General features: G+C 36.1%; 3 protein-coding genes across 5 annotated transcripts; 1 reads left to right on the forward strand and 2 right to left on the reverse strand.

The window, feature by feature from the left end:
• The first annotated feature begins 28992 nt into the window (after positions 1-28992).
• Positions 28993-31217, forward strand: LOC121235740 (abscisic acid 8'-hydroxylase CYP707A2-like). Its single transcript, XM_041132122.1, has 7 exons — positions 28993-29281; positions 29371-29689; positions 29820-30206; positions 30329-30503; positions 30585-30691; positions 30783-30901; positions 31043-31217. The coding sequence occupies exons 1-7, from the start codon at positions 29079-29081 to the stop codon at positions 31152-31154; spliced, it is 1422 nt and encodes a 473-aa protein (XP_040988056.1). The 5' UTR covers positions 28993-29078; the 3' UTR covers positions 31155-31217.
• An 18588-nt stretch (positions 31218-49805) lies between these two features.
• Positions 49806-69485, reverse strand: LOC121235983. Of its 3 annotated transcripts, none has more exons than XM_041132454.1 (9): positions 69255-69485; positions 69069-69137; positions 68924-68953; positions 67471-67503; positions 64443-64513; positions 63773-63854; positions 61908-62000; positions 61641-61722; positions 49806-50165 (listed from the first exon to the last, which is right to left on the reverse strand). In XM_041132454.1, the coding sequence occupies exons 1-8, from the start codon at positions 69375-69377 to the stop codon at positions 61666-61668; spliced, it is 558 nt and encodes a 185-aa protein (XP_040988388.1). In that variant the 5' UTR covers positions 69378-69485; the 3' UTR covers positions 49806-50165; positions 61641-61665. The 3 variants fall into 3 exon arrangements, with proteins under 3 accessions (XP_040988388.1, XP_040988387.1, XP_040988386.1); XM_041132453.1 differs by lacking the exon at positions 49806-50165 and adding an exon at positions 53478-53754; XM_041132452.1 differs by lacking the exon at positions 49806-50165 and having other exon boundaries at positions 61519-61722; positions 69255-69484.
• Positions 69486-72234: 2749 nt separating this feature from the next.
• Positions 72235-90791, reverse strand: LOC121234290 (AP-4 complex subunit epsilon-like). Its single transcript, XM_041130178.1, is given in 12 exon segments — positions 72235-73914; positions 75319-75462; positions 78482-78559; positions 79735-79835; positions 79838-79850; positions 79957-80013; positions 81486-81617; positions 81725-81922; positions 82330-82440; positions 82541-82753; positions 89217-89402; positions 89920-90791. Coding segments are annotated over 12 exon segments (2925 nt in total). The 5' UTR covers positions 90523-90791; the 3' UTR covers positions 72235-72825.
• Between the last annotated feature and the right edge of the window lie 53388 nt (positions 90792-144179).

The raw sequence follows: 144179 nt of genomic DNA on the forward strand, positions 1-144179 counted from the left end.
ACCATCTGTTTTGCTCTTCCCTAGCAGTTTCCAAGACAGCCATTGAGTTTTTATCCTGTCCCCTCTACTGCCCCACCAAAATTTCTGCGTTAGATTGTTAATCACCTTAATAATAGCCTTAGGGAGTTTAAAAATACTCATGCAGTATGAGGGAATGGCTTGCACTATTGACTTCATAAGCACTTCTTTTCCTGCATTAGAGATAAATTTCACCTTCCAGTTTTGCATTCGGAATCTAATGGAGTCCAAGATAGGTTTGAACGAGGCAAGTTTGTTCTTCCCCACATATGATGGCCCACATATGATGGTAAGCCAAGATACTTCTCAAGGTGGCTTGCTTTCTTCATCCTAGTTGTCGATAGAATTACCTGTTTAGCAGCTGCTGTAGTGTTTTTGTTGAAAAAGATGGCTGATTTCTCCAAATTTAATCTCTCACCAGACGCGACCTCATAAGAGTTAAGAATTCTAAACATTCTACTCCACTCCAGAGCGTTGGCTTTGCAAAACAGCAAACTGTCATCTACAAAAAAGAGATGGTTAACCATAAGAGAACCTCTAGCAAAAGGGAATCTCGAGATAAAGCCCTTTCTCTCAGCTGTGTCCAAAATGTTCCCAAGTACCTCAGTGCACAAGATAAAGAGATAAGGGGAGAGAGGATCCCCTTGTCTCAAGCCTCTCATTGGTTGGAAATATTGTTGTGTTGTACCATTTATCAATAAGGAGTATTTGACTGAAGATACACACTGCATAATTAAGTCAACCCACTCCTTTTCAAAGCCCATTTTAAGAAGGACAGCTTCCAAGAAAGGTCATTCTATACGGTTATAAGCCTTCCTCATGTCCAGCTTCATTGCCATGTAGATCTCTATTATGTTCTTCATTATGTGTTGCATGGAGTACATGACTTCACAGGCTACTATTATGTTATCAGAGATTAAGCGGCCAGGAACAAACGCACTTTGAGAAGGAGAAATCAGTATTGACAGGAAGGGCTTCATTCTATTTGCCAAGACTTTTAAGGCCAAGTTGTACTCTACGTTGCAGAGACTAATAGGACGGTATTCAGCCACCTTTGTTGGGTTCCTTTTCTTAGGGATCAGAACAATGAAGGTCTCATTTAGATCTTGCAGCCTCCTACTAGCACCGAGGACCTGTTTTATAGCAGAAAACACCCCCTCGCCTACTGATTCCCAGTGATCTTGGAAGAAACCAGCTGAAAAACGTCAGGGCCTGGGGAACTTAAGGGGTCCATCTCGAACAAGGCTTGTTTTACCTCTTCCCATGTACATGGTTTGGCGAGTTGGAAATCAATACTTCAGGGATGTCTCTCGAGTTTGAAGTCATAAATAAGTCTTTATAATACCTTTGGAAAGTTTCACATATACCCTCTGAGTCATTGACACATGCACCCTCTTCATTAGTGATCCCAGAAATAATCTGAGTTTTTCTTCTCTCGGAGGCACACTTATGGAATAAGCTTGTATTTTTGTCACCACCCTTCAGCCATTGTTGTTTTGATCTTTGCCTCCATTTGAGCTCCTCCTCTTGTAGCAACATATTCACTTCATTTTGTAAATCTTTAATGGACTCATTGAAATCACCTTGATTGATTCTCATCATTCCTGAATTCTAAGTCTTTTTCCTCTGATCAGATTCCTCTGATTCCCATTCGAGTGTTTTGCCCAAGCCTTTAAGCTCCTTCTGCATCTCTTCAAGCCATTCTTGAGATAATCCACTGAGGCCTCCCCTCTAAGGCTAGTCTGCCAAGCCTTTTTAATTAAATCCTTGCAGCCTAGTCTCGAGGACCAACAGGCCTCATACCTGAATAATCTTTCTCTTCTGCTTGTTTCACCTTCTTCATTGTCACAAAGAACTAAAAGTGGAGAATGGTCCGAGTTCACCACAGGTAAAACATGAACTTCATTGTTACAGTATTGCATAGGCCACTGACCATTAGCTAGAACTATATAGCCTTTCTTTTATGAAACCTCTCCCTTCTCTATTATTACACCATGTGTACTTTGAGCCAATATACCCTAGATCATTTAGCTCAGAGTCATCAAGGGTCAGTCTAAAAGCTTCCATCTGTGAGAAGGGTCTAGTAGCTGCCCCCACTTTCTCCTCATTACTTAAAATTTTGTTGAAGTCCCCCATGCAAATCCATGCCTTTTGATCCTCTGGTTTCAACATTCTCAAAAGTCTCCAACTCTCTTTCCTCTTTTCTGTAGCTGGATTTTCGTAGAAGCCTGAAAACATCCAGGTTTGGCCTCCTATCTCAAGTGCAACAGTCACTGAGATGTGACTATTTGAGTATGAACATAGTTGAGCCCGCACCTCTTCTTTCCATAGGAAAGCAAGTCCACCACTCCTACCAATACTATCTACTATAAAACTATTAGTATAACCCAGCTTATTCCTTATCTTCTCCATTTTGAACCTGTTGCCCTTAGTTTCAGACAGAAATACCATTGACGGGTCTCTTTCCTTCACCAGAAAGTAAAGTTCATTAACTGTCCGAGGGTTCCCAAGCCCTCAGCAGTTCCAGCATAGAAGCTTCATAGTGATTGGTAGTGCTACATAGCAGCCACTGCCTTGCTATCCCCCTATTTTCCTTCCCCATCGAAGACCTGTTTGAGTTTCTTACCCACCTCTCCATATGGTGCATGTTGTTTTCTCCTCTTTTGTCCAGGCTTTACTTTGTCAATATCCATTCCACACGTATCGGTCTTACTCCCCATGTCTAGCCCATCATGTGCCCTTCTCTTCCATCTGGTTGTAACAGAGGGACCTCTCAAGCCAGCCTGTGCTTTGACTTTTGAGGAAACTAAGTTGGTAGGTGGTTCAGGGAGACCACCATCTAAGTTATGCTGCACGTGATTTTCCAAATAAGTAGTAGGTACCCCCCTCAAAAAAGAAAGTTTTTGCTCTCCTATTCCCGAGATAGGCTCTCTTCCTACCAAGGAGGTTTCTGCCCCTGCCGATTTGGAAACTGTTTCCTGTCCTTCCACATTCGTGTAGTCAGCCTGCCTTTTCGAGCCAGCAGGATCTTCTTTACTGGGACACAATCCCAAATTTCCTCCTGCATTTATTTCTTCCTGAGCCTCTTCCACAAAGACTGCCTCAAGTACCTCCCTTCCCTGTGTACCTGTTTCTAACTGGTTTCCGTCATCTTCCTTCCTGTTGTCACTCCCTGATCTCCTACCATTACCCTGTATAGTCCTATCTTGGTTACTGCCAGTCAAGATTGTTTTCAACTTTGCCCTTAGCCAGGGACCATACTGTTGTTCGAAGCCCTCCATGCTCGTCTTCCCTCTATCCATACTTTCGCATAGACCCATATCATGTTTGATCAAACCACAATGATAACAAAAATTTGGCAGCCTCTCGTATTTGAAAGGAATCCTGGAGTCCTCCAAACTGATAAACTTCCCTCTCGCCAAAGGTTTAGTGATATCAAAGAGGACTTTAACCCTTAAGAAACTACCCCAGCAAAGTCCACTACTATCAGTGTCCACCATAAGAACCTCTCCCACCCCTTTGCATAGATTAAGGCCTGTGTTAGAGTTCATACCTACAAAAGGCAGGTCATGGCACTGAATCCAGAAAGGCTCTTTCTGGAACTTCATTTCCATCCAAGACTTGAAGCCTTCACAGTCTTGCATGCATACTAAGTTCTTGTCAAAGGACCAGGGACGGCCCTTCATGATCCTCCTCTTGTCTTCTATCTTCTTGCATTCCACCAGGAACTTGTTCCTGCCTATTTCTTTGAAAACTGCTTTACCTTCAACCTGCCACACTCTGGTTAAGGTGCTCCTAAGTGCACCTCTGTTAGCTTCCTTGTCAGCCACCACCAAAATTACAAAGCAGTGTTTACTTTTTGTTTCTGAGAGTCTCACATCATCCACACTTATCACCACCTCCTTCTGTTCCTCTTCCATAAGCTTCAATTCCTCACACATTTTTGAAGTGTACCCTTCCATCCCCTGACCTTCACAGACAAAAATCCAAAAGGGTGAAAAGCTCTAAGTTTACAAAAAAACTTAGAGAGGGAGAGTCTTACCTTCACTCAATGAAAGAAGGATTTTCCAAAACCTAACTCTCAAATAAAGTAATCTTATTATTTACTTTTATGTTTATATATAATAAATATGCCACGTGTATTGTTATCAAGGCGTCCACCCCACCCCATTTGACCAATCTTTTCAATAACTAAGCTACAATTAAGAATGCAAGTGCATATCTTACAACACAAAATAAGAATATTAGGAAATTGAAAGCGAAGAACATTAATGGCTTTGGTGGGGTTACATTAGGTAATTAGGAATACCATATATTTAAATGTTCCCAAACATATTTAGTTATATTCCTAAATTCTATTTGCAAACATGTTTTTTTTTTTTTTTTTTTTTACACACTCAGCACGGTGAGATCGTAACCATGAAAGATTTCACTATTTTAAATTTTATAACCATAATGAGTTCCACGTGTAACTTAAAAAAAAGTACTAAAAACATTGATTTCAAGAGGCATGGTGGTCAAAGATGTAAAGCGATTAATGGAAGATAGAAATGATGGAAGACTTTCAAAGTCAACTTTAAGATTTTTCAGACATGACTATCTCTTAAGTACTTTGAAAGTTCAATAGATGGGGAACATGTGTGCGGACTCTTCGGCGTGGGATTGGCATAAAAGATGATGATCATGATAGTTTGACTAGTCATCTATGAAAATATATATGTCCATAGATGACTAATCTTTTCCAAACTATCATGATCATATATATATATCATTATAAGAAAATTGTCTATTTGTGATCAGTTATTTTTAGTAAAAATAATTATTTCTTGTCAAAATGAGTCTATTTTTATAATAAATATTCGTTATCGTCACAAATAATTCATCACAAATAATTATTTTTCTTGTAATGTATATATTGTGTAAAGAGTTAAAAGATCATTTCTTTCAAGTGCATTAACCGTTCATTCTCACGTTCGAAATCGTAAATAAGCAAATTATTGTTTTTTTATTTTTTTAGTTTAAATGCTCTAAAACGTTTCAAGTGTGTAAAATATATGGAAAAAACTACTTCCACAAAGAATGTTTACCAACGTAAGAATCTCAGACGTAGAAGCGAATGCATTTCTGATATATACATCATCAGCCTTCTGTTTACAATATTCATTTACTATTTACATTTCTGTTAGAGTTGACCATATGAGATATAATCTGTAAATCTAACATGACACTATACGAAATTAGTAAATTTAGATTACTCCGTATTAATTGATTAAAATTCAATTAATAAACATGTAAATAATGATCAGACGCGTTAACGCAGTGATCCATCCCGGCCATATGTGTTGGTCAAAAGCACTGAATAATATATGCGCGTTTTCTCGTCTGATATTTTCTTCCCATCATAAATGCATAAAGCTGCTGCATTAGTTTATTTCACACAGACTTGAATCTTCTACCTTAATTTCCCTATTTTTGCAGGTAGGCCCAGATTTGTATTGTGCATTAAAGGCGGGCATAGTGGTTCTGCTGATTTCTACGTAGCGTGTACATATATATTATATATAAATTCTTCTCATCATTATTATTTATTATTTTATATTTTATATTTTATAAAAAATATTCTCATATTTTTAAATATACTCTCACAATCTATAAAAAAATATTATAAATATAAAATGTATATATAAATTCAACTTTAACGTCAGCCAACCCACAGTTTGAGACAGGGATGTCGGAACAAGAAGCCGTTGATTGCGTACTGTGCCATCCCTGCCTCCAGTTTTTGATTTATTAAATAAAATAATATAATTTATTATTTTATGTATTTAGTTAGATATTTTTATTATTTAGTTTCGATTTATTAAATATATTTGATTTGTTAATTTTAGAAAGTCCATATAGCTTTCCTTAAAAGTTTTAGAATTTCTTTTAACAATTCGTTTATTAAATAGATAAGTTTACAACTAAGTACCCTTTAATTAACATAAATGATTTTTAAATTTTGAAAAGACATGGATCCGTACTTACAATATTGAATCATTGATAGTTATTTGAGTTTAAAATTGAAATATATTAAGAAACAATTAATATTAATTTTCCTCTTTTTTTTTATTTGTATCTTCTAATAATAAATGAATATAAATTTATTTTTAATACATCAATATAATCAGTGTTTTTAATATATTTGGGAAATTCTGTTCGGTCGTGACACTGGATACTCATGTGGCCTTATTTATCTCTATCTATAGAAAGTTTACATACGGAATCAAGTATATGCAATTAAAGTACTCGGCCTTGACCCACATGGTGTCCAAGGGTCCTTTCCTTCTTTAGAAAGGTTTAGGTAGTTGTCTTTTCTTTCCTTGAGAGAGATAAGGCTAAGGCGGTGGTACAGATTTTCATCAATTTCTTATAGAATTGAAGAAAATTTTCAGCTTGATCATCATGGCTGAGGAACTAGAACAATTATGGGAAGGTTTTAAACTAATAGAAGAAGCACAAGAAGAAGTTACCTTCACAAAGGAAGAAACTAAAAGATCAAGCTTGTATGGTCAAAACTGTCTGCTTATACTAGTTGTGGTCGATAAAAATATCAATAAGGAAGCTTTTAAGGCTACCATGACCAAACTCTGGAACCTTGAGGGATGGATTATCTTTAAAGAGATAGGGGTTAACAAATTTATAGTAGAGTTTCATAAAGGCATAGAGGTAGAAAGGGTGCTTAATGGAAGACCTTGGTCTTTTGATAAAAATCTTATCTATATCCATGAATTCAAGAGTAGCATGCCTTCTTCTGAAATGGTTTTTAACCATGAGCCTTTCTGGGTACAACTTCATGACTTGCCTCTAGTTGCTATGACTTTTGAAGGGGGAGAAAGAATTGGAAACTCTATAGGTGAGGTTTTGACAGTTGATGTGGATGAGGAGGGAGTTGGTCGGGCAAATTTCTTAGGGTTTGTATTAATTTAAATATCACCAAACCTCTTCCCAGAGATGGTCAGAATTGAAGGGATAAAAAGATGGATCGAATTTAAATATGAAAGACTGACAGTGTTCTATTTCAAGTGTGGGGCTATAAAACATGTACATAGAAGTTGTGCAGTGGAAAATGAAAAAAAAAATAAGACTGCAAGGTGGGGAACTATACAGTATGGACAATGGTTGAAAGTTTCTCCTCTTATTTCAAATGGATTGGGTGAAAAAAGATTTGGTACTCGTGGAACACAACAACCTAAGCTAATATCAGCACTAACTACTGGGAAAGATTGCAGGAAGGGGATAGTAATTATGAAGATAATTTGGTATCAAGTCGTCAAATAAGCATAGGGAAAGATATCATACCAGAGGATGTCCATCGGATTATTGATAAAGATGAGGCAACTCAGAACTTCTCTTTTGATCACTTATAAATAGCTTTATCTAGCAAGGAAAGGTTGATAGGGGAGTCTAGCAATACAAACATAGGGGAAATGAGGTATGGTTTTCTAATTTAGAATTAGAGAGTAATAGATCTTTGAAGAACTCAATAGCCATAAAAGGGAGTGATAAAAAGAAACCTGGATGGAAAAAAAGGGTAATACAGGTTTTCATGGATAGGGCTAATGAATTGGCACCTAGGGACACTCTAAAAAATGAAATAGGTAGTACGAAAAGAGAGACATCAGAATCAGGTAGTTATGCTCAACAGGGTCTCTCCAAAAAATCAAAAATTATGCTCAATCATCTAAGGAGCTTAAATCATGATCATAAGGTGGTCGGTGCTGAGCAACCCCACCAGGAAAAATGAGATGCCTCAGTTGGAACTATCGAGAGCTTGACAACCCTCAAACAGGTCAAGAACTTCATCTTTTGATAAAGTATAAGATCTCAAACATCCTATTCCTTATTGAAACTAAATGCAGCAGGGAGAAAGTGGAAAGAATAAGGAACAAAATAGGATATGACAAAAGCTTTACTGTTGATAGTAGAGGACTTAGTGGGGGAATAGCAATGATATGGCATTCTAAAGATCAAATAGAACTGGACTCATATACTAGATTTCGCATATTTGTTAAAACAACAAAATCTGGAAATGGAAATGAATGGCTTCTCATAGGGTTTTATGGCAACCCATGTACAACACTTAGAGAAGGTATTTGGCAGTTGCCAAGGCTTTTGAAACCTATAGATAATAGTCTTTGGCTTTGTATAGGTGACTTCAATGAAATTTTGAATCATAACGAGAAGTTTGGGAGAGCTGTGAGACCTAAAACTCAAATGGATTCCTTTCATCAAGCCTTACAAGAATGTGAATTGAATGGTTTGGGCTTTGCAGGACCAAAGTATACTTGGTTCAATAATAGAGAAGGCAATGGCTTTACAAAAGAAACGTTAGACAAAGTCATTGCTAATGAAAGTTGTATCAGTATGTTTCCAGATTTCAGTGTCACTACCATTCCTGCTTGTACTTCAGATCATAATCCTCTTATCTTATCTCTTAATACACAATTACAAGAGGAAAACAGGAAGAGAAGAATATTTAGATATGAGTTCAGCTGGGGGAGAAAAATGGAATGCAAAAGTCTTATTTTGAATGCATGGAATGAGGGGATCAACATGGCATAAACAGTATCAATAGTGTCAAACAAGCTTAATTGCTGCAAAAAACAACTTCTCAAATGGAGTAGACATCATCAACAGGAAACAATGAAAAGCATTGAGAACAAAAAGCTTAAACTGTACATTCTCCAGCAAAGAAATAATGGGAATGCTCAACAAGAAATAAAGCAAACTAAAAATGAGGTGACATTGCTCTTAGAAGAAGAAAATTTGAGATGGAAACAAAGAGCAAAAGAAAGTTGGCTTAGACATAGACATAGGAACACTAGATTTTTTTCACAATTGTGCATCACATAGAATGAAAACAAACCATATCAGTAGCATTCAGGATGATGATGACCAGATTCATAATACTTCTCAAGGAATATAGCAGGTTTTTCAGAGGTATTATAATTCCTTGTTCTCCTTGTTCTCAACTTCTAACCCAACTGAAATAGATAACTGCCTAGATCCTGTGCAAGAAAAGGTTACTGAGGAAATGAACAAGCTGATGGCAGAATTCACCTTCACAGAGGTACAAGAAGCTGCATTTGGCATGAATCCCATCAGCTCAGCAGGACCAGATGGATTTTCAGCAGGCTTCTACCAACAACACTGGGATGCAGTAGGCAAAGGAATTTGTGAGGCAATGACATTGGCATTAAATACAAACAATTGGGACAACACTATCAATGAAACATTTATAGTCCTAATACCAAAGAAGAAATGTCCAATGCAGGTCACTGAATTCAGACCAATCAGTTTATGCAATGTAATATACAAGATCATGGCCAAGGTTTTAGATAACAAATTGAAACAGATCATACCAGAAATCATTGCTTCAACACAAAGTGCCCTTATGGTTGTAAGACAAATTCTAGATAATGTCATAGTAGCTTTTGAAGTGTTACACTCAATGAATAGTAGATTAAAAGGGGCAACAAGTTATTTGGCATTAAAATTGGACATGAGTAAAGTATATGACAGATTAGAATGGAGTTTTATAGCAACAGTGATGGAAAAAATGGGGTTTCCAAACAAATGGATAGATCTTATACTCAACTGTGTTAAGTCAGTATCATAATCTCTTTTAATTAATGGAAATCCACAGACATCTTTCAAGCCTTCGAGGGGCATTAGACAGGGTGATCCCGTATCACCCTATCTCTTTATACTATGCTCAGAAGCTTTCACTTAGATTCTCAATAGAGCTAAAAGGTTGAACCTCGTATCTGGTTTTCCATTGGCAAGGGGATAACTAACAATCAATCATCTATTTTTTATAGATGATAGTATCTTATTATGTCAAGCCTCATCTATTGAATGGAGCAGGTTGCAAGGTTTGATTGGACAATATGAACTTGCATCAGGCTAGAGATTGAGCAAAGAAAAATCCTCTTTATTTTTTAGCAAAAATACAAGGGCAGGTGCAACAGAAAGCATTCTTAGAATAGCAGGTATGAGATCAACATCATCCTATGAGAGTGGTCTAGGATTACCTGTTTTGTTAGGAAAATCACGAGGGAGGGCATTCTCTACTATTCTAGACAATGTGAGAGGAAAACTAAACAACTGGAAATGGAGGTTCCTTTCTAGAGCAGGAAAAAATATTTTGCTTAAATCAGTCATACAAGCCATTCAAATTTATTCAATGGGGGTTTTTAAGCTTCCCAAAGGCCTGTTGCATGAACTCAACAAGTTGATTAAAGGTTATTGGTGGGGACAAATCAATCAAGAAAGGAAAATTAGCAAAGCAAGAATGGAGAGTATTGCAACACCCTAACTCTCTAGCTGCTTAGGTATTACAGCTTAAATATTTTCCTCACATTGGTTTCTTCAATGCAAAGTTAGGTAGCAGTCCTTTCTATCTATGGAGAAGCTTACTAGCTATCAAACCTCTACTTAAAGAAGGAACTATTTGGAGGGTTGGGAATGGTAATTTTGTTAGAATTTGGACAGATAAGTGGTTGCCAACACCCACCACTTTTAAGCCTCAAAGTGGTTCTCAGATTATAGATAAAGATGACAAAGTAGGGATGCTTATTGATCAACAAACAAGATAATGGAATACCAGTTTGATAAAAGCTATCTTTTCAAAGGAGGATGCAAATACTATCAGTCAACTGCCTCTTAGTCATTGTAATAGGTCTAATAAATTGATATGGAGGTGCACAACAAATAGTATTTTCAATGTCAGGGGTGCTTACTACTTGCAGGGAGAGATTCAAGACAACAAGAAGGGACAAAGCTCGAAGTGCAAACAAAATAAAGAGGAATGGACCAAATTAAGTATCCCTCCAGTCACAAAAAAATTTCCTATGGAGAGCATGTCTCGACATTCTTCCCACTAAAGAAAATCTCTACAAAAAAAGGGTTATGACAAATAACAACTACCCCATGTGTTTATCAGCACCATAAGCCACCAAACACATTCTTTAGGAATGTATTTCTGCTACTGATATTTTGGGGTAATGTTAAAAGAATATTCAAAAGTGCAGCACTACATGTCAAACTATGAAGGACCTTATTGTAGAAATGTTCAATAAATTACAGCAGGATGAAATGGAATAATTAGCTCTGACTTTATGGAATCTGTGGAAGAGCAGAAATAAAAAAGTGTTCAACAATGTTTTGATTGATCCTAACATGGTTCTACATAGAGTCCAACATATGCAACATGATCTTGTAGTAATTGAAGCCAACACAGAAAACAAGAATCACAGCAGTGTACTGAGGAATGAAACATGGGAGACCCCTCTATCAAGTTTTTGCAAAGTTAATTGGAATTTGGCAGTGGACAGATTGCACTACAAGATTGGTATTGACATTGTAATTAGAGATGAGGAAGCCAATTCCTTAGCCACCATGAGAAAGAACCAACTTCTTTGTCCTGACCCTTTAACTGCTAAAGCAGTAGGAGCATTGATAGCAATAAATTTTGCTCTTGATATGGGAATGAAAAATGTAATATTGGAGGGTGATTCTGAAAGAGCAGTAGTAGGGATCCCAAAACATGCACTAGATGAAAGCTATTTTGGAATGATCATCTCAGATATAAAATCAAGAATTAGTTTGTTTGATGTTTGTGTTACTAAGCACATTAACAGAGAAGGCAATGTAATAGCTCATACACTTGCTAAAAATGCTCTAGTTAGATCAGAGTGCATAGTGGAATTGGAGGAAACTCCCCACTGTATGCAAAGTATGTATTAAGTTCAATTCAATTCAATGAGTTTGTTTCAAAAAAAAAAAAAATTACTCGGCCTTGTTTTAGTCAAGTAAAATTCTAAAATGCCATGTACTAATGGCATGCGGACACATGGCCATGCAATAATATAAAAAATATTGCTAGCTATATATTAACTTAATTTGAGATATAAAATTATTATTAATATACCAAAATAGAAATATACAGTTCACACTTATATATAGTAACTAATGGAAAGTAGAATTTAAAAAACAAAAATGAGGGGAGGGGGCAGTGATAAAATCCTCCATAACATCTAGTGTATTTAGTTTTAACATGCTGAGGTGTGGGGTATTCAAGATTCCAACAGTTACCTCTACTACTATAATATTATATTAAATAAGTATTTATCTTAAAAAATTAAGTTAATGAGAAAATATAAATTTAACTATTCATATTATATCTTGTCATTGTAGATATATACAATCACTTTTAGATACTCTTTACGTGTTCCATTGATGTAATTGGTCAAAACAGTTATTTTCTATTAAAAAAAAAAGTGATGCAACCTGTTGATGTTGAAAAAATCGCACAACAGGCCGGAAGGAGAGAAATAGTCTTTCTCGACCCACTGAGTTGACTAGGCCTTGATCGGTATTATTTGGAACCATCGGCAGTATTCCGGTGTGGTTGTACAGTGTTAATACGTACGTCCATGATAGTGGATAGAAAATAAGTATAGAGAAAGTAAAAGTAAAGGACACACATATTTACGTGGTTCAACATGTTGCCTACTTCCAAGGGCATTTGGAGAGGAAAAGTCCACTATAATATACTCATTACAGTCTCTCATGACCTCTCATTTCTCACTATACAAAGAAAGTAGGAGCTCTTCATGTTGGAGCCGTTGTCTTCCTCGAGAGGTTGTTGAAGAAGAAGAAGAAGAAGAAGAAGATTTTATCAAGAGTGCGTTGAAGTTGTCTGGGCATCCACTTTTATATGATCGTTTTCCTGCCACTGTTGATAGTTGCGTGTCTAACCCTTCACTGCGCACACTAGCCTACCATGAGGTGACTGGTCTCCCTTGCGTATCTGATTGCCTTTGCGTGTCTGGACTCCTCCTTTTTTCCACCTTTCTCTGACACCCCTCACTTACTCTCATGACACACTTCCCTTACTCCTGACACCCTTTGTCCTTGTCTCCTCTCTACCTTGTCTTCTAGCTTGGCATGGTAGACAGAGTTCTAGCCATGGGCTATATATTTTATTCTCCATAGAAGCCCGGGATTCTTAAGGACAACATGTTCCAACAAAGACCTTGAGAATATTTAAGATAAAATATGCGACATAGGTCATCAGTAAGAAAACAAATTTCAAAAATGGGTTCTCTATTCTCTATTTTGCTTGTGTTAAGCGACAAATGCATCCAAGGGCGAATGGGAGGTGCATGTGACTGCGTGAGGTGCAAGCAGATGTGGCAAGAGGTGTACTTGACCATGTATGATGCGAGCACAGAGCTCAAATGTGGCAAGAGGTGTACTTGATCGCATATGATGCGTAGTTTGGCAATGCATCGTTCATATGTTTATTGTCATTTGAAAGGTGTATGTTCATTCGAGTTTTTGTTTTTGATTATTGTTAGTGTTGGAGTCTTATGTGAAGTAACCCACGTAAAGCGATCAGAGGGCCCGTCTACCCCTAGGTCGACTTTAGGTGCTTGCTGACCTCGTCGACTCGTTCTCGAAGGTAACCCGTGCTAGGCGATCATGGAGCTCGGAGACCTGTTAACTCCGAAGGCTCGTTCTCGGAGATAACTCGTTGGCAACGGTTATGCATCATGGCCAGCTAAGGGACTAAGCTTGTATCCCACAAAGATCGGCAAGTCTAGAGACATGTGTTCTGACTAGTTGTTGTTTAGGCAGAGCTCGAGGACTCTGGCCCTGAGTCAATGCATAACGGGCAGCAACCTAACACAAAGGTCGGCAAGTCAAGGGACTTGTGTCACTGTGGACCCCACGAGAGCTGAAATGTGGCTCCATCAGCGTTAGTGCTTGGCGCACTTTGCTGACCAGCTAGTTAGGCCCCGCCCGCTACCTAGTAGTTCAACAACTCAGAGAATTTCACACCTATTTAAACATTTCAGCGTGAACAAATGAATTTCACTAGAATATTACCCCATCCTAGCACTTAGGGTCATGATTGACTTGAATAACTTGACATAATTGTTCTTGAAATACACAAACTGTATTCAAGATAAAATGTGACTGAAATACAAAAGGATAGAAGCCCTGACATGACTCAACATGACTTGAACGTAACTCAAAAGATATGACTTACTTGAGATAGAAAAATTTCGTAATATGGCATAACATATAACATACAAATAACATGACATACTTGCAACAGTGAATATTACATGACATGACATACATGTAACATATGACAAACTTAACTTAACGTGACATACTTGCAATGTAGCAATACGTGACATAATATCTTATCTAACAGATGAATAATTCATGACTGAAAGAAATTATGTGTAACAGATAAATATGTAATGACTTGGCATAGCATATATGATGACATACATACATAAAATGTAGTTCCCTTACTTATCACTCATACACATTAAACTGATAGCAAGTTAAAAACTAACTTACCTCGATTTTTGCATTTCTAGGCAAAACTCAAACGCGATCACGAAGAACTAAAAGTAGCGATTTCTAAAAGTTAGAACTTAATCACTAAAAATTATAAATATGGAACAATATTAACCTAGAGTAAAATTACTATTTTACCCTTTACATGTGAAAAATTGATCATTTTACTCCTAACTTAAGGATTTTGCATCCTAATTTCAAAAATTACCAAAATTTACATTCCTAAACGGAAATATCAATTCAGAAAATTTTAAATTTAAACACAACCATGAAAACTTTATAGGGGCCGAAACATGTATAGGTTTTTTTTCCCTTGATTTTTGTTGCAATTCTTCCAATTTCAAAACTCGTGATTAAACAAAATTTTTGCAACAAAGATCTTCCTATTCTAAGTTTAAAGACATACTTAAAACATCTACTAAAAATATGCTAGTCATCAACACCAAACTTTTTAGAAAAAGGATCCAAACTTTTTAACTAGAAAGGCAAACCCTTGAATCATATGGTTTGATCTATTTCAACGCATCTCCAAAAACTTCAAAAATCTAAATCTTACTTCTAACATATTCACAACATATTCCTAAGAACAACCATGCTTTGATTCATCAAACAAAAGTCATCAAAATCACCAAAACAACACTTGAAGTTTTTGGCTTCCTCTAAGTCCAAAAACATATTTTTGTTTCTAACTTGTTTTGATGAACCTCTTGATCCATGACTTATAAATATGTGACCTTCAAACCAAAATATGACATGTTTTAAAAATGTCTCCTAAAACAGATCCATGCTTCAAACTCAAGATCAGATGGTTAAAAGTCAACCAAAACATAGATTTAACCAAGAACATCAACACTTTGGCCTAACCAAATATCTTCTTGCATAAAAATTCATGTCTTTGAATCTAACATCAAATATCTTGAAACTAATATTCAAACATGTATATAAGAGGTTTAGGATCTTCCAATAAAATTATCAAAGCCATTGGAATAGGTTTAAACCACAAAAGATTTAAACTTTCTCAAAATAGAAAATATTTTTCCTCTTCCAGTTTCTAGATCTAAGAAAACATTTCCTCAAAACTTTTAATCATGAAACAAATCCTTAACCAATAATAATATACACATCTAAAAAAATACTCCATAAAAATTTCGAAACCAAGATCTATCCATTATCTTGGTCAAAATCTCCAAAATATGACACTCTCCAGTTTATCGCCAAAAATGACATTTATGCGTTTTAAACAACCTTTTACCAATCAAACTATCTTCAAATAGAACAAATAAGGTATCCACATAAACTATACTAAAAATGGAACAACTTTTATGAAGGAAACTTTGTGAGAAATCACTTACAAAAGCTTTGATCAAGCATGTAAAAGAGTTCAAAAAAGCTGTCTGAAAGTATCTTTTGTGTTCTATCAAAGAAAAGTGTAAAAGATAGATGATTTTCATGGGAAGTGGGCTGGAGGGCTTCTTGCACAAGTTATAGAAAATGGTACGGCTGAAATGAAGCTTAAGTGTTGGTCCTTCTTACCCAATACAATATATAAACATTAGCCCAAGATATTTCCTCTAGGTGGAGTATAGAATTAAAAGAGGGGGGTGACCCTTTAGCTTTATTACTTCAAGAACCTTCTAGGCCCTCTTTCAGAAAGATCTAGTCAGCCAAGTGGGGGTGTAAAACTTAGCCAAGAAGTAATGCTAATGTGTCCAAATTCGGGGGCTTTAAAATGCCTTAACTAAATGGGCCTCAATTTCGGGTTTTAAGAGGGTTTAGGTTGCTATCAAGCCCAAATCAAATTTCTCTTGGCCCAATCAATTATCCAAGGTTAACAAGATTGGATAATGATGTTTTAACATAAATTTGAAGGATTAATAGCATGTGGAAGTAATTTAATCAAGTGATTAAACACAATGCTAGAAACTAATTTAGTTAGGTTTTAGAGTTTAACTTTATGGTTTGGATCAAACCATTTAGGATTTCGGTTTCCACCTTGATTTTGGGTTCTTAGTTGAATTCCAACCATGAAGGGTTTTACAAGGGTGTAAATCCTCTTTGGTTTAGCATAATTTGATTGGTCAGATGGAATAGGGTTTTGCTTAGGTGGCATGATCTCCCACCTTGATTCTTTCAAATCCATCAAATGTTCCTCATGATGCCAAATGTCTAATACTATTCACTATGTGCAGCTAAGATCTTGCCAAGTATCCAAAAAAAAACTTCTCAAACCTAATTTGGACATTCCATACTGTCATTTGAAAAACACTGCACTTAGTACGCTTACCGAGGTTATTACACTCCGAAAAGGTGAATGATAAACTTAGTACTGAAAAATCTTAAATATCCTTATAAACCTACAGTGAAATTCATTTACTAAAATTCAACCCCGAAGTGTCCCTAAAAATAAAAACACAGTTTCAAACAGGTGTTTTGTCTGAAAATATGAAAATTGGTTATTACGCCTTAAAATCCTAAATAAAATACTGAGTCTAATGGTGGAGACCATAACACATTCTGACACTTATAGCTACCTCAAATAATTAAAATCTCACTTCTGGCACCATAATGAATAATAATACTGTCTATGTTGACAGATTAAAACCTATGCGATTGGTCGATTCGTAAAAACTTTTAGGGTTTTCACGAGATTCATAAAGTTAATAGAAATTCCACTATTGAATTTCTAGAGGGCTGTTACACTTCCTCTCTATGACAAATTGGACAAAAGGGATCCTTCACAATCTTTTTCTGAAACAGATTATTTTTAGTTGGTAGTAACTCGTTTGCTGCCTTCCATAGAAAAAGCTTAACCATGCTTGGTAGTTCTAATTCTGAAATGCTCTTCCATCCGCTATCAACCTGTTTCTCCATAGAAGATTCACCTTTACACCTCCTTCTTTTGTCGAGTTCTAGAAACTAAGCACTCCTCAAAATAAAAACGATTTCTTTGATGGCCCCCATATTGCCTTATCTTCAATCCTGCCTTTACTAAGTGGTATATTCATAACCTGCCTTGCTTCTTCTTTCTCAAAAATTGTATTAACCATTTCCTCATTCCACTCCCTTTTGTTCTCTACCAACACTTTTGCTACTTTTGAATTTGCCCTAAGCACTAAGATTGGTGACTAAACTGAGAAGCATGAAGGTATGTTCAGCCATTTATGACCCCAAATTTGGAACTTCTTTCCATCTCCAACCCTCCACCTCATACCCTCCTCTATTAATTCTCTTGCACTTCATATACTTCTCATTATCAGAGAAGGTTTAGTACCCAATTTTAAATCTAGGAAATTTACATTCTTAAAATACTTTTCTCTAAAAACCATTGATGCTAGAGAATTAGGGAACTGAATGATTCTCCATCCTTGTTTAGCTAGTAAAGCTAAGTTAAAACAACTCAGGTCTCTAAATCCCAATCCACCCTTCTCTTTCTGTCCAACTATCTTATGCCACTTCCTCCATTGAATCCCTCCTCCTTCTGTTGTTTCCCCCACCAAAATTTGAAAAACATGATATTAATGTCATTGCATAGCTTAATAGGCAGCTTAAATACACTCATGGTGTATGTGGGTAAGGCCTGTAGCACACCTTTGATCATCACTTCTTTACCTGCCTAGGATAAGAAATTATTCTTCCAACTTGTAATCATCTACCATATTTTTTCTTTCAGAACTCTAAGGGCAGGTTTGGGGGTGAGATGAGAATTTTGTGTTTTGTTTGAGAGTTTAAAATATTGTGTTTTAATATTATTATTGTATTGAGATTTGAAAAATGTGAATTGAGATTTGAAAAAGTTGAATTGTTTATTATATTTTGTATGAGAATTTGAAAAAGGTGTAATGATGAGATGAGATGAGATGAGAATTTTGTGTCACATCCCATCCCCCAAACCTGCCCTAAATGTGTTGTACTTAGATCTTCCTACAATAGTTGGTAGACCTAAGTATTTCTCATAACTGCCACAAGCTACTACATCATCTGCTTCTAAAAATTTTTTTTTTAACCTCCATCAAGGTGATACTGCTAAAAAAGATGGATGTTTTATCTTTATTAAGAAATTGCCCTAAGGCCCTCTCATACTTCTTTAGAATCTTTTGCAAATTATTCCACTACTCAAGTGTTGCTCTACCAAACAAGATGCAGTCATCTGTGAAAAGTAAATGATTAATAGAAGTTCCATCTCTTGTCACTTGAACCCTTCCTGTAATCTCCATCTTTTCTGACTGATTAAGCAGACAGCTAAGCTCCTCAACACGCAAAATAAAGAGATAGGGAGACAAATGGTCACTCTATCTTATGCCTTTTGTTGGACAAATTCTTTCACTTGGCTTCCCATTGACAAGCACTAAGTAGGTCACTGAAGTTACACACTTCATTATGAGGTCAATCTACCTATCACAGAAGCCTAGTTTTTTCATCAGAGCCTCCAAATATACCAATTCTATTCGATCATATGCTTTTGACATGCCTAGTTTTACTGCCATGCTCCCCATTTTACCCTTTTTCCTGGTTTCCATTAAGTGTATCATCTCATAAGCTACCATAATGTTATCTAAAATCATTTTTCCTTATAAGAATGCACTCTATGTAAGGGCTATTATCTCAGATAAAACTTTTTTGAATATGTTGGTAATGGTTTTAGTGATTAATTTGTACAAAACATTGTACAAACTAATTTGCCTGTAATCGCTCACCAATTTAGGCTCTTTTATCTTGGGTATCAAAGCTAGAAATGTATTATTTAGAGAAGGAATCCAAGAATTACCATTAAGAATAGACAAGGCAGCCTCACAAACCTCTTCAATAATTAAATTCCAATGGCTTTAATAGAAACGTGCATCAAATCCATCTGGTCGAGGTGACTTCAAATGGGACATTTATTTCACAGCCTCCTCAATCTCCACTCTAGTGAAATTCTTAGACATCATCTCATTCATTTCCTTTGTCACTCTTGGCTCTATACATCTTAAATAGTCTTCTAACTCTTCATTGGATGGATTAGTTGTGCTAAACAGATTCTCAAAGTAGTGACTAAAAGTTTTTCAATCTCAATACTTCCACTAACCCTTCTGTTCTCCTCATTAATAACCTGCCTTATTGTATTTCTCTTGCTTCTTTGATTAGCACAAACAAGAAAATATCTTGTGTTTTTGTCCTCAAGCTTGTACCAATTTACCTTTGCTCATTGTCTCCACCTTAAATCCTCATTCTCCAATAAAATACTTAACTCCTCATTCACTCTCCTTATCTCATTAACATTATCTTTACTTTCAGTTGCCTGCAACTATTGTAGCTTTACTGTTTTCTCCCTTATCTCCCTTTCACCCCATTTCCTCCGTTGTCTACTCCACATCATTAAAGCCTTCTTGCTCCTGTTTAAATAAGCTTCCACTTTTTTTAGACGATTCATGTTGTCCTCTTCTTTGTTCCACACCTTCTTTACCACCTCTTCACAATCCTCCTTTAAGGCCCAATTTGCTTCATATTTGAACCCTTGATTCTTTACCCAATCCCTCTTTCTTCTTTTAAGAACATGAATCAATAGAGGCTTATGATCTGAAGTTCTTGCAGCTAATACTTCTACCTATACTTGATGGGTTTACAAAAGTGCACTCTGAATACCCTATTATTGGACTAAAATGCTAAAACGTGAATAGAAATCATAGGAATTAATGTGTATTCTTGAATTGAGTTTCTATTTACTTTGGGATACTCCTGAGCAGATTTTATGTTTAATTTCAAAGTCTATAAAAGAGCAAGTCAAATCCAGTCAAATTCAAAAGACTTTCAAGTGGGCAAGACATTAGAAAAATATAAGAACTTTCAACGAGTGTAGGACTCTTCAAATAAGGATAACGATAGGGTTTGAGAGTAATTCGGATCAAGAGAAAAAATTAGTCCGAAATTCACTAGAAGACAGCCTGTACATGCTTTAGTATTTTGATCGTAACTTTCCACTCAAATATTGGATTGATGCGATTCTTGATTCGTTGGAAAAATATCTTAAAGGGTTAAAAAATTGTCTGTAATAAGTATTTCTAAATCTGAGCTCTTAAAGTGCATATATGGCTGTCAAGATGAGTCCTAAAATTTAAGCGGTTTTGTATGTGAGAATATGAAGACATTAGGATTTCTTTCCTACCCTATATAAGCATTTCATTAGCACAAAATTAGGAGTAGGGGAGAGAGTGAGACAGCTTAGTTCTGAAGAGAGGAGAAAAATACTATTTTTATTTATTTTTTAGTTCTTCCATGGAGAACTAAATTTTGGGTAAAGTCTATGACGGGAATTGATCAGTGAAAATATTTTGACTTTATTTCACTTCATAGATTAAGTTTTATTGTTTAAGATTCTAAGATTCAATTCTCTATTTGTTTTGGATGTTATAAGTTTGAGACAATTATATTCAATCTAGCTATGATTTGATTTTGTTGAGCTATAGGATTATAAATATATGATTGTGACTTAAACAGGCTTTTCATGCCATTGATGTGATCTTTTGATGTATTATTATTTGTGAACATAGTGTCATCTCTAGATCTGATATTCATTTTTATATATGAAAACCGTGGTTTGTAAAGGGAGAATAGATTCTAGAATTAAATTTGAGAAAGTAGATGAATATAATGTCATATCTTCCAATTAAGAATTTGGTGCTATAATTCTTAATTGTGTATATCGTTTGGATTGAAAAAGTTAGAGTATTAGATCTGGTTGATGGAAGCCCAAAGTTTTACTTGCCAACTTATCCTTGCCCTAATCTCATTTTAATTACTTGCTTTAGGTAGAATTTTCAGATTCTTGTCATATTATAATTTGATCTTTTCTTTTAAGCTTACGTCTTATTGTGTTTCTTCCAACTTCCTGTGGATCGACACCCTAAACTATACTATAATACCACGTACTAGTTTGAGCGTAATCAATGCCTCATTTTACACCTCAATCCATTCTGAGTTTGCAACTGCTCTATCTAGTATCTCCTCGATGAAAGACTCATCCCCATGCATATTGCTCTATCTAAATCATGTATGTTCCTTTTTAATAAAACTTCCCTGAACCCCTTCATTTGTTTCTCAGGCCTTGGTCTCCTTCCCTCTTTCTCATCATTGGTAACTATTTCATTGAAATCCGCCACAATATAGTATATATATCTTAGATAAAGTAAGAATTCCTTACTTTCAACACTAGTTACATACTTTTTTGTTACGACAGATAGTTTGAAACAATTATTATATGATTTAGTTTCTTAGAGCATAAGACTTTAGCAAGGGTTTTGGTTTTGAAATTTATGTAAACTCCAAAACTCTTCCCCCATTTGTAAAATGTATACATACACCATAAGAGAGATTTAGTAATAAAATTGGAGTTTCTCTCACCCTTTCTAAAAGAATAAGCTCCATTTAGATAGTGAGATGAGTTGAGATGGTTCGTAAATAGTAGTGAGATTGTTGAGTTGAGATGAGATGAGATAGTTTTTGAAAATTTTGTGTTTGGATTTGGAAGTGAGATGAGATGGTTTTAACTTTTTAAAGATTTGATAGATGTGGGTCCCACCGATTATTGCATAGTGTTTGTTTGAACTTGTTTTATTTATAAATATATTTATAAATAAGTAATAGTAATTTATAAATTACCTACCCAATTTTCATTTTTTATTATACATTTCATAATAATATTATAAGATGATTATATTTTTATAAAATTAGATTATTCCAAAAAATATTAAAAAATATTTTTTATTTACAAAATAATTAAATAATTAAAAGGATATTTATAAAATATTTTTTATAAAAATATTGTGCTTAAAATTATTTTCCATTTTCAAGTGCTAATGGTAATTTTGTCTAGATTTTGAACTTAATTTATGTAAATCCCGTATGCCATTGATGATTGAAAATTACTCAGATTTGTTTTGGCAAAATTCTATCCTATAATGTTCTCAACAACTCGGCATAACGCAAAGAAATTTTTTTTATCCATATATCTATTTTATAGTCTATCTCATATAAAATGACTTTATTTTATAATTTTATTATTATAAGAATTACGTATGGAGCAATCAATTATTAAAGTAAATCTACGTATAGACCTTCTAAGATTAGCGATGCTAATTTGTAAAGAAATGTGCAACTTCCCCTTATATGTAAATAAGTAATCTATCTCGAGATCTATTAAAAACTATATTTATAAATATATTTTGTTTATATTAATTTTTTATTTGTAAATATATTTATAAATAATAGTAATTAATAAATTATCAATCCAAAAAATTGAATTGTTCGCTCGAAGCAAAGTAATGACAGTTTTTCATTACATAGAAAAATTTGAAACCATCTTTGAAATCTCACATTCACCGTTTGGATAAAAGGTGAGTTTATCGTACAAAGTGAGGTGAGATGAGAATTTTATATCTAAATTGGGTCTAAAAGTAAGAATAAAAAATTAAAAAAAATTGTCTATAAATTTAATAAAATTTCAAGAAAATTATTATATACTTTAAAGTCCTAAAGCTGGTTCTTGGAGGATTGGTTTCAAGCTGGAAAGCCTTTTACCAAATATGTAAGTATATAGAGTTAATTATTTGAATTTAGGAAAACACTAGGCGTCTCCTTCCCCCCACCTCTCTCTCTCTCTCTCTCTCACACATATAAAAAATCAAGGCCTTTAGATCTAATTTTTACCAGAGGAGTCGACGTCCTCCTCCTCCTCCCTCTCATTCCCTCATTCCTTTATTCACCCATATTGTCTATCAAAGTTTCTCTTGTTTAGTTTTATTTTACTTTCTTCAAGGTCGAAAAAGATAGATCTATAACTTTTCGACAACTCCCGAGAGACACGCGCGGCACAAGCAGATTCACAGGTTGAAAATCATTCAGAAAAAGTGGTGGTTTTGCTAAAAAATCACCGTGCGTGGTTCTCATGCATCGTCCACATCTGCGCATGGTTCTCACACGTCACCCCTTCTAGCAGCTCTTCTCGATACACGTGCCAGATCACTAGATTTGCCACCACCATACCTTTCAAATTTGACCTTTGTGGTTGAATAGAGACAAGTGTGTTGCCTTTATGGGCCGTCAGATATTTTGAAGTCTACCAGAGTTGGTCCAAATTGTATTTTGTCATTTTTCACATCTATCTTACTGCTTTCCTTATTATTAACTAAAATAAAAAAAGGTTCGTCTCTCATATGTTTGTTTGTAGAGGTTGAGTCCTCTCTTTCTATGAAGGGTGAGATTAAGTCTCTGTTTAAGTAAAAAGTGTTGTTTCTTAGATGTTTGTTTGTAGAGAGTATCAGAAATAATGAAGACTAGACCAGTCGCAAAAAGAAATAATGTACTTTTGAAACTTCAAATGCATTATTTTAGTTTATGATGTCATGTTTGACATGAAAACATCCCAGAATGTATTAAGTCATGGATATAAGTTTCTCTTATGAATGAATGATGATAATTTTATTTAAAAAATATATTTGTATATATATATAGAGAGAGAGAGAGAGATTTGCTACTTATCAATTTTTTAATTTGTTTTTTAAAAATTTTTGTTTTTATTCTTCCTAAAGTAATTGATTTTTGTTACTCATTATCCAGACACCATACATTTGATAAGAAAAAAAAATTAAAAAATTATGTGTGGTGTGGTGTAAGGATAATGAGTATAATTTTTCATTAATAAAAGGTTAAAAAGAATTAATTGTGGTTTTGATTATAAATGCTAATTAGCATAAGCATCATGTGTTTGTAGCAAGGAGATACAGATTAAAACTTCTATAAAAAAATAAAGATTAAATCTTATATTCTAATTTTAAATTTTTTTTATATTTACAGTCATAAAGATTAAATCTATAAAACTTCTCTAATAGTAGAGTGCCATGTGTCAGTAATTTTAAAAAAAAGTTAAAATAACATATATTTTTTTTTATAAAGTGTGCAAGCTCCGGACACCCCTTTTAAAAAAAGTAAATAAATATTAAACCTATATAAAAAAATTAATTTCTCAAATTTAAAATCAGAGTAAAGAAACTGCTCTGTCTTTAAGGTAAACTATATAAAAAAAACTATTTTAACATTAAATCTGAAGATAAAATGAAATAAGAAAAACAATATATCATTAATCACTCTTATAACTAGGGCAAAAAATCCTCATCACCTTGGACGTGGAAAGGGTTTTTTTTTTTTTTTTTTTTTTTTAACTTTTTTTCATCAATGGTATTCAGACAACCGATATAGAATTTTTGAACGATTTTCTATTAAAATATTATTACTATTGTTTTTAAGTTCAAACCTATTAAATAAATAAAATTCAAATAATTTCAAAATGAATTAATAATTTTATTAATAGGGAGTCGTGCAAAATTGATATATCGATTTTGTGCATAATAGCATTTAATTCCAATGAGTTGTGTAAGCAATGAGCACATCCATTTCCTCCAATTATAACCTCCTTCTCCACACGGGTATCTCTCCTAATTAATTAATTTGCTTCTTGTTCCTTTGCCGCTTTACCCACGTTGCTATCTGATATCTCATATCTGATATATTTTCTTCTTTTATCCTTAATTATTCTCTCTCTAATTAATCTTTCCTTTTTGCAGAGTGCGATAGACTGTTTTCATGCAATGTGGATGTGACGTAACGCGCTAACGCTCATGTAATGTCCGCGCATGGCTGCATGCTTTAATTATTGTTACGTAATTAAGCGTGTCAAATCGTGTTTTTAAATTGTATTTATTTAGTGTTAAGTTAAGAATATTTAATTATATAGATCAATCTAAACCTAATCAATTAAACTAAATGTATCAAATTTTCAAACTCTAACCAAACATATTTAGATAACAGGTCGTGTCATGTCACCCATTTTGATCGGTTTAATAATTAATCAAAAATATGTTAACACGATACGATTTATTTAAATCTTATTTTTTTCATGTAAATTGTTAAACTAAAATGCATAACTCATTTAATCTAATTAACATAATTTTATATAAAATTAAAATCTGTATTTATTAATAAACACACTATCTTAAAAAATATATATCATTATTTTCCGAATTTGAACATATAATAAAACCAATATTATAAACCTTACAATAACAAATATGAGCATACGTCTAAAATTATAATCTCAATAATAAAAACAATAAAAACATAAGCATACTGAAGAAATAACAATATTACAACTTAATAAAAATAAAATTTTAATTTTGAAATAAATTCTAAACGGGTCAAAACGGATTGATTTCGGGTTAAGCAAGTTGATCCGTTATTGACCTATTTATAAATCATGTCTTAACGGGTCAACTATTTTTTAATCCGAATCTACTAACATCAAACCCAAACCTACTAATTTCGTATCGTGATCGTGTTGAGTTTACAGATCATGTCACATATTACCACCTTTATATGTAGTAGGAAAGTGTTGGATGAACCATGCATATATAGATGCTTGTAATATTAAGAAATTAAATATTCAGAGATTAGATTACGGTTTCAAGAATATTAGGTAAAAGGTTGGTTGATCGAGGATTTATATGTGCTTAATTTTCTTTCTATGCATCTACACATTAACTATATATATATATATATACACGAAAATTTCTTCTCATCATTTTTATAACATATTTAATTTTTATATTTTATATTTTATATTTTTTTATATAAAATATGTGATGTATGGATAATAAATAAAAGAAATCAACTAATTTAAAAAAATAAAAATAAAAAATATATATAGTGTATAATGTGGCGGGATAACGACTAATAAACTTTACTAATATAATTATATTTTGAAAAAAAAAATTTCCAAATCTAACCTGGACTTTGAGACATTGACAAGTCTTAGGGCTCGTTTGTTTTCAGAGATGAGATGAGATGAGATGAGATTAAAGTTAAAAAGTTAAATAAAATATTGTTAGAATATATTTTTTAATATTATTTTTGTTTTGAGATTTGAAAAAGTTGAATTGTTTATTTTATTTTGTGTAGGAATTTAAGAAAGTTGTAATGATGAAGTGAGATGAGATGAGATGAGATGCTTCCTGAAAACAAACAAGGCCTTAGTTTTCATTTAACGCTATTTTGTCAGGTGACCCGGTTCGCTCCCCGGCAACGGCGATTTGCTTGTCCGGTTAGAATCGTTTAAAAGTGGCACGGTTCGTGACTTGGTATGATGCGACATCGATGGAATTAAACTGGCTCGGTTTGATAACCAAAAAAAAAGGTATCATGCGTACGTGTACGAAGTAACACCATACAGAACATGATTTGTTTGAAAGGTCAACAGATACATGATATTAACTTAATAGGCACACATATATAGCTTCATGATACAAAAATGACTTTTCTAGATCATGCTCCAAGTCAATCAAAATAACTAAATGGTTTGATATAAATCTTAGGAAACCATTTATTTATTGTGGGTTGATTCGGAACAAGTCATAATTATAAGGGTGTAAGCACTCAGGATAGTGACTCAGTAGTTATTGGATTACTGTTAAGTTAAAGAGGTTTGGTATGTACTCGTCTTGAATTTAAATATGAATATGTATTCATCTTATAAAATTGATATTAATTACTTAAAGATTCATTGAATCTTTTTAGTGAGGTTGCAGCGTAAGTAGGGGTGTTAAATCATGTCAACGGATCATGTTCGTGTCGTGTCAAGACATATACATTATAGTTAATGGGTCAACTTGAATACGATCCGTTAAAGATTTCATGTCAAAATCTTGAACTATAACATGATCTATTAAGATAATGGGTTGACATGACATAACCTGTTTTGACTCATTACTGAATACAAAATAGATTGACACGATACGACACAACCTGACTCAATCCGACCCGTTTCAACCCGTTTACGTTAATAGGTTGAACAGACATGTTCCTATCCATTTAACCTAATTGATTTTATATAAATATTAAAATATAAACAATATTACAATCCAAACAATAAAAATACTGACATGAAAATTTCAACAATACTAAATATGATAAACACACAATTACACAAATATGATAAATATATATTGTAGTAATATTAAAGTTATAATTCCAAATATGATATAAATATAAATTTAACTTTCTTAACGGGTTAACCCGTTTTGACCCGAATCTATTAAAGATAAAACTCAAATATATTTTTAGCGGATATGGTGCTACTATAATCATGTCCTACAAGAGAAGTTACATCTAGTTTTCCCTCCTATCATTTGTTTTTTAGAAAAGAGCATTATAATGGGCCTACAAATTAGGCATGAAGTGAAAACCTATAGAACTTAAATGTAGACCTCCACCCGGTGGAGTCCACCGTAGATTAATCACTACTAAAAATCAATAACCATTGACTCTATGATAGGAAATTAGGAAATTAATAACCTTAGACTTCTTACTAGTATTATAATATCTAAAATAAGAGAAAAATTGACACATAAAGTGAGTTGAATGATATTTATAGCTATCTGATCGATTTTTTCAAATAAATTAAATATTCAATAAATATTATGTGGCCGATTTCACGTCCCAAGAACTCTAAAATATAATTGAATTCAAGAAATTAATAATTATTCTACCTTGTTGGGTCTTGAATCAATTTAGTCTAAGGTGGTGGAACCTCATTCAATAGATTCCCAGCCCTCATCAGTTGACTGCTAGCATATTGCTAGGGTGCCCGACTATCGGTACGTACCCTTAGATTGTTTTTTATCGTTGAATCAACTCAAATCATCTTAAATAAATTATTGATAAGATTTACTACTTTTTTTACTTTTTATAAAAAAAATTAAATTATTTTTAACCTATTTTATATATTTCAACCTAAAAAGTTAAATTCATTTCAATCTAAAAAAATTGAAACTATCTCATTTGAACTTATAAAATATTATTATTTATAATTTATCTCAATTCATCTCAATATCCAGCAGCCTTATCGACCATTGAATTTGAAATATAGTGTTTGCTTATTAAAGTTGGCAACAAAATCTCAAAAGTAGAAGAAGTCAATCCGTAGGGCAGTCAGAAAGTACAATAATGAGAGAGTGCTTAAATTAGGATCCTGTTTAAGTATTGAGTTGAGTTGAAATTAATTAAATTTTTTATAAATAATAGTGAGTTGAGATGATATGATGAGTTTCATAAAATTCACTTAAAATAAATTTAGATATATTTAAATATTATGATAAATTTAAATATATTTATAAAAAATTAAAAAAATATTATAAATCTTACATATAAAAAGACGTTTAATCGAAAAAATTTGTAGAGTAAAGAAAAGTTGAATTGAGTTTAAATGCTAAATTTAATTTAAAATTTAACTAACTGAATTAAAATAAGTTCAAGCCAAGTCCCACGTGTAAAGCGCGTTTGCATTCGTTTTTTGTTTTGGGTTATTAGAGATAACCCAGACGCAGAATGTTTCGAGAATGGCCTACGGCTGGCCAAGTCATGCTACTTACCCTCACTGGGCCCACGCCACATAGTCCCCCGGCCCCCCCCCCCCCCCCCCCCCCCCCCCCCCCCCGGGCGAAAAAACACTATATATACCCCCAACCCCCCTTCACTTCTTTCCTCACACTTCTTCTCCATTACTTCCAGCTCCCAATCCTACTCTCAGCCACACCCACAAGAATCTAGTCGTCATGGAATTTACATCCATGTTCCAGTTTTGCTTTCTAGCCTCCATTTCCCTCATCTTTCTTATCCATTATCTCATCAAATTCAAAAATTCAAGTCGCCGGAAACTGCCCCTCCCGCCCGGCACCTTGGGTTGGCCTTACATAGGCGAGACCTTTCAACTCTACTCACAGAACCCAAATGTCTTCTTTACCTCAAAACAAAAGAGGTTGGTATATACACCCAAGTCTTGAATCACTTGATTAATTTGATAGCTACTGGTTTTATTAATGGTGGATTTTTCGTTTTGATACGTAGGTATGGCTCAATCTTCAAGACCCACATATTGGGGTGTCCCTGTGTGATGATCACTAGACCGGAAGCCGCGAAATTCGTGCTGGTGACGAGAGCTCATCTTTTTAAGCCCACATATCCTGCAAGCAAAGAGAGGATGCTGGGGAAACAAGCCATCTTCTTTCACCAGGGAGACTACCATGCCAAATTGAGGAAGCTTGTTCTTCGTGCCTTCATGCCCGAAGCAATCAGAAACATCGTCCCCGACATCGAAGCCATCGCCAAAGATACTCTCCAATCTTGGGAAGGCCGGTTAATCAACACTTTTCAAGAAATGAAGATAGTGAGCCCCCCAGCTTGAAATTTCCCTTTGAACTCAATAAACAGAGCGAAACAGGGCTCCTTCCCCTGTTTCAAATTGTGTTCTGTTACCTGTAATCCTAACCAAATTTATGTGTTCTTTTGCTTTGCAGTTTGCATTCAATGTTGCCCTGCTTTCCATATTTGGAAAAGATGAGGTTCTCTACCGAGAGGATCTGAGGCGGTGCTACTACATTCTTGAGAAAGGGTACAATTCAATGCCCATTAATCTACCAGGCACACTCTTCAACAAATCCATGAAAGCAAGAGAGGAGCTTGCTCAGATCTTGGCCAAAATCCTCTCCACCAGGAGGCAGATGAAGCTCGACCATAACGACTTGCTCGGTTCTTTCATGGGTGAAAAAGAAGTCCTCACTGACGAGCAGATTGCCGACAACATCATCGGAGTCATATTCGCTGCTCGTGATACCACCGCCAGCATTCTGACATGGATCCTCAAGTATCTTGGCGAGAACCCCCGTGTTCTTCAGGCAGTCACTGTAAGAATCCTTAACTAAAAATCAATGATCTTTTCATGACCCAGTTTTTGAAACATCTAGAAAACAATGAGGAGTTCACTTACATTTTCCAGTGCTTGTGATTTTTTTTTTTTTTTTAACAGGAAGAGCAGGAGGCCATAATAAAGAGTAAAGAAGGGAGTATTGCAGAGAATGTTCTCTCTTGGGCAGATACCAAAAAGATGCCAATCACTTCAAGAGTAATCCAGGAGACGCTTAGAGTTGCCTCAATTCTATCATTTACTTTCAGGGAGGCAGTAGAAGATGTAGAGTATGAAGGTCAGTTACTGCAAAATCTACTTTTAGTAAATATATTCTTCATTCCTTTGTACTAATTTGTGTTTGGAATTTCTTCTTCAGGATATCTTATACCCAAGGGATGGAAAGTTTTGCCACTCTTCAGAAACATTCACCACAGCCCAGACTTCTTCCCAGAGCCTGAGAAATTTGATCCCTCAAGATTTGAGGTAAATTTGGATTCAACAAAATGGATTCGATTTACTGATATATTTTACTTTCTAGAGCAAGATTCTAAATTGTTTTTGAATTATCTGACAGGTTGCTCCAAAGCCCAATACTTTTATGCCATTTGGCAATGGGATCCACTCCTGTCCTGGGAATGAGTTAGCAAAATTTGAAATATTAGTCATTCTCCATCACCTGACCACAAAGTACAGGTAGGTAAACTTCAATAATAGGATCAATAGTCTTTGGCCTTGCTCACCCAGTTATTACGTCTGTAAAAGGCCAGCTTCTAAAAATAGCATTTCTTGGGAGTTTCTGCATGCTGACATGATTTCCGCATCAATTATTTGCAGGTGGTCTATGGTTGGTACACAGAATGGGATTCAGTATAACCCTTTTCCTCTTCCCCAGGATGGTTTGCCCATCAGATTCTCTCTGAAGAGAGAGACTGCTCCAGAAAGCTAGATCCAAGCACAATAATGACTTTCTATATACAGAAAGAAAGGAATCTGCAATTGAAGAAAGAAATCTCCATTAATTTTGGGACAAGACACCCAAAGGAACAAATTTAAATATTAGAATGCCAAAGGAAAGCCAAGTGTACAGAAGAGCATTCTTTTTCTTTTCTTTAAAGGGATGAGGGGGAAAGTTCTTCAGGGTTTAGGTTGGTTTATATAGATCTAGGAAGGGTCTTGTTATTTGATTCCACGTGACTTGACAAGTTTGCGTTTCCTGGCTCTACCCGTCTTTGTTAATCACAATAACCATTCTTATATATTTATGTAACAAAAATTCTATGTGTAGTCACTGATGCGATTGACAGTATCACTTTCTTTTAATATAAAATAACTTATTTAATCAATCACATTAGTAGAATATATAAAAATTATATAAAAATGACTGTATATAACAGAACTCATTTGCTTAAAATATAATTTCAACACAACTAGACTCGTAGAATGTGTTTTCTTTCGGCGATTTTCTTTCTTATCGAGGAAGTTTTGCCGCCAAAAGTAATTTTTTTGTGGCAACTATGGGAACCAACGGAGATGAGCGTAGCTTTTCGGCAATTTCTATTAGCGGCGAGCAATTTTTACCGCACAAAGTGCTTTTTCACGGCCATTGAAGGGCTCACCTGATATGAAGTTTTGCAACAGTAATTGACTTTTTGAGACCATATAAATTCTCATTGTGTACGTTTATAAATTTTATCTTCCGCTCAAAATTAGGTTCCAACTGTCGTATAGAGGCCAATAGCTTCATGATGAACTCATAATTTGGCCAGTACGTACGCCTTATCATTATATATATATATATATATATATATGTATGTATGTAGAGAGAGATAGATCTATATTCATTTGAATATCCTTGTTTATCATTTTTGGAAAATAAATGTTAATGACTTAATTTGCAAAACATACTGGAATGAAGGAAAGAGTTATCTCCGGCCCACACGAGAAGATTCGAACTTCGATATAATGCTCTTCACGTTCATCCATATAATAAATAATAGATAAGCGAATAAAAGTAAATAAAGAGATGTAAAGATTTATGTGATTTGACATAAAATCCATTATAATGAATGCTTTTACAATCTTTATACCCTCATATCGCACAATACAATGGAGGAATTTGAGAGAAATCCTTTAGAGTCGTTGTGTGTGGTGAAGTTTGGGTACAGAGAGCTTCTATGTAGAGAGCTTGTGGAGAATCTATGGAGAGTTCATCTGATTTGTGGGAATCTCCTAGGAAAGTGACTGAAAAGGAAAAAACTTCACAAGACATATTTGACCCAACCAACTTGTCCTCTCCGTTCATGACTTTATCTCTTAACTTGATCTTTAACCTTATTTGAAGCTAAATCATAAACTGCTGATTTGACCCCTACAATGACTTAATTTACTCGTTTACATGACTTTGCTTGAGTTTGAAGCAAACTAACAAACATCGTAGCAGATAGGTAGCGCAGGCTTGAGTTTGATCATTTTCAGAGGTCCACGTACGAATGATACTTAAATACTTATCGGACTTGTAAGAGGTCAAATACTACAAATTAGACATGCATGGCATGATCGGAAATCATCACGCGGTATATTAATTGTCCTTGTAGCGTATAAACTTAATTAAGAAAAGCAAATGCACGCATGTTCAATTTTCAACTTCGTAGATTAGAGTCAATGAAAGAGCCGCAATGATATGCATTATGCACGCACCAGACATTTTACATGGATTGGTCATTTTCAAATGACACAGAAATATCTTGTAATTAACATCTCCTAATTTCCCCTTCACATCCTTTTACAAGAATGGAACCGAGGCATAATATCAGCTTCCCCTTGGACATGCAATATCTTCAAAATCTAAGCGAAAATGCTGACTTTTGGTCACATTTCTTAATTGGACAGGTGTCTCACATGTATACCATGATGTTGTAGTACTTGTTAGCTAGAGTTTCAAAAGGTCGATGCGTTTGCTATTCCCATTCAAAAGCATGGAAAGTGAAAGGAAGAAAAGAAAAATCAAATTAGTGTACTCATCATCTTATTATTGTCGTTGTTTTAAATGTCAGAGTGAGAGAAATTGTCTTTATAAATATCTGATTTATTATGACTGATAAAAACATACATCTACAAAAATATTATTTTGATAACCCGTTAGTCATAATCTTGATCGCTATCTCATGTCAACTTTGTACACGAGTAGTGGGTGTACATATACACACATATATATATATATATATGAAAAATAATATTTACAGTTGTACAGTTTACGCGTACTCTCTTTGAAAAATATGAATAAATATAAACTCTACATAAAAAAATTATTATTTTAATTGGTGATTCCCTTTTTTTGTAAAGAAATATGCAGAGACTGCATACTCTAAAACTGTATATAGCATTACCTTAAATATGTGTGTATTAATGATATCAACTTTATACACCTACCTTTTTTTAGATCCCCTAAGATGGATCATTCGGAATATTGCTTCTATTATTAAACCAAATGGGTTTTTAACTGTAACCTGCCAACTAATATATTTTTCATTTTTTATATTTTATTTTGGAAAGATTATTCAGCCTCCTTTTTTTTTATTATTATTTGCAATTACGTAAGCATAGTGATCATTAAGAAGCTGTCGATTAAATGACACTTTTCCCCCATGAAAATTAATGAGGTGGACTATAACATTTTCGGTCTTGAGATTGGACACGTCTTAAGAAAAAAAACATCACAATTTTTAACCATAAAGAGACGCAGGAGAATCAAAAGAACCGCTCCGAACTCGTGTAGGAGGGTACTGCCTCTATAATTAGGGGGAGAGGAGGGTCCAGGGATAATATGATTTGGGTTTGCAGCTTGCTCAACAGACTGAAGTTTGATGATCATATACTTCTCCAATGTGCAGTGCTAAGGTGGGTCTTGAATATTTTAGGGAAAGAAACGTGGACCTTGGAATTTTCTTAAAGCCCAATAACATTCAAGGACCTAGCATAATTAATTTGGTCGATGTAAGCACACTTAGTCGACCATGTCCACGATGTACGACCATATCTACATTTTTTTATGAATAAAAAGGGTAGGGGGGGGGGGGAACGAGAGATTTTTTTTTTTTTTTTTTTAATCTAGCTGTGATTGCAACAACACTCTTTCCGTTGAGAACCGAAAAGAAGTGTCCTAAATGACAGAAAGCCACAATTGCTTCTTTAAGTCGGATTTGAGCCATAGCCTAGATTTCAACCTCACTAAGGAGTTCAATAAATCTTTATACAATTAATACTAATATCCGATTTGAACACAAGAGATGTACTTGTTAAACCATATGAGAGTAACTCAGGCACCATTAAGTCACTACCCTTGATGGAATACAACCTTATCTACATACTAGATAAGAGAAAACATTAAGACTCTATAACACTAATATTGTCACCATCATCGCTACTTGTGATACCATTATTATCATCGTTGTTGTTGTCACTGTGAAGGAAGTTATTCCTTGGCTTGGATCGGGAGAAAGGCCCAAGTCGAAGCCCAGATGTGAGGTCTGGGCAGGGCTGAGTGTGATAGGAGGACTTGGGTCGGAACCTAGGCATGAGATTAGGGTCGGGTCGTGCACACGTCGGAAGCCCAACTAGAAGACATGAGAAAGACTTAAGCAAGAAGGGATGCCACATTCAATGCAACCCAGAAATGTGCACAGGGCGGTGCACCCTTGCATTAATGTGGCGCTGAGAGACTTAAAGGAGAAGGTATGCCGCATTCAATGCAATCCAAGAATATCCAGGGCAATTCACATCGTGCATTAATGGAACAGAAGAGACTTAGGGATCGAAGAAGGTTCGTCGCATTCAATGCGGCCTAGGACGCGATAAGTGGACATCAGGAATATTCGATCTCCTACAAAGCAACACCCCACTACCATGGAAACCAGATCGACAAGTATAAATAGAGGCCTCCGACAATCGATAAGCAGGTTAACATCTACATACATTTCTACTACTTTATCTCTTCATCTCCTACATTGAAACTAACTTGAGCGTTGGGGGTACCACAGACCCCGAGGTCCCCATCTCCTCCTTGTAGGGAAGAATCCGAGTACTATTAGCGTGGAATCACCCAGGCCTACGAAACAGGACATCAATAGTCACCATCTAACAAAAAGTAATAACATCTATTTTGTTACCAACCACCATTATTTGCACCACCACCATTGCCATCATTATCATTATTAGTCTCGCTAATTGGTTCATTTGGCGTGTAGTTGAATCATCAAAGTGGATTTGTTAGTCTTTTTCTTCAATTTGTCTTATATTTCAAATTAAAAGAGTGGGAGGACATTGCAGATGTCCATCCTGGACAGGACTTCTAATGACAACAATGTTGGCAGTGGATAGAATGAGGGAAAAGAGGGACTTTCAAATTCAAGTGTCCGTCATTTTTCCCCGCTAATTTTTTATGAAATAAGGTGGTAGACTTATTCTATAGACATTTCCTAATGAGAGATTTTAGTAGATTAGGGTTTCCTTTATGTCCTAAACCTTTTCTAAATCAAGCAATTAAAGGCAAAATCAAATACTACAATCAATAATTGAATATAGATATTGTTGTTGCCTACGTACCTATCTCCATTGAATATTAGGCCTTGCAATTATGAGCCAAAGTAGATAGGGTTCAGGGTAGTAGAGAATGCCAATTGGAGTGAAGGGGTGGCTTGATTTCAAATAAAAAGTTGGGTACTCTCCATTCGTGTAGTGCCCTCGCCAAGTTGGGAAAGGTCTTCTATTTTGAATTACCTAATGCGATTGCACTATTTTTGGGACCTATGATGTTGGAAAGGACTATATGTACAACGTCACCTTTAGGTATTGAGAAGGCTGCTCTTGATGTAAGACGACTCCACCAATCGATGATGTCAATGGTACTCCTTTGAAGCACATAGTCTAACAACTGTAAAGAAAGGAAAGGAAAAAGGTGCCCCTGACTCCATTTAGTCTGATAATTAACAAACTTTTAGACAAGGGAAATTAGATTTCTCCCTAGGAAGGCATGAATTACTCAAAAGTTAACACCCTCTGATTCATCCAAAAGAGAAGGAAATGACAAGTTTTACCCTATCTGCACCCGAAGCCAATCCCCTACTAGTCTTAGCACCATGACACAAAATGGGAGCTCGTGTGGGTCCTTTTATTTATAGCATAACAACGGTTCGAGGTAACAAAATAGTACGTAACAGGCATCGGTTCATAAACACTATAAAACAGAGATGGTTATGGTGCGATGTACGTCACTCGGCTCATGCGCAACTTTGCCCCGTTATGTTATATATGGAAGAGTTTAATTTATTGCGAGGCTGGTTATTCAAAGCCAGCAATTGGTTGCCAGATTTCACCCCACAACTAGAAGAAGATCGCACTTCAGGAGTCATGCCATTGTGTCTTGTAATGGGTTTTCAATAGGGAAAGTAGTTTATGTGTCAACCTAGAACTAGATGATTGGTCAAAATTCTTACTTTTTTGAGTAAAAACTAGTGCTTAACCTAAATCTAGTAACATTTTTCTGATTTATTTGATAATAGATGTTTATTTTTATACTGTCAACTTTTCCTTTGAAGTGAGAAAAGCAACTAAGTCAACACCTATTTGCTAGGGATCTACTGGCTCGAATGCTTGAATCTATTCCACCACAAACACCTTTGTTCCTTCTACAGGATACTACTATAGGATCTTCACTAATTCTGTTCCTTCTTTGTTTATAGCTCGGGTTAGTCCCCAAGTGTCTGCTTTGATTTTCTCGAATCGTGTCAGTCTCCATCAGGGAAATCTCACAAAAAAAGGATAACATACGTCATATATATATGATCACTGACCAAACCTCTCAACCAAATTTCTTATTTCATTGCCTCTTATTAAAGACAAACAAATTGTGTAGAATTGAAAAGAAATGTTTCTTTCTTGTTGTCTTGTATTGAATACAGAGTGGGTATTTATATATATCAAGTGAGAATATTCTTTGTAACAATATGTTAGAATTACAAGTAATAGAGTGACACGAATACAACAGATTTTATTCTAGAGGATTCAAGCTTGGCAAGTCCTTTGTATGTGTAGATGAGGTTCCTTTCTTTGTACTATTGATACACCCCTGCGAGCCAAGCATATCTGGAAGAATAGTGAGGCTCGATCTCAATGTTGAAAATCTGGTAGTGGATAATGGTTTTGTAAATATATCAGCAAGTTGATCTTTGCTTGATAGAAATGAAACTTGAAGTGCCTTTGCTTGAATACGATCCCGAACAAAATGATAGTCAATGTCGACATGTTTGCTATGGGAGTGCATTACTGGATTCATGGAGAGGTAAGTGGCCCTCAAATTGTCACAGTAAAGAGTAGGGGGTTTAGTTAAAAATATTCCTAACTCAGATAAGAGTGATTGCAGCCACAATAATTCACAAGTAGCATGAGCTAGTGCCTTATATTCCGCCTTCGTACTTGATCTAGCTATGGATGATTGCTTCTTTGGACTCCATGAAACCAAGTTCTTGCAATAAAAAACACAATAGCCACAATTGATTTTCTGTCGTCTGGACAACCAGCCCAATCTGCATCAGTGTAAGCTGCCAAAGAAAGAGAAGAAATGGGAGAAGGTGTAATCCAGTGACCATAGTCCAATGTGTGTTTTAGATACCATAAAATTCTTTTCACACTTTGCCTATGAGATAAACATGGAGCATGCATAAATTGGCACGCACGGTTGACAGAGAATGCAAGATCTAGCCTTGTAAACAATAAGTACTGCAAGCTTCCCACAATACTTCTATAAAAAGAGGGGTCTTCCACAAAGGTTGAATCATAGGCAGATAACTTGGTGGAAGGGGACATAGGACTGCCGACAGGCTTGCAATTCAACATGTTTGTCTTTTTTAGTAATTCCAAAATGTATTTCTTTTGAGATAACTTCAGTCCAGTGCTGGTATGATTACATTCAAGTCCCAAAAAATAATGTAAAGACCCCAGGTCTTTAAGAGGAAAATCAGTACTTGAAACTGAAATGATGTGTTTTATAACATCCAGAAGAAATTGCAATTGATAGAACTAACCTGATTGAAGTGGGTTTCACCACAGGACTGAAGGTTTCGTTGTAATCCAAGCCCTCAAGTTGACTATAGCCCTTGTCTACCAGTCTGGCTTTTCTCCTTTCAATAGAACCATTTGACAGAAGCTTGGTTTTGAATATCCATCTACAGCCAACAAGATTCTGATTTGAAGTAGGGGGAACCAAGGACCATGTGTTGGTGGACATGAGGTCATCGAATTCTAGTTGCATCACGTGTCTCCATTCTGAAAATTTTAAAGTTTCGTTGACAGATTTTGGTTCATCTGGGATGATGGTCACATGAGCTCAAGGTAAAGGCCAAGAAATGGTCGTCCGTTCGTATTTTGGGACAGGTTGTATTTGATTTGGCTCTGGTTTGAATGGGGTGAGTGTTTGGAAGTGGTTGCTCGATGGGTAGAGACACGGCTGGAGAAGATGAGTGAGTTTGTGCCCTAGGAGAAGCAGAGGGTTGGCTGGATTTGAAGGGTAAAGCTTCAGATGATGGGCTTGTTTCTAAGGCAGATGATGGGGCTTGTTTGTAGTGCAGATGAGGTGCTTGTTTCTAAAGTGCCGAAAAGATTAATTGAGTTAATGGGTTTTGGATTGTTGCTACGGGTGGGAGTGATATGAGTAGGAGGTGAAGAATTAATTGGGAAAGGGCAGTGAGGTGAAGAATTAATTGTATGTGGAGTTGAGTTGGCAATTGGCAAGGAAATTGAGTTATGTTGTGAGGACCCATGACTGGAAGGTAACGAATTTAGTAAAAATATGTGCGATGGAGTGGACTTATTTTGAGTGGGTGGGTTTGTGGAGGACACAGAGAAGGGGAATGTGTTTTCATCAAATAATACGTCCCTGGAAACATGCATTCTGGCAGTGGGAACATGAAAACAAAGATAACCATGATGAGAGGAGCTATAACCAAGAAATACACACGGAAGAGATCGGAAATTAATCTTGTGTTTATTATATGGCTGAAGATTAGGCCAACATTGACACCCAAATATCTTTAGAAACATGTAATCTGGCTTTTGATGAAATAGAACTTCAAAAGGTGACTTATTGCTTAAAACTAGAGTTGGAAGTCTATTAATTAGAAAAACAGCCATGACAAAGACATTTGACCAATATGAATGAGGTATTGAGTAATGTACAAGGAGTGCAAGTCCAGTCTCAACAATATGGCGGTGCTTTCTTTCCACTAAACCATTTTGTGAGTGTGCATATGGACAGGAAATTCTATGGGAAATACTAAAGGATTGCAACACATTATTAAAAGCTCTAAATTCTCCATCCCAATCAGATTGTAGTGCTCGAATTTTTGTATTAAAAAGAAGTTCTACATTACATTTAAAGGAAAGAAAGATTGTGACTACATCAGATTTACATTTTAATGGAAAAATCCAAGTAAATCGACTGTAGTCATCTACAAAGGAAAGAGAAAATCTAAAACCACCACGGGATAACATTGGTGCAGGCCCCCATACGTCTGAATACAGAAGTTGAAGAGGAGCTTTTGATCTTGATGAAGACTAACCATAAGGAAGTTGGTGGATTTTGACTTTACAACAGGAGGAGCATAGACCAGGTGGAGATGATGATTTAATAGGAAGACTGACTTGAGAACTATTTTATGAACGAGTTGCATGGATGGATGACCTAGCCTAATGTGCCATTGGAAAGCAGAAACACGTTCACCAACATGTGCTTGAGGAGATGAAGGACTCGATGGAAAGGCATACATGCCATCTTTAGTATGGCCTTGGAGATGGACTTTCTTGGTGTGAGAATCCTTTGCACAGAAAAAAGAAGAGTGAAATTCAAAAAATGCACAATTATCTTTACAAAACTTTCTAACAGAAACTAAATTCTTAGAAATTGAAGGAACATGATAGAGTTTAGAGAGAAGAAAATTGCCATTGGTGGAAGGAAGTGTTGAAGTGCCAACATGATGAATTGGAAGGGAAGTACCATCACCTACATGAACTTTCTTCACTTGTGTACTTAGATGGATTAAGAGAAATGTTAGAAAAATCATGAGTGAAATGATGTGTAGCAGGGAAATCGGGATACCAAGTGTTATCAACGTGGGTTGATGGTGTTTAAGTGTAATGTGGACCAGAGGTGAAGTTAGTCTAGAGAGAGGGTGGTGGAGGTGATTGAAAACTGTAGTTAAAACGATGGTAACAGGTATCGGTATGTGTCCTTGTTTGTGACAAACTTGGCAAGTGGGTTTATGTGGGAAAAAGTTGGGTGGGAAGGGAGAAAAATGTCCACCACGATTGCCTTGACCTCGTCCTCTGTAACCACCCCTACCATGAGATGGAAGCATTGTGACTAGATTGCTTTTGAGTATTATTAGCAGAAAACTCAAGTGAAGCTGTAAGAGTGGTATGCTGATGGTTTAGCCGAGACTCATGAGTGAGTAAATGACTATAAACTTGTGCAGGGTTCAGAGGATTAACACGGGGAGTAATCGAAGTTACAACAAAATCGTAGTCTGTCCCCAAGCCAGCAAAGAGAAAAGTAGTGAAATCAGTGGAGAAGATAGTTTTACCAGTCATGGCAAGGGTATCTTGAAGGAGTTTGGCACGCTGATAATATTCAGCAATGGAGTCCAAACCCTTTTTTAGGGTAGTAAGCTGCATTTGAACTTGCATAATGCGAGCTTGAGAATTTGTAGCAAACAGATCTACAAGAACATCCCATATTTCTTTGGAAGTGGATGCTTGTAGAACATGTGCTATCAAGGGGTCAGATAAGGAGGAGATAAGGATGCTCATGACAGCTTGGTCCTGTCGTTGCCAAGTAAGAAACTCAGGGATAATTTATTGAGTAATTTTATCAAGCATTTGAGGGGCAAGAATGGTCCCATCAAGATACCCAAATAGATTTTGTCCTTTGAGGTAAAACATGATTTGTGCCTTCCATAAAAGATAACTATCATGAGTTAATTTCACTGTGATGGAAGAGGGAAGAGTAACATTTGGAGAGGCATTGCTGTTTTGAGGAATGACAGAACGTTTGGGAGTTTCAGCCATTGAAGGAAGCTTTTGAGCTTGGACTGAAAAACACTAGGAACAATGGACGTCAGTCCTAGAAGGCTCTCGATACCATATTAAAGACAAACAAATTGTGTAGAATTGAAAAGAAATGTTTCTTTCTTGTCGTCTTGTATTGAATACAGAGTGGGTATTTATATACATCAAGTGAGAATATTCTTTGTAACAATATGTCAGAATTACAAGTAATAGAGTGACATGTATACAACAGATTTTATTCTAGAGGATTCAGGCTTGGTACGTCCTTTGTATGTGCATATCAGGTGCCTTTCTTTCTACTGTTGATACCTCTACTACTACTATATATTCTACCTCTATGGTAGATAGGTTGACTGTAATGTTGCCTTCCAACTAATGGCACAACTTGAGAGAGTGAAAACATGATCTCCTCTTATCCTAATCACCGGCATAATGTGAATCAACATACCCCTCCTGAGATCCCAATCATAGATGTCAGCAGCAATTTTCACTGTGGAAGAAATATAGTAAGCATTTCTGTAGGAAAGTACTAGACTGCAGTAATTACAGCAACATGAGGTGATGTTCACCACACAACGCACACCTTACAAACTAATAAGTGGTCCTGAGTATAGAATAATCCCCGAATGGAAAACAAAAGGATAAACAATTGTTGGGGAATAGACTTGCTTTGCCACACTAAATGATGCCAATTCACAGCAAGGCTATGAGACGAATGTCATCCCAAGCAAGCTTGATATTCAAAAAGCACACAAATTAATGGGTCCAATCCCTACATAAAAGAGAAATACCCAGAAGCGAACATGGGGGGAGAGGCAACACGCCAAGCCCTTTTGAGGTTAGCCAAGTTTGCCCCTTTCACTTTGGACAACTGTCCTTATAGCATCATAAAAAGGGCCTCCCTTTCATGATAAAAGATGCCTCATTTATTTGATCTCTATAGATTGTGATTGTGATTGTGATCCTCTTAAGGCCTAAGATATATTTAAGAAGAACCTTAATGAAATCCCTTTACATAAATTACTAGCAGTCCCTTCCTGTAAACCTATTTTCCTTTCTAGATGCACCGTGCACAACTTCTAAAGTGGGAATGGGTTTGGGTTAGATTGCAGCGGAAGGGAAAAGGTAGTAGTTACGGGTAGTGAAGCTAATAAGGAAGAGATCACTGTGATAAGGCATGGGAGCACTATCACTCAACTCCCCGAGACTCATTAGCAATTTCTTTACCGAGAGAATAATATATATCATTTTTGCTAGGTGCTTAACAAGGGAGTGGGATTAAGTATTAATGATGGATTGTGTTGGCAATTTCTTATGTGAATTTAATGCATTGTCCCCCTTCCTACGGGTTCCCATAGTGACACACAAACCACGCCCCTCCCTCTCTAATTGTTTTTTTTTTAATAAAACCATACTACTATAGAATTATAGAAAACAAAAAGAAACGAAATTTTGGCAATATGATGACACTCTCATGAGGGTATTTGTCCCACTAGTTGGTGATGGACAAAGGGAATTAAGTGAGTGTAATTGTGCACCAATGACCCCTATTTATAGGCCATCATACACCGGTTGGCAAAGGGCACAACCATTTGTAACTTAGTGGTTGTCAAATGACACAACATTTTGTTTAGATCAAAAGGTTGTGTCTTTTGACACTTCCTTAGCCATCACCTCCCCATGGGAACCATCACCATGGAGAGGGTATCATTCCAAGGGATACACCTTTTGGTGATCACACCTTAAAATTACATCTCCCACTTGATCACATAAAATGATAATGATCCAGTTGAGTATTTTACCTTAGTACTAATATAAGCTTTTTACTACTCAACTCTCATCTGCATATTCTTGCAGATCGGTGTCAGAGCATGACAAGTCTCTACATGCACATGTTTTTTTCATTACCTTATCTGACTATACCCTCCACCATATGTGTTCCCACTGACCACATATAAAGGGTGACTTCATTTCACTAAAAAAAAAAAATTTAATGAACGACATCAATTCTCCGTGCCTAGATCAATAATAGATATATCTGTCACAATTGACGACTTCAGCCGAATACATAACACATGTATTAACCTGCGCTGAACTTTCGTTAGGTGAAGTTATTCCTGAGACTTTCTCTAATCACCTTATCAGCGACTTCACAAATGATCGACAATTATTTGTTTAATCAACCTGCACTGAAATTTTATGAAGTACTTACCTTAAGGCCATTCAAGATGTTTTCCCTAATTACCTTATCAGTGACTTTACAAATGACCTAAATTTTCATTTGGGTCTCACAATAACTTCAATTTTCTAGGCGTCTCCGAAATTTTCTGAGTTATGTGTCGACAATGAGGTTGCTTCACCAAGGTTTCTCTAAACCCCATTCTAGTCACATGTTCTTTGAATTTCTCTAGAGATAATCCTTTGGTCGGATATGCTACTATCTCATTCGAAAAAATAAAATTAACCTTGATCTCACATCTTTCCATTATATCTAAAATATAGTGATAATGCACATCAATGTGTTTTCCCTTAAAACTCTGTGTTCTACTTTTTATTAATGAGATAGCAGACTGATTATCATAAAACACATTGATTGGATCTATAGATGTACCCAAATTTAAGCTTTCAATAAATCGTTTCATCCACACCGCATTACACACTACAGTACTATAAGTAATATATCCTGCTTTCATAATAGACTTAGTAACACAACCGTGTTTCTTACTCAACTAAGAAACTGATGTTCCACCAAATAGAAATATATATCCAGTTGTAGATGTTCTATCATCTACATCACTTCCAAAATCAGCATCATTATAGCCGATTAATTCAAGATCACTGATCCCAAAGCACAATTTCAAATTTTTAGTACATGTAAATACCTTAATATACACTCCACTACTTGCCAATGTTCCTTACCTGGATTGGATTGATATCTGCTTACCAATCCTACTACATGAAAAATATCTGGTCTTGTACTTGTCATTGTACACAAGTGGCTTCAGTCAGCTTGAGCATAGGGAACTTTAAACATTTCACTTATTTCCTCCTCATCTTTTGGGAACATAGTTTTATTTAAAGCATAACTTTTGCAAACGAGTGTACTTAACGATTTACAATTTCCATACCAAATCTTTTAAATATTTTTTCTAGATATTTTTCTTGATCTAAATACAACATCTTTGAATTTCTATCTCTAAAAATTCTTATATCAAGAACATAGGCTGCTTCATCCATATCTTTCATTTCAAATTTATATTTCAAGAATTCTTTTATTTTATTCATCATATCTAGACAATTACTTACCAGAACTCCTTCACTTCACATAACCACCAGCCGCAACAACATCCTCCCGTGCCCAAAACTCCTTCACTTCATAGAACCACCAGCCACAACAAACCATCGAGAGACCACGTAGGCCCCAACAGAAACCATCCATTGCCCAGCCAACACGAAACCGTAGCACCACCGCAGCACAGTTTTCATCCACTAGAAAAGACACGCAAACCTCCTTGCACCACCACTGGCCAGGGTTTTTTCAAACCACCAAACAACCTTCTTGGTTCTTCCTTCCACATGACCAACGCAACCATTGTTTTAAGCAAGGCAAAAAAAGAAAAAAAAAAAAAAAACAGCATTGGAGACGTCCCTTTCAGCCACCGTGCAATGTCAAACTGCTCCACAGTGTGACTCTCAACCAACCACCTAGACCTCACCACCAAAGTCAGCCGTGAACCCACGACGGAAAACAACACCCTCAACCTCACCGAAGGACCTCTATTCTTTCATCTGAAAATAGAGCACGACTCTTCCCTTCACAAGCTGCCTAACCGTGAACCACCCGCCACCACCATAGCAGTCAACATCTCCAAGCATGGTAGCACCACCACAGAACGCACGATGAAAATACCACCACCCTCTCTCTTGATAACCTGCCTCCTCTCTCTCTCATTCATCTCATCTCTCTCACTCTTTGTCTCTCTCTCTCTCTCTCAGTTGCATAGTCACCCACTCGTCGGAGTTGCCACAGCGCCCAGTCACGAGCCGCCGCTAGTTGTTGATCAAGGTAAGCCACTGCCCACTGCCTCTTGAAGTGAGGTCATCTCATCCCTTCAAATGTCTAAAATCCCATACCTAGAAACACATAACAGGTGATGGTGTAGGTAAATTACAAAAATACCCATGCCTATTTAGGATTAATGATTGAGAATATTTTTAGGAAGATTTTAGGAAATATAAACTATTTTTAGTATTTTAGGTTATATATAAAATCACATGTTTAATTAGAAATTTATACAAATTACATGCTGAAAATATAAAGTAGCATGATCATACTCTTACATATATGTACAGTAAATGACATGTCTTTTATAAAAAAAAAAATATTATGCATGTACGCCCTCCATTAGAATCCCCTTTTTACATACCCAAGTCATGACAAAATTATGAAAATCCATGATTTTATGTGAAGATTTATGCATTAAATTATTTATGAAATTTACGATTTTATGAAAAGAGTTATATATTAAAATATTTATAACAAACCATGCATGATTTTATGTGAAAATTTATGCATCAAAATATTTATGAAAAATCTTGATTTTATGTGAGGAGTCATGTATCACGTCATGTTATGAAAGAATGCGATTTCATTTGAAATCTATGATATAATATGAAAAAATATGACAAGTATGTATGTGAATTCTTTTGAAATCTATGATATGACAAGTATGCAAGTATGATTATGATGAAGTATGAATGATAAGATAGTAACGCCTATGTTATGATATGAAAATGGTACGTATGTTATAAGCATATTGCATTGCCAGGTCGTACATACTAGTAGTACACTCAATATGTCTTCCTTATTTATGGATTCCACAACTCTCAGCCACGGGCGGAATTGAAATCTACTTAGATTCGTTAAGCCTAACTCACGGGGGTCAACAGTGGGTATCGACCTATGACAAGTGAAAGATAAGTTTATATTCATGTTATTTACGTATGCATTTATGAGTATATATGCACGTTTTTTAAGAAACCTTATCTTTATTATGTTTACTGTATGATGTGTTGTTTATTGAGTATTCGACTCATTTTTGTATATTTTTAGTTTTTAAACTATCCTAGATGAGGACATTTATGAGGATGAGACTGCATGATAGGACTTGACCTAGGGAGGCGAGACAAAAGCCTATATAGTTTATGTCATGTTCAGTTTATGATTTAAGGTTTAAATAAATTATTTTAATAAGCATATAAGATTTTAGTTTTTTTTAATAAGTGCTTCCGCATACTCTATTTTGAATTTTAAATATTTAATAAAGTTTGTTTTATTTATGAAATCTTTTGCATTTGGCGCGTCATTAAAAGACGTTTTAGTCAAGTTTAGTAGTACACTGACTCTCCAAAAATTCTAAAAATGTCTTTATTGGAGAACATGGTGTTACACTTAATGGTTGGTAAATGACCCAACCTTAATTAGTGACACAACATTTTGTTTAGATCAAAAGGTTGTGTCTTTTGACACTTCCTTAACCATCACCCCCATGGGAACCATCACCATGGAGAGGGTGTCATTCCAAGGGGTACACCATTTGGTGATCACACCCCTTAGAATTACAACTACTTCTTCATTCATTTGTACGAAAAATTTACAAACAATCCATATCACTCCATACACTCCATTTTCACACGTTACATTCCATTTCCCTCACTACATTCCATTTCCTTCAGTACAATAGCATTAATCTCATCTAATCCCTCTTCTATCCATATTTGCTCCCCATCCATTCGTAGAGTCATCTGTTCTAATGCATGTTCTGCTCCCTTCCCTTCACAATAGATGCAATCTACTTGCCAATCTATTCTAGAGGATATGATCTGTTTTAAATTTGCCAATAGTTGCCTTGTCCAATCAGTCGTTCTTTCTTTAATTGCTTGTATCGCATTCTTTGCATCTCCTTCAAACACTACATCTTTAACCTCTAGATCAATACATATTTCTATTGCTTTCCACAAAGCACAACTTTCTTCTAGAAAGGCTGGCCAATAAAGGAAAGACGTGTACATGAAGAAAACAGAATCTGACTCTCCCTCTCTAATTAGTAAAAAATATTAGCATCCTTACCGCCCCTAACCACCATTAATTTCAATGTCACCATCACCAGCCATTAAAAACTAATAGAAAAAACTATTTGTAAATTTATTTATTCACACACCAAACACACTACTAATATGGAAGACTGCCACATAAATTAGCATTAAACTTATTTGTATTTTAACTTTTTCTTATAACTATAATGAATGTCACAGTTAAGTAATGTGTTTAAATAATGGCTTATAAGTAGCAAAACTCAAAATAATAACATCAGTATTATCACTGGCCACCATTAAAACTGAAAAAAAATGAAAGTAAAATGTAGGGCCTTGCAAAAATTCGAAAATCCGACTCTAACTCCACATAGTCGGAGTTGGAGTTACGATAAAACAAAGTAGGAGTCGAAGTGTTTTTTGCATTTAAAGTCGGAGTCAGATTTATTGTCTGATCGACTCCTCTCCGACTCTTACTCTGACATCACCTTTGACTCCGACCTTGACTTTAATAAAAATATGTATTATTTATATATTGATCATATATACTCATATAAAAAGTCTAGAACTTATATAGATAAATTCAAGATTATTAATAGACTAATAATGAAGGTGATAATTATTAAAGAATAATATTAATAGACTAATAATCAATTATATGTACACACTAGTATCACTATTAAGATAGATGAAGCTTGACTAGCTATTATTGAGTCATGTAATATGTATATTATATATTATAAGACTATTAATTTATTTCCTAGATTCCAATATTAACTAGATTCTAACACAATAGTTGGCTTATATTTGAATGGCTGGTTGTGTTTCTTATTTGTAATTTATTCAACAGTGAATGATTGGATGATGGACATGCCATTGGACCATGATGGCTCATGGTTGCACTTACTTGTTAGTTGTTATTTGGGACATTGGGTGTTAGCTTGGGCCTTGGCAAGATGGTTAAACTTCAATTAATATTATAATATCCTTAAAAATTATATGATTATAAATTATTTAATAATTCTCATTTTCAGTGATCATATCAATATGCTCAAAGAATAAAGAGCAACTAATATAAACCAGAAACATGAGGAAGAGTTCTCCAAATTGTTTGAACAACGAGTAATTATATTATAGATTCCATCTTTGAATTATAACCTTGCACTTATGATTATTTACATATTGTATTTCTACTATATTCACCATGTAGGAGGGAGAATGGTCAACTAAAATTAATATGGATAAATAATGTGTTTTGTGTTCACATGACACTTTATAACAAATTCTTATGTGATGTATGTCTCAATGCTTTTAAATCATGCCACCCAAGAAGAAGGAAGTTCACATCCCATCTACACTCGTTCCTAACTTTCCGATTAACTCATCGGTGGAGATTCTAACTCTCCAGAACGAGGTAAAATATTAATAAAAATTCTATCTCAATTAAGGTAAATTATCCATGTTAAATATATTTTAATTGATCATTTCATTCGTTTCTGTCATAAATATGATTTTGTTTAGAGCTAACAATACAATCGTGTCGAGGTTGAAGCACTACTAGATGTGTCACACGGAAAAAATATTGTAAAGTGGGTAAAATTAAGGTTAATATTCCTGATGATCACACCGAAGGTGAAGGAGAACCAGCGGCTTGGCTTGCTTCGCATATGGGTGCTCTTACACAAACTTATGCACCTTTAACTACACCTTCATGGCATAAAGTCTCCAAGATGTCAAAGATCTTATTAGAAAGCGTTATTTGGTAATGTTTAATTTATTATCAAATTTTTTAATGTGTAGTAGGCAAAAGATAGAATATACAAATGACTTGTTCGTTTAATTTTTTAAAGGATGAATTCGAACTAAATTTTGGCCGAAGAGACGAGCATGAAATTGTTGATGAGCTTATTTGTAATACATTCTGCAAATATAAGGCGAGATGTCATGAGCATTACAATAAGTTTGAAAATAAAGACGGGCGTGCCAACATCATTTTCAGGATGTCCGACTTTACGAGTGAGAAAAACTTTGTAACATGTTTGAAGATCCTACATATAAGGTAAATGACTTATTTTATGTTTCATATTTTATAATTTTCTCTTGTTAATATTTATTAATTATTTATAGGAGTAAAATTCTACAAATGAAGCAAATAAATCAAATTTGAAGATTTATCATCATGCAAGCTCAAGATCTTTCTATCATCTCTCTAAGAAACTGGTAATGTTATTTTATATAATAGTTTGCTCAAGTTTGTTGTTTGTCGTATTCTAATAAGTTTATAACTATAAAATATGTATTTTGTAGCAAAAGATACTGATCGCAATCTAACAAAATTATATGATGCAGCACATACTGTTCGTAATGGAGAGTGGACTCATTTTGAAACTCGTAAAAACTATGTAAGCATACAATTATCTATTTTTTTTTTGTAAATACAAATATTTGTTTTAACTAAACATATTTATACATTTGTGACAATATTAATTCATTCTCTTATGTGTAGGTAAAAATGATTACCTTGCGTGTTGAATCTGCATTTTATCAAAGTTCCTTAACAAGTAATGTTGACATTTTTAAAAGATTTCTGGGTCCACGTTCAAGATATTTGAGGGGTTTGGATCATTGCGTCAAACCTTCTAGCTCGTCCTCATCATCCAATAATGCCTCCAACACTTCTAGATCTTTTGAGTAAGTGACGTTTGAGATCGAGCAATTGAGGACAAAATAGCATGAGCTAGAAGCTTAACTGGCATAACAAGCAAACATAGAAATGCACTTGAAACAACAATAAGAGGAGTTCAGAAGAGAGATGCAACTCCAAATATAGATGATGATGCAACAATCTAGGCCTCCTAGCAACTGATTTAATAATTTACCTACTATTTGTATGATGAACAATGTTTTCTTTATTTAGTTTGCACTTATGAGACTACTTTTTATGTTTATTGAAAAAATTCTAATGTATTTTTATGATATTATGATTGTGTATTTAGTTATTTAATGATAAAAAAAATAAAAAATTCCTATAGTTAGAACACCCAAAAACCGTTTGAACATATAGTTAGTCTAACCAGTCGAACAGCTGCACAAAACATTCAAAAGTAATTTGTAATTTCTGTTCGAACATAAATACAATTACTGTTCAAACATAATAAGCATTTGAATGAGCTCTTACGACAGTGAACATTACATATACGTTCGAAAACTATATCGAACCTTCGAACGTCTTACCCTTATAATATGTTCAAATGTATAAGAATTCAATCGACCACTCGACGCACTGCGTTTGAAATAGATGTCTGGTCGAACACTAAATTTAACGGTCGAACGTTTCTATGTAACAATACGTTCGAACGTATTCAGATTCGATCAACCAATGCGTTCAAACATAGATCAATGGTCAAACATAACGAATTAACCATTCAAACGTATCTGGGATGAAATTTAATTGTCCCTAAAAAATCATTATGTTTGAACGCCATCAAAAGATTTTGAAATTCAAATTTTAGTCCCAAAATAGCTTTTGGGACTTGGGATGATTTGTTTTGTCCCAAAAAACTTTTCATGTGATTTATAGTACGGTTATATTTACATGAAAACCATGCACTGTATTTTTATTGAATCAATTGCATGATAAGAAATATGATGTTTATAACTTTAGTATAGTAGGGTACCGATACTATAAAAATTTGGGAAACATTCTATACCAAAAAACCTTGAGAAAGTGTAGACCGACACGATAAAAAATGTATGGGAATGATAACTACATTGAAAGGCACTAAGGTGTAGAACCTATACCGAGAAGTTAATGAGAATGATGACTATATTGAAGGACAATCAGAATTAGGTTCAAATCTCAAATGGAGAGGAATTTATAGGAATGGTAGCTAGACTTGGAAGGTGTAGTTTGCCTTTAAGGAGAATTGTATGGAAGTGATTCATTACTTGGTACAAGATTTACAATTTTACATTCAATACTATGATTGTAATAATTATTTTTATTTTCAATTTTATGCGTGATTAAATAACTGAGGCTCATATGTTATATCTAGTTTAATTAATCCTACTTACCAAGCCGTAGATTTTTCATTCTATACTTTCGCAAGACAAGGAGATTGATATACTAGACGAGATCATCGAGCGAAGAATTACATATGTCGTCAATCATCATCACACTATCAAGCTTGGCTTACATTATCTTTAGTCATTTTTTAAGAGGTTCTTTTCCACTTGACATGATGGAGTGGTCCTTGTTGTTGCGCCTTTCAATGACGTGTTTCAAATCACCAACTATTCAGATAACCTGCAACAAATGAGAAGACGGCACTAGGCACCCAGAGGAGCTCCATGCCTAAGTCAGAGATATGTAGTCTCAATATAAGAGTGCAAGTAATCATAAATTATCTGTTACCTTCAGGTATTATTTATAGAGGTGTTGAGGATGTAGATAACCATTAAATCCAATGGCTCATCATGAATAATTCCTTAATAAGTGGACAAGGAAATCACCATGATCTATCGGCATTATCATATCACGCGGTTTATGCCACGGCCCGGCCGTGAGTCTCCCGGTCTTGGGTCCGAGAGACTCATGGCCCATAGGCCAAATCTGTCCTTTAGTTGTTGGCTTATTGCCATGAGACCTAAACATCCCTTCCAATTACCATGTTGTTGGACTCTCTATAGGATGAATCTTTGCTCGTGGTTGAGGGAAGGTCCATGCCTATTACATACATCGTACTCACCATATCAAGGAAGGCAATCCAAGCATCAAGATTGGAGTGGGGTTTTCAGGTTGAGAAGTGGAGCTTTGGTGATGACTATGGGAAGGGTTTTGACAACACAACACTATCCAGGTTGTGGATAGTGTTGTGATAACATGTGTTGGGAAAATCTCCAACTTAGGTGCAAAAATTTGAAGTTGATGGTTGAAAATTTATATTCATTGTTGATGATGCTGAGGTAGCGATGTGTCAATTTGTGTTTGTAGCTCGCAATCAAGTACAATAGTCAAGGGTGGAAGGGTTTTTTTGTTTTTTGTTTCCTAGTGGTGGACATAGGTTTTGTGGTTTGTTTTGGTTAGTCATGGAGCATATGGGAACCATTGGGAAGACAAGAGAAAGGAAGGGAAAGAGCACAAAAAATCTCACAAACAGCATCAATTGACAGTGAACAAAATCTCAAAGTTACAAAGCAATATCCTATTGCTTCTTCATGTAAATTAGCTATAGCCCAAAGGGAAATACTTTAGCCACAAATGAATTATATAAAAGTAATCTCACAAACTGATGTGACTTGATGTGATTCGTCAGATTGTAAAGTTAGTTTTATTGTAAAGTAGATCTAATAGACCAAATGAATCTACATCAATTTGTGAGATTGCTTTTGTATAATCTCTTTATGGATGTACCACTCCTCTAGTTCAAATTCCCCTTAAAGACCCTCTCTCTCTCTCTCTCTCTCTCTCTCTCTAAATGTGAAGGTGAATTAGCTATATAGTACTTCCTCCCATATAGAGTCCTCATCAGCTTCCAATTCTTTCCTCATTTTTACCACAATCCCTCCTTTGTCATTTTTGGTCCCTCAAATCTTCTTTTCTCAGTCATTTTCCTCAACCATCTCTCCCTATAATTATCATCACCACCACCTCACTACATTGTTATGTTTTGAGGCTAGTTTGGTTACACAAAATCAAATTATCTCATCTCATCTCATATATCATTACAATTTTTCTAAACTCCCACATAAAATATAATAAACAATTCAACTTTTTCAAATCCCAAAACAAAACTAATATTAAAAATTTATATTATACAATAGTTTATTCAACTTTTAATAAAATATCTCATCTCATCTCATCTCATTTGAACTATATAACCAAACAAGGCTTACTGCCATGTGATCGGCCATTATCAAGGATCTCTTATTTTTTATAGTACCACAATACATTTTTTCTAAGCATTCATTTACATCTAAAGACTGAACATATTGATTTAAGAATATCAATTTATTGGAGTTGTTGTAATTTTCAAATTTTTTTTTTTTGGATAAGTTAATATATTTAAAAGGTAGTTTCCCTAAACTTCATGAAATGCCACTACAAAAAACAATGTCATCGAGTTAAACATTAAAAAAAGGCCAATCTGGTCATACACTCCTTGTCATGCTATAGTCGACTTACGTTTAGGATCCGTTGTGATTTGTCCCTACTGTTAGACTTGGAACAATCTACCAAATTTAAATTGTTACTCCAGTAAGCACACAACTTTCATGTAAAGGAAAACAAACAAAAGATCTGCTATCCTTGATACCTCATGGCCCATGCGAAAGAAAAACTATGAAGAATGACGAGAGGAAAAGTTTGTAATTCTCAATTATAAAAGTATACCCAACTATAGATAGAAAAGATTTCCTGACCAAACCTAACTAAACAAAACACCAAAGACATAAGTTAGGTTCAACATGCTAAATATAACCCTTGACCACATGCAAGCAGATCGCAACTAAAAAGTATTATGTCATCATTTTGTATTCTAAATTAAAAACAATACAACCGGAGGTAATAGTCATATTACTTATAAGTAGTCTTTTTACTTGTAAATAGGAAGGACACTACGTTGATTTTTATGTCCATCAACATTAACCTAGCTACGTTTGGATGTTGGGATTATTGAGAAATAAAGAATAAATAGAATCAAAATTTTTGCAATATGGTGACACTCCCGTGAGGGTATTTATCCCACAAGTTGGTGATGAACAAAGGGAATTGAGTACATTCATTTGTGCACCAATGACCCCTATTTATAGGTCATCATGCACCAATTGGCAAAGGGCACATCCATTGGTTAACCAATAGTAACCCAAAGGTCACAACTTTAAGAAGTAATACAACATATTGGCAAAGGGCACAACGATTGGTAAACCATTGGTAATCCAAAGGTCACAACCTTAAGAAGTGACACAACCTTTTAACTAAATCAAAAGGTTGTGTCTATTGACACTTCCTTAAACATCACCCCTCATGGGAACTGTCACCATGTTAGAGGGTATCATTCCAAGGGGTACACCGTTTGGTGATCACACCCCTTAGAATAACATCTCTCAGTTGATCACACAAAACGGTGATGATTCAGTTGAGTATTTTACCTTGGTACCAATATAAGCTTTCAACTACTCAACTCTCATATGTTACTCTTGTAGATCGGTGTTAGAGCATGACAAGCCTCTATGTGCACACATTTTTGTCATTACCTTATCTGACCGCACCATTTACCATAAGTGCTCCCACTGATCACATATTAGGGATGACTTCATTTCACTAAAAAGAAAAATTTAGTAAACGACATCAATTCTCTGTGACTGGATCAATAATCCATATCTCATGATTGGATCAATAGTTCATTCTCCTGTCACAATTGACGACTTTAGCTGAATATATAACACATGTATCGACCTGTACTGAATTTTGGTTAAGTACTTCCTCTAGAAGCTATTCCTGAGATTTTCCCTAATCACCTTATCAACGACTTTGCAAATGATTAACCATTTACTTGGGTAATCAAATCAAATTTCACTAAAACTTTAGCGAATGTCAATGAATTTTCGTTAGGTACTTACTCACCTAAGTCTTTCTTTAATCATCTTATCAGCGACTTTACCATGATCAACCTTTTTCTTGGTTAATCAACCTACACTGAAATTTCGTCAAGTACTCATCCTAAGGCCATTCTTGAGGTTTTTCTTGATCATCTTATCAGTGACTTTACAAATGACCGAAATTTTCATTTGGATATCACCATAACTCTAATTTTCTAGGCGTCCCCAGAATTTGCTGAGTTATACATGTCGACCATGAGACTGCTTCACCTAAATTTCTCTCAATCTCATTCTAGTCATATGTTCTCTGAATTTCTCCAGAGATAAACCTTTGGTTATCAGATCTGTTACCATTTCGGTCGAGGAAATAAAATTAACTTTGACCTCACCTCTTTCCACTATATCTAAAATATAATGATAATGCACATCAATTTGTTTTCTCTTGGAACTCTGTGTTCCACTTTTTATCAAAGAAATAACAGACTGATTATCAAAAAACACATTGATTGATTTTGTGGATGTACCCAAATTCAAGCTTTTAACAAAGCGTTTTATCCACAACGCATTACTCATTGCAGTACTACAAGCAATATACTCTGCTTTCATAGTAGACTTAGCAACACAACCTTGTTTCTTACTTAACCAAGAAACTGTTGTTCCATCAAATAGAAATATATATTCAGTTATAGATTTTCTATCATCTATATCACTTCCAAATCAGCATCCTTATAGCCGATTAATTCTAGATCACTGTTTCCAAAGCACAATTTCAAATTTTTGGTACCTTGTAAATATCTTAACATACGCTTCACTGGTTGCCAATATTTTTTATCTGGATTGGATTGAAATCTACTTACCAATTCTACTGCATGATAAATATCTAGTCTAGTACTTGTCATTGCATATAAGAGGCTTCCCACAGCTTGAGCATAGGGAACTTTAAGCATTTCACGTATTTCCTCCTTATCTTTTGGGCACATACTTTTATTTAAAGTATGAGTTTTGCAAACAGGCGTACTTAAAGATTTACAATTTTTCATACCAAATCTTTTAAGCACTTTTTATAGATATTTTTCTTGATCTAAATACAATAGATTTGAATTTATATCTCTAAAAATTCTTATACCAAGAACATAGGCGGCTTCACCTATGGCTTTCATTTCAAATTTAGATTTCAAGAATTCTTTTGTTTCATGCATCATATCTAGACAATTACCTGCCAGTAATATATCATCAACATACAATGATAATAATGTTAATTTATTATTATTTTTCCATATGTATATACAATGATCTAGTGGACTCATTTCATATCCCATTTCCAAAATAGATTAGTGAAATTTGAAGTACCACTATCTTGAATATTGCTTAAGTCCATACAGTGACTTCCTCAACCTGTAGACTTTCTCTTCATGTCCTTTAATTTGGAATCCTTCTGGTTGAATCATAAAGATGTCATTTTTTAATTCATTATTGAGAAAAACTGTTTTTACATCTAACTGATGTAATTCCAAATTCATCCTAGCAACAATGTATATGATGATCCTTACGGATGTGAACTTCACCACAAGCGAATATGTATCCACAAAGTCTACACCTGGTTGTTGAGTATATCCCTTGGCCATTAACCTTGCTTTGTACATTTCCAAACTACCATCAATTTTAAATTTTCTTCTGAGAACTCATTTACAACCAATATCTTTTTTTATCTTTTGGAAGATCTATTAACTCCCAAACATTATTTTTGTTTATTGATTCTATTTCATCTTTCATGACCTCAAGTCATTTATCTGAATCAATACTATTGGTTGCCCCAGAAAAATTTTCAGAATCATTATCTAAATTTTCCAAACTAGTATTTAGTGCATAATGATCTTGAAATAATATTGATGGTCTTCTGGATCTTTTATTCCCATTGTCTCCAACATCAATACCTGAACATTGATTTTCATCTGACTTTCTTTTATTTTTATTATTCTGAATTTGAATAATATCATAATTTTCGTTATCAGACTTTGTGGAGATTTGTTGATTCTCTAAATCATTTAATAAATCTATCTAATCAACAGTAGTAATAAGGTTCGTATTTTTCAAGAAAACGGCATCCCTACTTTCTATCAATCCTATTTTAAAATGATAAAATCTGTAGTCACTTCTGTTTTCTACATACCCAATAAACCTACATTCTCAGGTTTTACTTTTTAATTTATCCCTTAGTGGCCTTGGGATAAGCATTTGTGCCTTACAACTCCACACTTTGAGCTTACTTAAGTCTGGTTTATCTCCCGTCCATAACTCGTAAGGTGTAAGAGGTTGCGCTTTAGTTTCAACTCTATTCAATATATATATAGTAGCCAATAATGCTTCACCCTAAAAATGTATTGGTAGATCAGCATATGCCATCATCGATCGCACTATATCCAATAGAGTTCTATTTCTCCTTTCCGCAATGACATTCTGTTGAGGTTTATATGGTATAGTATAAATATGTCTTATACCATTCAATTTGCAGAAATTATCTAAAGTTTCAAATTCTCCTCCTCTATCACTATTCAAACTTTTAATGGGTCTACCCAACTAGATTTCTACTTCTAATTTAAATTCTTTAAATTTCTCAATTGCTTCAGATTTATGCTTGAGTAAGTAGATATGCTCATATCTTAAATAATCATCAATGAAAGTAATAAAGTACTCTATTCCTCTATGGGTTTTTGTTTTAAAAGGTCCACAAACATCAGAATATATAATTTCTAGTAAATCCGTAGATTTTCGACTTTTTGAAAAAGATTTACTACTCATTTTTCCTTTGATACATGGTTCACATATATCAAAATTATCTGAGTTTATTTGCAGTATTAATCCACTTTTACACATTTTGATCATTTTATTTTTATTAATATGGCTTAATCTTAAATACCATAAATATGCACAATTTGTAGACACATTCAAATACTCAGAAATAGGTACTTTATTAATATCAACATTTAGTACATACATATTGTGATCTTTCATACCTTTCACTGATACATTGCCCTTACTTATTACAACGGTTCCAGACATAAACTCAACAGTGTAGCCTTTCTAATTTAGTACAGGCACTTATACTAATTTCCTACGAATACTAGGTACATATAAAACATCACTAAGTAAAATAACGGAACCATTCACTTTGAATTTACACGTACCTTGCCCCAAGACATCGCAGTATGCATTGTTGCCCATATACACTCTGTGCTCTCCTGTTTTTTTATCTTCAAGTTTGACAAACATGTCTTTGTTCCTGCATATATGTTTGGTTGCTGCAGAGTCAACCCACCATGAATCTGATGGTAGTTCTACTAGTATTACTTCTGAGACTGTCATCACAATTTCCTCAATTTCTTGTGTTTTTCCTTTATTAGGACATTATGATTTGTAATGCTCATTCTTTCCACACTTAAAACACTTTCCAGAAAATTGTTTATTTTGTTTCATTTTTAACCATTTATTTTTCTTAAACTGTTTTGGTTTTATCTTATTTTGTGTAGAACACCTGTCCTGCACCATCAATAAATTGGATGATTCACTAGGTTTTATCTCATTTCCACTGTGTGTTAAAGAAATAACAATGCGATGCCAAGATGAAGGAAGACTATTTAATATGGTTGTAAGTTGTATTTTATCAGTGAGAGGATGACCGGCATCATGTAATGTTTTTGCAATTAACTCCATTGGAAGTACATGATCACCAATATCATTATTCTCTTTCATACAAGTCCGGTTATACTTATCCAATAATAAATATATATATATGTATCCGACCTTAAACCATACTTTGTTTCAACTGCATCCATAATTTCTTTAGTAGTTTCATAGTCTTCAAATAAAAGAATAATATGATCACTCGTGCAATGCAAAATTAAAGCTTTTGTCCATGCATTGTGTTCTATCCATTTATCTTTATTTGAAACGCTACTCCCACTTTCACTTTCATCATTTTCTATAATTTCTTCACATGGCTCTGGTGTTGTTAATGTATATAAAGTCTTTTCATGGGTTAGAAAAAAAGTTATATACCTTTTCCAGGCCCGAAAATTTTTTCCATTCAATTTTTCTATCCCTAGGGGATCAATACTTTTATTTGGTGTCATGAATAATAAATCTTAAAAATTAATCAACAAGAAGAATATAGAAATAATAAATGTGTACTATTTAAATATAATAGTTCAACTGTGAAAAAATTAAAACTATTACAAACTTAATAGTAATAATAACCATTAAATTTAATCCAAGGTGGTAGCCTAGAAATTCTCCTATTATATTTTAAATAAGGAGAATAATGAAAGTGACGCTCCAATCGAGGATATCCACAACCTTTCCTTGATGTTTTACCTTTTTCAAAGAATTTCTGACAATAATTCGACCAATAGGTGCTTTGTAATATTTTGGCTTGAAATTTGGAGCACAACGGCTTTTGAACGGACCAAATCGGGCTTGAAATGATCTCGAATGGCTCGATTGAACAAATTTGTCACGAACCAGTTCAAGAAACCGAGTAAATCGGTTCAGCCGGTTCAAACCGGGTTCTAGAGAAAACCGGCGGTCGGCGGCTCAGTAAGCAGCTCGGCTCGGAGATCGGCTTGTAGCTCGGCTTGAAGGGGCAAAACGGTGCCGTTTGGAGATGACCATTGTGTCTCTTCAGTCCGAAAACAACATTGTCGTTTTTCTCCTTAGGCTGAACGACAATGTCGTTTAGTCCAGAAGGAATTTGGAATTCCTGATCGTTGGACCAAACGACGTTGTCACTTGGATCTACAGGCTAAATGACACTGTCGTTTAGTCCCTCCCGATTTCAAACTGGATGACCATTGGACGAAACGGTACCGTTTCGTTCTGGGTTGTCTTCAACCTCGCACTGGGACTTTCTAGAAACAATGAATCTCGTGTCTTCACTTTGGTCCAACCAGTTGGTGGCCGGCGACGAGGACTCTGACGTGCTCCCGAGGTCCACGAAGTCCCGCGGCGGTGAGGGGTCTGAAGACCGGCCGAAACAGTGACAGTGTGTGCAAATGGGTTAGATAATTCACTGTTTCATTGTGTAAAATAATGCTAATAATTTTCTTCAAAATAATAAAAACTTACAAGATTTTGAAGATTTTTAGTGTACTCTAGACCCTACACTGTGATCTGAAAAAGTTTCTTTCTCGGATGTTCAAGCAAGCGAAGATAATTATAGTATGCAAGTGTGGTTGCCAAATCAAGCACTTACCTATTTATTGTCTTCACAATGTGCGAAAAAATTCCCTCTGTCATGACCTAGGCTCTTGATACCACTGTTGTGAAATAAAAAATAAATGGAAGCATAATTTTGGCAATATGGTGACCCTCCCGTGAGGGTATTTATCCCACAAGTTGGTGATGAACAAAGGAAATTGAGTGCATTTATTTGTGCACCAATGACTCCTATTTATAAGCTATCATGCACCAGTTGGCAAAAGGCACATCCATTGGTTAATCATTGGTAACCCAAAGGTCACAACCTTAAGAAGTGACACAACCTATTGGCAAAGGACACAACTATTGGTAAACTAATGGTAATCCAAAGATCACAACCTTAAGAAGTGACACAACCTTTTGACTAAATCAAAAGGTTGTCCCTTGACACTTTACTAGTCACACACAACATTTTAACTAAATAAAAAAGGTTGTTTATTGACACTTCCTTAAACATCACCCCTCATGGAAGTCATCATCATGTTAGAAAGTATCATTCCAAAAAGTACACCGTTTGGTAATCACACCCTTAGAATAACAAGGATGAATTGAGTTTAATTTAGTTGTGAATAGTAATATTTTGTAAGTTCCAATAAAATTGTTTAACTTTTTTAGATCGAGATGGATTTAACTTATTAATTTGAAATATATGAAATAGGTTGATATGAGTTTTAACTTTTTTATAAAAAATTAAAAAGATAGTGAGCTTCATCAATGATTAGTTTGTGAGTTGAGTTGAATTCAACAACCAAACACAACCTAAAATACGTGTCCAATCACAAATTGTCACAAATTGAAATTAATTTCTTCAAAAAAATTTCAAAATTCTTTAAAAGGAATAAAAATAAATTTTTATAATAAAAAACCATTTTTATAGTAAAAACCAAAATTAAAAAATGTGGCTAAGATGCCACCCCAAATAATGGCTTCCTTTTGTTTTTTGGCGATTCTTATTATAAAAAAGTATTTTCTAAAAATTACGATTGATAGATGACAACTTGTGATTAGGCCACGTATTTTGGACGAAAAAAAATTATCAGATCTTATTCCTAATAAAACCGCATAGAAACCAATTGCAAGTCGGCCATTGCAGAGGAAGTGTACGACTAAATTTTACCTTAAATAAAATAGCCAAAAGGTAATATAAATATTAACATGGGAGCAATGGGGTAAAACTTCTCCGCTTCTCAATCCCAAACCAACAAAAAAAAAAAAAAAAGGTCTAGTAGCCATAATACCTAGGAGCTGGCTATATAAGATTCTTTACAGATGCTATTACAACTAGCAGCACCCAGTGAAACTCTGATTGTGCAAACAGGACATGCCAAAGGAAAGATAGACGTGCAAGCTAGGGAGGCAGCTATGTCAATACCTGCAAAATGCATCTACCGCACAAATCAAGGATCATGGATGGCATTGCTGTTGCATGCGTAACTTAAACTCCTGCTTCTCAACTGCAAAAAATTAGCAGATTAAAAACCAATTTAATTAATCACCAAACACTTATCAAGACAAATTCCAATCAAGCTTTCTTTTCTTTACTTTTTTTTTTTTTTTTTTTTCCCTGTTGTTTTGGTCTTTCATGGATAGGGGTGGGAGGGCGGGGGAAGAGGTTGAAGTAGAGATATAGATATTGCACCTTCTCTAAGGCATCTGCCATGCCCGAGACATCTTGCATTCCTTCCCTGAGGTGTTCAACACGAGCACGGATGAGGCTGTTCCGTTTCTCAGCCTAGTTAACGAAGTAGGGTAAGTTTCTATGCCACTACTTGATAATATAAACAATGAAAGAACGAAAAGAACAAGGCATTAACTCTCTGACAAGGTATGGTACCCTTTTTTATAAGAACAAAAACAATGAGGCGAACAAAATCAGTTCCACTGAGGTTCATCATACAGCAAAATTAGCTCATGATCTTTAAGGCAAAATCTAATTCATGATAGCCAAAAACAAAAGCCAACTAGGAACTCAACTGACGTTTCTGGTCAGGGAGTATCAATTTAAATATTGACCCATTTTTCAGTTTTCCAAAAGACCCTACAAAATTATACTGTACGGTAACTATTACTAAATGGAAAATCCTTAACCTCCCTTTTAAGCTAAGAGGAAAACTGAAAAAGGCTAAAAACAAAAGAAACAAAAATTACAGCAACGGAAACAAAGACTATAAGGATCAAGCAGTAACAATATTATACATAAAATCTAATCTCTCTCCCCCATTTTTTATACCATTGAAAACCAATTCCAGTGAGCAGAGAAACATTTTGAAATAAAATAATGTCCAAACAGAAACAAGAAAAGTGAGAGCCAATATACCTGGACCGTTAAATGACCCAGCTGCTGACTGGGTCAGAAATCACTAGTCATCAGATCAACCCAAGTTGACTGGTGACATGAATTCGTAATGTTTATTCATAAACTAACTTAAATAACAATTATATGATGTCAAATAATGTATCCATAGTGCATATTTAAACATTTTATTGCTCCGGTGGATGTGTTCTTTATGATATTCTGTCAGAGTACAAACTCCACTGTGGCATCAGTTGCTTTAATGGTCAAAATCAATAAATTTAAAAAGAGAATCCCCAACCTAGCTATTTGTTTTGAGGAACACAAATAATTAATGGTGTCAAGTTTATTGGTAGATATACTAGAGGTGTGCTGTCCACGGGGTGCTCTCCATGATTATCTGATCATGAGTTTTGAGCCTTCTTGGATGTATTCCATTGGATTTTATAGCAGGCCAGGACCCCAAACTGCAATGTAACATGTGATCCATTTTTGCACCCTAGGAGAGTTAGAGGAATAAAAAGGGGGAACAAGGAAAGGATCAATCCTATAGGTGGAAGAAACCTAATTTTAGAGAAAATTTTCCTTCAGATGGGAGCGAAACGGTCTTTCTAATAGCAACTTTCTCTCATTTAACATGGAATGTTTTAATTCTGCAATATGCATGGTCTAGTGGTTTGATGACATGAAACCCCGGATGCCGTGCAAATGCATGTGTATGACTCGGTTAAACCCCAATTTCATGTAACACCCACATCACACGGATCAGGTAATTATCACCTTTCCACCCATTAGACGTGGCCCTTAGAAATTGTTTGCATCCAAGGGTTCGAACCTTAGACTTGAGGAGAGAATACCCCCAAGACCAAGGCTCTTACCCCTAGACTTGGGCAAACCCCTGGGAGTTAGTCTAGTGGTCAATTATATGGATATCATTTGCACATATCAAATTTATGGCCTTAAGCACCATCCTTTCTTGGGCAAGATTTTATACCAAGAGATCTACAGGCTCATCCTGATCTGAAGGGGAACAACAGGAGATGAATAAAAAGGTTTTAAACAAAGTCATTGAGCTAGAGTCTCTTCATCCAATGATGATATACCTGACTCTATCACATCCACAAATAAAGACAAGTGTGCCATGAGTAAAATTCTCTATGATGAATGATAGCCGAAATGGAGAAATGGAGCACTTTTTAAATATTACATACCATGTCCAGCATACCCGTCAAGAATTGGATCTCGTTCTTCTTTTCTATTGAAAGATTTCCAGCAACATCCATTACATTGGTCCTGCATTTGAGTCATTAGTCCCTTGAAATAAGATGATCACCTTGTCAGGCACCCTAAAATTGTAATAAATAAATATTGTAATGCAAATAGATCAAAGAAAAAATTTAATGCCATTCTAACCAGTATAACATATTGCTGATGCATAGTCCTCATCAAATCTTTTGAGGGCATTGTTGTGACTAAACTATAAATTGTATGCCACCAATGACAGAACCTTCTCCTAAAGTTTTAAATAACTTCCGGTCAATGTTTGCAAAGTGGGTCCAAAGTGCCCTAGACAGAATATGATTATGTAGGAATGCTTTGAAAGCTTAGAAGGATTGCTGACTTTCCACAAAGAAGTTTTAGAGTTATTAAAAAGAAGCTTCTTACATGGGTTGTGGTAGCAAATACAACTATCTACAAATATTCACAATTTCTCGAATAAATTTTAACCAATAACAATACTTATATCAATCTAGCTGTTCTTGGCAATATGACCAGCCAAGCAGCCATATATATATATATATATATATATATATATATATTTATAAGTTCCAACCAACCATATATTTGAATGCACATTAATCACAAATTAAAGGTACCTACGGATTCGAAAACAATGGGTCCAGACTCTGTTCTTCAACAAGTTGCTCTATGGAATCTAGAGTGGCTCCCACCTGCATGTAGATGTAAATTTGGCATGACAAAACTAACAGGGATGCAATTAAAAAAAAAAAAAGAAACATGCTAGCAACAACCATATGAGCTTCCATGAAGAGAAATTCAGTTAGTACACCATGATATGTGCCCTAAGGCATATGAAAAATGAAATGATTCTGAAGCGTTGTGCCAATAATATAACATTTCTGGCTGAAAGTCGTATGGTACATCTAAGATGGTAATACCTTCTACATTTGTAGTGTCACCTGAACATTATACACGGCCATCGTCCAAAATTAAGGAGACTTGCAATCCTCTTTATATAGACAGGTAAACTTTTTAGAATGCATGATTAGATGCCGCTTGCTAATCTTCAATTGCAAGTGCAAGATTACTCCTTTCAAATCAATTTTCCTAGAAACATTATGCTCACATTTGGATGTCTTCTGAAAGAGAGGAGAGAGAGAGAGAAGAAAAAACATAAGTTAATATACATGCTTATTTACTTCTCCTCTCCTCATCTTTGTCCTTATCATCAACCACCAACTACACCTATTATTCTCATCTCTTAATAAGAAAGACTATGATTTATAGCTTCCAGATATTAGAAGTGACTCAAACTTTGAAGACTCACATTTATGCCATGAAATTATCTTCACTTACAGTTACACTGTTAATATGTAAAAGAGGAACTGTTTCCTAACGGGTCCCCTCCGCATCCAACCCAATATACTTGTATGTCGGCCAAAATTACAACTTTTATTTATTCTAGGTTTCTATAAATAGTTGTAATATGTGAATGCACGAGGTACTGTCAACATTTACTTCATACATTCTTTTGGGAGAAACAGACATTTGGGGTGTCCACCAAGAGCCTATTGTATACATATTGAGATACCAGATCAGTTCTTGGATTGCATGAGTGAAAATTCACGACAGCCAAGTGAACAATTTCACCCTACCTAAAGCCATGGTAACTGTGCACTTCAGCAAAACATGTATAAAATGTGGAAGTTAAGCAAATATGAGACTGATTTACCACATTAGGCAGAGTAAGGAGAGCATTTATTCCATCAAAATGGCATTAAGGGCTCGTTTGGACACTTAGAATATTCAAAATATCTATGAATAGTAGTGAAATAGTTTGTGTTAAGATTTTTTATTGGGTTTTGGGAAAGGAGAGAGAAAAGTTTGAATAAAAATATTATAAAGTTAAAAAAAAAAATTTGAATATTATTTTTGAATATTATTTTTATTTTGAAATTTGAAAAAGTTGTATTGTTTTTTGTGTTTTGTTTGGAAGTTTGGGAAAGTTGTTATGATTAGGTAATGGTTAGATGAAAAAGTTGAAGATTTGAAATTGAAAAGTGTTTTGTATATGAGTGATGTTTGGGAAAGAAAAATCTGATAATATTTGAGAATAGCTGAGAACACTTGTGTTTCCAAACTAGCCCTAAGACTCTTGATCACATCCAAAAAATGGACAAAAAACCTGCCTTAATTAACTAAAAAAATTAAATAATTATAATTATAACTGCTAACTGGACCTTACACAAACTTAAAAACTCCAAGCAAAAGTATGGCTCTTATATCGAGGGCAGGGGATCTTCCTTGATTTACTTTACTAAGTTGCCACTCTGCCCAGTCACAACCAGGCAAACAACAATGAAGTAAAATATGTAATGAACATCATTGCGATCATAACAACCCATAAATTCTATGTTTTAAAAGTCACCAAGTGCCAAACTCTAAACAACATGGCATTCAAATCATAACTCAATGGTTCAATCACAAACTAGCATGCAGTATAATATATCCTAATTCAATGTTCATTTTTGAGTGCATATCTCAAGTCAAAATGTTACATAATGAGGTTTTGGGTATATAATTTGTCACATAAACAATATAGACTACCTATGCTTTCTAGTTTTTAATTGTTCACGAAGTTGTCATGGTGCTTGCATAATATGGCTCTAAATGGACAAGGCTACTCGACATGCAGCTCGAACTCAACTCGATTAAGATTGGATTTGACTCAATTTGATTATTAAATGGGTTGTTTGCAAACAAAGAATTAGACTCAATTATTAAATGATGCAAGCTCTAAATGAGTATTGTTCGTGAACAAACTCGTATAAAGCTCAACTCGATTCATCAGTTTGACTCGTATATGTTTATACATATATATATATACACACAACTATATATACATTATATTATATATGTATATAGTTCACTACATATACTATATACATATATATCATACAGAAGTTATGATGAATACATATATTATGTATGTATGCTATGTGTATACAATATTAGCTATAACTTACCAAATGCCATACAAGAATATATGCTTACATATAGACATGGTAGTATAATAGTATTTATGCTTACCTATAGTTATCACTTATCACGTGTTATTAGTAGTATCTTATATAAGTAATATGCATATTTAGATTATTAATAATTAATAAGCTCATACTAGGAATATTGCAATTAAAAAAAACCAACATCTCAAGCCGAGTCGAGCTGAGCTCAACTAGAATTCTGGGCTCGACTTATAATAGACCCGAGCCCAAGCCCAAGCCAGTTAACTACTAAACAAGCCGACCTCGGACAGCAGAAGCTCACCCGAGCCCGGCTCAAATACAGCACTATCCATAAACACGAATGGCACAAATGTGGTGCAGTTACCAAATTGGCCCTAAAACGAGTAACCAGAAAGAAATATATGGACTATCTAAATAATGTCAGGTCACAGGACCTGAGATGGTCAAAATGGCCTCCATCAATAATGATTTTTTTTTTCTATTAAATTAAGCAAAACTCATATAGGAGTGATGGAGACAAACCTACTTCATTTCCATGACACATAAGGCACAACTTGTGAAAACTTTATGCAGATGGCTCATAGGGAAATTCAGAAGGGGAAAAAAGGGGATGACATCAGAGATGATAATAAAATCATTACCTGCGTTTCAAGACACAGAGACTCAAACTCATCCTGCAAAACTCAAATGGGTGAGCATCAAAATTCAGGGGTGGAAATAATATTAAAATAGGAAATCACGAGTCACAAAATTAAGAACCTTATGCATTCTGCATAAAGTTTATAAGAGAGGTATTTAGGAAACAGTGATCTAATGCATTACTTAGTATAGTATAAAACAACTACCAGGAAAATCCGTACAAAGAATTATGTTTTAGCTAAATTCATTAAGGAACACAAATGGAATAACAAGAACCAAACATGAGGTTAATTTTAAATCTTGTGCCTATTGCTTTCTTTATTCTTTCATTTAATGCCTGTTGGTGATCCAAGACTGAACACATTCAACAACACATTATCTAATTGATTGGCTGCCAGATGAAATCGTTAAGCGACTGCAGCACAAGTCATTCTTCAGCACATGAGGTTATATCTTCTGGACGACAGGGCAAGACCACCTCCTCCAATGTCAAAGAAACTAGTTAATCTCACTACTCTTTCCCCTATACCTAGCTAGAAGGGATAGAATATCTGGAGAAGGGTAAGTACTCTTTGGTACCGCATCCAACAAGCAACTGTATTTACTTGCAGCTGTTTCATATGACCCATGTGAAGGATTCAAGTTAGGCTATGAAGCCAAAAATCCAAGCACATACACGGAGCGACTTTATTAGTATTCGTGTGATGGAGACATGTTATATATGTGTCTGGGTTTAATTGGGTTAAAGACATATTGCATTTGCATGGTCTCCGGGATTTTTCGTCATAGAAAATTAGTGCGACTCCAAGATACTGATATCAGTCAATGGCCGAATTATATATATAAGAAAAAAATAGTTAAACAGCTTTGGCACATTAGTAGGCCAACGAAAGAACACATTTACCGATTGTTGGATTGATGCCTAAATCACCAATGCCAAAATTCTTCAGAACTCAAATCTTGTTTATTTTAATCAATGCCCATTGCCTAGAAACCCTAGCAACTCAAAAAGAATCTCATTGTCCTTCACCCAATATTAAAATATCATTTTAAACCTGGAACTCACGATCAAATGTGAAAGAAAAAAGTACACAGAGCCTTCATTAGCGTTCCTTATCTGAGTTTGAAAGATCACTAGGTCTTTAAGAATTTATACGAACTCAGCAATGCATAAAAGCAAACAATTTGACAAATGGCTTTAGTGGCCTACGCGTTCCTTAACTGAGCTTGAAAGATCACTTGGTCTTTAAGTATCAACACAAACTCAGCCACGCACAAAAGCAAACAATTTGACAAATGGCTTTAGTGGCTACGTAGGCATACATCTTCTGAAGAATGCACTGCTATATATCATCACTATTCAATATGTTTACCAAAAGCCAAAAAATAAAAAAAAAATAAATTAGGTAGGATTCAAGAAGAAAAAGGGTACTCTGATTACTATGGAAGTGTTACCTCAATATTTTCATGTAAGGAAGTAACGACCTGAAAAATGTTTTGATGCAACAACAACAAAAACCACGGCAAAGAGAAAATTGTTAGTTTTACGACAAGAAGGGTAAGCCCTAATCGATTGCATCGAAGTATGTAAATAGAATACCTGAATGAATAGGCGGTGGAGAAGTTGTTGCTCCGCAGCAGTAAACCTTGGGAATGCGTTGCAGAATTCCTAACAGTTCGATCAAAAACAAATGAGCATAAGCAAAATTAATTAATCTTTTTTCGAAGCAAGGAAAAAATGTGGAAAATAGAAAATTAAAATGTGAAATGAGTTGAATATAGTTACTTGGTTGGAACAGGCAGTGAGAAGAGAGCGAAGGGCGAGCTTAAACGATTTCTTCAAATCCGAATGCCTCGTTCCCATCGGAAGAGTAGAGGATGGACCTTCTACTTCACCGCTTTTCTCCATTTTTGTTACATTACCCACGGAGCGCGCGCGAGAGGGAGATCAAAAGCAAAGGGAAACTCACTCAAAAATTCAAAATGAGGTGCGCGAGTTGCTAATATAACACGGCACGAAGAATTGTGATTCCGATCTGCTTTATAATAAAAAGGCAGTTTAAAAAAAAAAAAAAAAAAAAAAAGGCAGTTACAGACTAACAACTCATTAATAATTGATAAATAATATTTTTGATTATATTTAAATGTATCAAATAAAAAATAATATTATTATTATTATTTTATTACGTAGTTGTATGCTACTCATACCTAACATGTCACGTTAACACCAAATCATTTTAATTTATAAATTTATTTTTATAAAATTTCGTTACGATTGTCACAGTTATCACGCATGAACTATTTTTCTTATTGAGTAATGTTAGAAGTTGTATAAGCGTCCACTCTTTTTTAAAAAAAAAAGAGTAAGATTTTATTAATTTTAATTAAAAAGTAAGATTAAAAAGTAATGCAAGCTCATACTTTTTATGATATAAGCGTTATACCATATCTTACTTTTTATGATATAATTAATTAAAAAGTAAGATTTTATTAATTTTAATTTTAAAAAATCTCTTTACGAAGAGCAACTATTAAAGATGGTTAATAGTATTCTATGAGCAATGCAAGCTCACTTACTCTTTCCTTAGACTTGGGTGTGTAGAATCGGCCAGATTTTTTTTCCAAATTCGTTCTGAATAGGGATGTGCAACTGGATTTAGATCTGGATATCCGGTTATCCACCCGGATTAATCTAAAAATAATCTGGGCGGATAACTAGATTTTTTCTCCTTTTTTAACTATAAATCCGGATATCTAGATTGTAATCGGATTTATTAATACTTTAAAAAAATTTGTTAAAAATTTAAAAAATATTTTTATAGCACTTTTTTTTTAAAAAAAAAAAATATGATATCATGTTTAAATTGCTCATATTTTTTTAAAAAAAATAATTTAAACACTTTTTAAAAGTTTTTTTAAAAAAATAAAATAAATAACAATACAAAATAAATAATATTGTTATTACATCACAATGCAAAATATTAATTTGCAAAAAACAAAATAAATAATAATACATCATAACTAATTAGACTAATACAATACTACTACTCTTCACATCATAACTAATTGTCTAATTGGAAGGAAGAATTTTTTTTAAAAAAGGAGATCTGAATACGAATATCTGGATCATAAAACCATATCCTAGTTTTTTTCAAACACCGGATAATCGCCCAGATACACACAAATTTCATGTTTCAGATCTAGGGGTGTAGAAGGGGTCCGGTCCGAAACCCGAAATTGAAACACGCCCCACCATCCACTGTCCATCTTGAAAACCTAGGTAAAAGTGCCACTAAAAGACCGTTAGAGCATTGGTAATGAACTAGTCAAATGCTAATGCAAGTCCAAACTTTAGCTAGACGTGAGAAAATGCCTCCACATTGGACTAGCCAATAGTCCAAAACTTAAAACTTGAGCTACAATAAATCTTAAATCCTCTCCAAACATGGCTAGCTACTATGCAAGTCCAAACTTTAGTTAGATGTGAGAAAACGCCTCCACATTGGACTAGTCAATAGTCCAAAGCTTAAGACTTGAGCTATAATAAATCTTAAGTCCTCTCCAAACATGGCTAGTTACTATTCACAATAGAAAGTAATATTTTATTATTTCATCACTTCTCTCTCTCTTTGAATAGTAAAACATGCATGACATGCACTAGTAAATTTTTTTCTTTATTCTACTGATTGTGCACTAGTAAATTTTTTTCTTTATTCTACTGATTGCGAATATTGATAGAGTAGACACATTATTTCTACAAAGCATGAAGATCTAGGAAATATATGAATTGTATTTAAAATACAAAAAAATAAAATAAAAAAAAATACAAAATATAATATTATATTATTATTTTAACTTTAAGATAGCTAGTCTAATGTAGACTCATTTAGTAAAAAATTGATACTATAGCTAAAAGTTAAGATTCTAGTTAAATTTTAGATTTGGCAATGGCCTAGCCATTGCGAATGCTCTTACATATCTCTCACATGCCACAGCATACTACAGTTTCTACCAACCACACGCGTGAACACAACCACACGAGCCAACACTGTTTTCCTTAATTTAAAATATCGAGTATCTCGAAGAAGAGAATGTGAATATTTCAATCATCAATACCAAAATAGTAGACTGAAGTGATCATTTTTTTATTGCAGCTTTAAATTGCATTTAGTTGTCCCCCCTTAGCATAGACATTTGTTCTTGTTTTATGCTGCTTACTCTTGTATTCTTAATTTTATTTTAATGCAAATCCTTGTGTTACAGAAACATATACATATTTGGAGGACTCCTATGGGGTAGGGCGCTAGTGAACAACCTAAATTGCGTAGCTCATGAGCTGACCTTACCACAATTCTACAAAGCTAATAGTTAGAAATGACCCTTTGAAATATGAATGACATTTGTATTCTTACACAAAACCATTAATTTCTAATAACATAATATCTTGTGATGGAATTAGAGAATTATGTATCAGTATTTTTAAGACTGTCAAAATTTGCCATCTAAATTACTCAATTTTACGACCCATTATTCTTTCTTACTCGAAACAAAACAAAACAGAACAAAAAACAGCAGAAAATCAAAATAGGTTGATTCCGTCTTATATTGGAAAACCATTTTAGTACAAGGTTGGAAGCAAAACCTAGGAGACTAGGACCAAACACAAGATATTTTTCTAAACATTCTGGACCAAATTAAAAATAAAATAAAAAATAAAAAATAAAAATGAGAAAAAGAGTAAGCAAACACTGATATGGATGTTGCAGATCTCAACCCACCCGCAGTATTATATTACGCCATTACACCATTCAATCTTGAATGTCACATTCAAACATGAGGTTTCTCAAGATGAAGATGCAAATGTACTTCAAGGAAATATGTAACAAGCTCATGGGTATAAACATCAAAAATAAAAAATAAAAAATAAAAACTCACTTATACAGCGTTATTATTAGTACAAGATGACTCAAATGCCACGCGGACCAAAACGATACAAACATGAACAGAAAACTGCATTTCGACTCCGCAGTGCTCAATAATCATTAATCCAGACAGCTGCGACGAGCATTTCTCAGGAAAATGCTACAAACTTGACTTGCTCAAAGGGAAAACCCCAATCCTAACTATGGCTCTACTCCTACTACCCAAAGCTACGGTTGCCCTGCAACAAATACAAATCTGTACCTGGTTGGTTTTAATTCTGGAGGCTGAACTCCAATCTCAGTCTCTTGCATGTTTCACTAATTGTATCATTGAATATCGCCAACTAAACAGCAAGTTGCTCTGCAAAACCAAATTCATGTATTAAGCAATCAATATTCGAGTATCCTGAATTAAAAAGTTGCTGTCTGAACAATTTAGCTAAGCAAGTCTCTGAACAAGTTGGGATTTTGACTTGATGGGGTCACACCCATGTGCCTCACAAGTGCGTCTTTCTCCAAGGAATCTCTCGGATTCAGACCCTTTGGAAATTGTGTTGGAAGTGTAGTTCCAGCATGTGCAGTGCTGACAGTAGCATCTAATAACCCAACAGTGAAATTGACATCATCCCTGTTGGTTGTAAGAGAAATCTCAGGACTGCTGCTCTGCCCACTAGCAGACGCATTTCCATATAGTGCAATAATATCAGGTGATTCAGTAGCACCAACTGCACCATGATTTGCTGTCGCACTAATTTGGGTTGGATCAAGAAGCCCTTCTAACTGCTTGAAGGGATCGACAGATGGAGTTGTACTTGCAACAGTAGGTTCACCCAAGTCAAGCAAGTCCGGTGAAGGTTGATGATTTGTCTTCTCCACTGATACAACTGCTGCCTTTGGTGCCTGAGCTTTCTCTGCAGCATGGATACCTGCCTTAGTGATCTTATGGTTAGCTGAAGTAGCCCTCTTATCAATTTGAGAGGATCCCCCAAACAATGAAGCTGCAAGCTTCTGCTTTTCTGGAGAAATTTCAACTTGTGGTTTCCTTGAATCACGAGTACTGCGTGTTTTTGAATTTACATTGACTGCACCATCTACTTGAGTGACGCCATTCACTGTATTATGGGTAGTAGAATTTGAGGTAGATGGTGAAGAAGAGTATACCGGTCTACCCCACTTTTTCTGAACACCATCAAGTCGTAGCTTCAGTTCTGATGACCCCATATCTGATATGGATGGAGCAGTCGCAACCTGGTGGGTGTCCCTAGAATAAAATGGCTCAGATACTGGAACAAGTTCAGTTGAGGGCTCGAGTGAAGCTGCATGTATTCTGGGTGGCACCGGGGGCTTTGGAAGCTCATATGCCTCGAACCTAAGACCATGCATCGAAGCTTCATGCTGGTCTTGGCTTCTGAAGTTGCTGATATTTGACAGACCGGAGCGCTCACTCTCAGAGATGTAGGGCTGAGCACCATTTTCCAGTGACTGTTGGACATAATTGTCAAGTAACGACATTCTTTTGTCAACCTGCAAGGAGAATTAGAGATGTTCAGATCCGGGGATTAGATAATGTGAAGAATATTAAAACGGATTGATGAAGTGGCAAATATTACAAAGCCAAAACAGTCCAAGATGCTACATAAAGATACTTGGATGCACTGCCCCATGCAGGCACATGCATCACCCCGCTGCAAAGGCATGAGCATGCATGTGATAACACTAGCACGCACAAACATAGAAGTATACTTTTTTTGATAGGTAATAACATAAAAATATAATTTGGAGGAGAAACAACAGACAAGTCTATAAAACACACTTTCAAGTCACTTCCAACCATATCAAACGTATACCCCATCCAGAGAGGAGGTTTTTGAGCATACTAAGAAAGGATTTAGTTGTGAAAACTTTAAAAATCAGTTGATTTTATAAAAAAACAAAAGACCTAAGTGCAAGAAAAGCCAAACTCTAATAAAGCATACAGAAGTAAAATTTCAATTTGATCTGACATACAACCATACCACAGACGGATACCAATTACCAATACTTAACATGCTTGGCAGAACTCACCAGCAAAATAGATGGATTATTTCACTTAGAAAGTGTACAGACTGTGGAGTAACTATGAACAGAAGCATAAACTGATTCTGAGTTTTCTTAATCTAAACCACGAAGCCTTGCAGTCAAGTGACACCCTTTCAGCTTCATAGAGGGACACCAATTAAAAGAAAGCAACATCCTGAGTCGCTATGTAAGTCCTCATCATACTCCCTTAGCCTTAACTGAATATTTTCAAACCTTCTCGAACTAAGATTGATGTGTAATTTCTAAGTTTAATCTTAAATCCTCCCATAAATGAGAAGAAAAAACTATAGTAATGCAAAAAATTAAGTCTATAATCTTCTTAAGTGCAAGAAATGAAACAGTTCAAGAAAAAAAATATACTCCAAAGAAGCTCCAGAATATCTGCTATAGACAGATACATAATTATATAATACTAACACCTGCTTCAGTCCCAATCTCACTGAATCTGAGCTCCAGTATCAAGCAGTACGAAAGTGAACTAAATCATGGAAGCTCAAGTACATGATAACCAAAAAGGACAAGATACTTCCAACACAGGATGTAAATCCTCAATGGTTCAATGTTAGTAGCTTACAACATTATATCATAACATCTGAAACATGGCACAAAACTAAACCAAAACAAACTGAATGCACACAGTCAAAGGGATATTAAACGAGAACTCATTAAAAAAGAAAAAAATGGAATCTAAAAAACTGCAAATTTATAATCAGAGCAAACAACTCTAGATCAAAACATGCATAAGGGTAGGCAGGCTTAGAATGTCTTTTTAAGACTAATAGGAAGATGGATTTTAAAAAGGTGAGGGCCTTTGCATGAGATTTGAAACTAATACGATACGACAATTACCTCTATGTCTTCACAACTTGCATCTGACGGCAAAATATTCTCGACAGTATGTGCATCTAAGCTAATGACTGCTTGCAATTCATATGCCCGTTGCTGCAAATCTGTTGAGTGGGAAGCTGATAATTCTTCAACCAAGGATTGACACTGAATCAAGATCACAGAGTTATCAGTACAAAAAGTCTAAAAAGTATCAGAACATAAAAACATAGATTTTATTAATGTTTGAAAATACAATGAAATAGAAATAAAGTGGAATTCAGTAGGAAAACTAAGATTTACAATGTGCGACTAACAACAATATTTCATAGAAGTGCAATGTTATAAAAGCTATATATATATATGAGTGAGTGTGTGTGTGCGAGAGAGAGAGAGAGAGAGAGAGAGAGAGATCACTAAGCAACGCAATATCTTAAGAGGAGATTTGAGGGTGCGAAGTAAGTGGCATAATAAACAAGAAATATACAGGAGATAACCTAAACAACAAGAGAGAGAGAGAGAGAGAGAGAGAGAAATAAGAAAGTTCTGAAAACTATAAATAGGAACAAAACTGAACATTCATCCATAAATAAAGGGAATTAAGGAAGAAAGCCTTGAAAGTGTCCACCGTTCTCTCAGTCCTTAAAACTCTGATCATTTATTTCGCTCCAAATGCACTACATCAAACAACAGTGATTCATCTTCATTATTGAAGGTTCCTTTCTAGCATGCCATCAGTTGAGCATTGACCTGTTTTAGGGTGGCAGGCTGAATATATCCACAAAACACTAGCCATCTCACAGTTAAGCAAAAGGTGAGTGACCGTTTCCCCCACTCTTTTGAACATACAACACAACTAAAATGTAACGCTTCCTTAGGTTTCCACAGCTAGAATCTTCCCACAAGCTGTCTCCAAACAAAAAATAATAATTAGATTTGAGAGTTACCTTCTATTAGGGAAAATTACCTATTCCCCTTCAAGCTGCCACTCTTTTTTCAATTTGACACCCAAACAACCAAAGTTGTCACTTTGCCTCATTTTCAATTTGGTGCTGTTTTTAACTAAGGCCTCGTTTGTTTTCATAACTCCTCTCAACTCATCTCATCTCATCTAACTTTCTCAAATTCCTACACAAAATAAAATAAACAATTCAACTTTTCAAATCCCAAGACAAAAATAATATTAAAAAATATATTCTAACAATATTTTATTCAACTTTTAACTTTAATCTCAACTCATCTTATTTCATCTGCGAAAACAAACGAGGTCTAAGAGATATAAACGGCGCCATTTTCAATGGCATATGCTAGTGTGGGTTGAAGAAAAGCCCATGGGAAACTTCTTCATTTGCTTATGCACTGTTCACTTCACACCTTCAGCATCTCTCTCAGGCCTCAGCCGACACTGTTCACCACTCAAAGTGGAAAATGTGCAGAGTTCATTACCACCGTCTTTTGTGAGCTCAACCTCAAATCATCTCACTATTCAAACTCCCTGAAATCTTCATTTGGGACCATTCCATCAAGCCTTCAAAGTAAACGCACTCAACCACCCCCCCAAAAAAAAAATCATCTTGCCATTCTCCTTTTGAATTTTATTTTGATTCTCAACTGGTACTCATTGCAGTGGTTCTCAAGGTCTGAAGCCTCACGAAAATGTCACTCTCACACACTAGGTTTTTTCCAATTTGGAAACCTCAAGGCTCAAGCCATCTCAGATTCTCAAGCTCAATGTAAGGGTTTTATAAATTTTTTTTTTTTTTCTTTTAGATTAATAGTTATATATTTTCTTTTATCAGTTAAAATTGATAGTAATATTTTTTTGATCGGTTAAAATTAATAGTAATAATATTTTTATTATAAGTAAAAGAATTTTTATTGATACTTAAATAAGCATAGCCCAAGTCAGGAAGTATACAGGAAAATGCACCTAGTTAGGAACTAGAAATAGATACAAGGAAGTTATGGAAATTGGGACCTTTAAAATCCATAGCTATGGCCCACATAAATAAGGTCTTAAAGAAGAATTAAGCTCTTGAGGCCCCAAACAAACCAACTGTAGACTGTCAATGTTGGTTCCAGCTGGTTCATAGGTCAGTTGGTTTCCATGTATCTTTATGGGTGTCGATTCAGTTTCAGTTTGGGACCAAAACCAAACCGAAAGGTCAGTTTTTCACCCATAGTGTTAGCACCCTGGTCTCCAAAATTTGGTTGAGCACCTTGGGTTGTTCACCTACGTTTGTTTTTACCAAAACAAAGGTAAAAACAAACAACACAAGGAAAAAAGCAAACAGCACAAATTGTTGTTTCACAATGATCAACCAATAATATAACTGTCAATGACCACCTATTTGCTTATTTTTTCTTTTATAAGTAAAAAACCTATTTGCTTACTATGGTGCATTTGGAGGGAAAGGAATGATCATTACTTCGAGGATTGGGAGTTCTCTTGATCTTCTCTCCCCTTGCTCTCTCCTTTGATTTCATGTTAGTCATGGAAAATCTCACAAAATTTGTTGAGTGGAGAGAGGGGCCAAGAGATCTTTATATAGTGTGTCAAAGTAACCTTGGTCATCAAAAGTAATAATTTATAGACTTCTAAAATTCAATAACCTTTATGAATTCATTGGTTAGAGAACTAAAATGAGTTCAAAAAACAAAAAGGCTTCACATATATTACTAAATTGACACTCCTTTTGACTACACAATTCTTCTATTGCTCAAGGCTCACTTTTGTCAGCTGGCTTAGCCTTTTATTGATGTTTGCATCAGTCCCCTCCATCAAAGGAGGAAGAGGATCAGTAAAAAATACAAGACGATCATCTTTTTTTTTTTTTTTTTTTTGATGATGGGGGAACCACCCCCACGGCAGTGCCTTTAGGACTCATCTATGAAGCCTAAACCCCAGGGGAGACTAGCACAGCAACCCACTGTCATGGCCTCCCACTTAAATCGCAGTTTGATCCTAGGGGAATCGAACCTGTAACATGGGGCACATGCACACAAGTTCGCCCTTACCACTTGGGCTAACCACGGGTGGGTACAAGATGATCATCTTTATATAAGCCAGACATAATCTAAAAGGCTATATTCAGATGCTAGCAAAAGTACTAAGCACTAAAAGCACATATATCAATTAAGATGGAGAAGAGACTTTGACTTTAAGCTTAACTGGTCAAAAACATACCTCATGCAACATATCCGCTTTTCTCCCGGCTGATATCTCAGATGCATAAATTTTCATAAATGCTGTAACTGCATATGCCTTGAAAAGAAGCAAAAAATTATTGTCCATTTGAATAAAAGATGTAGAATCTTAAAGGCCAAAGTTCTCTAATTAAAAAAATACAATGTGCTTGGAAATGGACCAGTCACTTTCCTTCTAAAATTGCTTCATAAACTTATACCCAGCATTAAAACTACTCTACTTGATCACAATCACTTCCACAAAGTACCTATGGAACATAGCAACATTCAGTATTTTGAGGTGCGATAGTAAAGAAATGAGTGGTTTGGATATATCCTGAAAATAAGATAACCAGTTTTGATGTTCTACTTACGAACATGCCCAAACAGATCCAAAAGCAACCAGATTTATTCTAAACTTGCCAAAATTGTGATATCTATAAATCCAAACTTCATTATACAGAAGATGTTGATGTTGCAATATCTAGGAAAATGACATAACACAATTTTATAGGTTCAGTTTCGGGATGATGAATTGTTTGCGGGGTGGCATCAACAATATGGTTATGCTACTTATGGAGAGGCAATGACATGGTAAAATGGCATTGATGGTGATTCCAATTGACAATGATGGTGGTAGAACATAACTACCAAAAGAAAGCCCAAGACACGTACCATAACCCCACCCAAAGAAAGCCCAAGACACATGTACCATAACCCCGAAAAAACTAGTCAATTTAAAGCTTCCTTAGAATCACTTATAAAGCTCAGTTTCACCTAATAAGTAACCAATGTGGAACTTAGCATCCATGACTACCCTTATAACTTATTATTCATATTCCTAATGTGGGACTGGGATGTTACATAGTCTCTGATGGTGATGGTAGTGGTGGTGTTGGGATAGGGTCAAAAGTTCTCCAACTTGCGGTAGTGTGACATTGACAACAAAGATAGGGGCAAAGATAATAATGAAACGAATGGATGACTTTAGCTTAAAATCTCCTGTTCATCAAAAGATACATTTTGTTTTCCTAAAAATAAAAATTCCATTTCTTAATAAAAGGCTTTTACTACATTGTCAAACTTTGCTCGAGTCAAATAACTGTTTATTTATTTGCATAATCAAGAAAAAAAAAAGTGCTTTCTAAGTGAAACTAAACATAACCTTAATTACTATGAAAAGTACTTATACAGTAAAAATAGGCCAGCCAATAGCAACTTAAATATCCCCGTCCAGAATGAACTGTGGGGTACCTTTACATTTTCATCATCTGAATATGCCTCTGCCACATCACACAATTTCCCTGTAATATAAGAAGCAGAATACTTCCCATCAGCTGTTCCATACTCCCCAAAACCCAACAAATGACCTGTAATCAGAATTAAAGATTATGCTGATAAAAATAGAATTCTTACAGCAACATCTGTATGGAGGGTGAACAAATAAAAAGGAAACCAAAGTAAGATAGTATGTACTTGAAGAAATAGAGACGGAAGCTTTGGCTCCCCAATAATGCGCAAATATGACTCTACCTGCACCCCAAAATTTTCATAAATAAGAGATACGAAGAAACTAAAAAATGTTTTGCACTACATAGATGAAGCTACTTATGAACGATTGTAGTTGTCACGTGCTTAAGAACTCAAATAAACTCTTTTTTATAGGTAAGAGTAAAATTTTATTAATAGAATACAGTAGGCGTAGCCCAAGTACATAGCTAGTATACACGGAATACAACTAGCTAACACAAGGCACTAGAAAGAGAAACAGGCAAATTATGAAAACTATCCCCATTACAATCAAAACTACTTATAAAAATCATTTTACATAGAAACAAATACAGCCTTAGTGAAAAATGAAAAAGAAGTAAGAATTTTTTATAAGTACAAAGAAGTAAGAACTTGCTTTGCCTAAACCTTCTCTAACTGTAATCAATTGACGTGAAGGTAATGGATAATACTCCATACTCTACAAAGAGGATGTACACCATGTGATAGTGCAAAACTGTAATGAACAATCAGGTGAATCATATAAAATAAGGGCACTAAAAGAATTAAATGTCTATATATGCTTTCTGTTATAACAAAGAAATTAGGCCATCAAAGGTTAGTTATATCTTTCTATGTCACACATCATTTCAGGATACATCAGTTCGGTATTCAATCAGGGATGGATAAATTATGACCATTGGAAGAGCTTTTGCTTCTTCATTCTCTCCCTCTTATTCCTCTTCTCATCAGAGTTCTATGCCCTGTCTCTTCTGCTCCTAATATCTATCTCCTTAAATTACCGATAAAGAAAACCTCTCCTTAAAATCTCTGTCTCGACCTCTATTCCTCTTGCATTGCCTCTCACATCTCTTCTTTCTTCTCTCTTCCATCTTCTCGATAGGGTCTCCTTCCCTTCTTTTTCTATCTCATCATCTCAAGAAAAGATAATTGAATAGTTTTTAGAAGATTGATCCTTACATATATGATGACATGGCATGCTCATCAAGAGAACACGGCGTTGCTCAAATAAAGTTATATATGCTGTAGAAAAACCATCGAATTACTAAAGGACTTGGCACACAAATAAGTTCAAAGAGAAAGGTTATGAACTATATAACTTTAAATTATTAAATTGTTACCTATATCAGCTAGTAGATTATGCACCCTGACAAAACAACAAGGTAGCCTTTCTACTTGCATCCAGGAAATTCTCATTCATAAATTACACAAGAGAACACAATATAAGAAGACAAAAATTAGCTTATCTAGATATTTTACATAGATAAGTCATCCAGAATTTTCCTATTCATAAGTAGCTCATCTACATGAGTCTTATTTTTAAAACTGAGTACTTAGATACTGAATCTTAAGTAACTAGAAACTCGCACAATGTAATGACCAGAAGTATTAGCACGCACACACACAAGTTATATAGATCCATTTATTTATACTTATATACATGTTTGTATGTATACATGTACTAAATGATAAAAGTGTAGATCAAAATAACATACAGCAGATGATCTCAGCTGGCTATCTGCAGCATCATCATCCTCCCCAAACCCCTCTGCAATCAACCGCATCAAGTTGTGTGCCACTTTAACATTCACCAGGTCTCCCGCATGCTCAAATACTTTATTCATGGTCTGTAGGGTATACATCAAATAAAATATATACACACATATATTTATCAAAAAAATATATTTATACATACAGAAACATTATAAAAAGCAATATGCATCATCATAATTACCTGGATAAACCAATGGTTACTGGGTGCAAATTGCTCGGCAAGCTCAACGCATCGAGATGCTATATAGGTTTTGTAATGACTATCATTAATGCTTATCATGTAGTCAATCATTCGGTCCACAATGACATCAACATTGGAGGACTTGGTCATTTTATACAATAGTTCAAAAGTTTTTCTCTTTAGAGTATCATCTGGGTCCTGCATAATACACATCCAACCTCCTTTAATATAATAAAGGAAAAACATGATTAATATAAGAGATATGTAGTGTGCAAAAAGAATAGTAAGAAATCATGCATCCAATCCATAGAAACACATGCACAAATGAATAGGAAGCAATATGAATATTCCTCCTCATGTCCTACACCTATCCACTCCTCCAGCTAAAACCCATTTCAAAGAAGAAGGAAAAAATTTAAAAGTTCGGAAAAAAAAGGAAGAAAGAAATCCCCCCCCCCCCCCCCCCCCCACCCGGCTAATGTGGCAGGAGCCACAGCTCCAACTTTTGTCAATAATGAAATAAAATACAGGGGAAAAAATCTGCTTCAATATTTAATAGCAAAATCTCTCACTTATATATAAAAAAATAGCAAAACCTCTCTCACCTCTAAGCAATCAATCACAGCGAGTTGGTGTTGTTCAGCTATATCAGGACTTATCTTTATCAATCGACCAAGGGCATCAATACCCATATACTTCAAATTGTGGCTGTCACTCTGGTCACAAGATCACATTATAATTACTTGAAAAATTCCAGATGAAAGTTAAAGTGATAAGAGGTGTGAATAATCTGCAAACTTAAAGGTGCAAAAATACCTTCAAAAATTTGGAAATAACTTCTGCCGCAGCTTCTAATAATTTAGGATTGGGATATATAGACGAGACACAGCATATGCACTCATAAAGGACAGCATTTCCAATATTACTTGAGTCACATTTTCTGAATATGTCACTAACAACAGTATACATCTTTTCACTTGCTTGCTTGTCGCCACCTCCCAGCAATGCCAGAATCTTAAGCAACCTGATCTGCATGATTAAATTATGATGGCCGAGTTACCCATATGTCAACTTAAGAGTAAAGTGGAAGAATAAAGTTGAAAAGAGAAGTTAAAATGTAAGACCTCAATCCCTCCCACACTTTGAAATATGAATAACCCACAAGAGGGTGAAGGTTATCAATGTCGTCATAGCCACTAAGTCCCACATTAGCTATTTATTTCAATAAACTAGACTTTTTTAAGTCATTCTAGGGAAGCTTCAAAATGACTAATCTATTTGGGGGTTAAGTGTAGATATGACTCGCACTTTCTCTAGGTTGTTACAAATAGCATTAGAGCCACCTAGTAAGGCCAGCCATGTTAAAATGGAGCATTGCATGACAAGGCCCAGACGAAGACATAAGAATTTAAGAGGGGAGTTCATTACACCTGATGGCAATATGAATAACCCACATAGTGTATAGGGTAAAGGTAGTTTTCTTTGGGGGAGGTATTGGGGTGGAAACTAAGTTTCATTTTGTTGGTTCGGATAAAGTTTGTTCACCAATATCTTGTTGTGGTTTAAGGTGCATAATTTGAGGGTCTTCAACAAAGCACTTTTGGGGAAATGGTTGTGGAGATATCATCGGAGAGAAGGAGGGGGGGGGGGGGTGGAGAGAAGTCATAGATTCAAAATACGGAAGTATTAGGGGGTTTTGGTGTTCTAATGATGTTAGGGGGACATATGGTATGGGGTTGTGGAAAATTATTCACTCTGGAAAGGGAGGGTCATGGTGTCACTCTGGTGTGGTGAAAGGGTTCTTAAGCAGGTTTTTCCCATGCTCTACCAGATTTCTAGTGACAAAGAGGCTGTTGTGGCTGATTTATTGGTGTTTTCCGTCCATTGGAATGTTAGTTTTTCGAGTGCAGCTCATGATTGGGAATTGGATATGTTTGATGATTTTTTTGACTCGTTGTATGCTATGTTGTTTGGCAATGTGTTGGAGGATAGGATGATTTGGATCCTGGTGGCAATAAAAAGTTCTCGGTGCGTTCCTTCTATAAGACCCTCTCGGGATTCTCTAATGATCATTGTTTTCCTTGGAAGGCAATTTGAAATTGCAAGGTACCTCTTAAAATTGCTTTCTTTATATGGACTGCATCTCTTGGGAGAATTCTCACCGCTAATAATTTGAGGAAACGTGGTCTTATCATTATGGATTGGTGTTTTGTGTGCAAGAAATCAGTAGATCATCTTTTGTTACATTGCGAAGTGGCCTGGTGTTTATGGAATGAGATCCATAATCGGACCAGGGTAGCATGGGTTATGCCTGGAAGAGTTATGGATATTTTTAAGTGTTGGACAGGTATTAGAGGAAATGTCCACATTGTTGCTGGGTGGAGAATGATCCCTCGTTGTATTATGTGGTGTTTGTGGATGGAGAGAAATGTGAAGTGCTTTGAAGACATGGAATGTTCTTTGGATGAGTTGAAGAGAGTTTTTTACAATAGTTTACTCTCTTGGGCTTCGGCCATTACTTGTAATGGGGACAATTTTCATGATTTGCTTGTATCTCTCACTAGTTCTTAGTGGTAATTAGGCATATTCAATGTATACTCCCTGTGCAGTTGGGCTATGCCTTTTCCTATCAATAATATTTTACTTTCACTTATCACAAAAAAAAAAAAAAAAAAAAAAAAAGTAGTCACAGGTGCTAAATACTAGGCGAAAGTCGGCTTCATAAGTAATTCTAGGGAAGTTTCAAATTGACAAGTCTTATGGGGTTATAATGCAAACGAGGCTAGTACTTTTCTTAGGTTGTTACACAAAAGTGAGGGGGTGGAAAGGAAATGTCAAAACCAATACTTCATTAAAGGGTAAATGGGAACATCATAATTATGTTCGTCATGATCATCATCAACATCATGATCATGAACATCATCGTAGGTCTATTTTATGGGCTTTAAGGAAGTATCAAAACAGTTGTTTTGTGTCTATAATTAATTAAGGTATAACAAGGTTCAATCCAAGTTCTAATAGAAAGCCAATAAAATCCAAGAAACTAGATATCCTTGTTGGATAAGGATGTCTCATGACGAATCAGATCTGTGATCCCTTGATAGGATAAAGCCTAAATTTAGGGGACATTTTCTTAAAATTATGCTGCCAGCTTTTTCCTAGAAAAGTTAGGAGTTGTTTAAAAGGCTCATCAAAGGGAAAATCAATTTTACTAGGAGTAGGAATGCCATTCTACTACCTTCCCTATTTTTAGGGATAACCCTAGATTTTAGGTTCGCTCACCAATTTCTATTGGAGTTTTGGGAGTGCACAATTTGAGAACATTTAACAAGACCCTTCTTGGGAAATGGTTATGACAGTATCATCAAGAACGGGAGTCACTGTGGAGGCAGGAAATTGACTTCAAGTATGGGAGTGCTTGGGGGGTTGGTACACTAACAAAGTGCGGGGTGTGCATGGCGTGGGTTTATGGGATTTTTTTTTTTTTTTATCAGTTTTGCAGTTGGAGAGGGTTCTACCATCAGATTTTCACATGATACTTGTTGTGGTAATTACACTCTTGAGACAGTGTTTCCTTCCCTATATCAAATTGCTTCTGACCTGGAGGCTTTAGTGTTGGATCTTTTGGACGGCTCTAATGACATTGATCAGTGCAATGTTCATTATTAGAGTTGCCCAGGATTGGGAAATTGGAGATATTTCTGAGTTTTCCAGCTTATTATAAATTGCGAGCATTGGTAGTTTTGAGGAGGATAGGATGCTTGGAAGCTTACTGGGAGTAAGAAGTTCACTGTTCGATCATTGTACAAGGTTTTGATAACTCAGAGTCATCTCTCTTTGCCTTGGAAGTGTATTTGAAGGAGTAAGGTGCCTTCCAAAGTTATCTAAGGTTGTGTTTGGTTGTTGAACCAAACTCACTCATCTTAAACCAATCATTGATGGGATTCACTACTTTTTCAACTTCCCATAAAAAAGTTAAATTCATCTCAATCTACTTCATACATTTTAACCTAAAAAGTTAAACTCATCTCAACCTCAAAAAGTTAAACTCGTCTCAATGAGATCCACAAAATACTACTATTCACAACTCAACACAACTCATCTCAACATTCAAACGTAGCCTAAGACCCTAGAGCCTAAAACCAAAGTCTTTTCTCAATCTTCCTTGATTGCGAACCCTTCACCTATATATATATATAAAAAAAAAAAATAGTGCCTTCCAAAGTGGTTTTCTTCGTTTGGACAACCTCCCTTAGAAAATCTTGAACATGGACAATTTGAGGAAGCGTGGACTTATTGTCAGATTGATGCTACATGTGTAAGAAGAATGGTGAATTCGTGGATCATCTATTGTGGCATTGTGAGGTGGCAAGGGTATTATGGAACAAGATATTTGGTGGAACCGGACTAGCTCGGGAGATGCCTAGGAGGACGACGGATCTTCTAGCTTGCAAGAAAGGTGTAACATACGAACCCAAATAGGACTTAAGATCAGTTTCTTTTATTTTTATTTTTTATTTTATTTCATTGTTTTAATTATTATTTATCTATTTTTATTTTTATTCTTATTATTTTCAAAATTTGACAACTAATCAGATTAAAATGGTTTGTATTTCATTAGGAAGTTTCCTTATCGACATAGTTATTCCTTAGTTTCCAGTTCGAATAGATTCCTAGATTTAAACCAATACCCAACTTCAAACCTTAGCATATCTCCTGAGGACTCACACCACTTCCCTCCCTATTGTCTATAAGAATCCCACGAAGCCCTCTGAATTAAACACACAAAATACCTAGAGCAAGAACTCACTCTCGCATAACTTAGTCCTCTGCCCAACCATCGCCAATCACCCTAGGACATCGAAGCACCACCCACGGTGCCAGAAACTGCCGGCCATCCTAGTCCCATTGCACCGACTCCCTCAAGTAAGCCACTGTCGTCGCACTCACCCTTCCTCCCTCTCGGTAATTGAGTTTTCAGTTCCATCTCTCTAACTCCCTCTCTGGGTCACACCACCCTGACCAGAGAAGCCGCTACTGCGTCACCGGCCACCCTCAAACACCCAGAGCCATCTTCACACCCAACCACCTGTCTCGGTGAGTATCGCACGACACCTCCCCTCTCACAAACTTCTCTCAAACTTGTGTATTTTGTCTTTGATGTTAAAGTGGGCCTTGGGCTCTGAGGCCCATTTGGCTTGGTAAATGTATTCTTGTGAGAGCTGAACTCTCAAATGGGCTTTGTCTTGTACTAGGCCCGATCCTTATTCCTTTCAGCACCTTATATTAGTAGGCCGAAATCCTTTGTATTACTTAGACAATGCTTAGGAGTTAATTAGGTTATTATGTTTTAAGTATTTCAAAATCTTTAGCAGTATTTTAATTTATATAGTTTTACATGATAAAACCTGAAATTTCAGATTTAGTTTTACACTATTTATCTAGCAGATTTATATTAAACCCAATTATACTACTAAGTTATTTTTTCATGATTAATTATATATTACAAGTATTCATTAATTTTGAATGGAAACAAAACAACTACTATGTTAAATTCCAAATTTTGTATTTAATCACATAAAGAACCACGACACGTTTATCTAGAAAATTAGTAACGTAGAGTACCTCGTATAAGTAACGTGCTACAAGTTGAAAATCAGGAAACAACGCTAATAGGTAAATAGTATGATCATATAATTGTATGCATATTGTAAATATTATTGTTATGTATGAAAATATGATGGTTACCAACGCTAGGCTGAGAGCCAAGTCAAGGTTAGATCCCTTTCACGATCTTTGATGGATTATAACATTATTTTTGTATGTATGATTTGTAGCTTGATGGATTGAACATTATAAAAAAAATCACATGAATTCCATGTAATGTTCACATAGTATTTTAAGTCAAGAAGGCCATGTAATAAAGTAGCTTGATCACGTATGTCATGTAATGTTCACATAGTATTCAAGTCACAAATGCCATGTAATGTTCATGTAGTACTTAGATCATGTATGCCATGGAAGGTTAGAAAATGTTTAGATCATGTTGTGTCATGCCATGTTATGCAATGCCATGCCAGAATAGTTCATGAAGTTTAATAAATTCTCATGCATTAAGAAAGATAAATGTTTTAAGGAAACACAGACCCAAGCATGTTTCACTCTATGTTATGACAAGTTATGCAAATTAAGTGAAACACGGACTCAAGCGTGTATCACTCCATGTTATGACAAGTTATGCAAGTTAAGTGAATCACGGACTCAAGCGTGTTTCACTCCATGTTTTGACAAGTTATGCAAGTTAAGTGAATCATGAACTCAAGCGTGTGTCACTCCATGATATGACAAGTTAAGCAAGTTAAGTAAAACACGGACTCAAACGTGTTTCACTCCATATTATGACAAGTTATACAAGTTAAGTGAATCACAAATTCAAGCGTGTTTTACTCCTTGTTATAACAAGTTATGCAAGATTAAGTGAAACACGGACTCAAGCGTGTTTCACTACAAGATAAGTTATACGGTGTCACGGACTCAAGAGTGGTTTACCATATGTAATAAGTGAAAGACAAAACGAACAAGCCATGTATGATTGTTAGGAAGCACATGTAGTCAGACATTTATACAATCACGTTACATGTTTGCCATGATTATGTATGATTCCGCTCATGTTGATGATAATGATCAGATACACTATGTAAATATGCGATGATATATGTATGTTATGAAAAGTCTTCAAAAATTAAGCCTATGCTAAGCAGAGTCATGTTTACAGTATGATGTGCTACTTACTGAATATTCGACTCATTTTTATTTGTCTTTCTGTTTTCTTTTATGTTTAATTCTCACAAATGGTGATTATGATGACGCAGAGCTAGATGGCCAGGAGTAGATCTATTATAAAGACTTAGAAATGAATAAGTGTTATTCACACAAGAATTAGATTTCTATTATGTTATTTGAATAAAAGTCATTCGTAGGACTAGTTTATGTTCTTTTTACTTTACATTCAGTTTCAAGACAATTATGTTCAGTTCAATTTTAATGTCTTTTTTTTATGCTTTCCAATAAAAGAGGTATTTCAGAATTTTGAGTCTCCTTACCGAGCATTATGCTATGTATGTTAGTAATATCTCTACCCTACGGTAAAGGGGTGTTACAAAAGGTCTTCAAGGCGGCCCCCATGTGGCTGTTGTTTGAAGTTTTTAGCTTGAGAGTAACGATGGGAGTTTTGAAGATAGGGAGCACCCTTTGGATGAACTTAGAAATTTCATTTTACACGCCTTATGCCTTTAGTTTTCTGCTATTGTACTCAATGGAACTAGCTTTCATGACTTTATTATATCATTTTCTTGTTCCTAGAGGTAATTAGGTGTTCTCTTTTGTATATTCCCAGTACATGGGGAATGCCTTTTCGTATGTTTCAATAAAATATTATCTTACCTATCCAAAAAAGAGCAAGAGACAGAAAAGAAAGAGGAGGAAGAGGTACCTGAATAAATGGAGCTGGCATCTGATGATAATCATAAACCTTTGGTAATCTGCGTTCTGCGACTTGTTTAAGGATGGTTACAAAGCTGACAACTAAATCCTTATAAGAATTAACATCTATTGTTATAAGATCGAAAAGAGGGCAAAGCGTTGCACCCATGACTCCAGGATCATTATCACAGAGCCTCTGGAAAAGAAAATAAGAAAATCTACATCAGAAGATAAGAAAACATTTTGATCATCAGGCAGACCAATGGAGAAAAGGTCGAATACAGTTGCTCAAATATAAATGAACCCTATCGATGCAGATCTGAAATTGAAACCAAAACCAATGGAGAAAAGCTGACTGCTTTTCAAGAAATGTTATCATATCGATAGCTTTATTACGGTTAAAAAATGAAATAAGAAAAAATCATGCATGCACCTCAATGTAATTCAGCTCTCGCATTCAGGTTCTGTTACTTATATTTATTTAAGCTGCATACAATTTGTGGAAGTAGTCTTATTAATCCTTTCTCATTTTTGCAACTCCAGCTTATCGGTCGAGGATCAAGATAGATTGTGTAATCAATCATGTAGATGCAGTGACAGCACTAATCCCAAACCCAAGATCGTGATTAAGACTCAACCATTACCTGCATCAGATTTACGGTTTTTCTACTAGTAAAACATAAAATATTCAAATGGGGGACCGACCCACCCACCTTGCGAAAATTGGAGACGAGGTGGGAGACGGAAGAGGGGGACTTTTGGTAGAATCGGTGAAGCGCCATAATGGCCTTCTTCCTCACTGCCTCCTTGGAGTGGCCAAGTAGCTCCACTACCTGTGGCAGAACGGCCGGAATGGTCTCCTCGTTGATCAGCCTGCACACGGCATTCAGCGCCGCGCACACAACGAGATAGTTATCGGACCTCAGGTCCTTCTGGATGGTGTTGACGATGAGGATGATGAGGTCATGGTCCTCGTTGAGGAAGAGCGTGACGGCCAGGTAACCGGTGCGCTTGAGGAGGAGGCTGTCATCGTGGGTCATCTTAACGGCGTGGATGTATCCGAAGGAAGCGTCGTGGCCGAGCATCTCGATATAGACGAGGCGGATGATGTACTCCTTCATCTTGCGCTTGGGGATGTCGGGGTCGGCGATACGGCGCTTGAGGGTTTCGATCTCGTGAAGGACGATGCGGTCCTCCTCGGCCTTGGATCGAGTCTCGCCGATGGACTTCACCAGGTCCAGGAACTCCTTCGACTGACCGAAGCCGCCTTGAGACCCCATCGCCAGCTCGCGACCGATCGTCTTCAGCTGCTCCATATTCCAATTCAAATCCCAAATTCACTCAATCTTTCTACTTTAGGGTTTTCTGGGGTTGGAACCTAGAGCATTTAGATCTGAGAGAGATTTGGGGAGAGAGAGAGAGAGTGAAAACGTGGCGAAAGGATAGTTTCGGGAAGAAGACCGGTGGTGGTACCGTGGTACTGGTGGTCGTGAACGTTAAAGGTGACAATTTGTTTCCAGCAGTCCAAATATGAACGCATACGGGTCGGGTTCGGCATTGGGATTGGTAGAGCCCGAGCTATGCTAATCTCCTTTTCTTTTCCCATACATGATATCTGAATGGAAAAATTTAGCTGTAACTAATTCTACACACTAATTAGTCAGAAAATAAATTTGATTAAAAATAATATTAATTTAAATTTAAAATATAAAGAACTTGTTTATACATAATAAATTCAATCATACCCGTGTCATAAATGAATGGTTATACGGATAAGATCAATTGAAATAAAAACTAAATAAATACTTTTAAAATATTATTTTTTAATATTATTTTATTTAAAAAATTAAATTATTTATTAAATAATTATATATTTTAAATATTTTATTAAATATAATAAATAATTTAATTACAAATATTTTTTAATAAAATATTATAATAATTATAATATTTTATCTTATCTCATTTTCTTTTAAAATATCATTTAATTACAAATATTTTTTAATTTTTAATTTTTAATTTTTAATTTTTAATTTTTTCATTTAATTATTACAACTTTTCATAAAAGAGAAAAAATAATTAACATTTTCCAATCTCAAAATAAAAATATTAAAATATTATTTTTATTTAAGTTTTTTTTCTTTTTTCTCAAAATTTAATAAAATATTATAATATAAATTATTTCATTATTATTAACAAATTACTTTATTATTATTTATAAATTTTTCACCTCATTTTATTCTACAAAGATGTATAAATAAATTTGAATCGGTATCATGTCTTCGTTAAAATAGACAACACAATCTAAGATGGCCTTCAAGTATATCTTGCACGACTCGAAGACAAAACGTCAAAACGAGGATACTCCATTCTGGAGTTTCGATGTGACTTTTTTGAGAAATTAGATAGTGATATATTTTTAGATATTTTGTAAATAATAAAAAAAAAATAATAAAAAAATATTAAATAATAATGAAAAGTATTTAAAAAATAATAATAAAATAATAAATAGTTGTGAGATATTGAATAATAATATTAAAAAGTAATAATAGAATATTAAATAATAGTAAAAAATATATAAAAAATAATAATAAAATAATAAATAATAGTGAGATATCTTGAGAATTTCTATTCTTAGAATCCAAATTAGGTCATCTAGGAGATACTTAGGGTGTGTTTGGTTAACAACATCCAAACATAAAATTTCTCACAATACAAAGGTTATAAAGTTTTTCTATAATTGAAGAGTTTTCACCATTTAACCAATCTTGGACATTTTATTAATATGCAAGGGTGAATATAAGTAAGTATTAATGGGTTATTAAGAGTAAACTATTCTTTTCCTACTCTATTTTTTTTTTTTTTTTGCTTTTTTTGTACTATTTATTTATCTCTTTCTAATAATTATATTTTTAAAACTTTATTTTTTAACTGTTTAATTTCCAAAAATTCATCTATAACAAATGGTCATATTTAAAATACCTTTTATCTTCAATGATCATATTTCAAATTCATCTTTTACTAATCTTCATATTTTAAAAATTCTGCTCTCAAACAGTCATATTTTTAAAAATCTTATTGTATTTTTGTATAAATAAGATTAGTTCTTCTGCCATAAAATAAATTTGTATTATTTGGACTGTGAAAATGTATGTTTGTTAATAAAAATTAGTTAAATGTTTAGTAAAATTGATTTTATTTAATATTATTAAAAGATATAAAATATAATCTGTCTCACATTAACAAAAATAAGAAAAATTGATTGTTATGATATTGTTTCTTATTTTGAAGAAAGAGCAGGAATAAAATATATCCAAATATATATTTTTAGAAGTAGGCAACCTTTTATAATTTTTCATGTTTCTTATTAAAATTTGGCTAATGAGCAATTATGGGGAGGCCAATGTAAATTCTCTAAGAGAAGAATGTGTATAATGTATCAAATAAATAGATTAGTTAGGTTAACTCATTGGTTGACTTGAAAATGATACGACTATTAACTAAATCAATTTGGCTCGTATCAAATTACCCTTGCTAATTACACTAAACATCCAATAAGTGTTGCCGCAAAGTTCCAAACCCCATTATTGCCTTTGGTTGGGGAAATCCCTTACCGTCCGATTAGGCTTAAAGACCCTTTTACCATCAACCAGAGTTCAAGGACCTCTTTACCATATCATTCCCATGTTCTCCCAAACATGACATGCCCCTCACTAGATGTCACGGACAACCTATCTTATGGGGGAAGCAAGTGTCTTACGTGGCATGTCTATAAATGTTAATATCGAAAAATCGCACAATAGGCCGAAAGGGGAGAAAGAGTCATTTCCGGCCAGCTATGATGATTTGGGGCTCAATCAGTGTGGTCTGAAGACTCCAACTATGGTCCGATGCAGCTGTATGACATCCATACCTATATCAATGCCAGTGAATAAGGAGTAAGTGCAGGGAAAGTAAAAAGATTGAGACAGAGATTTACATGGTTTGCATAATGTATACGTCCACGAGTGTTTGGAAAGGGGAAATCCACTATAACATGAGTATTTTATAGTCTCTAATAGCCTCTCATTTCTCATTGTACAATAAGAGTCAGTAATCTATTTGGTGAAGGAGATATTCTCACTAGAGCTCTCGTCGTGAAGTTGAAAGAGCTGAAGAAGAAGAAGAAGCCGAATTCCCCTTTCTTATCCGGTCTGATCCCTTTTTATCTCATGCCTTGGAAGTGGTGAGGGATGTTAGCTTTATTTCACTCCTCGTTGACGTGTCTGACTTGCTTTCCATCATTTCTCATTTTTCTCTTCTTTTCTGTCTCTTCCTTCTTTTCCCTCTGACACTTTCTTTCCCTTTGTTCTCTCTTTAGGGGTGCTACCAGCCCCCTACGGGGCGAGGCCACGGGTATCCCGTCCGTTGACGAGGGTGCGGGGGTAGACCTCCAACCGTATGCCCCCCCTCCCCCCCTCCAATCTCCACAACAAATTACAATTCAGTGATTCACAATTTCACAGCACATTCATTGAGCACAATCAAGGAATTACAAAATCACATGCACAATCAAATCCTCTACAATTCACAATCTCATTCTCCTTTAATCTCATCCTCCAATCTCCATCCACAAATAAATAAATAAAATATGGGGCGATTGACGAAGAGATTCGGGAGTGAGCCATTAAGCCCTACTTACATTCACTCGGCGCTGAGGTTGAGACAGCAATAGAAATCTATGACGGCTACGGCGACTCGATATGACGATGGTGATTGGTCATTGGTGAGACAAACGGCGACTCGAGAATCGCAGAGAGAGAGAGAGAGAGGAGAAGATGCATTGCAAGGAAGAAGAGAAACAAGGGTTGGGGGGCTCTTCAACTGGGTATCAACTCATAATCAAAACGACTCAAGATTACGCCGTCGTTTTGTGCCTAGGCTTTTCTTTTTATATAATACGTATTACATATAATATATATATATAATTAATATATATATTATACCCACCTCATGGGGGCAGAGCGCCCGCCCCACCCCTATCCCTCTTTATCCCTCATTTCTCTCTCTTCCTTTGTCTTCTATTGGGGCCTTTTAATGGTCTGGGCTTGGTTATTTGGGTCTGAGATATTTTATCCCCTTCAGTTGCACGTTATTCTTAAGGTCGATTTGCTTCAAAAAAAGGTATTGAGAAGCTTTAAGATAAAATATGTGACATAGATAGTCAAGGGACACAGATTTGTTGAAGAAGATGCTTGTCTATACTAAAAAATGCTAACCCGGTTAGCGTAAACAACCCAAATCACAAATGTGAGAAACCTGATTTGCTTTGCTAGTGCATGGCAAGGGTTGGAGGCGTGCCGGCGAGGCCTATGGGCAGCCCTGTTTCGGCAATGATAAAGATCTAGTTTGTCTATAATAATAGTCGAGTTTACTGTTAGTCGAGTTTGCTTATAATAATAGCTGTCAGGTCAGTTTTGGAATGGCACCTTACTAGGCATTATATGGTAGAAGGTGTAGATCTCCCTTGTATTGGGATGAGGTGGGTGAAACACGAATTTTGGGGCCAGAAATTATCCAGAAAACCACAGAGAAGGTATATATCATTCGGGTTAGAATGAAAGCAACTTAGAGCTAACAAACAAGCTATGCAAACAATCGTCGTCGCTAGTTAGAGTTTGAGGTTGGGAACAAAGTGTTCTTGAGGATTGCACCAATGAAATAATTTATGAGATTTGGAAAGAAGGGCAAGTTGAGCTCTAGATATATCGAACCCTTTGAGATCCTCGATCAAATTGGCCCAATGGCTTATATGGTGGCACTACCACCGACACTTCCGGAGGTACAAAATGTATTTAATATCTCTATCTTAGGGAAGTACACTCCCGACCCCGACTCCGCTCACGTTATTGATTATGAACCACTTCAAATTCAGGAGAATATGACCTATACTGAGGAACCAGTGTAGATTTTAGGCAGGAAAGATCAAGTGCTATAGACTCAAATTATCCCTTTGGTTAAAGTGTTGTGGAATAATCATGCTACTAATGAAGCTTCTTGGGAATTTGAGGAAGAGATAAGTTAAGTACCCACATTTGTTCAACGAGAATTTTGATAGCTAGAAGCAAATCCTGAGGATGGAATTTTTATAAGGGGGAAGGATATAAGGCCCAGGCCTGTGGCCTTGGCCCAGATCCAGACGAGCTCCATTTGATGAGCCAAACGATGTCGTTACTTTGAAGACCCTAGAAAACGACGTCGTATGATCAGGTAGGCTCTTCTTCCTTTCTGTTTTCTCCACCCTCGATGGCTTCTCCTCTCTCTCTCTCTCTCTCTCTCCCCCTTCAATTTCTTCTTCCCGAAATCCCCTCTTCCCCATTAACCTTTCTCCCCCATTTTCTCTCCCATGAAACCCCATTTTCCCCACTTCCCTTTCCGTTGCTCAATCACATTCATTTTCCCTCACCCTTTAAGTTTCACCCACAGCAAATTTGCTCTCGCTATCCATCACTCGTGCGTCGATCAGAGAACTTGGTGCCACATGCCGCTGCTCCTTGCTTCTCGAGTCCTTATCGCTGACGATTCTCACTGCCTGAGCAATGACGAGTGCCATCGTTTGTGGTTCTATTCAGATTGGTGTTACCATCGAGTCTCCTCACCAAAATCCCCATCAACGACGGTAAATCCTTTTCTTCACTCCTTTGCACTTTGTTTTCTTTTCGGTGATTTATTAGTGAGTGTTGAATTTGTATTTACATGGGTTTTACCCAGATCTACATCACCGTAAAACCTTCGTATTGGAGTGGTTGGGAACAGTGTACCACTGCTGCTACGATTAATGTCATCGTCGTATACCCATTCATGCAGTGGATTGGATTCAATAACCCCTCTAAATGTTGTCGTAGAGGACTTAACTATAGTTATTGTCGTACGCAGCCACGACGGTAAAGCCATTCCCCTCACGCCTCTATTTCCCGTGAGCCATTAATCCCTCAAAATTATTTTGGAATTTAATTGTTATTTGGGTTGTTGAATACTAATCGCATGGTAGTAGCTTAGTCCTAGGTAGTGCTATTTTACTTAGAAAACCAACAGATCATTACTCAAGTATTTTGAAAGTACTCCCAAACTTTAGCCTTGTAGCCATTGTTTATGTTAGTAATGTTTTTATCTATGTTGGTTGAAATATTTGTACTGTCATTGTATTCATGAATGAAATAATGAATTATATGGAACTTTGGTGGTGAAGTTGGGTGGTTTGGAATTGTTATGGCTAGCTGAGGTTGATGTGACGGTGTGAGTGGAGTTTTGTGACTGTCTGGAGTTGTTATGCTTGGTTGTTTGGGTTTAAATGTTGATTGTTAAATTGATGTTGGTTGTTGCATGTTGTGTTGGACATGGAGTTTGTTACGATGATTGTTTGGGATTAAATGATGTGGCTATCTAGTTTTGTTTTATGACTATTGTTGGGTTAATTTTATTGAGTGTATGTGTGGGCTATCCGGGTTCTTATGTGGTTGTTGGGCTGTTTTAGTTGCTGAAAAATGTGGTGGTTATGCTTGAGGTGTGTGTGACATAATAATCAAGGTTATTGGGTTATTTTACATGGCAGGAGTGAGTTGTTTTGGCTTGAAGATGTGGTGATTTTGCTTAACGGGTGTATGATAAATTTGCTACTAATTATGGGCTTGTGTTAATCCACCGTTAGATTCGGGTAATTGCTGTAATGGAGTAGGTTTGTGTTGTGTAGATTATTAATATGTCATTGCTTATTTTTTGGTATAGGTGTTGAGGTTACTAGAGTTCAAACTCAAGATTTAGTCAATACACTGCACGAGTCAGGTAAGCAGAGTTCTTATACTAAACTTTGCATAAAAGAAAAGAAATGGACTATGGTTGATTTGTGAAAATATGCATGTTTGTTTTGAAAAGAAATGTAAAAATAATCTCAATTATGTATTTTGCATTACTCATGAAATATGTAGAAAAGAGAGAGTATTTTCTTTCATAACTAGTGTAGACATGATCAATTTTTTGGCATTTTATTAATGATTTGTGTAAAAAGAGCGAATATGAAATTTGAAAATTTGTGTATGCTAAGTGAAGATTCTATGAAGCTGTTTTGATTATGTGAAAATGATATGATTATGTTCAGTACTCTGTTTGATATGATGTGGCATCTGAAAACCTTTGACATGACATATTGATTTTGTACCTGGCTCTGTTTTTGCTCTGACCTTACCATAGGTGTAAAATGGTGGCCCTTGTTTGAGTTGGTTCCAACTTCTCTATCTCTGAGTGTATACACTAAAACAAAATGGTTTTTTGTGTGCACACTTAAGGTTCTGATAATAATAAGGGGAAGATTCACTTCTGTCTCTGCCCGGTTTAGCCACCGGGGATAGTAGAACCCTACTACAGGGGTTAAACCAAATATTTTGATATGATACAATGATGATAAGATATTGATATTCAGTTATATTATGTCAAAGAATCTTGAATTTGAGTATTTTGGTACTATCGCTCTGATATTTTTATAATGTCGTTTGTTTTTTAATCTTGCAACTAAATGTTTTGTTTTGCATCCTAAATTTTGTAAATACTCATGTTTACATATTACTATATGTCTTCTACTTACTGAATTGTTGATAACTTACCTTTTATTTTCATAATATTTTCATATGATTTTGATGGTTCAGTTAGTGATTAGGAATAAAAAGCGTAAACAGGATTAATAGAGAATAGGGAGTTGAGTACCTAGGGGTACTATTACTATTGGAGAATTTTTATTTGGTTGATTGGACTTTAGTATGTTTATGTGCTTTATGGAGACTTATGTAAATGTTATTGCATTATGTTGAGTTTATTGAGAGTTTGTGAAACAATTGATTTACTTTATTGGATTATTGTATTGAGAACCTGGTAGAGACATTTATGTAGTTGGGCAAATAGATGAAGTTATGTTTTGTTTTGGAGCCTTTGGAAATTATAATGTTATTTGGAGACATGATTCCAGAATACAGGAACACCCTAGACCCCCAGGACTGGGGCATTACATGCATCCACTAGGCTGCCATGGCCTAGTGGGTGGGGCCACTCAGGCGACAACAAAGGACACCAGAGTCCCTGCTATGCCACGACGATCCCAGACCGAGTGGATTTTACCACATGTGAGCTCGTGTACGTGGTTCGTATGGCAGAGCCACCTCTACGGAGGAGACAAATGATGTCAACGGTCCATATGGTGGCTGCCGACACTTATGGGTGCATGGCGTGCACCCATCATGTTGCCTTATTGTGCGTGTCATGCATGGCATTGTGTAAGTGCATAGTGCCAAGCCTGACACTTGTAGTGCATGTGCATGGGTACTGTGCATTCTGTGTACAGTGCATTCAAGTGCACAGTGCTCGCCCATGCCCCTTTTTCTTTGCAAAGTGCAAAGTGCACTTATAGCTCACGCGACTGCATAGTGCACTTAATCACCCAGACGAGGGGAGTTATACTCACCAAAGTTTTTGTAACAACGCCATTCATAAAAAATAATAAGGGAGAAGCTGAGAATACATATCTAGAGAAGAATTTTATATGCTCATTTGGAGATTATTCGGCGCATCGGAAAATCGTCCTTCTCCTACTTCTGATGTATAAAGTAAATCAGATCCCACAAACGAAACCTACTGTTAATGTCAAAAAATTGCACAACAAGCTGTAAGAGAAAAAAGAGTCAATCTTGGCTAGCTATGACGATTCGGGGCTTGATCAGTGTGGTCTGGAGACCCCAACCATGGTTCGATGTGGTTGTGCAGAATCTATACGTACATCCATGACTGTGAATAAGGAGTAAGTGTAGGGAAAGTAAAAAAATTGATACACATAGATTTATGTGATTCAGCATAATGCCTATGTTCATGGGCGTTTGGGGGGGAAAAATCCACTATAACATGAGTATTTTACAGTCTCTCATAGCATCTCATTTCTCACTATACAACAGGAGTCAATGATCTATTTGCTAGAGGAGATATTCTCTCTAGAGTTCTCGTCATGAGGTTGAAGGACCTGAAGAAGAAGAAGAAGCTGAAGTCCCTTTCTCATCCAGTCTTGGCCCTTTTTATCCTCTGCCTTAGGAGTAGTGAGGGATGTTAGCTTTATTCCACTCCTCATTGGCATGCTTGACTTACTTTTCCTCCTTTCTCATTTTTCTTTTCTTTTCTGTCCCTTCATTCTTTTCCCTCTGACAGTTTCTTTTCCCTTATCCCCTCTTTGTCCCTTCTTTCTCTCTCTTCATTTGTCTTCTAGTGGGGCCTTTTGATGGGCTAGGCTTGGTTATTTGGACCTGAGATATTTAATCCCCCTTCAATAATTAACCATCAAACTCAAGTGCAATTATAGAATATTATTTTTCAGCCTATGCATAGACCAATGGTTTCCCCTTAGTTTCTCATGCCCCATTTGGTGGGTTGGGTTGTAAGAATTTAGACTAGATCCACGAGTATGCCTAATTAAGTTTAGGAACATATGGTGGAACTGTGGTCACAATGACTATTAACTCTAATACATAGGATGTAACATTGTGTACTAACCAATGATTAATTAAAAAAAGAATTAATATGCACTAGTGAGACTGTATGTAAAGAATGTGACTCAATGTGAATGTGAATGAAATTCCACGATTGAAAATCTATGTTTACATGTATACAGTATAAAATAGTGTTTACTGAATATACGAATCATTTTTATTTTAATGTATGAATGTCCATGTAACACCCAGGCACATACCCTGCCCAGGCCCGCGAAGATTTCAGCCAATTGAAGAAACAACTTTGTTCAATAAGTAAATTTTCTCTTTCACTTTTGTCACCTTCCCCGTCAATTACTTCTTCCTTCTCCACTACGCAGGTCCCGTTCCCCCCATTTCACACCCACTGTGTGCCTTGCCTCCATAACTACTCTATCCCTCTTCGTGCTCCATAACCCACAAGTTCTCTCTTTCTCTCATCACATTGTCTCTCCCTTGTCTCTCTCCCATGTGATTTTGTTTGATGCTACACGTCCCACCTCATCCTCAATTTCCAGTTGTCGACATCTCCCTTGCCTGAAATCTTCGATACCGATAAGCATCTGTCTTTGTCTCCCTTTGTCTTTGTCTCTCTCCTCTTCATCTAATTCTCCCACTCTCTTTGTTTATTTCTTGGCCTCTACCTTAAGACATAACTCTTTCATTGATGTACATAGAGTGTCGACAACCACCCCAATCTTAAGAACTCATTTTGACATTTTCTCTATCACAGGGCATCTCAAACACTCTAGGCAGCAACCCTCACTCTTGAAACCCAACCGACAGCCACTCTAAGACTAGATAATGTACTCAATGAGTTTTTTCCTAGTGACTATTGTTTAAATTTTTTGCTCTTGCAATTAGTTTGTTGGAAACTTGTGATGTCATTGGTAGATTTGTAAATTCATGGTTGGTTGAGGTTCAGAGGACCCTTGGATTGTACTATTGTAGATGTGATTGAACTGATAATTTTTGTGATTCATGATGGGTTGATGTGTAGTTGTTTGGAGTTGATGTGTGCATGTTTGGACTGTTTGATTTACTTGATATGTTGATTTGTGGGTTGTTTGGTTGTGGGACATGTCGGGAGTAAGTTGGTTGACTTGAAAGTGCGGTTGTTCGCTTAACTGGTGTGTGGTGAATGGGTTAAGGAAAATTGAGGAGGCTGAACTAAACTATTGGTGTATTGAAGGTGGAGTTGGTGTTGTGCAATTTTAGAAGTTTGAGGCACTATGACAAATTTAATTATTAATTATGGGTTGTTTATGAACTCAGTTGTTTATGGGCTTGCATTATTCAAAAGTTAGGATTGTGACATTCTGTTAGTTGGATTGGTTTTTAATATGTCAATGAACATTTTCTGGTTTAGGTATTGATATTACTAGAGTTCGGCTTAAAGGCATAGACAATATACTTCAAAAGTCAGGTAAGTGGTGCTTTAATGCTAGAATTTGCCTAAACGGACTGAGGTTGATTTTTTGAAAAAAGTGCATATTTTGTTAGATCGTAACATTTGAAAACAACCTCTGTCACTTTTCTGCATAACTTACTATTTCTGAATAAGAAAAAGGGAAATATTTTTATTGTCAAGACTGGTGTAGACATGAACATTTTTGGCACTTTGTTATTAACTATGTAAAAAGAGCGAATATGAAATCTGAAATTTTGTATACAATTATGTGATCTGTATCTGTTCAGCATTTGTTTTGATATGAAATGTTGCATTTGAAAACCTTTGGCATAACTTTCTATTTCTGCTTCCGTCCCAACCTTACCATGGGTGTAAAATTATGGCCTTTGTTTGTATTGGTACCAACATCTCTGTTTCTGGTGCACCACCTTGAAAATAAAGTGGTTTTTGGCGTGGTCTTTCCTGTGTGTACACTAAGGACTTTGAGAATAATAAGGAGAAGATTCACATTTTGTTTCTACTCGGTTGGTCATTGGGGTTTGCACAACCCTACTACGTGGGTTAAACATAGAATATATTATGTTATGATTCTTTTCAATTGTGTTTATGCTAAATGATTTTTTATGTTTTATTGCTAGAAATAAATTTTTTCCGAAGGTCGCTTTGATAATTTGTTTTGTTTTGCATTTTGTATTGGTTCATGTATATGTTTACTGCTTACTGAGTTGTTAATAACTCACCCAATATTATATTCAATATTTTCAGATGATTTTGATGGTTCAAGTGCTAATCAAGAATAGGAAGCATGAGCAAGATTAGTTGAGGATAGTGAATTTAGTACCTAAGAGCACTATGATTAGGATTTTATTGAGTAGATTGGATCTTATTCTATAGATTTAGATTTATTGGGATGTTGATATTTTATTGAGACTTGGTGAAATTGTTGATTTAATTGGTTGGAACCCTATTGATTTTTTAGACCTTGTGGAGTCTTCGATATTTGGAACTTTGCTTGTAATGCCCGTCCTTGTGGTGGGGTTTTAGAAAATGATTTAAAAAAATGAGACAAGAATTACTGACACTTTTAAAACTTTTTCTCTTTCCTTCCTAGGATAAAAAAAAAAAAGGAGAGTTTGCAGTGAAAATCTTTAAATTAAAATAAAAGTCATTTTACAAAATTACCTTTTCATACGTTATATAAAGCCCGACTAGGCTCCAGTCACTCTTTCCTTGGTCCATGTCTGTCCTGACACTTCTTCCTCACTTTGTCCCTAGGAGGGAGAGAGACATATATAAAAACTAAAGTGAGTCGAATACTTAGTAAGTATTACTTCATACAGTAAAAATATACTAACATAGATTTTTAGTCATGCATTCACATTCATCTACATACTTTACATAAGCATTCATTTCATTTAAAATATTACAAGGTGGAGTCTTTCTTTAAAAAAGTTTTCCTTTCATAAAACATTTCTCACACCTTATACTTTCATTCATAAAGAAATTAAAGCATACATGCATTCATTCATTTTATTCACTTTTCTTCTAGCTGGTACACACTATCAAGCTTTGTTGTTGGGGTTAGTGGTCTTTTGGACCTGGATTTTGCTCGTAGCCACAGGTTGGGAATCCCATTCAGTCAGGGAGTAGCACTAGGCGCACCGCCAGTACTACTCACCTGACATTGTAAAATGCCCAGTCCTTTGGTACCCATTCATTCAGTCATGACCGTTATATATTTTCATACATTAAAACATTTATTTCCTTTCATTTATTCAGTCATTTCCTTTTCATTCATTTCATCGGTCCATTCATTTCATAAACATCGTTTAAAAGCATAAGCTTGAACCTCAACATTTAACACATCCTTTAAAAGCATAAATATGAGCATCATCATAAACATCAGTTCATGGCATCATTTAAAATCATTACATAGCCTTATTGAAAATCTCTTTCATAGCGTCAGTTAAAAATACACTTTCATCGTGTCACTTTAAATATCATTTAAAAGCACTGAGCATAAACCTTAACATTTCATTTCATCATTTAAAATAATGACAATAGTTACTACATATAACATCCATTCACATGTATACAACTATTACTTTTGAGTGCATAAATAGGGGCAGCAAAGGAAGGCCATACATATATATATATATACCTTTAAACATTCATACCTAACATATTTTCATAAAACATCATTAATTTCATTTCATAAAGAAAATATCTCATTTTCATTTCTTATCATTTAGAAAACTCTATAAAAGTATGAACATAATACTTAACTGAACTCTATGCTATACTCATTTCATGCAGTCCATTCATGTGTGTGTCAGATGACAACCTATATGCATACATAACCTCACATTATCCCTTTCCTCAAGTGCATAACTTAAATTTAGAAAATACATCAACTACTTTCAACTTGGACTTCCTTCATCTAGACATACTCTTTCATCCCAGTCCATCTTCTATATTTTCTTTTATCATGTTTCCTAAACTCTCAACCCATAGCTTAGGACCCACCTGAGGTCACCTTTCCAAACATAGCATTCTACTTCATGTTCTTATCCTTTAAAGTGAACCTCCATGATTCACTTCCAAGATTAAGACACACTATCACTTTCGTCATGCTCTTCCTACCCAACCATTACTTTCGATGCATAATCCGGACCAACCAAGTTATACAACTCAATCCTAGTCAATACATGCATCTCTTCCTTCATTCATTTATAACCTAACCAACACTTCATCATAAACTAAACCAAGCACAATACACAACTTTAAACCAACCTTTAAACATGGTGTACTCATGCTTAGGACAGACTATCTATTACATATGGTAAATCTGTCCGGTACATGCGTCCAACCAATTTACACATGTACCTCACATTTTTATCACCTAAGATCAACATATAATTTACTAAAACGTCTGCTTGTTTACACGAGCCTTATACACCCTGACGCTAACATCCAACTCAAATCCAACCAACACCTCACGGTACACAGCCCTCCAAACTATATAACTTATCCCAACACTTCACTTGATCTACATGACGTACAACTACATCATGGTTACGCCACATCCAATCATTTTACACAATTCGCAACCCCAAACTGTTCAATGATCCCATCACCTCACATGGCATCCGACCATTATGCAAATTGCATAGTAATCACATCACTGCACACAACACCATCACATCACAACTACACACCTAGTCCCGTCATTTTATAGCATACTGCCACATCACCATCTACATGACATGGCACAATGCCCTGTCACTCCACACTACTCACAACCATGATACAAACCTCACAGTAATGCCCAACACTTCAACTATATCGCCACAGAACACACTTCACAACTACGCAACCATCCCAACACTTCAAACTACATAATCCTAGACACACTCCACAACACAACTTCACATCACAAACAACTCCTTCCCAAAATCCACAATTCACAATTCAATACCAACTTTGCAACAGTATAATTCTTAGTGAAAAAGGGTTAGGAATTATACCATAACGAGAGGCTGAATGCTTGTTGTGTCACTTGCTGTCTAGCAAGGTCCCGCGACGACAGCTACGATCGTGAAAGGAAAGGCCTGTTAAGGTGCGGTGGTCACTGTTGTGACCCTAAGACAGGGCTGCTTGGGGTGGCTAGGGTTTGGAGGGTTTCGTGGTGGCGACATGAGGTGGTGAGGGGTGGTCTGTGGCTGGCTTGGCTGTGTATGGTGTTGGGGGTGTGCATGGGTGCTAGAAAGGGTGTAACCGGTTCGGTTCGGTTCGGTTCGGTTTTGGACAAAATCTAGGACTGAAACGGTATGTACCGGATTTATATTTTTCAAAACTAATTATGCCCCGGTTACTCACCTAAACCGGTACCTCCAGTTTTACCGGTTTTCAGTCCGGTCTGGTCTGGATTTTCGGTTTTTTTTAAATGTAAAAAATATATAATAAAATGTTATTTCTTATGATAAAATGTTAGTAATAATTTAATATATATATTATGCTTAAAGCATATGATCAATTAAATTTTTATCTTTAAGATTAAACTTTTATTTTATAAATTATAATAACATTATCTTATAGATAATTATATTAATAACATATGATCAAACAAATTACAAATGTTCATATTTAAGATTAACAATTTATGTAATAATTTACAAATTATAATATGAAATTATTTCATATAAGATATATAATTATATATATTATATATAAAAATTTAATATATAATTATATATTATATATAAAACTTATATATATATATAAATATTTTGTATAATATATAAAATTAATTTATATATATATATATATTTTTTCCAACCGGTCTGATTCGGTCCGGTCAGGTCCTGGAAACTACGAAACCAAAACCGGATCAGATCTGGCCAGTTTTCATAATATAGGAACCGGTTTTGGACTATACCGGTTCAAAACTGGACCAACCTGTTCGGACCGATTTTTCGGTTTTCGGTTTAAATTTACACCCCTAGGTGCTAGAGGCCAAAGGAGAAAAGAAAGGGAGCCAAGGCCTTGACTGGCTGGGCAAGGTGGTGCTCAGGCTGAGTCACGAGACTGACCCTGAGTGGCCTTGGGTGGCAACGGTTGTGGGCAATGGCTGTGCATGGTGGCACGACAACGAATCAGTGAAATCCGTGAGGGAGAAAGGGAGATGTGCAGCTGGGGTGCATGATGGTGGATCTAGGGAGAAGAGGTGGCCTACGATGGTGTCACAACCCCGCCCTAACCTAGGATAAGGCCGTGACCCTTTATCCGTTCTTTCCTTATTATTGTTATTAGTACTATTTTTTTTTCTACGAAGGTGATGAGAGATATGCGTGAACATGTCATGCATGTAATCTGCACTTTTAGTTTAAAAGGAAATACCTGATAGACGATCTATTCAGCATTTTACATAAAGGACTCTCAGACTCCAATATTCATTTATTAAACATAACTAGTTCTAAATAAGAGGGGACTCAGTCCCTGCAACACATACAAAAAGGTGTTAAACCATCGTATGTGGGATTACCATCACCCCACTATAGAAGTTACATTATTACCATCACCCCACCATAGTATTTACATCATACCCAAAAGATATATTGTCTTAAAGTTAATCCAACAAACGTCCCAACACGAGACCCATCATAAAAACATAAACCACTATCATCAAAAGTCGAACCGACAAGGGAACTTTAAGCATCGACTCCTCCCTCCTCTGTAGTGCCTGTCTCCACAGCCTCTTCATCCATACCTGGACGTTTAAAACATAAATACAAAGTGAGTCTAATACTTAGTAAGCAGTACACCATGTTGTTAACTTATTAATCATATAATCTTTCTTTTGAAAACATGCATACATAAACATTTGCTAATTCGTGACAATGCTTTCATGCTTAAACAATTTAAGGAATAATTATACTTTCATGCATAAACATTTCTAAGAAATAACTTTACTTTCATGTTTTGCTTTCTTTGGCTAGTACACACTATTACGCCCCGTGTGTTGGGGTTAGCGGTCTTTTGGACCTGGATCCCGCCCGTGGCCACAGGTTGGTAATCCCTTTCATGGTGGGCAACACTGAGTGTACTACCAGTACTACTTACCTAGCATTACAATCTGCCCATTCCTTTGGTACCATTTTCATTCATATGGTCGTTACGTAGCTTCATTGTGAGATCCATAAATTCTTGTGTTTATAATTCATTGTATTTTTTATTACTATTAAGTGTGTTATTTATTTTTGACTTTGTAATTTATTTGTTGTGTTTTTATTTTTTGATTCCTTACTATTTATTTATAAGTGTTATTTTTATTGTAGTGCTTTATTTTTTTGGGCTTGTGTTGTGTAATTCTGTTGTGGGCCGTGTGTGTGTTGTGTTTGACCCAGCTCAAGTGTAGTTAAAAAGCCCAGCCCGAAGCCCAGCCCGTAGCCCAACCCGTGCACCATGCAAAGCCCAGCCCATGCATGAACCCAGCCCCTTAGCTTGTCAAACGGCGTCGTTTTGGAGGATGACCTCTAGGGCTTCATCATTTTCCTTCTTGCACCGCACAACTCCTTCTTCCTCCTTTTGATTTCTTCTTCTTCTAGTTGCTGTCAATGCCGAATTCTTCCTCCAATCTTAGCTCGGCATCACAGAAAAATTACTTCCCTCATCACCGGCCACCACCACCTTACTTTCCACCTCCTCTTTCCATTGTTCTTCTCGGTATCACTCGGCATGAGCACCGAAGGCTTGCTGGCAAGCCATCACTCCACGCGGCCAACTCCTTCCACCGTGAGCAGCTCCGTGTCGTGCGGCAGTGCACTCCGAAGAGTTGTTGTCCAGCTGCCGTGCCACACGTCCGCGCGAAGTCATCTTACTCCTCCATGGCTTGTGCTGCCGGTTTTCTTCTCTCTACCCGTGAGGCACGCAACCACCTACTACCGCCATGCTCAACCTATAAATAGGCTGAGTTTCTCTAAATTTTGGAGGATCTAAACTCTGTTACTTTCTTTCTCTCAAACTTGAAATCTCGGTTTCCAATTTTGGTAGTTGTTGTTCCGAAAGCTTTTGCCTTTTTGCTGTGTGCACCACCGCAAACCACCGCATGTAGTGTTTTTCCCCTTGATTGTTTGACCCAATTCGTGAATTAAGAGCCCATTTTGATATTACTCCACCGTGAGCTCCGCCGTGTGCTGCCACCTTTGGCAACGCCCCTTTCGCACGATCTTCTAGAATTATTCCGTTTTCTTGTATGTAATTTTCCATCGCGAATCAAGTGATTTAAATTGACGTTATTATAATTGTGTTGTATTGTTGATCTGTTGGTTTTGTTGGGAATTGGGCCTTGGGCCGTTGAAGTGTTGGGTTATAATTGTTAATTGGAGTTGTTGGAATTGGGCCTTGGGCCGGATTGGAGGTTGGGATTACGCGTGTATTTTTTAAACTGTATAATTCTAAATGGAGGATTATTTTATTGTAAATGAGATATTTAATATTTATTTCAATAAACTGTTGTAATGCATATTTATCCTTTATAATAAATTGTGCTGTGATGTCACGTTTTCTGTTGGAATTGAGACTGAATATGTGGGTGCGTGTGTATCACGACCCCAAGCCGAGATGGGGCATTATCTCGGTGGAGCTCCTCTGGTCATTCGGGAGCGTAATAGACTGACATGACATCCCCTGAGTTGTCGCAGGGCGATGACGGGAATGGACGAGACGATAATGCTCTCGTACTGATTCCGTGACCTTTTGGCTGGCGAGCTTAAAGGATGCTTGGCCATGTACGTGCTGGGCGCGAAACTGGGCATCGCTCGTTACGAAGTCTCATGCACGGACGTTACCCGTGATGTGACGATGAGAGCCAGGGTGTGCAGACGGTTCATAAGGGAGACCGTCGTGCATGCATAATTTTGTAATAATTATGATCGGGGCCAAAAATGGAATTTTTGGTGTGAGTATTAAAAGTGTATTTTTGGGAAAAATGAATGTGGGTTGTTATTCTGCTTATTTGTCCGTATGGGGACGAGTGATTATATTAATGTGTTTTAAAATCTCGTAGATGTTGTTTTGGTTAATTACTTGCTGAGATGTCATAATCTCATTGTGGTGTTTTACCCTACGGTTCCGTCTTATGGTGCTGTAGGGTCTGACGCAGAGCTCGAGTATGAATCCGAGGGATCAGCTCCGTCGGAGGTCTGAGTTGCTTAGTTATTGTTCAACGTTATGAGATTTGTTTCCCTTATGTTATTTCCTATTTTTAATTTATCTGTTGGATGATTGTATAATCCTTGTAAAGTTATTTTACTTTTTTGAACAAATTTTGGTACTTAATAAAGAAAAACCTTTTTATTTCTCCGCTGCGAATATTTTTGTACACTTATTGCATGTTGTACACACTCTGAGCATTGGTCGTTGGGGTGCGTGATCCGCGTGGTCAACATCCCGATGTCACGAACTCCACAAAAATAACACGTGGGGGTCGAGGGCGCCACATTCATACCTTAACCTTCATTTTATTTCTTTCCTTTCTTTGCAGTCAACATTTTCATTATCTTTCCTTAGTCCAAATGCATATGCATTTCTTGAAGAAAGAGCATTTCATGTCATGCTACATATAAGTAAGACGTAGTTATTCGAGAGAGAACATGTATGAAAATCTCATGATGCATTACCTTTTACACATACACACAATTATAATCAATAGGGTGCTTAACAAGGACTACTAAGAAAGGCTTGTACATAATATATACATTTACTTTTTTTTTAAAAGAACATTTGAAAAGAGAGAGAGAGAGAGAGAGACATTCTTTCATAAGAGAACTTTGTGGAAGGAGCATGGTCATAGCTACTTACCTTGATGCTTTACTAGTAGGTTCCTTGAGTCTTGAAAATAAACTTCTATTTAATGAAATAAGATAAACACATTAATATTCATCTCACTTTAAGTTTTACTATCCGACACCTTTACACGCTTACTTAAATTCCAGATTGGAATTAAAGTGTTTTTCCTTAACCCATTTAGCTACCCACCATACATGGCACTAAACCAAAACATTAATATCCTCATTCCAACATTTAAAGAACTCATGAAAGTACGTAACTTGATTGCTGTCCCTTTAAGGGCCATCGTTTTCTATATGAAGGATACGTAGAAATCATAGGTTAGGAATGTATAGATTATAGGAATTTATTTAAGAATGGGAGGGAACAAAGAAGTGCTATAAGTCTGAAACTTTCATTCAAATAGGGCATTTGATAGTTTTGTAACATCATATGGAAGATAAATCCAACAAAAGGGCCAATGCCCACAAGAGGGTTGATTTTTGTCACTTGTTCTTCAATGGGTTTTCATACTAAAATTTAATTTTGGTTGAACAAAAGGGAGAAACTGAACAAGGGATGAAATGGGCTGGTTTAAGCCCCAAAACAGAACATAGTGCAGAAATTTCTGCAGTGCATGGGCAGCTAGCAAATCTTAGTACATTCATGGTCTTAAACATCCCTCATTTAGCCAAAATGTCACTACATAATTAAACAATACAAGAGTTGTAGAAAATTTAGAAAACATCACATGTTTTATGAAAACATAGCATAAATAAAAGGGTACAACACTTGGCAACTTAAAATTCCTAAAGTAAGCTTACTAGTTTAATTAAAAATATTCTTAGTGGCTTACTTAGGCCAGAAACTTGAGGAAAGTATTTTAAAATTATAAACCTCTACTCTATTAATTTAACACATAAAGGCAAGACTTGACATAATTAAAACATGGCTTAACTCAAGGAAATATACAAGAGAGGACTACAACAAGATGCCTTGTAAAAACACACGGTTGGAACATAAAATAGGGCATAACACACTCGGCATCATCATACATATATACATATATCAAAGATTAATTATCATTACTTATGACTAACCAAGTTAAATAAAAAATACCATTTTCGAAGGATAAGAGAATACATGGCAGAACAACTTCAACATACTCGGTTACCACCCAATTAGAACAACTATTAGAGGACAAATGACAAATTAGTCTAGAGACTACCACACAATAATCGGTTAGCCCAGAAAATTCGAATACCCCCAAATACATGGCACGAGTTTGCTTTGCGTGATTTCAATCGCTAGAAATCTTAAGAATAAGAGCATCACCTGACTTGGCTTCCTTTCAAGTTACGGAAACAGGGATCAAGCGAGAAGAGGAAGAGGAAATTTGATAGTTCAATGCTCGAACACAAGCAGGAAAATTTCTTAAAAAAAAAACCCAAGGTTAAATCCATAGATCCAAGATCCCAAACTCGAAGCTAGAATCATAGAACTCACTTACTGAATCGTTTTCCTTGAAGAACTTCGGTTGGATCTTAAGCTTAGGAAATGGAAGGAATCGGCTTGAAGAAAATAGAGAAGTTGTGCGGGTGAGGGCTGGACAGTTTTCCTCTTTTCCTTGCTCTAGAAGCTGATGGGTTAAAAAGAGAAAAATGAATTTGTTCCTTCTCTTGGAAGCTGACATGTAAGGGAAGGAAAATGAAATTTAATAGCTTATTTAGGAAGCTACAGGTTCAAGGGAGAAAGAGGTCAATGGGTTTAGTCAAAACTTATCCCATAAGCTAGGAAGATGAATGGTGGAGATTAAATGTGGGAAGGTATTTCATTTACCTATCCATCCAATAGTAAAGAGAGCTTGGGTTATTTCTTGAATAAATAAAAATTTGGAGGGCTTGAAAGAAATATTGTAAGGTCTTAGAAATCATGCCCTTGAATTATTTAATAACCCACATGAAAATAAAAGCACACCCATCTTACAATAAAATAAAATAATAAAATTATAAAAGTCTTTATCTAAAAATATTTAACTTAAAGAATTAATAAATGACGTAAAGACCTACGTAGTAGGATCCGAGTATTACAAGTGGGGCATGGTGGCTCGTGGTGGTTCGACGCCACGATCTGGGCAGAGCTGCAGTGGCGATGGGGAACCCGAGGGAGCAAAGGCTAAGGGGTGAGCTGTGGGGAAGTCTACGGCAAGGGTAAGGTCGTGGAGGGCGGTTCAGCTGGCCGACGAGGCTCGTGGGTGGGGCCGCTCACGGTGTCGACGCAGTGGAGGGAAATCGAAGGAAAAGCGGAGAGAGAGCTACGGGCTTCGACTTGGTTGCGGAGAGAGAGAGAGAGAGAGAGAGAGAGAGAGAGAGAGAGAGAGAGAGAGAGGGTTCCATGGGGTTGGAGATCAGAGGTGGGGAAGGTCGTCGGTGGAGTCGTTGTTGGCACTGCTGGCCGTAGTGGCATGCGAGAGGGGGAGAGGAATCGGGGAAGGTGAAGGGGGCAATGGCTGCTGGGTAGGGGAGAGGGAAGAGGGAAGAGGGAAAAGTGAGGGGGAATCTAGGGTTTGGTGGATTAAATCTCAGCCTTACATCTTGGGGTCCCTAATCTAATCCAACGTTGGAGATTTAAACACTTCAAAATAAACTAACTAAATAATAGGTAGATGAAATAAAATGCAACTAAGACCAAATAAAAATCAAACTTTATTTTATAAAAATAATAATCTTCATCATAAAATAAAATGATGAGTTTTATAAATATTTCTAAGAGAAATAAATCCAACTAGATAACAGAGTTTTTAACATAAAATGTAGTAGTGAATATTACATAATATTCTTAAAGAAATAAAATCATTTGAATAAAAACGATTTACAAAACTATATTATTTCGGGGCTTCAAAATATAAAGAGGCTTACTTTAAAATTAGGTTTGTTTCAAAAATACCAAAAATACCCCTCTTAAAAATAATTTTGACATTTAAAATATTTCAAAGGATTTAAAACACTGGGTCCCTTTTAAAAATCATCTGCAATAATTAAAGCACGACTTCGAGATTTAACACGCAAAAGCGAGACTTGTGACCAATCGAAAGAAAAAGGAGCAAAACCATCCCTCTAGGTGAATAAAGCTGGATACTGAGGTTTACAAAATTTTTGTATTTTTTTTTTTTAAAAAGAGTCCGGGCCACATGTCCAATAGCAACCCTTCCTTAATTTTGTTAAAAAAATCATCACTTATGACGGAGGAAAACCGTAGTTACATGTCCAACCAATTCCACAAAATTACCAAAGAAAGCATCAATGACAACCTTCCAACAAACATCAAAAACCAAAAAACACAAAACTATTCGTATATCTCAACACTTTCTAATGTAAGGAAGGCCAAATTTATCAGTTCTTAAAAAACCTCTTAACAGAGGAGGAATCAAGTCCGAATGACCCCAAGAAGACGTAGCGGCACAATCATCCGACGCAAGACTACCCAGATAATTTGCCGGAGCATTTCCTTGTCTATAAATGTCATAAATAGTGAAGCATTTTCTTCTAAGAAGTCCCATAAGTTCATCCCAGTAATCCTCCAGGTACCAGATAGGACACTTAGCCAGACGGATCCAATTGACGATGATCATTGAGTCCAACTCAATTTCCACGTTGTTCAATCCAAGTTGGCAGAGAAATCTCACCCCTATAAGTAAGCTCATAAATTTTGCATAATTATTTGTCCCATTGCCAAGAGGAAAAGAGAAAGCTTTTATCAAGTTGCCATTAGCATCCCGTAATATACCCCCTGCACCTGCTTTCCCTGGGTTTCCCCTACTACTTCCATCAGTATTTAATTTAATTCAACCTTGTTTCGGCCTACTCTAGTATACAACCATCAATTTTCGTTTGGATCAACCTTTTGGATGAATATTCAACTCAACTAACATTCCCTCATCTTCTGAAGACAGATTCTGGTTTACACGAATTTTCTCACTAAGTTTTGCAAGCCAAAATTTTATTTTACTCCAAGGCTCCTCCACCAAATCCACTCTGCCTTCCATCCTAGCACTACACATGTAAATCCATAGCTGCCAAGTAACAACAGTAGGAATGATTCCACATAGCAAACCGCGGGTTTACATTTTTGATGCTCTATGGTACCAAGCATTCACAGCCTCTGTCCAGGACTCAAACTCAGTTCTCAACATACCCACTTGGCTAGCCCAAATTTCCTTAGCTACATCACCTAGAAGTAGAACATGATTCAAGTCTTCATAAGCCCCATCAACACAACCGTCACACCTAGATACAAGGGGAATACCAATCTTTCCAAGTCTATCATCCACACTAAGTGCTTTGTTAAAACACTTCCACATTGTAACAATCATCTTCTTTGGGAGACACGGGTGCCAAAGCCAATTAGCCCATCTTATTTTTGGGGCTCTTTCTCTTATACATTCCCAAGCACTTGAGGTAGTGAACATTCCATCCTCCTTAGGCAACCAAATCAACCTATCTGCACCTTTCTTACATCCCCACAAGGAACTCACGAAGTCTTGACCTTTTTGATGGCCAACCAGGTGGCATAATAGGTCCAAGTCCCAGTCAACTTCCAGCCAACATTCTTTTCATTTTTAGACAAGGCACATAAACAGGAAAACTAGAGGCAACAACTTCCTCTCCCATCCATTTATCAAACCAAAAGGAAATATCACCCTCCTTAGGCTTCCATTTAGAATGATCATAGACACACGGAATACAACTCATCAACATCCTCCAAAACCGAGATCCTTTGTTTAAAGGTGAGTGAGATATGATCCTCCTTCACATATTTGGCCTTGAAGAACTGATACCATAAGGAATCAACTGTCAATAACTTCCAGGCCAGCTTCACATGAAGCGATTTTTGAACATCTTGAAAATTATGAATACCAATACCCCCCTCACTAGTCAGAAGAGTCATTGAATCCCATCTTTTCTAGTGTTTCTTTGGCCTGCCATCCTTAAACCCCCAGAAAAAATTACTAAAGGAGCGATTCAAAGCAACAAGAACAGACTTGGCACTTGAAGAACAGAGAGAATGTGAACCGGAATGCCACTAAGCACATGCTTCAAAAGTAATAACCTTGCTCCACTAGAGAGAAGCTTAGACTTCCAACCACTTATTCTACCTTGAATCCATCCAAGAAGATCATCAAAGAGCATGGCCTTAAGTCTACCAGACACCATAGGGACACCCAAGTAATTAAAAGGAAGAAAACCTTTGGAGAAACCAGTCAGTCGCAATAGGTGTCGTCTTCTAGCAGTAGAGATACGATTAGAGAAAATCAAAGATGACTTTTCCTTACTAACCTTCTGACCAGACCACGCCTCATAAAGTGCAAGAGAATCTGAGATTTCATTAAGGGAATTTTTACTACCATTTGAAAAAATGACGATATCATCCACGCAAAGTAAATGTGAGACAATTGGAGCACCTCTCAGAAGTGAAACCTTTAGGAATTCCATTCATAACCACCAGAACCATGGAGAAGAAATAAAATGCCTTACTAAATTACAAACAGCTGTAGAAAAACCAAGCATTGCCATCACATCTCCAATCAATACAACATTACCCCTTAGAACAGGCTTATGGAGACTCTGAATCAACTCCTGTGTCAAGCCCACATTCTCAAAAATACTTCTTCCAGGAATAAAAGCACCTTGTTCCTTAGAGATAATCCTAGGAAGCAAAGGTAATAAACGACCTACAAGGACTTTAGTGCATACTTTGTGGAAAACCGAACATAAATTGATTGGTCGAAATTTACCAAATCCCATGGGATTGTCCACCTTCGGAATGAGAACCAGAAAGGAAGCTGTAAACTCTCTGGGGATGACTCCCCCTCTAAGAAATCATGTACAACAAGGAGTACATCTTCTCCAACAATATCCCAACAAGTTTTATAAAACCCAGATCCAAATCCATCTGGACCCGGGCTACTATCAGTAGGAATGGAAAACATTGCATCTTTTTATGAGCTGTGTTACTGATGCATGGAAAGTGGATCAAATAGTTGAGAGGGTATAGTGGGACTTGCTATAAAACTTAAACACTTGAGAGGGGTTCTTAGGCGATGGAACAAAGAAGTATTTGGGTGGACTAGCAATCATATTCAGATTTTGGAGGAGACAATTACTCTGCTGGAAGAGCAAATGCAGGGGGTTCTCAGAAGATTTGGAGCTGGATTTGTTAGCTACCAAGGTAGAACTGTCTATGTGGGTTGGTAGAGAGGAAACCCGATTGGCACAACAGGCTAAACAAAGTTGGCTTGAGAAGGGGAAGCTGACTCCACATTCTTTCGAATTATGGCCACCAAAAAGTCAAAAACGATAAGAGAGATGAGGATTAATGAGAAGACATTCTTGGAAACTGTTGAGGAGTACATTTGGGGGCAGTTGAATACTTTAAAGCATTCTTGGACTCTAATCATCAGCCGCTAGCTCCTAACTTAGCTCCATGGGTGGAACAACTGGTGACGCCTGAAGAAAATTTCCACATTTGTTGGAACTTAAAAGGACTGAAACCATACTTATTATCGTTAGTCACCAAGTTCACCTGCATGGGGGCATGATCTGAACTCAATTGAGGAAGATAAAGCCCAGATCCCACCGGAAAATCCAATAGCCAAGTCGAGTTAATCAACGCCCTGTCCGGACGAGACCAACTCTGTGTGCTACCATTATGTCCATTGCATCAGCTCATGTGGTTTCCCGAAAAGGTTAATTCTGATAAACCCACATTGTCAATGAAAGAATTAAATTCCTCCATCGTAATGCTTGGATGAGGCCTCCCTCCAATCCGTTCTACATTATTCTGTATGATATTGAAATCACCAAGGACCATCCATGGGATATTCCCAGGATTCAAACGCTGAAGCACCTCCCAAAGCGATCTACGCTCCCCATAGCTGCACTTTGCATATATAAAGGAAATCCATCTCTGATGACCATTTACCTCCATAACCATATTCACACTTCGATTGCAAGAATACATCACATAAACTTTAACCTCTGTGTTCCACACTATCCACAGCTTCCCACCTTCCTCCATATTCGACACACTGCCTTCAAAGGAAAGGTTATGTTGTAGCCTACGTAATTTTCAAACATCTCCAAACGGCTCAGTTAAAGCAATAATACACGGTTTCTTCATCTTCACTAACTTCAGCAATCTCTTCCTAGAGGTACCAAGACCTCTAATGTTCCAATACAAAATTGGTCCCATCATAAATTTAGATGTTCAAGCTTGCTTTTAGCCCTAAAAGAACTCCTCAATTTAAGTCTCACCTCTTTACCTCTCATCAAACTATTTTCGTTAGGATCCGATAAGCTTTCCTTCTTGTTTTGAATGTGCGCCTCTGTCTCAAGCCCCTCTCCATCAGAACAAGATCTTTGTAATTGTTCATCAACCCGAACGAAACTCATCGGCTCCTCAACATGTTCATCCTAATTAGATGCATCGTGAGACGCAACATCCTCCTTCTCCCCTGTTTCAACCTAGTAAGGAGGGACAAGCAAAGAAACCCTAAATGCCACTTTAGGAGCCTGAACCTCCTCCCTAACTGCAGCAGAAACCATCTTCCTTGTTTTTGCAACATCCTCCTATTCCCCTATTTCAACCCGGCAAGGATGGACAAGCAGAGAGTCCCCAACAACCACCATGGCTTCAGGAGCCCAAACCTCCTCCCTAACCGCACCAGAAACCATCTCACTATGATGCACCACAACACCATTTATTTGCTCCCCATCAACCACATTTTCTACAATAACCATCCCCTAATTTTCCATATGACTTTCACATACATTAACAGCCACAACACTCACTTGATTATTCACCTGTTCCTCAACATTAGAATTTGCTCCTTTCCCTAATTCAATCTTTGGGACACTCTCGGGTGCCACTACATTTCCTGACACATCCAAAGTAGGCTCTATTAAAGGATTTTTTCCCCTCGTCAAGGCCTCATTCTCACCTTCCCCTTGGCTAGCATCGCCTTTCGTCTTTAACAGGTTTCTTTTGCAAGTTTTCTTGTTATGACCCAGCATGTGCTAGGAAACACAGAATGTGGGCAACGTTTCATATGCAATTTCCTGGAACCTATTGCTGGGTTGTCTAGGAGCGCCACTCGTGCAACAGCTCCTTGGCTGCATCCATTTCGACATAGACCCGAACTCCACCAGTTCTTGTTGCACAACGGGTATTATTATCCCGTCTAATGAAACGTTCAATTGGCATCAACAAATTCCTAAGAAAAGATTCATGACAGAAATTTGGGGCAAACCCAGAAGGGCAACCCAAACCAAAACCCGGTGAACGTCCTAGTTGGGCCTCCGACGAAGGAACTTCATCACGAGGGAGAAAATAAAAGGTTTAGCAGATCTCTGAATTTCTTCCGGCAAAAACATCACACAAATTTCCCCATCAATGGTTTTAGGAGGTTGTAAAGGTATATCCATTTCAGGGAGTGGAAGGGGGACTGCAAGACCATGTCCACAGTAGATCATGGTTTCATAGGCGGGACCGGGTTGCCCTGGAGGGCCCCAGCGGCAGCCATAATGTATGTAACCCTAGTAGAGCTTGAAAAGTTACTTTGCCACGCCAGTAAAATGCCTGCAAACTTTTTATGTTATTTACATATTGAGAAGTGAAATCAAGAGACGTCAACTAGTGCCATTGAAATAAAGTTGCTGGATGTCACTGAGTTTCTGTTTCTCTTTTACTCTTGCCAGACATTTTGGCTAGTTCCAGCAGAGACCAAATCTTGGTTATGGTGGCTATGCTGCTGGACATACTGGTGATAATTACAGGGCATCATATAACTGGGAAAAGGGATATGACCATAGTGGAAAGGGTCGTGGTGGGAAGTTGAGTCAGGAACATGCTTTTTTAATGGTATATGTACTCTGAAACTCAATATTTTCGAAATGTTATGGTCTTTTCTATCCATTCGAGATCTAATGTTGTTTACTACCTCATTTACAAACTCAACTCCTTTTCAGCTTGAGACGCTTGGCAGAATTATTAGGATTAGAAATTCCGGCAAGTTCATGTAACTTTTTGTGCCTTTGAGCTGGCCTTTCCACCTTTACGTTTTTTAGTAATGTCATCAAAAAGAAAATTCATAGTCTCAAGGAATCAAATTCTGAAACAGTTATACTATTTTTATTTTTTTTTTGTTTTTCTCTGTTGGTTTCTTCTTCTTCTTCTTCTTCTTTTCTTAATTAAGTTGTTTTCTCCATTAATCTTACATACATTTTTGTTGTACAGTCATAATAGAAAGGAAGATCCTCGTAGCATTTCTAAGTGTTGTGTGATCATGATCATGTATGTTTCAATTACTCATCCATCTCTTTCTTTCTCTCCTTTTGTGAATAAACGGTTGTCTGTAGACACTGCATTATTAAATAGGCAACATACTACTTCTGGTATAGGAAGGTCCATAGTCTCAAAATGCTTGATCAAATTGAAGCCATGATCACGTAAATTAATTAGAATTGAGTTTGCCCCCAGATCGATGCAAAACTGCAAGTGCATAGTATCATAGTTTTATAGTAAAGTGATGAGAAGAGTATCATCCTCAGGGATTGATAACTTACTTTTGACAAATACCAAAATTATACTAATCTCGATGTTATTTAGAAAAGTTACTAAGATTTTTTTTGTAATTGCAATTTAAAATAAAATTAATTCAAAGAAAATACTCAAAGCAAAGAAAACTGTTGTTCAAAGATCAAATCAATGAGAAAGAAAACTTCTATGAAATCGATTTCACCTAATTCCTCATTATGCTTTACTCATATAACTAATTGGATTTAATTCTCTCTGAGTGTTAGCAAATCTCCACAAACATCCAAAAGCCTCTTTCAATAGTCAATTGGAAATTATTCTTATTCATCATTTTACACAAGAGTATGCAAATAAATAAAGTAAGAAAGAAATAAGATTAATGATTTTAATACTACATAGGTTCATATAAGTCTTTCGATCTCTATATTTACCTATGCCGAAATATCCAAGATCTATCCTATAATTCTCTCTTTTGACAGCAAATCACAAGATTAAAATCATCTAATTAATGGCCAGTTAATTAGAAGCAATAAACTTAATAAATCAGACAAACATAGAAGATAATTACTTCAAATTAGAATAGAAAGGTAAGCATAGTTCGGAACTAGATTACATCATTTTCCTAGAATAAAGAAAATTTAGTTCATGCTAAAAATTAAATTCAACACAAACGAATTCACTATAATTTTTCTGAGAGAAGAATAGAAGAAAATGAACACAGAAAATGCTCCTCGCAGTCCGCAGCATCGTCCCTCGCAAGCGGCAACGTCTGAAATGAAAAACTCTAAAGAAATGCTCCTCTAAAAAAACTCTCCAATTTCGTGCTAATGATATGCTTAAATAGGGTAGGAAAGAAACCCTAATGTCTTCATATTCCCGCACACAAAATCGCCTAAATTTTAGGACTCAACTTGGCAGCCACGTATGTGCTTCAGGAGTTCGAATTTGGAAATCCTTATTAGAGGCAACTTTGTAGCCCTCTAAGATAGCTTTCCAACACATTAAGCATCACATCAATCGGATATTGGAGTGGAAAATTATGATTAAAATACTAAAGTACGTCCATACTATCTACTAGGGCGTTTTGGACTCTGATTCGAATTATTCTCAAACCCCATCATTATCCTTATTTGAAGAGTCCTACACTCATTGAAAGTTCTTAGGTTGTTCCAACGTCTTTCCCACTTGAAAGTCCTTTGAATTCGAATGGGTTTGGACTTGTTCTTTTGTAAACTCTGAAATTAAACATAAAAATCTGCTCAGGAGTATCCCAAAGTAAATAGAAACTCAATTCAAGAATACACATTAATTCCAATGATTTCTATTAACATTTTAGCATTTTAGTCCAATAATAGGGTATTTAGACTAAAGTTTAAAGTTAAGAAGTGATAAAATATAAGAAATTATGCAAGTCAGCACCCCCATGTATTGCTTTGAAGTGAGTATATTCTTTTTGCATCTGTATTTTTTTAAAGAGGACGGAACCTCAATTTTATTGATTACCCTCGTTTATGGCGGAAGAAAACCTTAGTAACAAGCAAGACACTTGGGATTTACAAATAATAATAAAAAAAACCATCCCATGCATTAAGAAAAACTTTAATAAATCCACCTATACAATAAACTAAACAATTAAACAATAAACCTAAAAACCCTACAATAATCATGGCCTAATACTAGGCAAACCAAGAAAATCCAAATGAAGCAAACCTTTAACACGAAGGGGCAATTCATCACTAGTCATATATATACAATTTAACCCCTTCTCTCCCTGTCTTGCTAAAAGATCTGCCACTTTATTCCCCTCCCTAAATTGATGAGACACCATGTAATGAAAACCAGATATCACCTACACAACTTCATCCCAATAATCCCATAAATACCAAACTAGGCAAGACTTCTTTCTAATCCAATGAATCATCAAAGTTCAATCACATTCAATCATTATATTTTGAAAACCCAACTCCCTACAAAGCGATAAACCACAAATGAACGCCTTTAGTTCTGCTTCATTATTAGTCCCAAAACCAAACTTAGTGGAAAAGGCCGCCAAAATTTTTCCTCTATCATCCCTTAAAACACCACCCCCACCACAACTGCCTGGATTACTCTTACACGATCCATCCATATTTAATTTCACCCATCCTTCCTACGGTTTAGTCCATGCAACTAACTTCAGCCTCTTTACTGGAATTTCCCACATAGGAATTTCCAGTTCTAAAAGAACACAATGATCCATGTGTGATAAAGAGCTAACCTTCAACAACTTACTAGAAAATTGTTACAGCCAGAATTTAATCGACAGCCAAATTGCATCCACCGTGTCATACCTATCTAACATTTTTGTTGTACATTGTCAGTGCCATAATCTCCAAGAAATGAGAGTTGGAATTAAGCCAATCAACATACCTCGCTGCATCAACTTCTTGGCACATCGAAACCAACAGCAACATCGCCCCCACCAACTATTGAACGACATGCACTGAACACCCAGCACACAAGAAGCTCTCCGCCACACTTCATTCGCTATAGCTCCCATACATAAAACATGGTTGCGATCCTCCACACTACCCCTTGAACAACAAACACAACGAGATGCTAAAGGAATAGCCACCGACTGAACTCTTTCCTCAACTAGACTGCAATTAAATCTAGCCTTCCACATACAAACATACATTTTCTTCGGAAGCAGATTACACCTAATACAATCCAAACCTTCCAACTGTGGCTGTTTAATACGAGTAACTTTCCAAGTAGTTTTCATAGAAAAATGCCCATCCACCCAAGGGTGCCAAATCAGGATATCTTGTCCAGGTCTTCTACCTGGAATTTTAGAAATAATATCATCTACATCTCTAGCATCAATCAGATTAGTTTGGAGCTCCTTATTATCCTCCACCCAACAATCCTTCACCTCCAGCCTAGGCTGAATAACACTCGACCCACTAGCCGTAAGAGGCCCCCGCGCTAACCATCAATCAGACCAAAAGGAAACAGCCTCCCGAACTTTAATCGACATATTATCCATCACCTTTTGCATCACCATACAAATGGATTTCCAAAACATCGAATCTGAGCTTCTAACTTTGGATTCCAGAAAATGCTTCCCCTTTAAATACTTAGCTTTAAAAAAACAAGTCCACACATTATTTATAGAAAGCAACTGCCAAGCAAACTTCTTGTGTAACGCCCTCTGGACCTTAGAGAAATCTCTAACACCAATCCTTGCTTCCAAAATTGGCTTACACAATTTCGACCATGCCCACCATTTCCTCCTATTCCTACCATGATCCTCCCCCAAAAAAAATGAAGCTAAAATAGAATTCAATTTTTTCAAAACAAGCTTAGGGATTTTTAAAATTGCAAGCGAGTAGCCATACTAGATAGTACATGCTTGAGAAGAATCAATCTCCCACCTTGAGATAACAATTTAAACTTCCAACCGGCAACTTTATTTTGAAATTTCATGACTAATGGCTCCAACATCCTCGTATTCAACCTCCCAACAGCAAATGGCGCACCTAAATAACAAGTTGGAAACTTTCCTTCAACAAAACCTGCAAGCCGAAGTAAAGACAATCTTCTTGCCAACGGAATTTTCTCAAAAAAAAATAAAGCCAACTTTTCTTTGCTAATTTTTTGTCTTGACCATAGCTCATATTTATTCAAAGTTTCCAAGAGCGCCTTCAAGGACTTTCTCTCACCATTAGTAAAAATTAATAAGTCATCTGCATATAACAAATGTGAAATTAAAGGAGCCCCCAGAGGATGGGAAAAACTCACAATTCTCCCTTACTCAAAATCCTTCTTCAATAATTGAGAACGCATCTCTTTTATAATAATAAACAAATACGGCGATAAAGGATCTCCCTGTCTCAATTCTCGCAAAGATTTGAAAAAACCTTTATATGTCCCATTCATCACAATAGAAAACCAAGGAGATTGAATGCAAACCTTAATGAAGCCACAAAATTTTTCTGAGAACCCAAATCCTGCCAATACAACTAATAGAAAATTTCAGTCCACTCGATTATATGCTTTGGCCATATTGATCTTCATCAAAACATTGCCACCAATAGTCTTCTTATTAATAGATTTCACCATCTCCTAAGCCAAAGAAATATTCTAAAAAATACTTCTCCCTAGAACAAAAGCACCTTATTCATGAGAAATAATCCGAGGAAGAAATGAAGTCATCCTCTTGACTAAGATTTTAGAAAAACTCTTATAGGCCACAGAGCACAAATGGATAGGTCGGAACTTGTCAAAGCTCTTCGGCCCCTGTACCTTAGGAATTAAAACAACAAAAGAAGATGAATAAAATCTAGGTAAATCACTCCTAGACCTTGCAACCTCCACCACAGCATCCTTAACAATCTCCCAACAAGAAAGATAAAAAGCCGAGCCAAAACCATCTGGTCTAGGACTACTCAACTTCGGAATAGATACAAGAGCCTCCCTAACCTCATCTTCTGAAGGCACCCGACAAAGATCTTCATTATCTACCAGCGAGATCACCTTTTCTATTAATGGCGACAAATCAACCTGTGAAGAAGCACTGCCCTCACCCAAAAAATTCTGGAAATGCCGAATAGCACCCAAATGCACCTCCTCCAGCAAACGCAACTCCACCCTATCCACTAACGTCATAGACGAAATAACAACCTTCTGTTTTCACAAGTTTGCAATAGCATGAAAAAACTTTGAGTTTTATCACCTTAATCAAGCCATTTTTTTCTCCATTTGCGCCAAACAAAACTCTTCATTTTGCTCCCAGTAAGACAATTCTGCCTATGACACCAGCAACTCCATCTCCAATTCTTGTTGATAACTATCTTGAAGCTGAACCTCCACCTTCTCCATTCTTTCCTCTAGCTCTGAAATAGTATTACTAACATGACCAAACACATTTTTGTTCCATGTTCACAACACCACCTTCAAATTTTTAAACTTTGCCGCAAGCCTAAATAAACCTCTTTCCAACACAGGCTTCCTCCAAACAGCAGCCACACAAGCCTGAAAAGAAGAATGATTAATTCACATATTCTGAAAATGGAAGGGCACCAGACCATATTTCTCATCCATCATCAAGCCTTTAATAAGCATAGGACTGTGATCCGAGTTCTCCTGAGTAAAATATTACATGGACGCTAAAGGGAAGCAATGCAGGAATCTATCATTCATAATCACTCGATTCAATCGAGCCCAGCTTCATGCACAACCCGTTTGGCCATTACATCTAAAAAATTTTCGACCCCTTACCGAGAGCTCCATGAGACAACAAGAATTTAAACATTGGTTAAAACCTCCATGACCACTAGTGACCTCAGATTACCACCAACTCTTTCTCCATCTTCTCTAATAATATTGAAGTCACCCACAACCAGCCAGGAAACATCACTATCATGACCCTCCAGAGCTTGCCAAAGATCCCTTCTCTCTAGATAATTGTATTTAGCATAAACAAAAGTTAAATACAACTTCTGATTCGCATACTCAAAGCATCTAGTCAAAAATTGATCCGACATATCAACAATATTAACATTAAAGCCATCCTGCCACAATAGCCACACATTTCCCCCTACCACCTCATTAGAATAATAAAACTGAAAACCAAGAAAACTTGCCAGAATTGGCAATTTATCCTTACTTGCAAATGGTTCCGCAATAGTCATAATAGAAACATTCCATTTCTTAATTAAACCTTTAAGTCTCTTTGCGACGTGCCTAATACTTGAACATTCCACACTAGTATTAAACCAATCATATATTAAATTTTGAGGGATGAGATAAAACCCGCTTAGATTGTCGCAACCCCACAGCATTTTTTTTTTTGATCGGCTATTAGAAGACTTTCCCACACCAACTTCCACATTAGACTCATATCCTCTTTCAACAACAAGCTGATTCAGTGATTCTTCTTCCTCACAATCCGAAAGATGACCATCTCTTCTATCAAACTCATGCACACCACCCCTGCCCTCTATTTCCATAACATCATCAATAATTCTCGAGGAACCTCCACCATCCTAGGCCAATCGGTTTTCCCTATCCACCAATAAAAAATCTACCACAGGAGAAACATGCCCACTGAACAACTTTCCTCTCTGCACTAACTTCTCACCATCAACCAGTTTGCTATTTCCCCCCTCACTAGCCAAAAAACTCCCTTTCACAAGAACCCAATCTGAACCTACGTCCCCACTCCCGTGCAAATCCGTCAACCACGCAGCCTCAGGACTTTTCACAACATTCTGATTCGGCTTAATGACCTCCTCTGCATCCATCCGTTTATCCCCTGGATGATCCTCCAGTATCACAGCACCCGCAAGTTGAGTCACCACAGGAGGAGCCACCTCAACGACCTGTGCATCTTGAGTGTTTGAATTCTTCGAAACAATTTTTTCATGCCACACTTCCTTGTTAGAAATCTACTTTCCACCCTCCTTTTTATCTGTAACACATCTAGGCCTTGACTGCCCCAATCTGCACACCACTTCTGTATGACCTTGACACCGACACTTAGAACAATAGAAACCCAACTTCTCATAACGAACAAGCTACCAAAGTTTCTTGTTTGCCACCATGATCGAAAACCCTTGAACCAGATCAATAGATAAATCTAACTCCACACAAATCCGAACACCAGTAGCCCGAGTCCTATTCAACATCACATTATCAGTTCCCCAATATCTACCAAATTTGCTAGCCAGGATTTGAAGACAATCCCAACGATACAAATGCATTGGCAATCCCTGTAAAAAAAATCCATTAACCCGCCATGGAAGGTTCTTCATACAGGAAAACTTCTTTGGTCCAACGGGAAAATTTTGAAACTGCACCCCTCAATCACACGCCCCTCCCAAGCCCAACCATGAACGAAATCCTGCTCACTCGCCATTTGCACCAAGACGTGATAATCATCCATGAAACTCACTGTATGAATCTCTAAAAGGCCCCATGTTTTTGACAATTGCCAAACGAATCGCATCAATGGTTGCACATAGAAATTTCAAAACCAGTTCAAACCTAAATTCCTCGCCTCCTTAGACATCTCCACCTCCTTAAAAATGAAGCCCAACTCGCCATCCATTTCAACCGGATACCTCATAGGCATCTTGAAACCCGATGGATTAGTGGTACGTGACAACGCCTGCATGTAAGTTTTTTGAGAAAGTCCACCATCCTCACCACCAAGCCCACCCCCAAAACCACCAGGATCACCACCTAGATGAGACCCTCCTGGCACCGACGAAACCAGAGGTCCTAAGGGCGGCGCCATGGGCAAAACCCTAGGAAAAAAGCCTAACGCACGATGCAAAGAGAGCTCCAAAAGATAAGGAGCCAAAAATGTTAAACGCCTGCTAAACCCCTCACTTGCATCTATATGTTATGTCTAACACCCCATAATTGTTAGCTCTTTCAATCGTTGATAATCATACAAGTATTTTACTAGATGAAATTACATGTTATAATGATTCTAAATGCCTTCAAGGCTTCAACTCTTTGGATTATAAGTGCATGTGTGGTTAGTACTTTGCCTAAATTGTTATGAATGGTACATAGCCAACCTAGTAACACTATGTGGTGGCTGAGCACTACAAGGTCTTGATGAGTACTTGAATGTAATGATGCAGAATAGTTAAGTCTGCCTAAAATGATGATGGCTAGGGTTGTTGTAATAAAGGGGGTGCCCATAGTTGGCACTCATTCCCGTTCTCTTGGCTTGGGGTTATAAAGTGGCTTAATAGCCACTTCATGATGAGCTTTGATGTTACACCTAAAGAGGCTATTTATATAGCCCTTCCTCCCTTTGGTACATGACATTGGTCTTGGCACAATAAATCCCTCTCTATAAATATTTGTCTTTATAGTCTCGACATTTAGGCAGTGACATTGGTCCGGTAGTACCACGTAACATACTCCATCATCAACTAGGATGATTTTGGATGAACAACAACGACTATGGTACATGAAATTGGTCTTGGCACAATAAATCTCCCTCTCTAGAAATATGTGTCTCTATAGTCTTGACATTTAGGCTGTGGAATTTGTGAGTGTTGTTCTGGTATTACCACGTGGCATACTCTACCATCGATGATGATGATTTTGGAAGAACAACAATGACTATGGAAGTCTGTGGAACAACTACACCCGATTTGAGATTTGCCGCTTGAGGTAAACGCTTCCACTGTACTCTTATATAGAATTTCTAACATTGGTATCAGAGCCAAAGTTAGTTATTCCTGATTATGTTTTGATTTGCATGTAGTTTTTTTTTTTTTTAACGAAATATTTATTTTGTGATAAGAGAATTTTCTTCCCTTCAGTAACCATGGCTACCCGAGAATGGTCTTTTGAGTAAGAGGTGGTTGTGGATGTCAGTGTTGGGTTGCATGAGACTGCAGCACGCACCTGAAGGAGCTAGTTCACCTTAATGCACTAAGCAACTGGGTTGCTAAGAGCACCTCAGTGAGGCCTATTTTTCCTTTAAAGTAGCAAGGAGCCGTGTACGTGAAGGTGCTCCAAATCTTGACGCTACGCCATATGAGGCATCAACATGCACTAGAGGGTGTTGTGCACCTAGCCGTTATGAGCACTGCAGGAGGCACAACGTACAATGCTTGGGTGTTGCACATAGTGTACATCATGTGTTTTGTCGCATGGGTACAATGTTTACATTCTCAGTGCAGTGACCACCATAGGTGATGGATGCACCTGGGTGCATTGTGCACTTGATGGTGCTGCACTCGAGCACCACCAATAGAAGTACCATCCATCATTGGTGCTATTTGCACTTTTGAACAATACGGTGTGCATCACGGGTGTAGTGCGCACCACCAGGTGGTGTTGCGTGCACAAATGTACTGTGTGGCATGCCACTTGTGTTGAGCACACCATGAAATGCGGCGTTTTGTTATGGGTGTTCTTGAAGGGTAAGAAAACGGAAGAACATAGAAGAAAGTAAAGAAAAGAATTGAACCAGAAAAGCCAAGAATCAGACTTTATTTGAGGAAAATCCCATCTCCTTCATAAAATTCCTTTCTCGCCCCTTTTATACAACTTACATGCTCAAAACGCCCTGTTTAGCTAAAAATACTAGAACACCTCGTTTGACTAACTACCCATACGTCTTAAACTCCTTGTGTCATTAAGTTCTAATACAACATTTTCACCCATCTTCTATACTTCTTTCCCCTGTGATAATACTCCTCTGCTACTTCAACTTGCATGCTTCTTCAACTCACATGCTTCTTCATCCATGACATTCTCCTCCGCTCTAAAAAACCTTGACCACAAGGCTGGCCGAGCATTCCCTCCTCAAAGGACCTTGCCCACAAGGTGAGAATAAAGATCCCTTAGCTTCCATAGAGACTCCAGGTACTATCCTTAGCAAGAGTGCCATTCCACTTAATCAGCACCTTAGTCATGGCATGATACCCCACTTGTCTTGTATGCCTATCCAGTATAACCTCAGGTTTTGGTTGAATATTTCCCTCTTTGTCCACTGGAGGTAAAGATGTTAGTGGTGTAATGCGCTGTCCCAACTTCTTCTTGATATAAGACACATTAAATATTGGAGGTGTTTTGGAAGAAGTTGGCAAATTGAGTCGATAAGCTACAGTTCCCAATCTGTTGTGATAAGGAAGGGACCAATTGTGGTACTAGTTTAAAATTGTGGTGCAAGGCCACTGTCTTCTGTCTATACGACTGCAATCTAAAAAATACCCAATCACCCACTTCAAAACTTCTTGCAGTCCTTTTCTGGTAAGTAAAGAACTTCATCCTTTATTGAGCTTTCAGTAAATTCTCTTTTAGCGGGCTCATTTGTTCCTTCATTTTTTTCAATTGTTAATCAATAACAACATTTGTAGTGGTTCATTGGACATAAGACATAAGTTTTGGAGGAGGATAGCCATATAATGTTTCAAAATGGAGTGAGTCCAATAGAAGAGCGGACGGTAGTATTGTAGTACCATTCAGCCATTGGAAGCCACAAACTCCAATCATTTGGCCTTGAACCATTGTAACATCTCAAATAACCCTTAACACTTGTTAAAAGCCTCAGTTCAGTTAGTGGGGGATAAGTAGAATTGAAGGCTAGTGTAGTGTCTTGTAACAAAAATGTTCTTTCAAAACAGAACTAGTTAAGATGGGATCTTTGTCTAAAATTATAGACTTGGGCATGCCATGAAGTCTAAACACCCCAGAAAAGAAAACCTAAGCCATTTTAACTACTGTATAAGGGTGTGTTAGTGTGAAGCAGTGAGCATGCTTGGCGATTCGATCAATTACAGAAAAGATGATAGCTGATCCATGTGATAGTGGCAAACCTTCAATGAGGTCCATTGAGATGTCAGTCAATGGTTGGACTGGAATTGGTAATGCTTGCACCAACCCTGTAGGATATAGGGTTTCATACCTTTCATTAAATATATATATATATATATATATATATATATATATATAGGGTTTCATACTTGGTAGTTTGACATACATCACTTCATACTTGGTAGTCTGGCCCTTTGTAAGGTCTTATGATACCTTACATGTCCAACTTGGGGATTGTGATGTATATGTTGTAGAATCTTATCTAAGGGGGAAGATGGAACCAACACCATTTTATATTTTTTTAGTAGAATTCCTTGTTGCAGTAAATAATGCCTCTATTTCTTCACCATTCTGAAGTCTAGAGTAAATGCCTTGAATTCTTTGGGACAGTGAGTAACTATTCTTTAACTCCTATATCCACAAGGAGGTAGGAAAACAAATCAAGGCTAAGGTGGCAGTTTGCTCCTCAACTTTTCTTGAAAGGGTAACTGCTATCTTATTTTCTTTTCCCTTCTTTTACTCAATCTTGAAATCATACCCCATCAATTTTGTGATCCACTTTTGTTAAGCCTCAATCCCAACCTTCTTTTCTAAGAGGAATTTATGGGCATGCTGGCCAGATTTTATCTTAAATGTCTGCCTCAACAAATAAGGTCTTCACTTTTGTACTGTAGTGACTAAAGCCAACAACTCCTCATAGGTACAAAGCAATGAGGTTCTACCTTTGAGAGCCTTGCTAAAATATGCAATTGACTTTCCTTCTTGCATTAAGACTAACCCCAACCCAGTGCCACTAGCATCACATTCAACTGTAAAAGCCTTAGAGAAGTTAGGTAGCCTTAGCACAGGTGGCTGTGTAACAGCCTGCTTCAAATCCACAAATGCTCCATTTGCCAACTTAGTCCATTCAAAGGAGTTATTTATCAACAATGATGTTAAAGGGGCTACAATAGAACCATAAACCTTTATGAATTTCCTGTAATAGCTAGTGAGCCCGAGGAGCCCTCTCACTGATTTTAAAGTAATAGGAACTAGCCACTTTAACGTGGATGAAATCTTAGCTGGGTTAGCTATAACTCCTATACCTGAGATCAAGTGCCCTAAATAATCCACTTCACCTGCCTCAAATTTGCATTTAGACAACTTAGCAAAAAACTTGTGCTGTCTCAAAATTTCCATAACTGCTCTTAAGTGCCTCAAATGATCAGAAAAATTCTTACTATATTCTAGTATATCATAAAAAAAACCAGTAAAAATCTCCTTAAGTAAGGCTTAAAACATCATCCAGTTGCCCTTGGAAGGTGGCAAGGGCATTAGTGAGCCCAAATGGCACCACTAAAAATTCATATTGACCCTCATGGGTCTTGAATGATGTCTTTGGGACATCCTTCCTTTTCACTTTGCTCTGGTAGTAACCAAATCTCACATCTAACTTGAAAAATACTTAAGCTCTAAACAGCTCATCTAGCGGCTCATCAATAACAGGAATGAGGAATTTTTCTTTAATGGTTTCTTGGTTCAGAGCTATATAAGACACATCCACTAACTGCCATCAGCTTTCCTCACCAAAAGAATTGGTGATGAAAAATGGCTCTGACTTGGCCTTATAATCCTTGATTTCAAGAGATCTTGGACAGTTTTCTCAATCTCAACCTTTTGATAAAAAGGGTATCTATATGGTCTCATCGAGATAGGAGGAGTCCCATTCTGAAGCACAATCTGATGATCACACGATTTAGCGGGTGGTAACCCAGTTGGTTCCCCAGAAACCTCATGAAACTCTTTAACTAACTCAACTATTTCCAATTCAATGTTGGCATCTTCTTTATTAGCTTTTGCAGAAACTAATTGTAGTAACCATCCATGCTCCCTTACAGAAGATGGCCTAAAGAAATTACTACCATCTTCCATAGAAGTATCCCCAGCACAAAGGCCCTACAACACTATACACTTCCCTATTGACCGGAACTCCAAAGTCATCTTCATGAAATCTTAAATGATGGGCCCAAGTGTTCTCAACCATCGAATTCCAAGAACAACATCACCCCCCTCCCCCCCCTAACTCAATAAGTGGGAAGAGATAGGAAATTCATTACTCCCTATTAGCTACCTTAACTTGTAGACTAGGCCCTTTACTCACACTTTCAACTTATCCAATTGTGCAACTTGGGGATCCAAGAGGTTGTGTTGTGGCTGGTAAAATCAGAAATAGCATGGACTGAAATTTCTAAGTCCTCTTTGATTTTCTGCCATGTCTTCCTTTGATATTACAGAAATATTATTCAATTCCCCCACTTCCCCCTTCACTCAATGCATTGTTCTCTACCTGCAAGAGATAAACCATTGGGTTCTTACACAAATGTGCCGGATTTCACTTTTTGTTACAGTGATAACATAACTACTTCGTCTCTTCTCATCCATCTGCAAGGAGGAAACTTTTCTGCATTGAAATTATTCCTTTGGATCATTTTCTCCTATTCTTCCTCAGTGCTTTGGGAATGAGTCTAACTAGCCCTAATTACAGATTTTAAGGCCTTCCTAGAACTCCAAATGCTTCTTCTTGTATCTTGGTCAATCCAAAAGTTACACTTAGGCTGATGGGATTAAGTATTCTTGTTGGTAAGCAGATTTCATCCCATAACCCACTCAAGAAACAACCCAGTTTATGCTTTTCTGAGAGTCCCTTCAACCTTTTAGAAAGACTCTCAAATTGAGCCTTATAGACAGCAATTGTCAAGGTTTGTTTAAGCCTAATCAAGACTTCCATGAGATCAACATATGGTGTTGGGCCATACCTGATCAATAAGACCTTAACAAATGAGTCTTACCTCATAAACTGCCCTCCATCTGCAGCATCTTGATACCATATTAAAGCCTCTCCTTCCATATGGTAAGCAGCCATCAAAAGCCTACAGTTCGGAGGAGTTTGGTGAAAATCGAAATACTAGATTACCTCAAAAATCCAATATGTTGGATTACTCCCATCGAAATGGAGAAAATCCAAAAATACACCCCTCGGTCAAAAACTTCTATCATCTTCAATGACTACTCTCGGCTCTACGAGGAGAACTAATATGATAATTCTCAATTAAAGTTCATATCAGATCAATCATTTGATCTAACCTATTGGTAATTGCATGAATGGTTTGCTATTAATCATTCAACTGCCTTTGTATTGCTTCTTTTTACATCTAGTTACTCTCCTAGTGTGCCTTTAGAGTTGTTGAACGAGTGTCTTCTTGCATGAGAGGATCAACCTCTCTGATACCAATTGTAGGGCAAGAAAATCGAAGAACAGAGATGAAAGTAAAGAAAATAATTGAACAAGAAAAGACAAGAATCAGACTTTATTCGAGAAAAATCCCACCTCCTTCATACAATTCACATGAAAACTACACAGAGATCATCTTCTTCCTTTCCCGCCCATTTTATACAACTTGCATGCTCAAAATGCCTTGTTTAGCTAAAAATACTAAAACGACCCATTGACTAACTGCCATACGTCTTAAACTCCCCGTTTAATTAAGTTCTAACGCAGTGTTTTCACCACTCTCTTCTATACTTACTTCCTTTGCAATAATACTCCTCCACTACTTTCCTCTCCTACTTCATCTTGCATGTTTCCTCATCCATGACACGTGCACCTCGACGGAGGTACAATCCTCTACTGCGCATAGAGCACCATGGTGGTGATGCGAGCTCTACTGGGCATATTAGAGCACTGCAAGCTTCATGATTCTCCAACCTACTAGGGCCGCCTTGGGCGGTTATATGCTAAACATAATGCCACACACAAGGCCAATGCTGCTTGCTGCGTTGAGCGCTAGGCTATGCACCAGGCCTGTGTAGCTCACATTGCTGGCCGTAAAGTTGTTTTGCACTAGGCCTGTGCTATAGAGTTGCCATGAAGCAAAGCACATCAGAAGTCATATGCGACCTTGGTTGACAAGGGTGGCCTTGGCTGAGTGAGAGGGTGGCGGTGGCTTCATGAAGATTTTGGAATATGAAAAGTACCCTAACGGGTTGGTAAGATGAATCGCTTTGTCTTTTGTACTGGAATTGGGTTGTGGGCTGCAAAAAAAGCTTGGACTCAAATTGTGTTGGGTTTGTTTTTAAATCAATTTTAAAGCCTGTCTCATATTTACAAACTAAGCCCAACCTTTTTTTTCTTATTTCTTTTGAAAAAAAAAAAAGGGCCAACGAACTTCGCCATGAGCCTAGTAGGAAAAGGTCTGCTCTGGTGTTGGGTGCCCAAGAAGATGCAACCCACTAGCTGTGGCTAAGCCCAATGGTGTTGGAAGCACAAAGTCAGGCCCAATTTTATTTTATTTTATTTTTTAATGTAAAACTAGATGGTTGGTGTAGTGTTTTAATTAGCAAATACTTATGTCACATGAATATGTTTTCTGATTTTTTTTTTTTTTTGCATGATTTTATAATATTTCATAACTTATTGAATACATTCATGCCATGATATAATGACGTCGATTTTTTGTCACATTTTATTTGGCATTTTATTATATGTTATAAATTGTCCATATTATTTTTTTTTTGTGAATAATAAACATTTGGATGAAATGTGATGATTCTTGTACATGTATTATGATTATATGTACTTGTATGAGCTTATTTTATTAGTAGTATTTGTTAGGTTAATTTTAAGAATTAGTCTTTAAATGTTATTTTTTGGATGTGAAAAATAGAGGATCAAGTATCCTAAGTATGTATTGTTCGTGCTTATGATTGGCCCAAATGAATTTCTTTGATCTGAGAAGAAATTATTTTTGTCAGTAGATTGCTTATCCTAGTGGGAGTATGGTTGAGATTGATTTGAAATTAATCTTCCGTACGATATAAATTTGCCCAAAAATTAAGCTATAAATTGATAATTAGGCATTGTGGTGAAAGTGATGATTAGGAAGTTTAGCGAATTTTTGATCTTGTCACATGTATTAATTATTTTTTTTTTAACTTAAATTAATGAGGCAAATTTCTTAGATGTATGTGCAATTAAATGCGCATAAAATAGTAACTTTGAGATAACCAAGAAGAAAGCCTAGAGATTGGGTATACAACTTATAAGGCACATTAATCTCTTCCATGAGTAATAGTTGGAAACAAATGACGATTCTTATGAGTATTAGATAGCCTTAGACCATCATTGTTGCAAAAAGCTCTAAAAGGTCTTGAGTGAGAGTATAAGTGCACACGAGATGCATGCCCTACACATTTCATAAAAGTTGATGGAATCAACTGTCACATAGAGTTAAACCATTGTTTTGCCTTTGTATATAAGTTACATATTTTTGTAACGCAAAGATTAATTGCTCCTATATTTGAGGTTGAGCATTGAAATCTTAAAACAATTTAGATTAACTCACAAATGAGTAGATACTCTCTAATTAGTGGGGATATTAAGATTTGAATGTACCAGAGTGTTAAGGATGTTCTTGACTAGCAGATTCATTTAAAAGGTTTTTCAATGTACCTCTTTGTGGTATTGGCACTGATAATCTTGCTCAAGTTTTCTTTCTCTCTTTTGAGGACAACTAGGTCCTTACAAATATATGAACTTTTGAGCACCCATTGAGAATAATGTAATACCAAGCACATGTGAGGTTTGCATGATAATTGTAGCAAAATCTAAATGATTAGGTACGACTTAATTAGGCTTAAAAAGCTTGCTCGTGGTTGCACTGATGCAAGATGTGTTTTACGTTAAGATAGTTCCTCGCAAGTATTTTTCTCTCCTATAGTAGATTGAAGAATAAGAAAAGATTTAATAAGCGAGAAATAAAGATATATCACTAGTTAGCTACTAAAACATCATAAACTGCATTTTATGCACAAAGCGATGTTGTGCTCCTAAAGCAATATTGGCAAAACCTATATCTAAATTGATTTAAGACTCGTTGAATACAGTGGTGTTAGTAAGAATTCCTAAAGGTTTAGAAGTTGGATGGTCACTCATTGACTCAATGATATTATTTATAAAGTGGAGAGATGATATACTAAAATGTTCTGTTGAGGCATAGGATGATGGGTGCGAAGCTTGAGAAACTGAAGGTTTTCTCGCTAATGAGATTCCTTTCATTTATTCAGTAGAAGCAATGAAAAAAGGGAATATAAGCATTTTCAAAGTTAAATTCTTATATATGCACACTAATATTTTTTAGGATATAAATAAAATTGCCTCATCATATAAATGCAATTCCAAAGAAAACATTATTTTTACTAAATTTCTTAAGGAAATTAGAAGGAAAATATATTTTCTCACATAAATTCTTTTTAAAATCACAATGGTATAAGTTATATGATGAGAGCAATTATCTCACAATATTATGACTTGCTGAGAATAGGGGTATAATTGGATTATGGTGTAAAGTAGTTGATACATCACTCTTGAGTTGACGTAATATGGGTTTGCAACCTTAATTCTAACATGTTGTCCTTAAATTAAATTCATTTGTCTTTTAATAGGTCTAAGTGATTGTTTGATTATTTTTGTGTAAACGTGAATTCAATTATGATGAAAATATGGAGGATCTAAACTTGAATATTTTTTGGTTGAATAAAAAAAAGGACTCATATTTTCAATGAGGTTGGGGAATTGTAGATTTTATTAACACTTAATTTTTGGGATAGAATGTTTTATCCTAAATTATATTAATATTTTTTTTTTCAAAATCTTAATAAAAGATCATTGAGAATAATGAGAGTAATTCACTAACTAGTGGGAGTATACCTTCAAATAAGGTTGTCCACTAGTAATAGTGACTCACGGAATTTACTAGAATATAAAATTCTCATAAATTGTGTGGTAGCAATATATCAATATTCTCTTGTTGTTTAGAGACTATAAGAAAATATTTATAATATGGTTTCATTAAAGGTATTGAATTTACAAAGTAGAAGTCCTACAATAGGATTTTAGATCCACTTCACTTATATGATCTAATCTGGGGTTGTTAATCTGATTAACAAAGAAAAAGTGGTGTTATAGGTGTATAAATCCATCTCTTGGCACTACTTGAGTTTTCTTTAGATAACTATTGATCGCACATTTGATGCAACTTCTTTTAGAAGGCGTTAAATAGTTGATTTTCTTAGGAGAATTAGGTGATTAGCTTTTGTAATGTTTGAGCGAGAAGTACTTTGAGCACATGATTTTTGCTTGTACTGTTTTGGTACAAAAAACAAATAAATGTTATTGGTACTGCTTTTATGTGGCCTAAACCAACCATATGTTCAAAGATACCCAATGTACCTAGTCATTATTAATGACCTATTGAATAAAATGAGTTCTTTGAATACTATTGACGATCCTAGAAAAGTGCCCTCCTAAGAGAGATGATGATCTGGTTTTTTTCGATTATTAGTTCTCGCCTAATGAGTGGCTTTCCATACTACAAGGTAGTGGACATGAGTTTGTAAAAAGTATTCATGTCTTGTAATACTGTTTACAAGAAAAATAATTTCTAGGAGCTTTTGTTCAAAATGCATAGATAATTAATGAGATGGTGAATACCAAATGATCTACTTTGCTCATACTATTTGGTATTTTGATTATAGTTTGCTCATGGAAGTTAGAGGTTGAAACTTCATTAAAGGGAAACATTCTCTTTGGTTGAATGAGTTAATGATGTGATTTGGACAAGTCATTTAAAGTAATGGCTAAACATTGTGATTGCCCTTGCGGACAAAGGCTCTAATTGATTTACTCTAATTGAAAAACAAAGCTTGGTTATCTCACAAGCTATTGTTGAGTACACGTGATTCAAATGAAAACCTGAAGTTGCAAATTAAGTTGTTGAATGATATTTATGGTCATTTTGTGGATTCCTAAAAGTCGCAGTTAGACTTTTTGAGTAGAATGTAAGGTTTATATTGTGAGTTTGACAAAGAATGAGATTTACGATGAGTTGCTGACTTCATGGTTGTGCAAAGACTTTTTTATATATAAAAAGTAGAACCACTTGGTAGGTGTTTGTTTCTTAGAAAGTTACTACGTATGAGATTGCACATGAAGAGAAATGGTCCTTAAACACCCCATTTGAGACTTGTTGTTTAATCATTTATACTTGACCACGTGATTTCTCTCCCTTATAGTATTGCTTGTCATGCACATGATAGTAATGTGTTTTATGATCATGTGGCATGGTTGGGAGCATTTAGTGAGCACATACATTTACTACGAATTATAGAGTTATAGTGAAAAATGTATGTCAACAGGTTTAGATTGGTTCACCCACATGATTGATTGCCTCGGGTGCTTAGGTAGGGAGTACAGATGAGACATTGTTGTCCCTTGATGCTTATGTAGCATATAGAGATGATTGACACAAATATATATGCCGTCTTAGCTAAGCTAAGATGATGTCTTTGTTATGTGTTAAGACTGTACATGGATGGCCCACAATCCGTAACCTATCATTTAGCAAGATGCGAGATCCTTTTATGTGCCTTGGATATCGAATAAATTGAGGGACTCATGTTAGGCACTAAGATAACGACTAGACTAAGATTTGTACAGTGTATTGAGATTAGACATACTCTTTTTGAAAAGAGAACACCACTATAACATATATTTCATACTACTTGTACTTTATAAGCCTTGATGGCTGGCCTTTAAGGCTAGTGGAGAGTTACACCTAGAGGGGCTATTTATATAACCCTTTCTTCCTTTGGTACATAACACTCATTGGTCTTAGCAAAATAAATCTCTCTCTAGAAATATGTATCCCTCTAGTCATGACATTTAGGCTATGAAATTTGTGAGTGTTTTTCTGATATTACCACGTAGCACACTCCACCATTAACGATAATGATTTCGGATGAACAACAACGACTGTGGAAGTCCGTGAAACAACCGCACTTGATCTGATATTTGCCGCTCAAGGTAAATGCTTCTGTTGTACTCTGATCTAGAATTTCTAGTACTTGTAAATGAATAAGACTACTCGATAAACTACATGAGATTAATTTGGTCAAGTTCGAGTTGGACTAGATTCGTTTATTAAATTAGCCATTTGCAAACACAAATTAATTATTAATTACTATACGATACAACTCCTATAAAGTTTTGTGCAACTTGTATAAACTTTGCAAACCTGAGTAACTTTGTATTTATTACTTTTTAGTATATTTTTGTATTTATAATGAGAATATCCTACATATTTATATAAATAAGAGAATCATGTTCCTAATGTTTAAATACTATGTTCCTATATAAATATATAAACTATAGAAGGTTATTATTAAAAAGTAATCCTTTTGGTTAAAATCCATAGATAAAGTTATAAGATACGATATAAATAATTTATTTCGTTTGAATGAAATATCATACAAACAAACTTTAACTTGTTCTAATAATAAATGATTTGTCCATGAATATAAAATATAACTCAATAATAAGTTTGAACCCGACTCATATTTAAATAAAAGTTAATAAACAAGGCTTGACTACTCACGACTTACTAAGCTTAGATCATTCACACTCATAATAATGACATTGTAAAAGCATCAGTAGTGGCCTAACTATTCTTTAGCTAAAATTTGACTAAAAAGTTTACTTTTTTTAATTTAGCTAGCCACTTTTCAACAATACTAAATAAAAAATCTCTAAATCTATTACTATTCTATTTAAATATTGATTTTGACTTTTTCATTTATTTTAATTCTAATGGTAATTAGAATATTTATTCATTATTAAAAAAGTGCACATTAATTTTCTAACATTCATATTATTATAACGGATATAATTTTTTAACGGTCTTCTTTTTACAATGGTCATATTTCTCCAATGGATACATTTTTTCACGGTTATATTTCTCCAACGGTTATATTCTTCCATTATAAAATATAACATTTCCTCAACAATTTTATTCACTTCAACTCAAGTTTCTCTGTGAAATCATTTTTTTTTTCATTTTCTCCCAATGGATCGTTTGTTTTTTCACAAAATGATACTTATCGATTCAAATTCTGATGAAAAATTTGAGATAGCGAGACAACTTATTCTGGAAGAAGATGGGTCAAGCTCACGTGGTTCTTCTAAAAAATTACATAGATTCATTAGGCGCTATCGATTGCAAGCCCACAAAAACTTTTTTTCCGACTATTTTGCTGATCCTTTAATCTATCCTCACAAATACTTTCAAACGAAGTTTCGAATGAGTTGTTCTCTATTTCTTCGTATCCAAATTGCGGTAGAAGCCCATGAACCTAATTTTGTCTAGAGATGAGATAGTTCTGGAATGCTTGGTTTTTCTTCCCTTCAAAACATTACAACTACTCTGAGGATGCTTGTATATGGTATCACGGGTGATTTTATGGATGAATACTTGAAGATTGGAGAGACTACCACATTAAGGAAACCTAAGATTTTTTGTCAAAACAGTTGTTTCAATTTTTTCTAAAGAGTACTTAAGGAAACCCAACAATGATGACATTGCTAGATTGCTCGCAGTTGGTGAGAAACGTGAATTTCCCGATATGTTAGGAGCATCGACTGTATGTACTAGAAGTGGAAGAAATGCTCAACTGTTTGGCATGGTATGTACTTTGGTCATATCCACGAACTAACAATTGTTTTAAAAGTGTAGCTTCTTACGATCTATGGTCTTGGCATACTTTTTTTGGATTACCAGGATCTCATAATAATATAAATGGGCCTGATAGATCATTTATACTTTCTAACCTTGCTCAAGGGCGTACTCCAGCTTTCAATTACACAATTAATGGTCATAACCATGCAATGAGGTACTATCTTATTGATGACATTTATCCATAATGGGAAACATTTGTTAAAACCATCACAGCTCCCCATGGAAACAAGAAGAAATACTTTTCGGCAGCCCAAAAGTCTCCAAGGAAGGATGTGGAGCGTGCTTTTGGTGTGCTTCAAGTACGATTTGCTATAGTTCGTAGACCTGCATGGTTTTTTTACATTGAAACGCTCAATGATATTATGATGGCATGCGTAATTTTACATAATATGATAATTGAAGATGAGCGGGCTAACAACGAATCTAAAGAGTTGGTAGAAAGCACACATGATCCAGTTTCAACCGACCCTACACTTGAATTTAAAGAGTTCATTCAACGCCATCATGCTGTTAGAGATAGGAAAACTCATTGTCAACTCTAAGCAGACCTCGTCGAGCACTTATGGCAATAATATAGTGCCGCATAATATTTTATGGTTGTATTAATATTTTATGGTTGTATTAATGTTTAATGGTTGAATTAATATTTTATGGTCGTATTAATGTTATACGGTTGTATTAATGTTTTATGGTTGTATTAATATTTATAGTCGCATTAATGTTTTATGGTTGTTGTTGATGTCCTGTTTCGCGGCTTAGGCAACTCCTTGTTGTTGTACTCGGGGGCTCGGTTCTTGCTAAGATAGAGATTGGGAGGGGGGGGGCTCAAGGGCCGTGGTACCTCCGACACTCAAGTTAGTCCAAGGTAGTAGATAAAGAGAGAAAATGAGAGATTAGGGAGAATAAGAGTAGAAGTATTCAAGAGTGTAAGTAAACCCCCTCTCAGCTGAGAGAGGGGTATTTGTATTTACACTTGGTCGGGGTGAGTCCCAAGGTGAGGGTGACTGGTATGCGGCTCTTTACTGGGATGTCCTTGCCAGCCTCTTGCTTCCCTGCATACCTACCAGGCCTGACCATGGTTGTCACTAACACCCAAGGGGCATGCTGTAGCGTGCCAATCCCCAAGACGCATTGAATGCAGCGTGATTTCTGCCATGGCGTGCCCGCTTCCGTTCCATTAAATGTGGCATGGTCTTGGTCAGACACATTGGTCCTCCTGTGCCATTCGGACAGCTGTGTCAGGGACAGGGATGTCCCTGACGGTCTGCTAGTTACTGTGTCAGACTGTCCTGCTCACCTCATGTCCTTCTGTCAGGATACCCTGCCCTGTGTCCTACCTTCTGGGCTGGGCGACTCGGCCCAGTCCAGACCTTATACGTGGGTCTAGGCTCGGGCCTTATCCAGGGCTCGGCCATAGGGATTTCTCCCCTCACAATTGTATTAATGTTGTATGGTTGTATTAATATTTTATGGCACTATCATGTATGATTGTATTAAAGAAGCCAACAAACATATCACATGTAACACCCCAGGCCCAAGGCCCAAGGCCTAAGCCTAAGAGCCAAACCAGGCCCCGAAAAAATATATATATAGATATATATATATATATATATATATATATATATATTACTAAATGCACTGTCTCACCTCAACTTCTCCTTTTTCCTTTTCTTACCCCTAACCTCTGATACCCCATTTTCCCCCTGTTTTGACGCAACCACAACTTCCCCCTTCTCAAATCTCAACTCCTTCTCCCTCTCATCAGTTTCTCACTCCACAACTTCCCACAGTGTCTCACTCTGTAGTTCCTCTCTCTTAGTCGACCCTCTCCCTCTCTGTGATTGCCGATCGTTGCTGCCAACCCTATGGTGCTACCGCCTCCCCCTCCCTGTTATCGACGTCAGTAAACTTTCTCTCTCCCTCTCGCGTTCTCTGCCTCTAACTCTGTTAATCTCTCTTTTTCCCCCTTTCTCTCTCTTTTTCTCTATGGTTGTTGCCGCCCAAGCACTACTCAGCTCTGATCCATCACCTGTTTAGTTGAATCGATGCCCAAAGCTACGACGCCACTACAAGTTGAAACCATGAGCCCTACAAAGAAAATCACCAACTCGGAGCTATCCCATGAGCAGAGCACCATCTTGATCCACCTCCTGCAAGTTTCGCTCCTTTTAGCTAATTATGTTTCTCTCCGTCTCTCCTTCACCCTCTCTCTTCTTCTTTATCATCGAGTCTCTCTCGGTTGCCCCTCATCGTGCCGGTTTACCCTTTTGCTCGAGACTTATTTTCTGTTGGTTACTTAGGTACCGAATTGATTTGCTTGCTGGTTACTTAGGCCCCGTTTGGATACGAGAACCGTTTCGTCTCGTCTCGTCTCATCTCATTTCATCATTACAACTTTTTCAAATTCTCATACAAAATATAATATGCAATTCAACTTTTTCAGATCCCAAAACAATAATAATATTAAAAAATAATATTCTAATAATATTTTATTCAACTTTCAACTTTCATTTAAACTCATTTCATCTCAACTTACTATCCAAATGGTACCTTAGTGTGCCAAACTAATTTTCTTGTGGTTACTTAGTGTGCCGACGCCCTTGCTTCTCAAGCGGTTGTTGCTGACAAATTCCCTTGTCTGCGTTCAACACCGAACGACTCTGGCGCCTTAGTCAACGTTGCATCGATACTAATTCAATCGCATGAAATTAGGTAAGGAAATACGAGCGATTGTCAAGCATTTCACACTATTTATTTCGTAGCATGTATGGTTGTGTGGCGTTGAGATTGAGAGCATGAAGGTGGTGTAAAAATGTGGTTGTGTGGTTTGTTGTATCACATGTTTGGATTTTTTGATTATGGTGTTATGGGCAGAGGGGACTTGATAATGTGGGTGTTAGGCGTGTCGGTTTGACATGTTGGGATAAATTCAGGCTAGATATTGGTTTGATAATTCTAGAGAAATCTTTATTTCTAAATATGTGAGTTGTTTGAGTAACGTGCTTGTGGTAAACGGGTAAGCAAACTTGAGGAGGATGGGCTAATGTTTGGGATGTGGTGAATTTCTTTGAATCTTGTAATGGATTTAAGCACGCTGAATTTGTAGTTCTGGTTATCGATTTTCGTTAGTAAAGTTAGTTTTTGTTGTTTGGGGTTCATTGGTAAAGATAGTTTTGTGCTTGTTTAGATTATTAATACATTAGTGAGTGTTTTCTGGTTTAGGTGTGATATTGCTAGAGTTTGAGCCAAAGGTTTAGATAATACACTGCAATGGTCAGGTAAGTGGAGTTCCTATGCTAGATTTTGCATAAATAGAAATAAGCTAAAGTTGATTTTGGAAAAATATGTATGTTTTGTTATGAAAAGAAATTTAAAACAATTTCAGTTATTTGTTCTGCATTACTCATGCAATCTGTATAAAAGAGAAAAGTATTTTTGTCATGACTAGTGTAGACATGAGCAAACTTTTGTGCATTCTGTTTTTGAACTGTGCAAAAAGAGTGAATATGAATTCTGGAATTTGTGCATGTTATGTGAATATGTTTTGAATATGTGAAACTGATATGAATCTATTCAGTACTCTGTTATGATATGATTGGGCATCTGAAAACCTTTGGCATGACATCCTGATTTTGTATATGACTTTGTTACTGGCTTTGATCTGATGATTCTGATTCTGTTATGGTGTGGTACCAACATTTATGTTCTGCTCTGATATATGGCCCTGCCATGGGTGATAATAGTGGCACTGACCCTATCACGAAACATAATAGTGACATCTGGCCCTATCATGGGACATAATAGTGACATATGACCCTGTTACGGGGCATAATAGTGACCTATGTCCTGCCACAAAAGATAATAGTGGCATCTGGCCTCGCCACGAGATATAATAGTGGTCTCTGTTTTGAGTGTATTACTTTGGGTGACGAATAGTGATAGGTTCTGCTTGGTTAACCGAAGACATGCACAACCTTGCCACGAGGGTTAAACATGATCTCTGTTCTGATATGATGTTCTAATATGATATAGTATGGCCCTGTCACGGGGCATAGTAGTGATCTATGATCCTGCCATAGGAGATAATAGTGGCCTCTAGCCCCACCACGAGATATAATAGTGGTCTTTATTCTGAGTGCATTACTTTGGGTGACAAACAGTGATAG

The sequence above is a fragment of the Juglans microcarpa x Juglans regia genome, chromosome 6D, assembly GCF_004785595.1.
Source record: "Juglans microcarpa x Juglans regia isolate MS1-56 chromosome 6D, Jm3101_v1.0, whole genome shotgun sequence".
Classification (NCBI taxonomy): domain Eukaryota; kingdom Viridiplantae; phylum Streptophyta; class Magnoliopsida; order Fagales; family Juglandaceae; genus Juglans; species Juglans microcarpa x Juglans regia.

Bases quoted from the DNA above. Each gene is read 5' to 3' on its own strand.
- LOC121235740 (XM_041132122.1), top strand. From the start codon at position 29,079: ATGGAATTTACATCCATGTTCCAGTTTTGCTTTCTAGCCTCCATTTCC. The intron at 30,692-30,782 runs GTAAATTTGGAT...ATTATCTGACAG, and splicing joins TTGATCCCTCAAGATTTGAG to GTTGCTCCAAAGCCCAATAC. The intron at 30,902-31,042 runs GTAGGTAAACTT...AATTATTTGCAG, and splicing joins CACCTGACCACAAAGTACAG to GTGGTCTATGGTTGGTACAC.
- LOC121235983 (XM_041132454.1), bottom strand. From the start codon at position 69,377: ATGGAGAAAAGCGGTGAAGTAGAAGGTCCATCCTCTACTCTTCCGATG. The intron at 68,954-69,068 runs GTATTCTATTTA...AACATTTTTCAG, and splicing joins TCCACCGCCTATTCATTCAG to GTCGTTACTTCCTTACATGA. The intron at 64,514-67,470 runs GTAATGATTTTA...ATCTACATGCAG, and splicing joins CTCTGTGTCTTGAAACGCAG to GTGGGAGCCACTCTAGATTC.